Consider the following 144,179-nt stretch of genomic DNA (forward strand, 5'->3'; position numbering starts at 1 on the left):
AAAGCATGCAGAATGGTTCCCTGTATAAAGCTAAGTTCAAATTCAAAGTGCTTCTAGGGGGGGTCGGCCGACCCCTATATTGTGGGTCCACTACTTGCCCTTCTCCCCCTATAAATACCACAGCATTGTGAGCTCAACTCCACACCCAAAACCACCAGAACCATTTCGAGCTCACAATCCTTTCTCTTCTCTCTTTGTTACAAGCCATTTCTCAAGTTTAGTTTAGAAATAGTCATCAGAACAAAAACCCAAAAAGATTCCCCTTGCATAGTAGTAGTAGTAGGAGCTTGGTTTGCCTCACTTGTGTAGGAGGATGAAGAAGCATATCTTCGGCAAGTTCAAGAAAGCAAAGGGTGAGAGCTCTTCTCAAGGCTCTCACCATGCTCATGGAAGGGAGGAAGAAGAAGGTTACCATGGGATGGTACCCTACGAGCCTCCATCAAGGATGAGAGAGCCCGAGAGCGGCCTCATGTTATGCCAAGAAGAGTTGCAAAGGTACTACATCATCCGAGAGGGTCTCTTCCTACACACTAGCATCATCGATCCGGACCTTTTGGCCCGCACAGGTATGGATGTTGAATTCGATAAGGTGTTTAGAGCAATTGGTTGGAGTAGTTTTTGGCAAGTGCCTGAATTTGGAAAAGAATTGCTTGCTAAGGAATTTCTATGCACCCTAAAACTCACAAATAATGGAATATCTTTTCGCATGTGTGAGCAAGAACATCAATTAAATTGGAGTTTGCTAAACACTGCTTTAGGGTGTGAACATGAATGTGAACTTGATCTAGATCATGCCACTAGAATGTTCGATAAATTTAGATTCTGGAAAGCAATTTCTGGCTCTAATGATTGTTCAAATCCTACTCCCATTGAAATCCATAATCCAACCTTGCGCTTTCTTCACTTCTGGATCATGTGCACTCTATATCCTGGCATGGGAACTGATACTTTAATTGATGATGAACTTAAAATTCTCTATGCCATGGTTAGTAAAATCAAGGTCTCCCCTGTGAAACTGCTAGTGAACTATTGGCTTAACTCTATTGAGTATGGGAAGCCCATTTATTTCACATCCTTTATTACTCGAATAGCCGATACTTTTGGATTACTTGAATCACATTATTTTGAAGACATTGGCTATGTTAGAGGAGTGGTAGATGAGAACTTCTTTATCAATGCTAACATGCTCATAAGAAATCCAAATGGTGAACTTAAAATGATTTATCCGGGCTATACAACCGAAATTCCTCTCCCATGTGCGAGGCGCCGGTTGTATGGGGCCCGCACACTTACCATTAGACTAGCCCAAGTGGCAAGTCCAGATATTGCAGGGACACGCAGGGTGACAAGAAGGATGATGCAAGCCGCCCAGATGGAGCAAGGAGGATCCTCGCACCATGACGTTGAAGAGGGCGATGAAGCGATGTCAGTGGATGCTTCAGACTCCATGGGTCTACCTCCACAACGCACTCCACGCCCAAGGGGCAGGGCTAGGCATCACCAGCCCACAGGTATGGACAGTCTCATTAATGACATGGGCGAATTGCAGATTGGGCAAGAAGCAACATTGCAACTGGCGTTACAAAACGGCCAACATATCCGACGTGTGCGAGAGGAAGACGCACAACGCTGGGCTGGATGGTACCAGAATTTCCCGCCACCACAGTGAGCGAAGATCTAGCTTGGGGGAGATCCTCTCCCCCACTAAGGTAAGTATTCTATCCTATTTATTTTCATGCATTTTATCATTCTTACTTAAAAAAATAAATATTTATTAGCATTTCCCTTTAGCATATATGCTTCATGTATGTTTATATCCCTCATGGAAATGATGACTAGTTGCTTGTTAATGTTTCTCTAGTACCTAGTATACAACTTAGTATTTCTCTAAGTATGGATCACTTAGCTCACTTAAACTGCCATGAACCTAAAAACTTTGTGGGTTGCAAGTGCTAGAACTAAGTCTAAGTTGTTGTGGGACATGAGATAGTAAGACAAGAGCTACTACAATATTTTTCTAAGCATGCATGATTATCAGAGATTTATTCTTAAAATGATCAAAACCTTAATTGTTCCTCAATGGTGATGAATTCCTACCACAGCCATATCTACTTTACATAATTGCAATCTTTCCACATAAGCTATTTGCTTTGTGTTGAGTGTCGTCAAGTCTTGTTGACCCTTGTTAAGAGACTTTTCATGCTCCTAAGATCAAGATCACGTACACACCACATATATATATGCTGCTTCTACACTGGAAGTACGCAACCACATGTATTTCGCATCCACTAAATAGGTTGCTCCATACTCTAAATGTTAGAACATCTCTCTAAGCATTATTTGGTAAATGAGACATCAAAAGGCTAGGCAAAATGAAATAAAAAGATGGACATATGCAAGTCCACAGAAAAAGAAAATTGAGCACATGAAAGCTCATATATATATGAAAAAAAAAGCTAGCCATGTCTCAATACATAGAGAGTCTATCAAATAAAGGAGCAACCTAGTCCACCATATATCACACTTGCACATCTTGATCTGGGAGTATGACACTTCTCTTCAAGGATCCGAGCTTTGACTTCGCAATATATGCAAAGTAAGTATGCTATCTCCTTTCATCCCTACCTTGAACTCCACATAAGCCTTTTAGAAATAGGATGAAATAGAGAAGGCAACTCTTACCATATGCCTTGGTGAGGAATCATACACCATTTGAGTGACATGAGAGAACCATAAGAGGAACATTTAAGCTTTCTTTTGAAAATATCACAAAACCTCTGATATGAAACTTGCTAAGAATGAGAAAGTTAGTGCTCAAGTCAAACTGTTCTGTCTCTCAACCACCTAAGACAAAGGAAAAGCCATAAGCCCCATAAGGGACTAAGGTAATAGGGGTAAGTTTACATAGCTAAATTTTTCATGCAAAGAGAAGAACTTTGTTGTACACATGGTACTCTTGAAATGTGAACATAGTAACAATACCTGATCCACCGAGGCTAAGTTTGATTGTTTGCTCGGGACGAGCAAAGGTTAAGCTTGGGGGATCTTGTTGACGGTGGATATACCATAGAAATCCACATACAAAACACCGTCAACATGCCTCGGTTGCAAGGGGAAATGACATGACATGAACATATTTTATCCATAACTAGTTCCACTTGTACTCTTAGCTTGTTTATGCAGGAACAACAAATTCAAGACATTATTTGACAAAGCCAACATCAAAATCATCAAGAGGAGATCGAGGGGACAACAGGTGACACCCTGGGCCCACAGGGAGGGGGTCGCCCGACCCCTCTTTGGTGGGACCCAGGTGTGCCACCTAGTCCACCGACATAAGGGACCCCTGTGGACACTGCTGGTGGGCCTAGAGGCCCAGAAGTGGGGTCGCCCGACCCCACATCAAAGGCGGTTCCAGGGTCGGTGGCCTCCCACCGACCTTCCCCACATGTCCCACATGTTGATTTGCCCCTGCCGTTGATCAAATGGCGGTTGTGAGGTCGGTTTGATCCAAGGGTGGAGAGAAGAAGTCACGCGGATCGATGACGTGGCGATGGAGTAACCCCTACTCCATCTCCCTCTATAAAAGGCAGCCTCCATCCTTCATTTCAAGTGTGCAATTCCAAGGCCAAGTGCATTACAAGTTCTAAGCATACAAGTAGAGTAGTAGTTAGTCTAGAGTGGGAGTTAGAGTCGAGTCGAGCGAAGCTCGGGGTCTCCGGAGTCGTCTTCTGGAGAGTCTGGTATAGCTCTTGTACCTTTCTACTTTTGTAAGACTTTCCTTTTATTAATATATTATTCTTACTTTACTTTACTGAGTTCTTACTTAGTGCAAGTCTTTTAGTCTTGTTGTGCATTTACTTTAGTAATATAGTTGTCTTAGTGAAGTTAGTGACCTGTAACCACTCCTGTGTGTGCATCATCGTCCTATCTTGTATAGGAGCTCTAGCTAGCTGCAACTAGTTAGAGTTGTAGGATTAAGTGTGAGCGTGGTGCTCATACTTAAGATTACCTTTGATTACCGCTGGCTTGAACGGAAAGTAGGAGCGCACTCCCTAGTAGGTGACAGATCGTGGGCGGCATTAGGTTCTCCTCACGTACAGGCTAGTTCTTAAAAGGTAAGGCGTCCATAAGCCCAATAGTCGCTTTCGGTAAGGGGTTAGGTGAAAAACCTTCTAAGCGTCTTACCAGCTCGGCTATCCCTCGCACACAGTTAGTAAGGCTCTAGCGTAGTTAAGGCAATTATCTATTAAAGTAAGTCACAGAAGTCAAGTTAGATACATAGGAGTCCTTTACTCACTCGTTGTCCTCCCACCTAGCTAACTCTAACATTTACCTTTAGCATAGGACCTTGGATTCACCACTACCCTTCCTATTCGTTATTTACCACCCTTATTCACTAGTTGATACTAGACAACTCAAGGAATCTCATTCCCCTTTTTGTTAAACACACTTAGCCGCTTTCCCTTGGGAAAATATAAATTACGATACCTTGGAATACTCCTTGGTGAAGTGCTACAGCGGTACATTCTGTGCGCTTGCGGAATTATCCAATAGTAAATAGAGTTACCCTACCAGGGCACTTCTGGCGCCGTCGCCGATATCCGGTGGTTGCGTTAAGAAGTTTCAACAATTGGCTTGCCAATCCGGTTCTTGTAAGGAAATAGAATAATGAATGGAGAATGTGCGTTGATTACACCGATCTCAATAAGCACTGTCCTAAAGATCCTTTTCGTCTCCCTCGCATCGACGAGGTGGTCGACTCAATGGCCTGATGCGAACTTCTCTCCTTTCTAGATTGCTACTCTGGTTATCACCAGATTTCACTAAAGGAAGACGACCAGATCAAAACATCTTTTATCACTCCTTTCGGCGCATATTGCTACACGACCATGTCCTTTGGACTCAAAAATGCTGGAGCCACTTACCAACGGGCCATTTAGCAGTGCCTCCATGACCAGATTCGTGATGACCTCGTCGAAGCTTATGTAGACGACGTCGTCGTCAAAACAAGGGAAGAGAGCACTCTAATCGACAACCTAGACCGAACCTTTAAGGCACTAAATAAATACAAGTGGAAGCTTAACCCCAAAAAGTGCATCTTTGGGGTCCCCTCCGGTCTACTACTCGGCAACATCGTCAGCCACGACAGCATACGACCGAATCCCTCAAAAGTAAAAGCAGTGCTCGACATGCGACCACCTAAGAATGTCAAGGATATCCAGAAGCTCACTGGATGTATGGCCGCTCTCAGTCGTTTCATCTCCAGACTGGGAGAAAAAGGCCTCCCCTTCTTCAAACTCTTAAAGGCGTTGGAAAAATTCTCCTGAACAGAGGAAGCTGACGCTGCGTTCACCCAGCTCAAGACTTTCCTCACCTCACCGCCTGTTCTCACAGCACCTCAGCCCAATGAAGACCTACTCCTTTACATCGCAGCAACCGATAGGGTTGTCTCCACGGCAATGGTGGTCGAGCGAGACGAGCCAAGCCACGTATACAAAGTCCAGAGACTAGTCTACTTCATAAGCAAAGTCTTAAATGAGTGCAAGACCAGGTACCCTCAGATACAGAAGCTCATCTACGCTATCTTAATAACGTCAAGAAAGCTAAAGCATTACTTCGACGGTCATCGGGTCCTGGTAACCACCAGTTTCCCTCCGGGGGACATTTTGCGCAACAAGGACGCCAACGGCAGAATTGTAAAATGGGCAATGGAATTATGCCCATTCTCCCTGGATTTCCAAAGCCTCACTACCGTCAAGTCTCAGGCCCTGGTCGATTTCATTGCAGAGTGGACGGACCACAATGAGCCCTCCGTTTCCAACACCCCCGACCACTGGTCGATGTTCTTCGATGGGTCCTTAAACATCAATGGCGCTGGCGCCAGGATACTCTTCGTATCGCCTAACAAGGACAAACTATGCTACATCCTTAGGATCCTTTTTCCCGCGTCAAACAACGTCGCTGAATACGAAGCATGCCTACATGGCATACGACTAGCCATCGAATTGGGAGTCAAACGCCTCTACGTCCACGGCGACTCTGCCTTAGTCATCAACCAGCTCAACAAGGAATGGGACAACCCACGAGAAGATGGACCTCTACAGCAAAGAAATCCGCAAATGGGAATCCAATTTCTACGGCATAGAATACATCCACGTGGTCCGGGATAAGAACCAGGCAGCGGATGTGCTGTCAAAGTTAGGGTCATCTCGGGCCCAGATCCCGCAAGGCGTTTTCATTCAGGACATCCATGCGCTAGGTGTGGGCACAGACCTGGTCGAAAAGAAACCTAATGAGGCAATGCTCATAGACGACACCACTCCGACAACCAGCAGCCATGACTGGCGCGCCCCTTTCATCAGGTATATATCGGACGGATCGGGCTTTCAGGATAAAACGGAGAAAGAGCGCCTCATTCGACGATCCAAAGAATTACATACTGGTGGATGGCAAACTTATGCGAAAAAACGCAAGTTCCAAAGTGCTGCTCAAATGCATATCCCAAGATGACGGCATCAAGCTCTTAGATGACATACACGCCGGATCCTGCGGCAACCACGCGGCCTCCAGAACACTGGTCGGGAAGGCCTTCTGAGCAGGTTTTTACTGGCCAACCGTGGTCACCGACGCCGAGAAACTGGTCCGACATTGTGAAGGATGCCAGTTCTTCGCCAAGAGGACCCACGTGCCTGCTCACAAAATTCAAACTATTCTGTCATCCTGGCCTTTGCCTGCTGGGGCCTCGACATGATCGGGCCATTTAAGCCGGCCCCCGGCAACTTCAAGTTCGTCTTCGTGGTAATCGACAAATTCTCGAAGTGGATCGAATACATGCCACTGGTCAAAGCAACCTCTGAGAAGGCTGTGGAGTTCCTTAATCATACACAGATTCGGGATCCCCAATAGTATAATCACTGACTTGGACACTCAGTTCACTGGCACTACATTCTGGGACTTCTGCGATGACAGGGGCATAGTCATAAAGTACGTGTCAGTAGCTCACCCACGGGCCAACGATCAAGTAGAGCGCGCGAACGGAATGATTATTGATGCCCTAAAGAAAAGGTTGTACACCGAGAACGACAGAGCACCTAGACGATGGATGAAAGAGTTACCGGCTGTGGTCTGGGGTCTCCGAACACAGGCTAGTCATTCAGACAGGCGTATCACCCTACTTCATAGTTTACGGCTCTGAGGCAGTGCTCCCATTCGATGTAACCTTTGGATCTCCAAGAGTCGAAAATTTCGACCAGTCATCGGCTGACATCGCTAGGGAGCTTGAAATCAACTGCATGGAGGAAAGGCGCCTAATCTCATATCTTCGAACAACAATGTATCTCGAAGCCATCAGGCGGTATCACAACAGGAACGTCAAAGACCGTTCCATCATGGTCGGTGATCTGGTACTCAAGTGGAAAACAAGCCAGGAAGGAACGCACAAGTTATCCACACCTTGGGAAGGACCCTTTGTGGTCGCTGAAGTCACACGCCCTACATCTTACAGACTGGCGTATCCAGACGGAACACGCCTGCCTAATTCTTGGCACATAGACAAACTGCGCCGTTTCTATCCATAAGTTCCAGCACCTTTTGTTTGTTAGTTTCTTATAATTAGCAATAATAAAAGATCTCTTTTTCGCTAAATATTTTTTATACGCAGAGCTTTCGACAAGCACAACAATCTCCCTCTGAGGCGAAGATCCTTAAAGATTATTAATCAAACACAGTGATACATCACTCAGACAACATTGCAGCGCTCAAAATCGTGGTCATGACAAATTAATCATTATTACAAACTTTACATACAAAGTTTACAATACACACCTCTCTGGGCGGTTCCTAGTCTATCCCTACAAACTACTCTACAAGCCTATTGCTCGGGCTGATCACCCGCACGGTCTTGCCGTCCAGTTGAAGGGGTCGGGGCCACCGGCGCCTTGCTGGTCGAGACCGCAGGCGTCGACCGCCCATCTCCGGCATTCGACGCTCCCGACAACTCCTTGGCCGATCTATCAGACCCGGGCTGGTCGGGGGGAGTTGCTGTCCCGCAGAGGTTGATGTCGCTGATCACTGTCGACGACAAGTCAAGCAGACCAACACGAAGGTCGTCTGCTTCCCGCGGACGAACCTCCTTTGGGTACCCCCTCTCCAGTCTGGACAGGTCGACCAGAGGATAGCGGGCGCACACCATGCTGAGGACGCGCGCACCGGCGAACTCCCCGGTGTCCTTGACAAACTGCTGGAGCCAGTTCGATGCCCGTTGCGCCTTCTCGACCGGAGTCAACTTCGGTGCGCGGGGCTGGTCTTCAGGGAGCTCGGGGCTGATTAAATCAAGAACCGGGGCCACTCCTTTCCAAATCTTGATGCAGTTGGCCTTCCAGGAGTCCCAGTCCTTGATCAGCTCGTCGAAGTGCTTCTTCGTATTCACCTTGAGCACTGTAAACCAAGCCGGAGGTTAGTACACAAACAAGAAACGGGACGTTGGGCAGTCAAAGGAAAATGGGATAGAATGATTCTCACCAGACAACTCCTGACTCTTGCTGCTCAGCTCCTCACCAACTCAGCGCCCCGGCTCCAGCGCCCCGGCAAGCTCCTGGTCGAGCCTCTCCTTTTCTTGTCAGAGGCGTGCAACCTCCTCCTCCAAGTCTGCAAGAGCAATTTCTAGTCAACAAAAATGACTACGTGGCTACATACAGCTGCTCGGAATATACGACCGACCTCTCCTTTGCCGATCCTGGTCGGCCAATCGCCGATTGAGGTCGAGAAGGCGCTCTTCCTAAGCACTCATCTCGGCCGTCCTCTCCTCGGCCTCCAACCGAAGCCGATCCACCTCCGTGGACAGGGCCTTGTTCTCGGCCACGATGCCCTCAATTTGATCGAAGCACCTTTTCCGGTACTTTGCCGTTTTCATTGCACCCTACAAGAAGAATACATGTTGAATCCAGGAACAATGCATATAAACTTCGAGCAGCGCAAAAGACCACTTATCTTAACCTCGTCCACAAGCCGATTCGCTGCGCGCTCCACCCTCGTGGCCTCCTCCGTCTCCGCGAGTTCTTCATGACCAATGAAGTGGTCCCCGCGTTGGCGCCACACGTAAACGTGCTGGCGACCATCTTGGGGACGACCTTGGATCTCCTCCACTTCATCGTCGGAGGCCGTCTGGGTCTCCTCGCCCTCCGCACTACCCCTGGCCGTGGTCACAGGCATCAGTGGACCCTGATCCAGGCCAGGGGAGTGTACTGATGAAGAGGCCCCTGCTCGGGGCGGGGTTGGGCCCCTCTTTTCTTCAGCAGGCGGGGGAGTCGGAACTCTGTCCTCCTCCTCTGCAGCACTACTCGGGGGAGGCACCCTCGCAGCCTCTTCATCCCCTGCAGGGGTGTTCACTTGGGTCTTCGTCGGAGCCGGTTACTCCACGGCACTCTCAGCTTCGGTCGTCGCCGCGGCTGCTCCTCGGGCTGTTCCTGGGCGGTCTGCTGCACGGCGTCCCCGACGACAGCCGCCGGCTCGGCTGTCCTCTGCCCAGCGACATTGTCGGGATCAACGTCAGACGCCGCACTAGCAGAAACATTGCATCTTACCAATGTCAAACGCTGCGGTAACAAACGCAAAAGCAATAACAATGATAGGAAAAAGTGTCAAGAAGAGATTTTTTCTACTTACAGATCGGAGCGCCTATGCGTTGCCATAAAGACCCTCCTCCTGGTCCTACCGGTCGCCGCTGCCGCCTTTGTCGCCCCAAGACGTGTCGGCTCGGTGTGAGGAGCAGGAGGGTCACAGGTCACCCGATCGCCAGTGATCGGCGCGACATCCGAACGACTGCGCGGCCTCCGAACCAAGGAGGGCGCGGCCTCCTCCTCGTCGTCGTCGTCATCAGTGATCCTGACGAGCCGATGGCGCTTCAGTGCCTGGCTGCTCTCTGCCGGCAGCGTCTCCGCAGGGGATGGATCCGCCACCAGTGGCCTTTTCCCCGCCACTCTGTCCTCGGTGGTCGGGGCGGGACGGTTATGCTCTTCCTCGCTGCTGGTGTATTGAGGACACCGAGTAGCGTCGTCCTCTGGCGGGTCCACTCCCGCGGGATTCTCCATACCAGGTGCCAGTGATATGTACACTGCGCACCGGTCAACGTCTTCAATCTGCAGTTGAACCAAAGACAAGTCAATAACTGGGGGACAAGTACTCAAAAAGTAATATCAGTCAGTCACATTATTTATTTACCTTAGGAGCTGGACGTCCCAGCTTGAAGGCGTGCATCCGATCACTGCCTCGAACGAAGTTGTCGTCTGCGAAGTTGAACAACTCGTTCATCAGCTGCTGCACTTCCGCCTTCTCCAGACCTTCAGGGCTCATCCTGGTCGGGTCTTGGCTCCCTGCGTATTCGTATGCCGAATGAACCCTCCTTTGGCAGGGCATCACCCGACGACAAATGAAGTTACCGACCACTCCTGGCCCGTCCAAGCGGGACCAGTCGATCAGTTTCATCAGGTCGGCCACCTGAGCAGTGAAGTCCGGGCGGTCCGTCCAGCTGTCCCTCTTCTCGGGGATGTAGCCCACGTCGCAGAACGTGGAGCTGCACGGCTCCTCCCTAACATAGAACCACTTCTTGTACCATTCGGTAAGGGAAGTGTTCCATGGGCAGTTGAGGTACCGGTTCTTCATCCCATCACGAAGATTGAGGTATACTCCACCTGCAATCTTGGAGCCTCCAACTGTTCCTTTCTTCCTCAGGCAAAAAAGGTAACGAAAAAGGTCGAAGTGCGGCTCTATCCCGACATAGGCCTCGCATAGATGGATAAAGGTGGAGATAAGAAGAATTGAGTTGGGGTGCAGATTGAAATCCCGATCTCATAGTAAAGAAGAAGACCCTGGAGGAAAGGGTGGACAGGAATCCCAAAACCCCTCTTGAAAAAATCCTCGAAAACTACAATCTCACCGGCACGGGGGTCGGGGTAGCTTTCCCCTTCCGGCGCCCTCCAGCCGCCAAGCTCCTGATTGTGAAGCAGCCCCATTCCGACGAGGTCGTTGAGTGACCTCGTGTTGCTCCGGGACTTTTTCCACTCCTTCGCCATCAGTTCTGCCCTCTTCTTCGAATCACTCTTTGCCATGAACGCTGCGGAGGCGATTGTGAGTTGGATGGAGGTTGCAGAAGGCAGGAATTGCAAGGACAGAAGGTTTGAAGGCCAAGGCAGGGTGCAAGATGATGGGTGTGGTGTCGAGTCTTTATAGGCAACGGCTCCACCCTTTCCACTTCCCGCATTCTTGGGAAGTGGGCGGTCCCCTGCGGCGGATGCGGCGTTTCGGTTTTCAATAATTACCGGTAGTTAATGCGGTAGTTTTTCTATATAATTGGCGGTTACTTTTTCTTGAACCACGCGAAGAGCGGCTGTATAGTTACCCAGCGCACCTTTTCATGCAACTGTCTGACAATACGTCAGGGTGCCTCGTCACATCATGCATTAATGTGGCAAGATGCTCTTTTCAAAAGATCAAGCATAATTGGTGGAAGACTGTGTATGACATTCCTAGGGACTGCACCGACCACCGAGCACTATAAGCTCGGGGACTGGTCGACCAGTCTACCAGTTTGGAAGACCTGGGGACTGCACCGACCACCGAGCACTATATGCTCGGGGGCTGGTCGACCAGTCTACCAGTTTGGAAGACCTGGGACTGCACCGACCACCGAGCACTATAAGCTCGGGGACTGGTCGACCAGTCTACCAGTTTGGAGACCTGGGGACTGCACCGACCAATCTGAGCATTATATGCTCGGGGACTGGTCCACCAGTTTACTAGTTTGAGAGTTTAGGGGTTGTACCGACCACATAGCGTTATATGCTCGGGGACTGGTAAATTCAATTTTTCAGACCTTGCTACAAAGCTCATACTTCGTCTTCCAGCAAGCTCGGGGACTACATCGGTACGATGCATCTGGCGACGCATCTCAGTTTTAGGATTCCTATGAAGACTTTTTTGACCCTGGTACCACGTGCCTACGTCACCTACTACCAGGCTCGGGGACTAAGTGGGCACACTTCACCTTGCAGTGAACTTGCTTGCTTTTTGACGGACTGTACTTTTTATAAAAGTAAAGTGGGCACACTTCATCAAGAAAAGAAATATTTTTTCTCAAGAGCACCATGTATTCTTCGAACAACATGCTTCTTCGATGCCAATGTTGATCAACTATATTTTGAGATGGTCAGAATACCATTGAAGCTGTTGGGCGACTTCCATGCAAATCGAAGATGTCGAGCCTTGCTGATCGAAGAAGCTCAAGATGGCGTGTTACATCACAATACACGGTGCTCGGGGACTAGCTGTGGGGGTATAAACCCCTATACCCTTACGGCTAGACTTGGGCCAGGAGGCTTGGCCCATTACGAGACAAGTCTGAAGCTTGATCCGACTGCTTGGAGTTTTGCGTAAGGAAACAAGACGTGAAGATCAAGCCGGAATCTAGTCGGTTAGAATAGGAATTGATATCGAACTATCTATGGCAGTTGTAACCGACTAGGATGAGTCTCCAGATTTGTAACCCTGCCCTCCGGACTATATAAGGAGGGGCAAGGGACCCCCCTTAGGACAATTATCTCAACACAAATCAATACGACCAGACGCAGGACGTAGGTATTACGCCCACACGGCGGCCGAACCTGGATAAAAAGCTTGTCCGTGTCTTGCGTCACCATCGAGTTCGTAGCTTGCGCACCGTCTACCGATAAACTACTGCCGTGGGTATACCCCAAGGTAGATTGCCGACTAGCTTTCGTCGACAGACGCTCCAACCTGCGTCTGGTGCCTAGCATCCGGTGCCTAATCCTAGCTGAGCCAGGCAGCTTGTACACCGGACGCACAGGTGCAGCGTCCGGTGCTTCTAGGCCAGCGTCCCGTGAGTGTTTCTCAGCGAAAAACACTCCCGCGACTTCTCCAAATTTCCCACCGGTGCAATAGAAAATATACACTTAATTTTCTCAAAAGCGCCGAATCCTGCCTCGCAAGCTCGGCGGGAGGGAGAGAAGAACCCACACCCCTCTCAACCCTAGGATCTCCAAATTCTTTGCAAATGAGCTAACACCAACAAGTGTTCACCACCAAAGTGCATGTGTGTTAGCTTTTCACAAACATTTTCACCCAAAGGAGTTAGGTTAGCACTTTACTAGATCCTAATGCATATGCTCAAGATGTAGACTTAGTAGCACTTGATTCGAGAGATGACCGTGATTTCTCCTCATGATAGTCGGCTATCTATCCTAAACCTGGTCAATCACTTCTCTACTCATCTTAGACTGGCACAAGTAAAACCCTATGTTTATACCTTTACCTCGATAACTTTGCTCCTCGTTTATCACCATGATCTTCACTTCATGCTTCATCCCTTTGTGATCATGTGGCCACCTTTCCATGCCACCATGCACCTTCATCACATGTGTTGCCATGCCTAACTCAAATCACTTAAACACAAAGCATTAGCAACTTGGTGTCATTAATTACCAAAACCAAACTTGGGCTTTCAATCTCCCCCTTTTTGGTAATTGATGACAACCTTCACAAAGATATGAAATGAAATCATAATGAACTTGAATTGCTTATCCAAGGCATTTTAATCATGAGACAAGATTGGACAAGCATTTCAATTTTGGTTTTGGTAGTACTAGCTCCCCCTACATTTGTGCTTCCATGAGTTTGGTTCAAGTTTGCACATATGCATGAATTAGAGTTTTGGGAGATTTATTACTACCAAAATGATGCTAAGGTATATAGAATGGACCTTTGAAGCATGATACCAATCGGAGTTGCCAATATACCATCCTTAGCACCAAAGTAGCTAGACATACATCAAAAACTCAAGATACCTCGTGAGATCACATTATATGTCTAGATGCCATATGAAAATAAAACTCTATGCTAGAATTCATAGCATCATTCAAGTTATATTTCTAGCAAGCACCAATCAAAGAAGAGTAGTGAATTTAAACTTGCAATGCAACACCTCATTATGTTAGTGCACATTCAAATGCAACAAATGGTTCATGAGCTTGCTCCCCCTATTTGCGTGCTCAAGTTTAAAAAGTTTTCTCTTGTTTTCTCTCTCTATCTTTGTTTCTCTTGTTTCTCTCACCCTTGTTGACTTTATCTTTGTTTCTCTCCCCCTTTGTCATCAATGACCACAAAGGTTCAAATTTTAGTGAGAATTAAGTCAGTCAATGTGAGGGTTAAATTATGGTTCAATCTAGATCACTTGCCTAAAACATGCAATTCAGTTTGATCCAAGGAGAAGCTTTTTCACACCTCATAAAGTATAAGGGTTATCTTGACCATGTGCAATAGCTCAAATGCCTTTGATGTGCTCATTTCACTTTTCTTAGGATGTGCATTTCCAACTTGCTTTCCGGCTTGACAAGCACTACATGGTTTATCCTTCTCAAAGGTGACATCCTTCAAGCCTCTAACTAAGTCATGCCTCCATAGTTTGTTCAATTGTTTCATTCCAACATGACCAAGCCTTCTATGCCACAACCAACCCAAACTTGATTTGCTAATTAGGCAAGATGTCAATTGAGTGTCACTATCATTGAAATCAACCACGTATAAGCTACCATGCCTAAATCCTTTGAATATCAAGTTCGATCCATCAACACTAACCACCTCAACATCATCACTACCAAAGATGCACTTGAAACCAAGGTGACAAAGTTGTGCAATTAATAAGAGATTGAAATCTAGGCTCTCAACTAGCAACACATTTGATATGCTCATGTCATTTGAGATAGCTATTTTACCAAGCCCCTTGACCTTGCCTTTCTTGTTGTTGCCGAAGGTGATTGAATCAAAGCCACCATTTTGACTAGTATCAATTGATTTGAACATACAAGACTCTTCGGTCATATGTTGAGTGCACCCACTATCAAGCACCCAATGCCTTCCTCCGGCTTTGTAATTGACCTACAAGACAAGATAAATTCTTTTTAGGTTCCCAAACTTGATTGGGTCCTCCAAGGTTAGCAACTAAGCTCTTTGGTACCCAAATGGCTTTCTTCTTTGAGCCCATCCATGGTGCAGCAATGAACTTAGCATGAACACCTTTTGTATCCTTGGTAAGCACATAGAAAGAATTAAGCTTAATTGAGGATACATAAGCTTTGGGTTTCTTGTTCACGCATTGTTGCTCTAGGTGACCAACTTGCTTGCAAGCTTTGCAATACCGGCCATTGTTCTTCACAAAACTAGTCTAGTTAGGAGCAAAGGCGGCCTTGCCTTTCTTGGGGTTATAGCCCAATCCCTCTTTATAGAGAGAAGCTCTTTGGCTACCCAAGCACATAAGCAAGCGGTCCTCACCACCATAAGCCTTGGCTAATGTGTGATTGAGCTCTTTCACCTCCTTCTTGAGAATTTCATTCTCAACTTTAGTGTGGTGTCACAAGTGAAACCATCACTACTAGATGAGGATGATGTAGAAGTGCTACATGAAGGGTTAGTAGAAGCAATAACAATAGGCTTACTCAAGATATCAGATGTTAGGCCTATGTTGCAAGTTTTAGCTTTCTCAATTTTAGTTGGCTCTTTTTCACACTTGTTAACTAGAGAGGAATGAGCTTCTTCAAGCTTAGTGTGAGTCTTTTGAAGCTTATTATGGTCTTCCTTTAGACTCTCATAAGATGCTCTAAGCTCATCAAGTTCTTGCTCAAGGGTTTTCTTATCCTTAAGTAAGGCTTTGCACTCCTTTCTAGTTTCTTTATAGTGATGAGTGCAATCTTCTAGCATAGTGATTAGTTCATCTTTAGTTGGTTCTTCATCATCACTACCACTATCACTATAACTAGCATGGTCACTCTCATCATCAGATGATACCTTAGTGGCCTTAGCCATGAAGCATGATGGAGTGTCAAAGATGGAGCTTTCCTTGAAGTGCAATGCTAGCATGCGCCTTCTTCTTGGTGCTCTCATCATCACTTGAGGAGTCATCACTATCCCAAGTTGCAACATGGGCATCACCGTTTTTCTTGTTTGAGCCTTCCTTCTTTTCTTCCTTCTTCTTTTTCTTCTTTCTTTCCTTCTTGATAGCATCTTCATCATCACTATCATAAGGACACTTGGCCATGAGATGATCCTTGCTATGGCATCTAAAGCACCTCATGTAATGGTCATTCTTCTTGCAGGAGCTCTTCTTCCTTCTTGCCCAATAGCCCTTCTTGTTCATAAACTTGCCAAATCTTTTGACAAGAAGAGCCATCTCCTCATCTCAATCACTATCACAAGAGCTTGCTTCTTCTTCACTTGATGACTCTATCTTGGCTTTGCTCTTGGATGAGGAGGCCTTGAATGCCACACTTTTCTTCTTCTCATCATCATTCTTCTCACCATCCTTCTTATTCTTCTTGATCAACTCATCCTTCTCGTCATCTTCCCTATAAGCATCATCAGTCATCACCTATTGGAAAACTTGTTGGGGAGTTGCTTCACTAAGTGTTGTCTTGACTAGCACGGTGATCAATGTGTCAAATCTCTTGGGCAAGCTTCTCAAGAACTTCATAGAGAATTGACTATTTTTTACTTCTTCCCCAAGTGCCTTGAGTTCATTCACAATGACTTGCAACCGGTGAAACATCTCTAGCACACTTTCATCTTCTTGTATCTTGAAGCTTGAGAACTTTTCTTGGAGGATGTATGCCTTGGCGGTCTTGGTTCCCTTGGTGCCCTCAAATGTTCTTGATTTGCTCAAAGGTCTTGTCATCAAGAGCTTCATGAAGAGCACTAATGGCAATATAATTGTATTGTAGCTTCTTTTCTTCGACCGGTGTTGGTGCATTCTCATTTGCAACCTCAAACTTTGTTTTGGTCACCTTCCAAACCTCTCTATTGATTGACTTAAGATGAGTGGTCATCTTCACCTTCCAATATGCATAATTGGTGCCATCAAAGAAAGGCGCCTTCTTGGTGTTGTTGATATGCAAACTTAGAGCCATTTCTTCACTGTAGGTTGTTAAGCCTCAAATAAACGGTGCCTCGGCTCCGATACCACTTGTAAGGTCCAAATGGCTAGAGGGGGGTGAATAGCCTATTTAAAATTCTACAAACTTTACTAAACAAGTGAGTTAGTAAAAAAAGTAGCAAAGCTATTCTAGCACTAGCACAACTAAGCTATGCAAGCCACCTATACAAGTTTAGCAAGAAGGCTAAACACTAAAACACAACAACTAGAGAAGGCTACACAACAACTCTATGCTAACAAGAACTAAGCTACACAAGCTAAACTAATAAGGTACGCAAGTATATAAAGAGAGGAGAGTGATTGTTATACCGATGTTGTAGAGATGAGATATATCCAATCAATCACATACACAATCACAAGAGAGACCTCGGCAAGAGATGACACAAGATTTTTTACCGAGGTTCACTTGCTTCCCGTCAAGCTACTCCTCATTGTGGTGATACACCCACTTGATGGATCATGAGCTAATTGGCAATCCAAAGCCAAACCCTCAGCCGGTACCGCACATCCACTCACAAGATGGGGTTCCTCCAAGCCACGAGTAATTCACTAGAGTAGCCAATTGTGATCTCCCATGGGGAAGGCTCAAGAACCCCTCACAAATCACTAGGTGAGGCTCGAAACAATCTCCAATCACGAGCTCAACACCACTGCTGCTCCAAGCCATCTAGGGCATCGGGAAACACCCAAGAGTAACAAGAAATCCGCAGCAAACTCAAGAATCAAGTGCCACTAAATGCAACTCTCAAAGCAATGCACTTGAATCTCACTCAATCTCACTAGGATTAGCAATCAAGCAAGGAGATGAGTGGAGGGAGTGTTCTCTAGCTCAATGTATGCCTCAAGTATTCAAAATGTGCAAGAGAGAGCCTCCCAAAGCTGTCCACCTTCTATTTATAAGCCCCCTTAAAGAACTAGACGTTGGCCACTTTCACTGTGCTGAAAACGGGGGCATCGGACACTACCAAGTGATTACCAGACGCTCGACCCCCAGCATCCGGTGCTCACAGGTCCACACCGAACGCGTCCGGTCCTCAACGGACTAAAACTCAGGGAGGTATGCAAACTCTCGGGGTCACCGGACGCTCAGCACCGGACCGTCCGGTGCTCACCAGACTCATACCTAGAGAGGTTTGCAAAAATGCGTGGACACCGGACTCAGAACACCGGACGCTCCAACCTGCGTCCGAGGCTTGGCGTCCGGTGCCTAACCCTAGCTGAGCTAGGCAGCTTATACACCAGACGCATAGGCACAGCGTCCGGTGCTTCTGGGCCACCGTCCGGTGAGTGTTTCTCAATAAAAAACACTCCAGTGACTTCTCCAAATTTCCCACCGGTACAATAGAAAAAACGTACACTTAATTTTCTCAAAAGCGCCGAATCCTAGGAACCCACACCTCTCTCAACCCTAGGAACTCTGCCTTCTTTGCAAATGTGCTAACACCAACAAGTGTTCACCACCAAAGTGCATGTGTGTTAGCTTTTCACAAACATTTTCACCCGAAGGAGTTATGTTAGCACTTTACTAGATCCTAATGCATATGCTCAAGATGTAGACCTAGTAGAACTTGATTCGAGAGATGACCGTGATTTCTCCTCTTAATAGTCGGCTATCTATCCTAAACCCGGTCAATCACTTCTCTACTCATCTTAGACCGGCAAAAGTAAAACCCTATGTTTATATCTTTGCCTTGATAACTTTGCTCCTCGTTTATCAACATGATCTTCACTTCATGCTTCATCCCTTTGTGATCATGTGGCCACCTTTCCATGCCACCAGGCACCTACAGCACATGTGTTGCTATGCCTAACTCAAATCACTTAAACACAAAGCATTAGCAACTTGGTGTCATCAATTACCAAAACCAAACTTGGGCTTTCAACAGCACCCTAAAGCACTTCCCTAGATCGGCAGTTTATCCGATCATGCTCTCACAGCTCCCACTTACCGAGATGTAGGGGAAAAGTGATCCATACATTACCACTCAAATGAATGGCACTCATACTGTTACACGCCGTATGAGCGACGAAATAGAAATATGATGCATAACCCCCAAGTCAGTACTTAACTAGCCACCTTAGAGTTCTTAACTGGGCATAAAGGATATGACCATTGGCACACTGTGCAGTTTTCCAAAAACTCGTTTTAAAACATTGATTATCCTTAATAGGTAATTAACTTTAATAATCCGGTTTAAATTTGCTTTAGAACGTACTTATGAACAGTAATCCGCTGAACCTTGTTCTGATACCTGCTGTAACAGAAACGCCCAAATTATAAGAGATTAAGCCTGATGGCAACCATTTACATAGCCAATTTGCCAGAAGCCCATATAATCCTGGTAGTCCGCGAAATCTCGAAGGATTTCAAACCACAATCGTACATATAGCCCAGATCGTAATAAGTCCAGCGATCACCATCCACAGATACATCTAGTTCGCAACATTCAGAGATTACATCAGAGTTTAAATATAGTTATTACAAACCAAGTTCAAGAGTAGCGGAAGCATCATAGTCTTAAAATAACACACACACTTAGTCTGATACAGTGCCATAGTTTGATCATTCCCACAACAGCAAAAGAAGAGGTAGAGTGACCATCGCCCTTGGTCTAGTCATCACTCATTGCTGGGTACAAGAAGTGAAAGCAATACCTATAGTACATCTGTCCATCTGCAAAACAACATAGGAATGGAACCCTGAGTACGAGAATGTACTCAGCTAGACTTATCCGTCATGAACCAAAAATAAAAGACTCTTCAAGGATCATGAAGGCTGTATAGTGGGGTATTTGAACCCTTTTTGCGTAAAAGGGTTAACCATCTAGAAGTATATCTTGACATCCCCCCTTTCATTTATTTAGCTCAAGTTAGGTATTAATACCTATCATCTAGATTTGCACCTGTACTATTGCAAACAATTTGTTGTGATATGATAATACCTTATCATAGCATTCACAGTTCATCACTTATCATAACCCAAGTGTTTCATAGTCCTTACTACAAGGACAGGGCTCATGTCAAGTGCTCACTATCCAGGAGCGATGGCGATTCGAATCAATTTCTAACCTGCTGGTGAGTTTATTCCCCACACAAACCACACTCACTGATCAAGTGAGCTACAGATCACCATATTACACTATCCAGGACCAATTCGCGGGTTCGACAGCCACCGCTAGTACTCGAGGATCGTTTCGGCGATCGAGGAATCCAAGGTATACCAAGGTTGCGCGCCGCGCCCTCGTCGTTCTCCTCAACCATCACCAATACAGCGCATGGCGGCTTGACTCCCGGCCCAGATAGTGTTCAGGCTTTGCGGTCGGAATGACTTATCCTTCTAGCTAAGTGTGGGGCATGCGTTCAACATGACAAGAGGGCCGTCAACGATCGGTCCTTAATCAACTCAGGCAGGGGCACTACGGTTAACACCACCATAAGACCCTGCCCGGTCTCACTTTCTTTCCCACACTTGGTTACTTTTCCCCATAGCATTGACAGGTAACATTCAGGTATCCACCTATATCTCGCAGGTGATAGGAAATCACCCGATTTCTACCGTACTAAGCAAGCTAAGCATCGACTCCGAGCCTACCTACATAGGACAAGGTCGATAAACAGGTAGTGATATCAAGGAGTAAATATACATCAACGGTATCAAGCAACTCCTATCACTTAAATGCAGCATTAAGAAATAATCATGATATAACAAATAAAGTTAGCGAGAATAGGGAGACTTAGAATGCTCCAGGGCTTGCCTCTCTCGAAGGTGCTAGGCCTGTGGTCCGGGCACTCCTGCAAATCTCCTTCCGGCTCTGATCCTTCCGGAAGTTCCTGCTCCTGCGTCTCCTCCTGCTCTTCGGGTCCCACCTCGTTCTCCTGCGAGCCTGTATGATGCATGTATGCTCATGAGTGGCGTGCAGGATGCCTGAGGTCCAATTCTTATGCAAATTAAGACAAGATGATCATGACATGGTGCATAGGTGAAACAGAAAACTATTTCTACAAGGTAGTCAACATCAGCTAGGAACATGTAACCAATGTGAAGCATCTATTGCATTCTCTTCTACAAGTTATTATTAACCAACAAGCTACTCTGATGCTTCAAAGATACACCAAACACAAATGTATTCTACTCAACTCATGCATAACAAGGGTTTAATAAATTACTTAGTATTAAGCCTACAATAGTAGCATATACTTCTGTGCTTCAATAAATTCTACAAAAATTATAGTAGGCCACTGGTTATTTATAAAATCTACCACTAATTTTTCATAATATTTGGACAGGTAACCTGGCCCACACAATAATCACAAGTTTAATGGAGATAATTAAGTGTAAATACCCTACTGATGACAAAGTGTCAAACAATAGATTTCATATTTTTATAAATTATTAATTGCATGATCCAATTATTTATTAAAAATCATAAACCACTACCATGCAAACATTTAAATCATCATAAATTAATTTATACAGTAAATATTGTGTTACATATTTTTTTCCTGAGACTAAACATACATGCAAAGCTAACAAAACAAGAATTATATTTTTTTGAGTTATATTCTATTTACTATGCATTTTCTAAATAACATCAAAAACATGGAATAAATAGATTTACACAGAAAAGTTGTACAAACATGACATGCAATTACACCAAGTTGTAGATCTGGATTTATAGAACATCTCAAGATATGGATTTAATACGATTTAAATCAGTTGCTAGAAATCATTTTCTAAAAATCCATTTCAAATCCACCCTGAACCTGGCAAGGTGCACTCGGTGCAGTGCACCCGCGGTCACTGACGAGCGCTGGCCAGAGCACCGAGAGGGGGAGAGGTCCCCGTCGACGGTTTGCCGCCGGTGAGGCCTCTCGGCCGAAACCAAGGGCACCAACGCGTTCATCTCAACTTTGCGACTCGATCCTCCCATCATGCATCCTACGGCTGAGCACAGTGAGCTGGCCACCGGCAATGGCGGACCGGCGGCGCTGCCACGGTGGTGTCGGCCACCACACACCGGTAGAGCGTGCCAGAGCGACTGCGCGACTCAGGAAGTCACGGCGACTGAAAAGCGCACGGTAGCGAGGCAAGAGGAGGCCGAGAAAGGGAGGTCCAGGGACACCGATGCCGTGGAGAGCTCCGGCGAGGCCGCGCACTCTCCAACGAGTGATTTAACGTCCTGGGGAGGCTCACCTGCGCGAGAAGATCTCGTCCGAGCGCGCTGAAGTGAATGCAAAGCTCAGAGAGGTGGAAGAACACTAGTACAAAAAAACTTAACCGCTGCGGGTATTTTTCATTTACCGTGGCGGTTTTGGCAACCGCCATGGACATAAGGTCACGGTTAATCATGGCTTAACCGAGGCGCTTTTCCAAACCGCCACGGTTAAAGACTTAACCGTGGTGGGCTATATAAGGCAACCGCCACGGTAAATAAGCAATAACCGTGGCGGTTGCCTTACGCAGCCCGCCACGGTTAAGTCTTTAACCGTGGCGGTTGTCTTATGTTGCCCGCCTCTATTAATGTTTTAATGGAGCCTGTTGTTTCTATTTGTACGACTCTGTTAATGTTTGTTTGACATTTAAAAAAATTATTATCAATTCGGATTCAAAACCTATTTCAAATTCAGATTTCAATGTTGCTAATGTTATTTTCTAAGCAAAATTTTGATAATGTTAATAGCAGCAAATAGATGACATATATATATATACATGCAATGAGAGGCGGCGAGGCGCTTGGAACAAGGCGGAGGAGGCTCGGGGAGCTCCAATGGCGGGCGGTGGTGCGGTGCATGCGGGGCAGAGGCGAGAGAAAGCAAGAGAGAGAGCGAGAATGGCGAGTGCGCTGGCGCGGTCCACGGGCGGAGGGGGAGGTCGTGGCGTCGGCGAGTGCGCATGCCAGTGACGCGGCGCCGCTGTCCTGACGCGGTTGGGCGCGCGCGGCGTGGCCGAGTCCGAGCGTGGGAGGAGGGAGTGGATGCGGGCGCGGGGAGGCCGGGCCGACTTCGCTGGCTGGGCCAGTTTGTTGGCGCCGGCCCGCCAGTGAACAGCCCCCTCTCCCATTTTTTTAAATTCTTTTTCCCAAAAGATTAAATGCAACTTTTGAAGCCCTTGCAAAACTTTTCAAGAGTTGAGGTAAAAAGAAGAAATGTTCCCCACAAAATACTCTACCACTTTGTTTTAAGGTCCAAGTCCAAATTCCAAATAGAATTTGAATTACAAATTAAAACTAGTGTTATGTTTTTAAATAAATCTATTTTGGGAAAATTTGTAAAAAAAATCTATTTCTCAAATCCTAGAGCTCCAAAAATGTCACAAAATTATTCTTAATTCTTCTAAAGCATAATTCAGTTTATTTTGGTCACCACAAGTATTTTTAAAGTAAGCATACAAATTTATTATATTTAAATTTATTTAAATCAAGCACATAAAATCACACTTAAAATGCTACTTATGCTCATGTGATGCTATGCTTATGCTTGATGAGAGTGCTTATGAGATTAAGTGCATACTTAACACCTAGGGTGTTACAGTTCCTCTATAGTCCACACTCCGTATGTAGGTCTAGCATGGGCGCGGTCATGAAGGAGGTGACCTTTGTGTCTTAATACCCTCATTAGTTGCTGCCTCTTTACATGTGATTATGATATAGGGTTGACTTAACAATGATTTCTAGATGTAATTGCACTAATTAGAGTTATTCATTGACGTAATTATAGAATTACCTTAGATCCAGCTCCCAAGTTCATCCAATGGCTAGCTATGATTATGACTAGTAGATGCTTTAATGACTATCCTTAATTATGATACTTGATGATTATGCTATCATTATTATCTATTCATATATATCTTGTGACCTCTGCCTGTTATGATTAGATTATATAACTTGGGTAATATCATTTATTCATCCTATATAGTTTATTATCAATATAATAGATTATAGTTTAACACTTAGCTTTCCCGGTGGATAAATATAAATCTACAACCTAGATACTTTCCTAGATAAAATGCTACAACGGTATAATTATCTGTCCGCTTGCAGAACCCATTTAGTTTATAATTATATTAATATCTTTTATTCTATGCCTATCATAATAGAACATGTGAATCTATATTGAATTCCTAGCAATATATTTAGGGATGACAACCTACTTCATGCTTAGGAATGTTAGAGTGGTTAGTTGCTATTTGACAAATTAATTATATATCGTGCATTTCTGGTGTTGTTGCTAGGGGTAGGGTTTATCTCTATTTTTAGTGGTGACGGTAGTAAATGTCAACAAGCATTTTTGGCGCCGTTGCCGGAGAAGGCACAATAAACTTAGGATATATTGATAACATATATAAAGTCATATTAGCAATCAATTTTTAACTCAATCAGGTACACCTTTCATTGCTATCATTTTCTTATCTTATGCAGGGTGATGAATGAATGGTTTTGCTCTTCCAAAAAATTTTACTAAAGATCCAGAGAAACTCCTTAGAAAGAAGAAGTTTGTAGAAGCAAGGGACAAATTCGAATCACCATCAAGAACACCCTCTGCAACTCAAGCTAGCTCTTTAGAAGAGCCTGTAACACCCGATCTAGGGCTTAATAGGATTAATAGGAGACTCATACTAGCAAGTTGCAACTTCTTTTCCGGAAGCTCATCTCCAAAGAACTTTGAAGTTAAGCATGCTTGGCCTGGAGAAATTTAGGGATGGGTGACCGACCGAGAAGTACTTCCTGGGTGCGCGCGAGTGAGGACAAAGTGTGCAGAAAAGACTAGTGTTGGTCTGCGGGGACTAACTATATCCTAGAAAAGCTGCCAGATGTAAGCAGGTCTGACATCATGGAGGCGGGACGTTACAGAATGGTATCAGAGCCGACTCTCGCGGTTTCATGGGTGCATGTGTAGTAGTTGTGTAGTTATGGTGTGCATGGCTGATGTCGACCCATAGTGGTCACATAGCATGGCGCATGCGCTAGCACTGGATGCACGGACATGGCCATGAGGGAACGTTCCTGGCTTGCGGTTGATCGACGAGGACGTCGATTTCTTAATGGAGTGAGGATGTAACACCCGGCCTAGGGCTTAATAGGATTAATAGGAGACTCATACCAACAAGTTGCAATTTTTTTTTCAGAAGCTCATCTCCAAAGAACTCTAAAGTTAAGCATGCTTGGCCTGGAAAAATTTAGGGATGGGTTACTGATCAGGAAGTACTTCCCAGGTGTGCACGAGTGAGGATAAATTGTGCAGAAAAGTTTAGTGTTGGTCTATGGAACTACTAGATTTTGACCCTATTGCATCACGTCAACTTGCATCAAACACAAATCTGATGTAACAGGTGGCTGCTATTGCATCAGATGTTGAGAAGTGATGCAATACGCATGATCTATTGCATCATTTCTTGAATGGATGCAATAGGTGTAGGTTATTGCATCAAACACATTCAGATGCGTTAGTATTGATTTGTTGTTGCAATATGTAGGTGGTATTGCATCGGTTTAGAATATAGATGCAATTAGGAAGTAGTATTGCAAGGGTTTTGTGTTTGATGCAATGTCACGTAGGATTCTCGATGAAGGACGTGTAAGTTAATATTCTGAAAGAATATTTAATAACGTGTAAGTTAATTCATTTTGAAAGAATATTTAATAACGTGAAAATAACATCATGACTACGTATGAACTGAAATTTTAATTTTTTAAAAAGACGTGTAATAAGTGAGTTGTTAATTATTGTTTTAAAAAAAGTAACAAATAACATCTTTTAACTATGAATTTTTAATAACGTGTAAGTTAATTCTTTTAGAAAGAATATTTAATAACGTGAAAATAACATCGTGACTATGTATGAACTGAATTTTTAATTTTTACATAGTCACCGAATTTTTAATTTTTTAAAAAAGACACGTGTAATAATAAGTGAGTTTTTAAATATTTATTGTTAAAAAGTAAGAAATAACATCTTGTAGCTATGTAATAACTTTATTTTAAAATTTTAAGGAAAACAACACATTAAATTAGTGAGTTGTTATTTTGTTTAAAAATTAAAAAAATGAGTAGAAGAGGTGTCAAACCTGCAACCTTTAGAGTGGCTAGTTTAGGGACTAACCACTAGGCTAACTATACTTTGCTGTATGGACTAGTACATTATTTGTTTTTATTGTTTTATACGATTATATAATCATGGTTGATGTCATTACGTAGATATGTTTGGACCTGATGGTTGTATGTCGTATACGTGTGGGAGATGGCGTTTGTTTTCTTTCCATAGAAGCATCACCGACACCAGGAGCAGCGTTCCTTCCGTAGAAGCGTCGCCGACACCTGGAGACACGAACCCTGCTCGTGGATCGTCCTGACACGAGGCGCCTCTTGCTGCCCATCTACGTCGTGCGTGCGGCATCCTCGCTGCTTCCTCCTGCCGTGCCGTGATCAAGGTTAGGGACGACATCATCCTGCATCCTCCTATTGCCAATCGATTATGTTCCTGCATGCAGATCGGTCGTCCTCCTGTTGCCGATCCATGGTCCTCCTGCTTCTTTCTCCATATTAGTTCCTGTTGCCGATCCATGGTCCTCCTGCTTCTTTCTCCGTATTAGTACTAGTTCATTAGTCAGGCACTGGTATTTTTTCATGGTACTTTCTACAATTTAGATGTTTGATTGTCCGGTCCAATTCTATATATGAGTTAGTAAATAAATTTCCGTTGTCATATTTGTGATACAATTTGGGTCACTCATTCACTGGTTTTATTATTTTTTGGATGATGAAATTATTTGTAGTACTGCTATAGTGTCTATGAACTGATCTGTTAAAATTTCAGGTGTTGCAATCAATGTCACAGCAAGGTAGAAATTGGATGCGGCTGGATAAGGCATCTGCAGAGTGGCAACAATGATTAACGGATTATCTTGATAGCACCTTTGGAACAGCACCATGTCCATGTGCAGTATGTCGTTCCATGACATTTCGGAAATGGTCGGATGTTCAAAATTATTTGCTTCGGAAAGGTTTTGACGAAGGCTTCATCCGAGAGCAGGAAAGTATATGTGATGGTTTAGCTATTGATGATGATGATGATGTTGTTGATGATAGGGCTGCTACCACAGAATTGGTACATTCGCTGATCAGGGATAGTATACATGGAGAAATCGATGAGGAACAGCCAAATGAGATGGCGAAGAAGTTTTTTAAATTGCTATAAGAGGCCAGGAAGGAGTTGTTTCCAGGGTGCACAGAAGCTACCCAGGTGTCTTTCATTTGCAAAATGTTTCAGATGAAGTGCATTTTTGGTTGTAGTAATGCTTGCATGGAGTACATGCTTGGGCTGTTCTTGCTTGTTCTTCCTAAAGGACACTGCCTCCCAGATAGTATGGATAAGATCAAAAAGGTTGTTAGAGATCTTGTTCTGAATTATGAAAAGATAGATGCTTGCTATAATGACTGTGTGTTATTTAGAGGGAAAGAATATGAGGGTCTGGATAATTGCCCAAAATGTAGTGAGACAAGGTGGAAGCAGTCTAAAGAGGTACCGGATGTTGGCAGTAGTTGTGACTCAAAAAGCGCGGCCCATGTAAAATGCTACGGTACTTCCCACTTATTCCACGGCTCCGAAGGATATATATGTCAGAGGATAGAGCATCGTATATGCGTTGGCATAAGGAAGAATTGGTGGTTGATGGAAAAATGCGACATCCTGCGGACTCCAAAGTATGGAAACATGTGGATGCAACATATGAATGGTTTGCAGAGGATCCTCGTAATGTCAGGCTTAGTCTAGCATCTGATGGATTCAATCCATTTGGTATGTTGAATGTGTCCTACAGTTGTTGGCCCGTGATTTTAATTCCTTATAATCTTCCACCATGGTTGTGTTTGAAATAGTCGTACTGGATGTTGATGATGATACCTGGAGCGAGATCGCTTGGTGTTAGCATTGATGTGTACTTGCAGCCTCTAATTGATGAGCTCAAAGTTCTCTGGGAAGAGGGTGTCAAAGCTTGGGATGCAAAGGAGAGGAAGGATTTTGATTTGCATGCGGTTCTACTATGGACAATCAATGACTTTCCAGCACATGCGATGCTTTCTGGATGGAGTACGAAAGGCAAGTTTGCATGTCCATACTGTCATACGGAAACAGACTACTTATGGTTGAAGCATGCGAGGAAGCACTGCTACATGGGGCATCGTCGCTTTTTGCCTTTGAACCACAAGTGGCGTAGAAACAAGGTCAGTTTTAACAACAAGACAGAACATAGGGAGGCTCCACAACCTCTGACTGGAGAACAAGTGTTGCAACACTATGCTAGTTTTGAGCAAGTCAAATTCAGCCCTGAATCAAGAAAAAGGAAGCAGCATGACGAAGAAAAGAGATGGCACAACTGGAGGAAGAAGAGTATTTTCTTTGAGCTTCCTTACTAGAAAAATTTGCTTATTAGGCACAACTTGGATGTGATGCACATCGAGAAAAATATATGTGAGAGCATATTGGGCACCTTGCTAGACATAGAAGCTAAAAGTAAGGATAATGAGGAAGCTCGGCTTGACATGCAGCATCTCGGTATAAGGACGGATCAGCATCCAGTGCATGAGAATGGTAAGTTCACCTTACCACCTGCTTTGTACAAATTACGGAAAGATGACAAGAAACTTTTATGCAAATTTCTAGATGAAGTTAAGCTGCCTGATGGGTACGCGTCCAATATCTGAAGATTTGTGGTTGAAAATCGGTGTCAGTTGTCTGGTCTGAAAACTCATGATTATCATATTATATTCTAGAAACTACCATTAGTACTACGCAACATTCTGCCCCAAGAAGTTGTTGTCGCATTGGTTGACTTGAGTAGGTTCTTCAGTTCGCTTTGTTCAAAGGAGCTGGATGAAAAGGAGCTTGCTAACATGAGTGTTTCGATTAGGGAGACTCTGTCGGCTTGAGATGATATTCCCACCTACTTTTTTTGACATCATGGTACATTTGCCAGTTCATCTAGCTGAAGAGGCTTTACTTGGTGGATCTGTATGCTATAGGTGGATGTATCCCATTGAGAGATATCTGCGCACGGTAAAACGTTATGTGAGGAATAAAGCACATCCTGAAGGCTCAATAGCGGAGGGATATGTCACAGAAGAGTGCATGACATTTTGTTCATTGTTCTTCAAAGACATGCCAACTCGCCCAGAGCTTCATGAAAGTGGTGCAGTGCCTGAACCACCATCTGGTTTGAGCGTTTTTGCTGATCGTGACTACAGTAGGAAAGGCTATAGTTTAGGTCTTGGATGACTCTGAGATGCTGAAAATAAGGCACTACATACTAACAAATACTGATGAGTGTGCTACTTTGCCTGAGTGAGTTAAATTAACAATTGAGCATGCTTTTTTATGCTATTTTTGTGTACATGATATCTTACTAATTCTTTGCATTTTGTTTGGTATACCCACTACAGTGTTTATAAGGCTTTACTAAAGAAATATATTCCGCATAATGTTGAGAGAAGACACAAGCAACAATTTGTTGGTTGGTTTGAGGACAAAGTGAGTCGCCATATTTGTTTTCAATTTATTATGTTGCACGTTGAAAGCATCTCATTATTTTTGTTAAATGGATAAATTGCAGACAAAACAAGAATATGACCAAGGAAAATCAAGTGAGTTGATGTACAACCTATCTCAAGGACCAGATTATCGTGTTCATGTATTCAATAGATGTTTCATGAATGGCTTCCTATTCCGGACGTTATCGGCAGAGACGAGCTTGATCACACAGATTTGTGGTGTCCTTGTGAAGGGTGATGAAGGTACGGGTAATATGGATTGGTATGGAGTTATTAAGAAAATTATCTCTCTACAATTCAATGGTTGAAAGGAAATAATGATGTTTCAGTGTGATTGGTTTGATGTCCCTGCTTCAACAAAGAGTAAAAGTAAAGGGTACAACAAAGAGCAATTTGGAATTATAGATATTGATACTACATGTTTCACATATTCAGATGATCCCTACGTTCTAGCGACATAAGCAGAGCAGGTGTTTTATGTCAAACATGCAAAAAAAATCAAATTGGTCTAGCGTATTTCGAATCAAACCAAGAAACCTTTTCTCCATGCCGGAATCAGCTAGTGTTGAAGAGGAAGCAGAAATTGACGTTGACTCATTGCTTGTTGGGGTGGAACACATGACTGTTGACACTAGCTAACACCACTTAGATACTAGGTTGTCATCCCCAGCATGGTGCCAGAGTGTACAAAGGTATTTATAAATATGGAGGCTCTCTAGAAAATAATCTATTATATCCGTAAGCGCACAGATAAAACACCTCATTGTAGCATTTCACCAGGTAAGTATTCCAGGTATCGTTATTTATAATTTTGCTCAGGAGAAAAGGATTAAATGAAGATAAGGATAAACCTATCAAGGCATAGGCTAGAGATAAACTTACAAGAACATGATTACTAATGAGAAACTCGTCACACAGTCACTTACTTTGACAGGGGGTGATAATGAAATATAAGCTCATGGGTAATTAACACAGCGATTAGAAAATAGACTACTCCACATATATGTAAGGTGACGTCGGATTAGCTAGAGAATGGATTCTAAGTTATCTACTATCTACTAAGTCACAATCTACTCTAGTTATCTACAAGATCATGTATATTATAAAAGACTATTCATTCATGTATAAGGAACATTGCTAAAGTAAATCAGAGTATCGCAAGACTTACTCCGCAATACAAATTCTGCCAGTCCTATCAATGGAGGGTGGACTATATAAGAATTAACGAAGCTGACACTATCGCGAACTACCACACAACCCGGCCAATCGGATACATTTGCAGGTAAATAATATCTAAGCACCACGCCTACATATGATCTACCACTTAACTCCCACGTGTCAAGAGCTAAGCGCTTTGCAAACTCATACATAAACTCATTATCAATCATAACTATATCAAATATAGAACTAGAGCAAACTAAGAACATAATAAATTGAGACATAATGCAATTAGAACAAAGTATTAGAGAAAGATATGAAATAATACCAATCTTTATTACCGAAGATCCGAATCTAGAGCGTAGTGCTCTACTTCTCTAATTCCTATCTAATCAATCCTCTAAACTTGAAGGATTAGGGAGTAACTAATTCTAATTCTCTGTGGGAGAGAAGTTCTAAAACCCTAACTTTGATGGCTACCTCTGATAATAATTTCTCATCTTCTCTTCTCTCCCCCAGGGGTGGAGAGGCCTTGATTATATAGTCCTTTCAAATAAATTTAGGTCGTCGGATCAAACCGACATTGATCGCACGGTTTTCCTTGATCCTTTAGGTCAGTGGAGCGTAATCCGCAAGACGGGTCCTGATTGGACTCCAACTCAGGGCGGGCGCCCAAGGGGGGAGGGCGGGCGCCCTGCCCCTGGACCCGATCGCCTTCTCCTTCGTTCCCGTGGCTTCTGGACTCTTCTAGATGGAGGAAAATTGCGCGGCATGTAATTATCTCGTTGTAAACATGACATGTGGGCCTTCTCTCCATATTTTCTATAACCCCCTGCAGAAATAGATAAACACCAAAGCTCGTGGAATTCTGTCAGATTAAACCCTCTAATTCTAGATGTTTGGTGCATATTGATCCTTTTTTCAATGTTTAGTTGATGGTTAAATTTAGTACTTAAGGACCGTCAACAAACTCCCCCAAGCTTACGCTTTGCTCGTCCATGAGCAAACAGCTAAACTCAGATAGATCAGAAGTTGCTTCGATGTTTTCTTTCCTGACAGGCACACATGCTTCCATATAAAATTCTTCCAGATTAGAGTGAAGTGTCATGGAGCTTAATACCTGCACTTGAGTCTTAAGTAATCGAAAGACAAAATAATTAAGTCAAGTACTATTCCTCCTGTCTATACTTCACCTTTCCAGAGTTTTTCATAAGTTTTCAAAATAAAACTCAGAGTTCCCAGCAATGATTCTCTCAAGTCTCTCTATATATGGTATTTGTGGATCCTTACCAAAATATCACTTTCATATAGCTAATAGAATATTTAAGTGGAGCTCATAGGAGTTAAAAACAGCTCATACATATGTTGTCTAATCGAGCCATGGATCCAAAGGAACTCAGCATATAATTAAATGTGCATGTGTGGTGGAGTAAATGATAGTAATGGTGAAAATATATAAGTGATAATAAAACTTACTTCTCATTGCTCCTCATATTGCTATCTCTCATCTTCTTGGATCTTTGCTTTGGGAGAACATGGGCTATCTTTTTCTTCTTCTTTTTTTTTCAGGTGATTAGTAGACACCCCTAATTCTACTGTCGGACACTTGTCCATTTTTTCCGCTTAAGTGGGCATCTTTGTACCCCTAGTTCTACTCCGGACACTTGTCCATTTTTATCTCTCGTCTCACTCTTTTTCTTTCTTTTTCGAGGTTCCGGGCACTTGCCCCTTTTTATTTCCTCGCATATTTTTGCATAACCCATGCATCTTTTGCATTGAATCTTTTTGGAGAGAGAGAATAACAATACTTAGGACAGTGAGTGATAATATTATTTTTTTTAGCAATTTATAATGAATGGTGGTGGATGGTGTAGTAGATATGTGCAAGTGATATCTTAATTTAACCACATGAAAAACTCCTAAGGGTCTAAACAGCTCGATCAAACTCAATGTGTATATAAGTAGGAAAATATGTTATAGCAAGTATGGATGTGGTAGGAAGTTTGTCATACTAGGAACTCATCATGTGATTTGCAGGTTTTCAAAACAAATCTCCAAAACTTAGTGTGGTAGGAACAAGATAAACAGTAGCTCAAACTTTATATCATGCCTTTCTCTTACCTAGACTTTAGTTTTAGGCTCATGCTCTTATAGATATTAAATTGTAGTTTTTAGTAATTCCTGGAAGAACTCTAATATAAAAGCTAGGTACTTGAAAGTAAGTAAACAGAGCAACTGTTCATCATTTCCATCATGCATCTTTTTGGTCTTTTATTTTTCTAGAGATTAAACTTAGCAGGAAAAATAAAGCACACTTATCTACACACTCTTTTTATTTTGTTTTCAGGTTTATAAAATGCAGTAAATTAAAGCAAGAAAATATTTATTGGGTTTTCTAAGTTTTTCTCTTTAAGATAAATAAAACACTAAAATAGAAAAGAATAAATAAGAAGTGCAAATAAAAACTTACTTGATAAAATGGGGAGGAACTCCCCCAAGCTGGATGTGGTTGTCGGTCTTACCCAATATTCCAGAATCGCATCATGGTGGTGATGTTGTCGTTCATTGTTGTGGTGTCTTGTCTCAGTTCTTGTACTGCAGTAGCGTGGCTCTGGTTCCATTTTTGTTGTTGTTCCAGGAGTTGTCCATGTTTTGCTTGCGTATTCTGGATGTCGAGGAGAGTGTTGTCGGTACGGGTGAAGAAAGCGCCGTCCTCTTGGTAGTAGTCGTTCGTGAAAGCATAAGAGGCATCGGAGTATTGTCCTGCATCGAATTGGGGCGGAGGTCTGGATCCTGAAGCTCCATATGTATCAGTGGAGTACCTGCCCGTATGGAAAGGCGGGTTTGTCCACTGGTGATCATGTCTCTCCGGCCATGTCTCATGTGTTGGCTCTTATGGTTGCGCATGTCGAACCCATGGGTCTCGAAGGACTCGGGGGTTGTAGTCGCAATAATGCAGGTGCGTTGCTTCTTCTGGCCCGGGATCAGCTCCATACCAGGTGCGTTCTTGATGGGTGGTCATCCTTTCAGATGCTACTCGTTGTGGAGCTCTCTGGTTTACCGGTGTCACTGCAATCTGAATCAAAAAATTTTGAACAACATAGAGGCCAAGGTTCGGGTTAGGTAACCGAATCTTGCCTTTATTGTCATATAGCATATACATTATGTTCCCCTCTTTCTTTAACATCCGAGCTTGTCTAAATGTGTCATAGCCATGATAAATTCGTAACTCATCTATGAATTCCAAGGACGAGTTTTCTAGTAAATGAAGACTAGAGGCTAGACGAGTGATAAGTGAAGTACATCCTACAGGTCCCTGAAGACTAGGTATACTAAGCCAATGAGAAACCAGAAGTGTAACAGGTGAAGTGGGTACTTTATTAATAGCAGCATATAGAAGTTGTAAATCTCCTACTCTCACTTTTCTAATGTCATCACGATGGAAAAGATTGTACCCAAGCCATTTCTGGAACATCCTAAGAGTGGGGTGTTCCATGTCACTAGTTCGGGCTTGACTATAAAAATTATCTCTAGATATCTCTCTCCAGAACTGGTTTCTCTCAAAGTTAGGTAAGTCGGTGTCAATGTTCAGGATGCATCTTGAAGAGAAACCGAGATGGTCGCTCAATTCTCTCCAAGACAACAAAATGTCCTGTTTGAACATCCGAAATGCGATTCCCCCCTCATAATATTGTAAAGTGCAAAGAAATTCAAGGGTGAGAAGACGGGAACCTAGCTCGGTTATGTTCCAAAAATTTGTCCATCCCACCATCTAGAAAATCAAATTGAATTCAGTATCCATACCTATTTCTTGTAGCAAGATAGGATCAAGAGTGGGGGTGTGAATGAAATCTTTGTTCTTTAGCTGCTGGTAAAATTCCTTTTCCCTGCGGGTCTTTAGTCTAAGGTCTCCTATCTTGAGGAGGACCTTGACTTACTGATCAGATGAAGATGACGGAGCTTGCGGAGGTGTCGGGTCGACGCTCATCACTGACGGGTGCGAGGAGTGTCGGGATGAACTCCTTGTACCTATGTTCTTGAGGGCCTTCCCTGCGTTCTTCACCTTCTTGAACATCCTACAAACAAAAGTTGACACACACACAACTAGTGGAAAATGTGAGAGAAAAATGTTAGTGGTCAGCTATCCGAAATGTCAGTAGTCCAGGGGTTAGTCGTTCAAGACAAGTTTTTATTTTGGCAGCACCTCCCCCTAAACAACATTTACTTCCGCTTTGGACAGCGGGATCACTACTTGCTAGGTGAACCTCACTCTCTCACTCAAAGACTACCAACTTCTCTTCCACTCTTCTCTTCCTCTCTACTCTCTTCTTACTTCACTACAAGAGCTCCTTCTCTGGAAACTGAAACTTGTGTAGTTTTCTGGGAGGCTTGTGTGATGGAGATGGAGGCAGGAGGTGGCAATTTATAGGAGGAAGGTGGGACAGGGCGGGCGCCCTTTGTAGGTGGGCAGGTGCCCACCTTTGGTGCCCATCCTGGCTGCAACTTTTCTATTCCCTCCTTTGCTTAACTCTTACGCAAAATAATAGTTCATGGGTGGTGGTTGGTCGGTGGAAAAGTGCTGGTGAGTGGAGTTATGTTGGTGGATCAAATAATGTGATGGGATGTGTGTGAGGTATGGTGTATGACATGTGGGACCCAAGGAATGTGGGTCATGCTTCTAGAAGGTTGCTAAATATAATGCAGGAAAATCTATGAGAAATGAAACTTATTGAAATAATAATGGAAAAATATTTTTGTGCCTCCATAATAATTAATAAATATGGGTTGTTACACACCATAATATTATTTATATGGGGCTTTTTATTATTATAATAATGCTATGAATAAATATGACTAATGCAAGAAATAATTATGCAAGAATTTAAACAATGTGGATAAATACCGATTTACCTCCCGGCGAGGATTTGGGATTTTTAGGTCCCCCAAGTTGGACCTCCAAATCTTTTAATCTTCTGAATTACCTTCCACCGGAGATGGTGTCTCCAGTGGTTCTTCTTCATGAACTTCCTTCACTGTAGGGTCTCTCTCTAGTGTGGGTTTGAATGTGAAGTGTTCTTCCTTTCCGTCTATGTTGAACTTGATTTCTCCCTTTCCGACATCGAGGTGGGCATTGGCAGTGCTCAGAAATGGCCTTCCAAGGATGATGGATACTTTTGAGTCGGGACTCATGTCCAGTACCACGAAGTCTACTGGCACAAGGAAATCTCTGATCTTGACTGGAATGTTTTCAGCAATGCCCAATGGGTGTCGAACTGATTAATCTGCTAGTTGTAGGCACATTGATGTTGGTTCTAGGGTCGTATGCTCAAGCTTCTCGTAGACTGATGCTGGCATCACACTGACACTTGCTCCAAGATCACAAAGTGCATTGTTGAAGTATTGTTTTCCGATCGAGCAATCAATTGTGGGGCATCCTGGATCCTTCTTCTTCCTTGGTGGTATATTGAGGATTGCCGCACTACATTCTTATGTCAGCTTGATAACCTCAGTGGTGGGCAGTGGTCTCTTCTTGTTAAGAATGTCTCTAATGTACTTTGCATATGTAGATACATGTATGGCATCAAGTAGAGGTATGTTGACATATAATTTCTGAATGACCTCTACAAACTTACCAAACTGCTCATCCGACTGCAGTCCTATGTTTCTTCTAGGAAATGGCAAATAGTTGGTGTCGTAAAAATCTTTCCTCATTTCTCCAATTTTTGGTGGTCGTAGCAGATCTTCTGCTTCAACTGGGCTTTCTTCTTCTATCACTGCTGGTTGCACTGGTGCTGATGTTCTCTATTTCTCTTTTGGGTATGGGGGATCCCTGGTGAAAGCCCTAGTTTGGTTTTGATAATTGATGAAACCCTAGTACTAATCTCTATACTAAGTGTGTGTAGACTTAATGAGGTTGGTACATGTCAAGTGATGAAGCAAGTGATGATCATGGTGATGAAGGTGATGACCACAAGATGATCAAGTGCTCAACTTGGAAAAGAAGAAAGAGAAAAACAAAACCCTATGGAGATCAAGGCAAAGGTATTGCTTAGGGCTTTGGTTTTGGTGATCAAGACACCATAGAGGGTGTGATCACATTTAGGATAGATAGCCGTACTATAAAGAGGGGAATTCTTTGGCTAAGCGGTTATCAAGTGCCACTAGGTGTCATTGTTCATGTGCATGCATTTAGAACCTAGTGAGCTAACTTAACTCCTTCAAAGAAAATGTTTGTGAAAATGCTAACACACGTGCACTTGTTGGTTTACACATTGTGGTGTTGGCACACTTTGAGAAGGAGGTGGAGTTTGAAGAGTAGAGAGAGGATGGGTTCCTCTCTCCCTCCTCCGAGCTTGCGAGGCAGGATTTGGCGCTTTTCGAGAAAATGAAGTGCATTTTTTCTATTGCGCCGGTGGGAAAATTTGGAGAAGTCGCGGGAAACACTCAACGGACGCTGGCCACTGAGGCACCGGACGCTGTGTCTGAGCGTCCGGTGCAAACAGTGCCTGGCCCAGCTAGGGTAAGGCACCGGACGATAAGCACCGGATGCTGCCTTGAGCGTCCGGTGGTGCGCGTCCGGTGTGCGGGCGTTTTGCGACCCTCTCTGCGCATGGGTCCGGTGAGCACCGGACGCTACCGGTGCTTAGCGTCCGGTGACCCTGTGTGTTTGCGGAGCTCTCTGCGCATGAGTCCGGTGTGCACCGGACGCGTCCGGTGCTGACTTGCTCAGCGTCCGGTGCTCTGCAGGTTACCGTTAGACTCTGACACACGGCTGACGTTGGAGCACCGGACGCTGAGTCTGAGCGTCCGGTGCCCCTTTAAGAGCGTCCGGTGACCCCGCAGTTTGCCCAGTGAAAGAGCCAACGGCTCTATTTGTTTGAGGGCCTATAAATACGTGTTTGGCCGGCTTGGGGCTCACTCTCTTGGCATTCTAACATTCAAGACATCCTTGTGAGCCTAAGCAAACACCTCCCACTCATCTCCTTCATAGATTAAACATCTTTGTGAGATTGGGAGTGATTCCAGGTGCATTTGCTTGAGTGATTGCATCTAGTGGCACTTGGGGATCGTTCTAGCTGCAGTTTTCTTGTTACTCTTGGTGGTTGCCGCCACCTAGACGGCTTGGAGCAGCGGAGGAGGATTGACACGAGTTGGTGATTGTTCGTGGCCATCTCCCGGTGATTGTGAGGGGTCTTGTACCTTCCCCGGTGGAGAGCCAAAAGGTAACTCTAGTAAAGTGCTCGTGTCATTGAGTTACCTCACTTGTGGGTAGGTTCTTGTGGTGTCCTAGTGAGGACGAGGTTCATGCTACACCTCTTAGCCACCGAACCACCAAGTGTTGGTCGACACAACGGGGACGTAGCGTGCCGGCAAGCACGTGAACCTCGGGAGAAAAATTTTGAGTCTCCATTGTGATTGTTCATTGGATTTCTTCCGGTGATTGGACTTCATTTTATTGATTGGTTCATCCCCTCTACGCGGCGGTATAAAGTTCAAACCATCTCTTTACATTCCTGCAAACTAGAGTAGCTTACTTACTTGTATAGAAACTTTAGGTAGCTTTCTAGTGTAAGTAGTGACATAGCTCTTGTGTGCCTAGTGATTATATCAACTAGAATTGTTGGATAGGTGGCTTGCAAACACCCCATTAGAGCTAGAGCAAAAAGCTTCGCTTTGTTATTTACTAACCTCTTGCTCTAGTGAGTTTGTAGAATTTTTAAATAGGCTATTCACCGCCCCTCTAGCCATATTAGGACCTTTCAAGTGGTATCAGAGCAGTGGTCACCGTTTGTGAAGGCTTAACAACCTCGGTGCTCAAATTATGGCTCAAATAGTGTTCAACCATGTTGGGGGCAAACCACCGTTCTTTGATGGCACAAGTTCTTTTCACTATTGGAAGAGAAAGATGAAAATGTATCTTGGATCAATCAATGATAGAGTGTGGGAAGTCACTGAAAATGACTTTGTGATTCTTGACCCCGCTAACCCCACCGACAATGAGAGAGCAAACAAGCAATGCAATACAATGGCTCTCAACACAATCTATAATGGCATTGATTCAAAGGTGTTTGAACAAGTCGAAGATCTTGAGAAGGCAAGTGAAGTGTGGACAAGACTAGAAGAAACATATGAGGGCACTACAACGGTAAAAAGTGCCAAATTGTATATGCTCAAGGACAAGCTATCCAACTTCAAGATGAAGGATGATGAGTCTATACCGGAGATGTTCTATAGGCTCCAAGTCATCATCAATGATCTCAAGGGCCTAGGTGAGAAAGTGAAGGATGAGGACTTTATTCACAAGTTCTGGATGTGCTTGCCCAAGAGGTTCAAGACATTGAGAACAATCATCTTTAGAGGTGGATTGACGGGTGTATCTCCCAATGAGGTACTTGGAGATGTCATGACCGAAGATCAATACAATGACAATGATGATGATGAGGTCATGAAGAAGGATGATGATGACAAGAAGAAGAAGAGTGTAGCATTCAAAGCTAGCTCCTCATCCAAGAGCAAGAACAAGGGCAAGGCCAAGAAAGAAGAATCAAGTAATGAGGAGTGCTCCAATGATGATAGTGATGATGAAGCACTAGCACTCTTTGTCCGCAAGTTTGGCAAGATGATGAAGAAAAAGGGCTATCACACAAGAAAGAGAAGAGATCACTTCAAGAACAAGGAGCATGTGAGGCTATGCTACAAGTGTAAAAGCCCCGATCATATTGTGGCGGATTGTCCTTACAATAGTGACAATGATGAGCATGACCAGAAGAACAAGAAGGAGAAGAAAGAAAAGAAAGAGAAGAAGATGGTCTTCTAGAAAAAGAAGAAGGGTGGATCCTATGTTGTGACATGGGATAGTGATGCTTCTTCGGATGATGATTCTAGTGATGATGACAAGGCATCCAAGAAGAAGGCGCTTGCAAGCATTGCTATCAACAATCCATCACTTTTCGACACTCCTTCATGCTTCATGGCCAAGGGCCACAAGGTACAATATGATGAGAGTGAAAGTGAAAGTGAACATGAACATGATAGTGATAGTGATGATGAAAATGAATTCACTAATGAACAACTCATGGACATGTTAGAACAAGCCGATTCTCTTATTCAATCTAAAAACAAGAAGTGCAAAGAATTGGCCAAGAAGTTAAAATCTCTTGAGCAATCCTTTGATGAGCTCAATGCTAATCATGTGAGGCTAGTGGAAGCCCATGAGAAGCTTGGCAAGGCTCACACCAAGCTTGAGAAAGCTCACTCCGTGTTGTTAGAAGAGAACAAGGAAAAGGTTGTTGTATCATGTGATGTGGGCACAACATGTGACTTAATTAAAGAATCACCCAACCTACCTATTGTTGTTGCCACTAACTCTTCTTGTAGGTCTTCATCCACCACCACCAACTCTACCTCTACTTCTAGTGTTAGTATCACTTGTGATGCTTCACTAAAAGTTGAGAATGAGACTCTCAAGAGAGAGGTGGATGAGCTCACTCACGCCCTAGGCAAGGCCTATGGTGGTGAGGCCCGCTTGCTAAAGTGCTTGGGTAGCCAAAGGTTTTCTCTCAACAAAGAGGGATTAGGCTATACCCCCAAGAAGGGCAAGAAAGCCTTTGCAACTCACAAGCCTAGCTTTGTGAAGAGCAATGGTCGGTATTGCAACAAATGCAAGCAAGTTGGGCACCTAGAGCTTAATTGCAATAAAATGAACAAGAACAAGAAAATTGCTAATGTACCTTACATTCCTTTTGATTCTTGTTATGTGCTTACCAAGGGTGAGAAGGGTGTGCATGCTAAGTTTGTTGGTACACCAATTGTGGGTCCAAAGAAGAAGGCCATTTGGGTACGAAAGAGCTTAGTCACTAACCTCCAAGGACCCAAGCAAGTATGGGTACCTAAGAAACATTGATTTGTTTTGTAGGTACACTATAAAGCCGGAGGAAGGCATTGGGTGCTTGATAGTGGGTGCACACAACACATGACCGGTGATTCAAGAATGTTCAATTCAATCAATCCAAATGATGACAATGGTGTTGATAGTATCACATTTGGTGATAATGGCAAAGGGAAGGTCAAAGGGCTTGGTAAAATTGCTATATCCAATGACTTGAGCATTTCCAATGTGCTACTAGTAGAGAGCTTGAACTTCAACTTACTATCCATAGCTCAACTTTGTGATCTTGGTTTCAAATGCATATTTGGAGTTGATGATGTAGAGATCATAAGTGTAGATGGCTCTAACTTGATATTCAAAGGCTTTAGATATGAGAATCTATACTTGGTTGATTTCAATGCCAGTGAAGCTCAATTATCAACATGCTTGCTCACTAAATCTAGCATGGGTTGGTTATGACATAGAAGACTTGGTCATGTTGGAATGAAACAATTAAACAAGTTAGTCAAGCATGATCTTGTTAGAGGATTGAAAGATGTCACATTTGAGAAAGACAAGCTTTGTAGTGCATGTCAAGCCGGAAAACAAGTTGGCAACACTCATCCAAAGAAGAGCATCATGAGTACATGCAAGGCATTTGAGTTGTTGCACATGGACTTATTTGAACCAACCACATACACAAGCATTGGTGGAAATAAATATGGATTTGTGATAGTGGATGATTTTACAAGATACACATGGGTATTCTTTCTTAGTGACAATAGTGATGCTTTTGCAACCTTCAAATCATTTGTCAAGAGAATACACAATGAGTTTGAAACAACCATCAAGAAAGTGAGAAGTGACAATGGAAGCGAATTCAAGAATACAAGAGTTGATGAGCTTTGTGATGAATTTGGCATTAGACATCAATTCTCGGCCAAGTACACTCCACAATCAAATGGTCTTGTTGAGAGAAAGAATAGAACCTTGATTGATATGGCAAGATCAATGTTGAGTGAATACAATGTGAGTCATTCTTTTTGGGCCGAAGCAATCAACACGGCTTGCTACTATAGCAACCGACTCTATTGTCACCCAATGATGGAGAAGACTCCGTATGAGCTCTTGAATTGACGAAAGCCCAACATTGCATATTTTTGGGTTTTTGGTTGCAAATGCTACATATTGAAGAAAGGCACTAGATTGAGTAAATTTGAAAAGAAATGTGATGAAGGATTCTTGCTTGGTTACTCTACTACTAGCAAAGCTTATAGAGTGTGGAATTTGGCTAGTGGTACTCTTGAAGAAGTGCATGATGTTGAATTTGATGAAACAAATGGCTCTCAAGAGGAAGATGAGAATCTAGATGATGTGAGAGGCACTCAATTGGCCGATGCAATGAAGAATATGGATATTGGTGATTTAAGGCCAAGAGAGGTGATTGATGTTGAAGATGACAAAGATCAAGTGCTTCCTACCTCTAATGTGCAAGCTAGTGGTTCTCATGATCAAAATCAAGCTAGTACAAGTGGTACACAAGTGCAAGATCAACAAGCTAGTACATCATCTCATGATCAACCAAGTGCAAATACTTCAACCAACAAATATTGCAAGAGATCATCCATTGGATCATATCATAGGTGATATTCAAAGAGGAGTGCAAACTAGATCAAGATTAGCATCATTTTGTGAGCATTTCTCCTTTGTGTCTCACATTGAGCCAAAGAAGACTGATGAAGCATTGAGAGATGTTGATTGGGTTAATGCTATGCATGAAGAGCTTAACAACTTCAAGAGAAATCAAATATGGGAATTAGTTGAGAGGCCTAGTGATCACAATGTCATTGGTACTAGATGGGTCTTTCGCAACAAACAAGATCAAGATGGGATAGTTGTAAGGAACAAAGCAAGATTGGTTGCACAAGGCTATACTCAAGTTGAAGGTCTTGACTTTGGTGAAACATATGCCCCGGTTGCAAGATTGGAAGCAATTAGGATCTTGTTGGCCTATGCTTGTGCTCATAACATCAAGCTATACCAAATGGATGTGAAGAGTGCATTTCTCAATGACTATATCAATGAAGAAGTTTATGTTGAGCAACCTCCCGGTTTTGAAGATGACAAGAAACCCAACCATGTTTACAAGCTAAGAAAGGCATTGTATGGTTTGAAGCAAGCACCTACAGCATGGTATGAGAGATTTAGAGATTTCTTACTCTCTAAAGGTTAAAAGATGGGCAAGGTTGACACCACTCTCTTCACCAAGAAGATTGGCAAGGACTTGTTTGTGTTGCAAATATATGTTGATGATATCATATTTGGATCAACCAACCAAGAATTTTGTGAGGAGTTTGGCAACATGATGGCTAATGAGTTTGAGATGTCAATGATTGGAGAGCTTAGTTACTTTCTTGGTCTTCAAATCAAGCAATTGAAGAATGGGACATTTGTGAGTCAAGGCAAGTACATAAAAGACATGCTCAAGAAGTTTGGTATGGATGATGCAAAATCAATTAGCACTCCAATGGGAACAAATGGAAGCCTAGATAATGATACAAGTGGAAATATGGTGGATCAAAAGTTGTATCGGTCTATGATTGGAAGCCTACTCTATGTGACTGCATCAAGACCGGATGTCATGTTTAGTGTATGCATGTGTGCGAGATTTCAAGCCTCACCAAGAGAAAGTCATTTGAAAGCAACAAAGAGAATATTGAGGTACTTGAAGCATACACAAAATGTTGGTTTGTGGTATCCCAATGGTGCAAAATTTGAACTTGTTGGATATTCCGACTCGGACTATGCGGGATGTAAAGTTGAAAGAAGAAGCACATCGGGCACATGTCAATTGTTGGGAAGATCACTTGTCTCATGGTCATCCAAGAAGCAAAATAGTGTTGCAATATCAACCGCCGAAGCGGAGTACATTGCGGCCGGTAGTTGTTGTGCACAAATCCTATAGATGAAGGCAACTTTGAAGGACTTTGGAATCAACTTCAAGCAAGTGCCATTGCTATGTGACAATGAAAGTGCTGTGAAGCTCACCAACAATCCGGTTCAACACTCAAGAACAAAGCACATAGATGTCCGCCATCACTTCATAAGAGATCACCAACAAAAAGGGGACATTTGCATTGAGAGTATAGGCACCGACGATCAACTTGCCGACATATTCACCAAGCCACTTGATGAGAAGAGGTTTTGCAAGCTAAGGAATGAATTGAACATACTTGACTTCTCAAATATGTGTTGATGCACCCCTACTGTATGACATGCCTCTCCTTCGAGCAAAGCAAGGTAAAATTGTTTGACATGTCATCCATCCTATGCTAAGGACTTGTTTAGTGCATCTAGTCATTCCTTACATGTCTTAGGATCATTCATGAAAATCAAATGAATTTGATGCTTATATGGTACCACTATTGCTTCTATGCTTGACTTGATCTAGTGGTAGCATATGACATGTTTGTGGGCTTGCAATCCTAGTGTTTGATCTAGAATATGAGCTATACGTGTTTAACTCAACATGGTACAAGATAACCCTTATTTAGAGGTGTGAAAAAGCTTGTCCTTGGATCAAACCGAGTTAAATATCTTAGGCAAGTAATCTAGATTGAACCAATTTGGGAAAATGATCTCACTTCACATGGTTTCACACTAACCTATCTAAAATTGAGCTCACCTTTTGTGGTCATTGATGACAAAGGGGGAGAAATTATAGGAGAAGTACAAAGATAGGGTGATAAAAGAAGAAGCACAAAGATAGGGTGATAAAAGAAGAAGTACAAAGATAGGGTGATAAAAGAAGGGGATCAATTAAAATTTTGAAGCACACAAGTAGGGGGAGCAAGCTCATAAACTTGTATGTTACATTTGTATGTGCATCACATATGGTTGCTTGCATTTGCATTAGCTTTAGAAGCTTTCTCTCCAATGCCTTGCTTGTGTGGTGTATGCTAGTTATAGGTTTGATTGTTGAAATGAAGAACTAGCATGCATAGGTAGTATAACTAGACTTATAGTTGTTTCATAAGTGGTACTAGAACCTTGTTTATAATGTTGATCTCACGAGGTGTTCTAGTTTGTTGAATGTCTAGTTACTAGTGGTGCTAAGGATGGTGTATATTGGCAACTCCGATTGGTATCACGCTTCAAAGGTCCATTCTTTACACCTTAGCATCATTTGGTAGAAATTGACTCCTATATTTCCTATTCAAGCATATGTGCAAGCTTTCAAATCCAAACTCTTAGCACATATGTAGGGGGAGCAATTCCTACGAATTTGGGTTTATGAAACTTGTCCATAACCTTTGCACATGGTAAAATGCTTGGGCAAGCAACATGAATCCAAGAAAATTTTATTGAAAATCTTTGTAAAAAGGGTTGTCATCAATTACCAAAAAGGGGGAGATTAAAAGCCCTAGTTTGGTTTTGGATAATTGATGAAACCCTAGTACTAATCTCTATACTAAGTGTGTGTAGACTTAATGAGGTTGGTACATGCCAAGTGATGAAGCAAGTGATGATCATGGTGATGAAGGTGATGACCACAAGATGATCAAGTGCTCAACTTGGAAAAGAAGAAAGAGAAAAACAAAACCCTATGGAGATCAAGGCAAAGGTATTGCTTAGGGCTTTGGTTTTGGTGATCAAGACACCATAGAGGGTGTGATCACATTTAGGATAGATAGCCGTACTATAAAGAGGGGAATTCTTTGGCTAAGCGGTTATCAAGTGCCACTAGGTGTCATTGTTCATGTGCATGCATTTAGAACCTAGTGAGCTAACTTAACTCCTTCAAAGAAAATGTTTGTGAGAATGCTAACACACGTGCACTTGTTGGTTTACACGTTGTGGTGTTGGCACACTTTGAGAAGGAGGTGGAGTTTGAAGAGTAGAGAGAGGATGGGTTCCTCTCTCCCTCCCGCCGAGCTTGCGAGGCAGGATTCTGTGCTTTTTGAGAAAATGAAGTGCATTTTTTCTATTGCGCCGGTGGGAAAATTTGGAGAAGTCGCAGGAAACACTCACCGGACGCTGGCCACTGAGGCACTGGACGCTGTGTCTGAGCGTCCGGTGCAAACAGTGCCTGGCCCAGCTAGGGTAAGGCACCGGACGATAGGCACCGGACGCTGGCTTGAGCGTCCGGTGTGCAGGCGTTTTGCGACCCTCTTTGTGCATGGGTCCGGTGAGCACCAGACGCTACCGGTGCTTAGCGTCCGGTGACCCTGTGTGTTTGCGGAGCTCTCTGCGCATGAGTCTGGTGTGCACCGGACGCGTCCGGTGCTGACTTGCTCAGCGTCCGATGCTCTGTAGGTTACCGTTAGACTCTGACACACGGCTGACGTTGGAGCACCGGACGCTGAGTCTGAGTGTCCGGTGCCCCTTTAAGAGCGTCCGGTGACCCCGCAGTTTGCCCAGTGAAAGAGCCAACGGCTCTATTTGTTTGAGGGCCTAAAAATACATGTTTGGCCGGCTTGGGGCTCACTCTCTTGGCATTCTAATATTCAAGACATCCTTGTGAGCCTAAGCAAACACCTCCCACTCATCTCCTTCATAGATTAAACATCTTTGTGAGATTGGGAGTGATTCCAGGTGCATTTGCTTGAGTGATTGCATCTAGTGGCACTTGGGGATCGTTCTAGCTGCAGTTTTCTTGTTACTCTTGGTGGTTGCCGCCACCTAGACGGCTTGGAGCAGCGGAGGAGGATTGGCACGAGTTGGTGATTGTTTGTGGCCATCTCCCGGTGATTGTGAGGGGTCTTGTACCTTCCCCGGCGGAGAGCCAAAAGGTAACTCTAGTAAAGTGCTCGTGTCATTGAGTTACCTCACTTGTGGGTAGGTTCTTGTGGTGTCCTAGTGAGAACGAGGTTCGTGCTACACCTCTTAGCCACCGAACCACCAAGTGTTGGTCGACACAACGGGGACGTAGCGTGCCGGCAAGCACGTGAACCTCGGGAGAAAAATTTTGAGTCTCCATTGTGATTGTTCATTGGATTTCTCCCGGTGATTGGACTTCATTTTATTGGTTGGTTCATCCCCTCTACGCGGCGGTATAAAGTTCAAACCATCTCTTTACATTCCTGTAAACTAGAGTAGCTTACTTACTTGTATAGAAACTTTAGGTAGCTTTCTAGTGTAAGTAGTGACATAGCTCTTGTGTGCCTAGTGATTATATCAACTAGAATTGTTGGATAGGTGGCTTGCAAACACCCCATTAGAGCTAGAGCAAAAAGCTTCGCTTTGTTATTTACTAACCTCTTGCTCTAGTGAGTTTGTAGAATTTTTAAATAGGCTATTCACCCCCCCTCTAGCCATATTAGGACCTTTCACCTGGTGGTTTTGCCTCCTCTAGTAGTTTTGTTCTTTACCTGCTCAATGTTAGTGGCAATAGGCAATACAACAGCTAGCTTTATTAATTTAAGCTCTACCCTTTTATTAAGAGTGTTTTGCTCATCAAAGGCAGTTAATAGAAAATCCATTTTATTGTGTATATCTTTTAGAGATGATTCATTTATATCTAGTCTTTGTTTAACTTCATCATTAGTTTTTGTTTGTTGAGCAATTATCTCTTTTAATGAAAGTTGCTTGAAAGTATTACCTGAATTCATACCTTTGCTATTGGGTTGACTCGAGGTAGGTTGATATTTGTATGCTGTCTCAATGGCCCTTTGATCTTCTTTAAACTTGGCCCTCTGGTCAATCCAATGGAGGAAATTTTCCATCTTGGTTGATAATGCATTCACTTCTTCTGGTGTTTCTTCAGTTTGGTGACATTGTTGAGCTTCATCTTGGAACCAGCTTTGGTTTTCTATTATCTTATCCAAAAGTATCTCTGCTTTTCCAATTGTAAGCTCCAAGAATGATCCTTTAGCAGATGCATCTAGGCACTCACGAGCCTTCTGGGTTAATCCATGGTAGAAGGTCTGCATAAGTAACCATGTGGCCATTCCATGGTGAGGACAATCTGATATGTATCCTTGAAAACGCTCCCATGCTTCTGAAATGGTTTCTGTCTTCTGCTGTTGGAAACTGACAATATTTCCTCTCAAGGCAGTTGTTTTGCCTATAGGGAAAAACTTTGATAGAAAGGCATCTGACAAGTTCGTCCAGTTGTTGATGTTATCTTGATGAGTGTAAAACCACTTCCTCGCTTTCCCTTCTAGTGAGAATGGAAAAAGGTGAAGCAGTATGACGTCTTTGTCGACTCCATTGATGTGGATTGTGCTTCCAATCTCTAAAAAATTCTGCAAGTGTGCACTAGCATCTTCATGTGCCTTTCCACTGAATTGTGTAGCTTGTACCAAACTGATGAGGCTTGACTTGAGCTTAAACTCGGGTGCTCCTTCTTCTACTGCAAATCTTGGACCAGTTGGAATGTTCTCAAGACTTGGAGCAGAGAATTCTTGCAAGGTCTTCTGTGCCATAGCTTCCACAATTGGTAGCGAGCGTCTTCTTCCTTTCTTGATTGCTTTGGTTCTGATGATGAAGAGTTTGTATCCAAAGTCAATCCTGATATACCCTGTATAAAAATATAAACATAGAAAAACAACAGGGTGAACTTACCAAAGCAGAGGTGCCTTGTTATGATTTCTCACTTAGTAGCTGTTTTATGCAATTATTTCACTATAGTCTAGTCTAATATTTTATGTGAATAACCTTGACTGATTTCGTGACTTTCCTACGTGTTTCCCTTTTCCTCTCCGGCAACGGTGCCAGAAATGCTTGTTGACACTAGCTAACACCACTTAGATACTAGGTTGTCATCCCCAGCATGGTGCCAGAGTGTACAAAGGTATTTATAAATATGGAGGCTCTCTAGAAAATAATCTATTCTATACGCAAGCGGACATGTAAAACACCTCATTGTAGCATTTCACCAGGTAAGTATTCCAGGTATCGTTATTTATAATTTTGCTCAGGAGAAAAAGGATTAAATGAAGATAAGGATAAACCTATCAAGGCATAGACTAGAGATAAACTTACAAGAACATGATTACTAATGAGAAACTCATCACACAGTCACTTACTTTGACAGGGGGTAAGCCACAATAATAATGATAATGAAATATAAGCTCATGGGTAATTAACACAGCGATTAGAAAATAGACTACTCCTCATATATGTAAGGTGACGTCGGATTAGCTAGAGGATGGATTCTAAGTTATCTACTATCTACTAAGTCACAATCTACTCTAGTTATCTATAAGATCATGTATAGTGTAAAAGACTCTTCATTCATTATAAGGAACATTGCTAAAGTAAATCAGAGCATCGCAAGACTTACTCGGCAACACAAATTATGCCAGTCCTATCAACGGAGGGTGGACTATATCAGAATCAACGAAGCTGTCACTATCGCGAACTACCACACAACCCGACCAATAGGATACATTTGCACGTAAATAATATCTAAGCAGCACGCCTACATATGATCTACCACTTAACTCCCATGTGTCAAGAGCTAAGCGCTTTGCAAACTCATACATAAACTCATTATCAATCATAACTATATCAAATATAGAACTAGAGCAAACTAAGAACATAATAAATTGAGACATAATGCAATTAGAACAAAGTATTAGAGAAAGATATGAAATAATACTAATCTTTATTACCGAAGATCCGAATCCAGAGCGTAGTGCTCTACTTCTCTAATTCCTATCTAATCAATCCTCTAAACTTGAAGGATTAGGGAGTAGCTAATTCTAATTCTCTGTGGGAGAGAAGTTCTAAAACCCTAACTTTGATGGCTACCTCTGATAATAATTTAACCTCTTCTCTTCTCTCCCCAGGGGTGGAGAGGCCTTGATTATATAGTCCTTTCAAGTGAATTTGGGCCGTCGGATCAAACCGACATTGATCTCATGGTTTTCCTTGATCCTTTAGGTCGGTGGAGCGTAATCCGCAAGACGGGTCCTGGCTTCCAAACAAAGAGCGAAGGAAGGATTGGATTTCATTTCCTTGTTGTTTCAGTTTCTCGGTTTCTTCTTCATTCTTCCTTGCAGTCTCATTCTGGTCCTCTACTTTCTTCTCCAAATCAGCCACCTGTGATCGCAGCCCCACTGATCCCTTCTTCTCAGCTTGCAATTCGCCCTCAAGTTCTTCCACACGCTTGCACATTGCAGCAACTTTGGCATTTTTCTTCATCTGTATGGATTCCATGCCAATATTGCGGAGAGAAGATGACTTGGGCAGAACATGAGTTATAGCTTGAAGTGGTGTCTTTGGATCTTGCCCATCTTCAGTTGGTTCAGCAAGATAGTTCTCGATTTCAGCCTAGCAACAATAACAGCCAAAAAATTCAGTCTGCTAGTTATGCATGTGTCCAGAACAATGTATATGTAAAAAAATAGTGTCCAGAACAACATTGAGAGATTGTACAGTATGCTAGTTATGCATTTGTTGAGAACAATAGATATGTAAAAATGTAGTTATGCATTACTATACAGACTTGTTTTCATAAAGTGGGCTACTGATTTCATCGTATAAATATATTCCTAGAATTTTAGGACAACCCACATACAAGAAGCATATTGTACTGAAGCTATACAACAAATAGGAGAATAGGGTATAGTCAAAAGAATAAATCATAGCCAGAGTTCTAAAACACGAAAACTTAAGATGTGTTTTCATTTAATAATTGATAATATGTTCAATGAAAGTTAATTAAGGAATAAAATCATTGTGCTCAATCATATTATTAGGAACAAAAACATGATTAGTTGTTTCCAACTCATTGTGGCACCTATTATATATGTATACTACCCTTTTCACAAGAAACTATTTGTAAAGTATATGGATTGGAAGATAAGAGTTATTTATATATAAAAGAACTATGACATGTCTGATCATAGAGACATTATTCCTATCATATGCTCAAGGTTCCCCATTTGCAATGCACGTGTAGTTGTGCTAGTTCTAGCATCACTAACATTGCGCCACCAATCATATAACATCTCGCGTGATGGAGAAATAGAGGAAGGCCCCTAACCGATGAGTCAAGCTCTCGGGTTCCACTTTTGCACTCCCTAGGATCTTAGTACAACAAAGGCTGCTACTATGGCATCGAAAATGCTTCATTGAAGGTGTATGTAAATGATCACTATCTTTGTGGGCTTACCCTCATATAGCTTTCATAACTAAAATAATAATGTGGTTTTGAAAATGCAAATAGGTTTCATATATAGGGCACATACCGTACTTTAGCTTGTCCATCAATTAGTTAACCATCAATTTAAACCCCTAGACCATAGAGAAAGTGAGTTAAAGGTGCTTGAATCGAGCTATTTTACAGCACTACTGTTAGGGTTCCTAGTCCTTCGGGTGAGGGATCGGAGGTTGTAGGTGTGGCTGATCGTGGAACGAGGTTGGAGGGCGCGAGGTAGGAGGCGAGGTGGTGCCATGGCTGCTGGGTTGCGCGGCTGCTAGGGCACGGTGGATAAAACTCCTGACCCTCTGAGGGAAGCCGAGAAACAAATATGTTTCTGCTTAATTAATCCCAATAGTGTTTACAAGTACTTATAACCCTCTCAACTAGAAAATAGGAAATTTTATAATAGATAGCTAATTGATATAATAAATATGGGCCTTTATCCCCCTACGACTCCTAGCCACCTGTGGGTTTGCGGCATGAATAACTCACGCTGGTCATAACATCTACAAATTGGCTATTTTTGGGACTCAGTGTTCGTTTCGCTCGACAACCCCTTTTGTCGAAATGCCTTTGGGTGGGCACATACCATACTGTAGTTTGTCCATCAACTAGTTAACCATCAATTTGAACCCCTAGACCATAGAGAAAGTGAGTTAATGGTGCCTGAATGGAGCTATTTTCTACAAATTGGCTGTTTTGGGACTGAGTTTGCATTTTGCTCGACAACCCCTTTTATCGAAATGCCTTTGGGTGGGCACGTACCCAACTCTAGCTTGTCCATCAACTAGTTAACCATCAATTTGAACCCCTAGACCATAGAGAAAGTGAGTTAATGGTGCCTGCATTTAAAAAAACAGCAGGAAACATCTCTATCTCAGGCCTTGTCACCCATGTTGATTTTGAGCTATTGAGTTAAAAAAAGAGAGGCATCTGCATTCTAAAAAAAGAGCAAGAAGGCTCAATATGAATTAATTTGACTGGACAACCAAACACCTCCACTTAGAATATGAAATAATTTGACTGGACAACAACTAGCAGCCAACCCACAAGTCAGCAGGCTTCAAATGCTTGCTAAACACACAAAGTATACAATGCAGTACAGATTATTTCAATAAATAATCTCCATATTACAACTATATTGAGACCACAACTAAAACTACTCGTAATCACTATCATCGTCATCTTCTTGAGGGATTCTTGGACCTTCATTGTCACTAAAATATTGACATCTGGTTTCATCTTCGCTGTCACTTGAGTCATCTTGTTCCCCTTCCACTTCTCTTTGTAAACGGAGTTCATCAACTACACAAGCGTCAACACAAACACCATCTTCACTAATTGGCTGCTCATTTTCAAATACACTATCATCAACACGAACATGCACACCTTCACAATCATCATCTTGGTAGGATAGTATGCACACCTTCACAAGCTCATTCTCCACCGGCTCCCTCTTCAACTTGTGCCATTGCACCTCCTCTGTCCTTTTCTTGGAAGAAAAGATTCTCTTGAGCCTAGGAATCAATGGAAAATGTCGTAAAACTTTCTGAGGAATCTTCTTTTTGCCATCATTGACTTTCCATCTTGATGCACTACAAACTGGACACACATCATCTTTTTCTAAATTGTTTCGAAACAGGACACAATTATTCGGACACACATGGATTGAATTGTATCCGAGCCCCAATGCACGGATAAGTCTCTTTGCTTCCTCATAGGTTGTAGGAATAGAGCAATGTGGGAAAGCTGATGACAACAACTTCAGAAATGTTGTGAATGCAACATTAGGAATTCTATAAAATGACTTGATATGAAGTAACTTCACCACAAAAGAAAACCTTTTGCAAGGACCACCAGGGTACAACTCTTGTTTCATCTCTTCCAATAGAACTGAAAACATTGACTCTTTCCTTTTACCTTCCTCTTCAGCTGTGTACAACTCCTCTACTAAACCACAAATTCCATCATCAGGGTCATTTTCATCATCCACATCTAAGCCAAAATCATCATTGAGACTAGTATGTTCATCAACATGGTGATCAATTTCATTTGGTACAGCCTCCAATGGTTCTCTATGATGTACCCATCTAGTGTAAATAGCAGCCATCCCATGAATATACAAGTGATCCTCCACGTGTCCTTTAGGTTTACAAACACGGTTCAAACACCGACGACATGGACAAAGCATGTCTTCATCATCATTGAATCTCTCGGAAACAAAGGTCATGAATTCCTTCACCCCTTCCACATGTTCCCTGCTGAACATCCTACTCTTGATCCAAGATCTATGCATCTGCACCAAATCATGAGATACAATTCCTCAAAAAAAATTACATATAGATGATGCTGGACCAAAGTTATCAAACATGTGATAGATTATTTATAATGCATTCTGTACGCAATAGTTTAGCATTGCTTTATCTCCAATAATGTGTTGAAGAAATATTTAGAAAAATAGCATGCTCCAACTGAAGATAGGATCAAGTTCACAGTATTCAACATTCATATAAGCTAACAAATACTCTAGCAGAACTATATTTTTCTAATTATAGCAGGGTTGAAATAGTAGCACATTCAGAACTAGCTCATGAAACTAGCAGTGTTGAAACAAATATTTTTCATACTCTATATATATTTCTTACTAGCAAACAAATACTTAAGATACAAATTGGTATTAGCATGAACCATTTTTGTTTGTGGAGCATCCTGAGAAATTTGAAAAGTTTGACATGTCTCCTTCCAGGTGTTTTGTTTTATGGCCCTCCTGGCTGTGGCAAGACTTTGTTGGCCAAGGCAATTGCTAATTAATGTTAGACAAACTTCATTACTGTGAAGGGTCCTGAACTGCTTACCATGTGGTTTGGTGAGAGGGAGGCTAATGTCAATCAGATTTTTTATAAGGCTTGACTCAATTGCTATTCAGGTATAGTATCTAGTTATGCTCATGTGCTCACACACTGATACTACCCTGTAAATGAACTGAAAATTACTGCTGTGAATTTCAGAGCATAAGCAGTGTTGGTGATGCAAAATTGTACCTTTCAGAGCAGAAATCAGCTCCAGCCGCCCTGCTGCAACAAATCAATGCCGCTCGTCCCGCTCACCAAGCTGCCCCGTTGCCGCACGGTGCTTCATGGGCAGCAGCGCTGGCTGCTGCTGGTCATCCGTGCCTGGCACTGGACCTAGCTGTGTACCTTGCCAGCCAATGGCCACAGCGGCTTGCAGGTCCCCTCAGCGACCGATGGGCACAGCGGCGTGCCTTGCCGTCTGCTGCACTCTCCTCGCCCACCACGAGCCCAGCACTCTCGCCCCAGCCCTAGTCGTGCACCTCGCCGGCGCCGGCCGCGCCGCCAGACACAACCCTAGCCGCCGGATCCCCTTGAATGACCCACGGTATGGCGAACAAATTTTGAGTGAGCGTTCGATCCAAATTCCCCAAACAGGATTGGGTGGTGTAGCATCTCCTATATACTAATATATGGAATAAAATGAGAAAGTTATTGCAAACACTTGTGAGGTGTAGTGGTCAGTGTACCTCGCCTATGAGGTATGCTCTGAAGTGGCCCGGGCACTCAATTTTAGCTTTTTGCTTGATTTTCATGCATTGCTGGGCTTGATGCTATTAGGCCTACTGGATTTTCATGTACCTTTGGGCTAGATGCTGTTGAGCCTAGCGTACCTGGCTGGTCCATTTAGGGGCTAAATCAGATGGTCCACGAAAGATTGGTGGTCTGGTTACCTAGGTGGCCCAACTAGAATTGAAAAAAAAAATAATTGGGCTGAAATAAACTTCCAATAAAAAAGAAAAAAAATCTGATGTGGCAACAAGGCATGCCAACATCAGAAATATTATTGAAAATAATTCAATAATTATTTTTTTGACACAAAATCTTTGTTAAAGGCTCATGACACTAAAAAGTAGGCCTCATGACGTACAAATTAGTGTCACTACAAGAACTTAAAATAGGTGTATGACATATATTGTGACGTACAATTTTCAAAGGTCACTAAACCAAAATTCCTAGAAAATAACATCAAAAAATAGATGATATAGTGACGTAATGACCTATCATCATACTAAATACGTCAAAAAGCCACACATCTCTTGTAGTGGGTGATGTACTCGCATGGTTCCTCCGAGCGCCCAAACTTGAGTACCAGGTGTAGGCAGCCCGCCCTCATGGGTTTCATCATGCCGGTGGCTCCACCAGGGGCTTGGAAGAGCTCACCCCGAAAAAGATGAAGCCACAACTCCTAGTGGGGCATCACGCCCAGGTAACCCTCGCACCCAGCGACGAAAATCGCCGTGTTGGAGATGGCGTTGGGGGAGAGATGTTGAAGCTTGACCCCATAATGATGGAGGAACGCCCTCATGAAGTGACTTGGGGGAGATCCAAACCCGTGGCGATGGAACTTGATGAAGCTAACCACGTAGCCCTTCGGCGGGTTTGTCTCCTGGTGTTCCACCGGCGGCGCAATCCATTCGAGCCGAGTCGAAGAAGTTACAGGGCGGAGGAGCCCCTCACACACCAGGTCACGCAGCCGATGCTCCGTCACCATCGATGGGCGCCATTCGTCAGCGGCTATCAACCTCACAGGCATGGCGGCTCGGGCTAACTTGACGGTGAGACGGCTAGGGAAAGCTCACGACTCTGTCTCGCTCTTTCTCTCTCTCTAGGCTCTATTTTCCTCTTACGTGCGGGAAGGCGGATAGAGAAGGAATTAAGGCGATAGCAAAAGGCAGAAGTGGGAGCAGCAAGATGGACCCCTCGAATATATAGAGCTAACCGCAACCGGCACATCCGACAATCACGGTAATTTTCCGCTTTAAATGCGCCGCCTAACTGTCCCAAGATTCCAGTGATAGGACGATTGCAGTTTTCATCTGGTAGGATGATGTTGCAATGGCTCTCTGCTAAAAAGGCGCAGCCAACTTGCAAGAAGGCAAACCACCGCAATAACTTCTTCCACCACAAGGTAAGTCAGGCTCCGACCATCGATAAAACCTCGAGAGAGTGCTTGAGATCAAATCATTGAGACCCCACTGGGAGTATCCAAGGCTAAGACTAGGAGGAAGGCATGGAATCCCCATGGAGGGAGGCGTCGAGCCACCAGACCCTATCGAACGCGACAGGTATCCACACCCATGCATGTCTACATTAATGAGAATGCCTTAGGGCTGACAACCAACCAACATCAAACGGGGTATGGGTTCTCACTTGGATTTCCCGATATCAGCTCATAGAGGATGTTGCTGTTCGCCCAATCGAGGGCAACGTTACGTTTCTCACCTCATGTTCGATCGAAAGGATTCATGGGATGAAAGTCGAGTCCAGCAAAACCATGAGTATACAAGGCTCAAGGGCTCAGCCAGATCCAACACCCCTTGATGAAAGAGGGTCAAAAGCGGTCAAACTTGATTATGTAAATACTCACCAAGAAAGAAGAGACTAATACAGCCCCAGAAGGAGTCTACCTACTCCTCTGAGGCCTCAGGGGCTACCCAGCGTGGGACGCTCGTGCACCCCCAGAGAAATTCGATCACCAATAAACCCCTACTCGACCACCACTGCTCGAGCAGGGGCTCAGGGGCTACTGTCGAGGATATCAACAAGGGGTACCCAAATCGATATCCTTAAAAAGAACCAAGGGCCAGCCCCAGAGCGAGCCACAACACCCCCAACAGGGTATGTAGCAATCGCGACCCCAACTCGTCGCACATCAAAATACACCGATCGACCAATGGCTCGATGACGGAAATTGGCTCAAGCGAACGCTTAGAACTCGAGGCAGTCGACCCTCGATTACGGAAACAGGGTCGAGCGAACCAATCTGCCTCGAGCGCAAAAGCGTACCCCTGCCGCCTATCACTGGTATGGGTTTTAGAGCATTTAATGCGACTGACAAGCCCCACCTAACACATAGCTGTGATGATGGATCGTACTCCCATCAAATCTTGCTTTCCACTAGCTTTATCTCAGAATTCGGAGAAAGGTACACGCTGGTACCATCGCAACCAGCGTGGCGTCCCGTCGGAAGGCCCCTCGAGACGTAATGGTCAGTGCTTCCATATATGGACGCCGCTTAACCCATCAGACCCTCGAGCCTGCCTACTCCTTTCTAGAGAACGGTTGAACAAAGGAACTCAGCGCTCCAACAACTCCCAATATGACGACTACAAGGACGTACAGGCGTGTGTATATATGGACCAATACCAAGCGATATACAGGGGCTCAGCCTAGGAAGTGCACGCGCCAGCATCGCCAAGTACACCATAACAAGACCGGTCGAGGCAACGCTGGTATGGAAGCCTTGATTTGGCTTGCGCCATACCCCTATTGAGCCCTACTCTAGCACCTACATTCTATAACCTTATGCCACCCCTTGATTTATAGAAGGGGACGCCAAGTCTAAGACATGGGAGATAGAACAGCACACTCGCATACACCACATCTCGCCATCCTAGCTTCATACGGAGTCTGAATCCACATTCACCACTCTTGTATTCACCCCTGTACAAGCACTTAGGTGCAAGATAATACAAACTCTCCCGCCTCGCTAGACGTAGGGCCTTCTCTTGCCCGAACCAGGATAAATCTTTGTGTTCATCTTGCATCACCATCTAGAAAGGGAAACATGCACACAAACTCACTCGTAGGTGTTAACCCCAAAGATTAAAACACCAACAAGTCCCATGGTTGGAAGAAACATGAGAAAGTTTGGAAGTTATGATAGTTCACTCTAGTCTAGGGATGAGTTCTTATTTAAAAGCATGTGTACTTGTGAAGTGTGAAAGCATTGTAGCAACTCCTAATCCATCCTTTGTAGTTGTTTGCTCAGGGACGAGCAAAAGGTAAGCTTGGGTAAGTTTGTTTATGGTTGTTAACCATCAAAATTATATGTCAACCAAAGAGAACAAAGGGGATAAAAATTGAACATCACCATAGACTTAGGGTTTTTATTGGCAATTTCCATGAGTTTTGGTAAATGTCTGTTTCTGCAGGGGGTTATCGAAATAAGAACAAAAGGAGGTCCACATGTCGGATTTACGTAGAGAGAAGACCCGAACGTCAACTCTAGAGGACTCTAGAAGACTCAGGAAGACATGCCCTAAAAGTTGGGGCCCACATACTGTAACACCCTAGGTGTTAAGCATGCACTTAGCCTTATCAAAGCAATGCATAAGCATTCTCATCAAGCATAGCATCATGAGCATGTCATTCATCCCAAAAATATGATTTTATGTGTCTTATTCCATGTGTTTTAAATATGCTAAAAATATGGTGCTTGCTTCTAAAATTGTGAAATATTCAAACTAGATTGATTTATGTGTAAGAAGAAATAAGAATATTTTTGTGTAATTTTTGGAGCTATAGAATTTGAGAAATGGAATTTATAAAAAAATCCCAAAATGAATTTATTTAAAAACCTAGAACTAGTTTTAATTTGTAATTCAAATTCTATTGGGAATTTGGTCTTGCTTATTAAAACAAAGTTGTAGGGTTTTTGTTTTGGAACAACTTTGTTTTTGGGAGCAAGAGGTGAAAATGATTTTTAATTGGTCCAAATGAATTTAGAAAAGAATTTGAGAAAAGAAATTCAAAAAAAATTGGAAAAGGGGCAGGCGCTGCTGGGCCAACCCCGCCTCCCTTTCGGCCCAGCGAGCGGCACGGCCTGCTCCCCCTCCCCCTCTCTCCCGCGCGCGGACGCCCGCCTCGTCCCAGCCAGCGTCGGCCACGTGGCGGCCGTACGCCGGCGATGGGCGCGCCGCGGCCGACCGGCTTCACCTGGTCGGGACGCCGGCCCGGGCTCCCAGGCCGTCCCATTCGCTCTGTTGCCCGCGCCTCTCTCCTTCCTCCCTCCACTCGCGAGCGCAACCGAAGCCGCAGAGCTCCGCCGCAGCGCCATCGCCGGAGCGGCTCCGCTGCTCACCGCCGGCCACTCCAGTGACCAAACCTCGACACCGAAGCCACCAGCGCATTCGCCATCGTTAGGGTAAGCTCCTGCGAGCATTCTACCGAGGTGAGAGTCCGTCAAGCGCCGTGAATCGCTCGCCGGAGTTACCCCGAGCTCGCCGGAGTACTCCGCCGCGACGGATCTTGCGTTTCCCTGCCTCTTTTCGCTGGTTCTTGGTTGCGCTAGGTCGGTAGGGTGGTGAGGAAGCTCGGAGAGTCGTTTGCGCGTGCTCTACCGTGCCGGAGCGGCCTGGCCACGGCGAGCAGCGCTGCCGTGCCGCCGTGCATGCTCGTCGGAGGTGCTCCGGCCATCCTTATATAGGGTGAATAGAATAAGATTGGGTTTGGTATATCTTTGAAGCAACTTGTGGGTTGCTGGTCACACTTGAGAAAAGTATTTGTAGAAGAGAATGCACTAGATGTTTAATTCAATTGCTTACTCTTGGATGATGTTGACTACCTTGTAAAGAACGTGACCAATTAAATCGCCTACGCATCATGTCATGATCATTTGGTACCTTCTCATACAAGCATCCACTCGGGCATCTTGCACTCCGCTCATGAGCACACATGCATCATACAGGCTCGCAGGAGAACGAGGTGGGACCCGAGGAGCCAGAGGAGATTCAGGAGCAGGAACCTCCGGAAGTACAGGAGTCCGGAGAGGAACTACAAGAGTGTCCAGATCACCGACCCAGCACGTTTGAGAAAGGCAAGCCCCAGAGCATTCTAAGTCTCCCTATTCTCGCTAACTTATAGGATATACTATGCTTGTTCTACTATACTGCATTTAAGTGATAGGAATTGCTTGATACCGTTGATGCATATGTACTCCTTGTTATCCCTACTCGTTTATCTACCTTGTCCTATGTAGATAGGCGCGGAGTCTATGCTTAGCTTGCTTAGTCCGGTAGAAGTCGGGTGATTCCCTGTCACCTGCGAGATATGGGTGGATACCTGCCTGATTGAGCAATGGTTGCTTTGGGGAAAAGAATAACCAAGTGCGGAATGGAATTGGAGACCGGGCAGGGTCTTATGGTGGGTTGACCATAGTGCCCCTGCCTGTGTCGATTAAGGACCGATCGTTGACGGCCCTCTTGTCATGTTGAACGCATGCCCCACATTTAGCTGGAAGGATAAGTCATTCCGACCGCGAAGCCTGAGCACTATCCGGGCCGAGAATCGGCCCGATGTACGTGCTGTATTGGTGATGGTTGAGGAGAACGACGAGGGCGCGGCGCGCAACCTTGGTATACCTTGGATACCTCGGTCGCCGGAACGGTCCTCGGGTATGGGCGGTGCCTGTCGAACCCGCGAATTGGTCCTGGATAGTGCAATACGGTGATCTATAGCTCACTTGATCAGTGAGTGTGGTTTGTGTGGGGAATAAACTCGCCAGCTGGTTAGAAATCGATTCGAATCGCCATCGCTCCTGGATAGTGAGCACTTGACATGAGCCCTGTCCTCGTAGTAAGGACTATGGAACACTTGGGTTATAATGATGAATGGTTTTAAGAAATGCTATGATGAGGTACTATCATAACACTATACTTGCTTGTGATAGTGCAGGTGCAAACCTAGATATTAGGTAATGATACTTTCAACTTGAGCAAATTAAAAGAAGAAAGATTTACGTAGGTCATGATAATAGATTTCTGCAGTTTTGCAAAATGGTTGTCAGCTACCCCACTATATAGCCTTCATGATCCTTGAAGAGTCTTTATTTTAAGTTTATGACGGGTAAGTCTAGCTGAGTACCTTCTCGTACTCAGGGTTCTACTCCCATGTTGTTTTGCAGATGGTCAAATGTACTATGGTTATTGCATCCTCTGTCTGTACCCAGCCATGGGTGATGACTAGACCAAGGGCGATGGTCACTCCGTCTTCTCTCTTGCTTTTGTGGGAATGACTGAATTATGGCACTGTATCAGACTAAGTGTGTGTGGTATTTTCGAACTATGAAGCTTCCGCTACTTGAAGAACTTGGTTTGTAATAATTTTAAGAACTCCGATGTATTTTATGAATGTTGTAATCTGGACGTATTTGTGGATGGCGACCACTAAACTTATTATGATCTTGGCTGTTGTACGTTGTGTGGTTTGAAATCCTTCGAGATTTCACGGACTACCGGGTTTATATGGGCTTAAGCCTGATGGTTTGACTATGCAAATGGTCACTGTTAGGCTTAATCTCTTATAATTTGGTCGGTTCTGTTACACATGCCATAGGGCAGGGGCGGGCGCCCAGGGAAGGCAGGGGCGGCTGCTCAGGGGCAAGAACCAATCAGGTTCTGTCTCGTGGATCCTGCCTCCACCGACTTTGAGGATTAATTTTAAGCGCACATTTAAGTCGGTTTGATCCAAGGGTTGTAGTGCTTCCTAGGGGGCTATAAATACAAGCCTGACCCCCCTAGAGGAGAGCTCAGAATTGATCGAGAAAAAAAGAATTATATTTTTATTCTCATATGAGAATTAGAGGAAGCCATTAGATCTAGGGAGTAGAGATAGATTAGCTACTCCTAATCTTCATCTTCTACGTAGGATTAGATTAGATAGAGGAAGAGTCAGGTGCCTGTGCTCAGAATTTCTAGATCTTCATCATCAAAGATTGGTATTTTCTTTTATCTCTCTTTTGACTTGATTCTAAATATCATCATGTTTCTATTTATTATGTTCCTAGTTTATTCTAGTTCTACATTTGATATGGTTATGATTGATAATGAGTTTATGTATATGTTTGCAAAGCGCTTAGCCCTCTTCGTGGGAGAGTTAGGTGATATATGTCATGTAAGCATGGTGCTTAGATGTTGTTTATCTGCAATTACACCCTATTGGCCGGGTTGCATGGTTAGATCGTGGAAGTGACAGTTCCGTTGAGTCCTTTGTATTCCATACCCCACTGGTTGGTTAGGTAGAACCGCAGTTGTGTACGAAGTCAAGCTCTGTCTTGGCTTTTTATAGCAATGTTACTTGTACATAAATGAAGAGACTTTTGTGCTATATATGATAGTGTAGTATTGGGATAGATGAATGACTTGACAAATTAGAACTACATACGATTTCTATCTCTTGAACTCATTGGACGTCTGCCTAATATTAAGCTAAGTAGTCTATATCTAGTATCTATATTCCCTGGGCTTCTATATTTTATATCATATATCTATCATGGTTTACCCTCCTACCTAGTATGTGACTATGCAACCCGATCACTCATAAGTAGTCATGTTGTGCGAGTTGATCTTATTGTTTAAGTCCTTAGTTTTTTCCCTTGAGCTAAATATAAATAACGATACGTGGAATACTTCCCGTGAAGTACGATGGTATTTAATCTGTACGCTTGTGGATCCTATATTTATTTTATTAGTGGACAATTTTTATACGACACTTCTGGTGCCATGCTAGGGATGATAACTTAGCTTAAGTGGTGTTAGAAGTGTCAACAACCTGTAGGTCCTCAATCAGCTTGCCCGCAGCACTAACGGCTCCTTCTTTCTCTAGCAAGGTTTTCTTCAGCTGATCGACGTCGATGGCAAGAGCATTAGCACAACTCTTCTCTTTCTCCAGCTCCTGTTTGGCCTTTCTCTCCTCCTCTTGGGAGATAGCTTTAGCGGCTGCAGACTCTAAAGCCAATGTCCAGGCCTCGGTGTATCCCTCCTTGACTCTGGTCATATCAGCCTTGAGCTCCTTTGTTCGCTCAGTAATCAGGGGGACGTCCCCTTCCGCTTCCTTCTTTCCTCCCTCGCTCGAGCAGCCTCCTCCTTGGCCTGGGCCGCCTCCTCACGAGTCTTCTCAGCATCCGCCTTGGCTTTTTCGACGACGTCCTGGGCGGTATAGATTTGGCCTCGAGCCATTGCCGCGTTGCCTCGAGCTGCAACTAGGTCGTCCTCCTTTTTCTGCTTATCCGTCAAGGCCTCGACCTACTCCTTCTTTGCCTTAAGAAGCTCTTCTTGGGATTTTAGAAGCCTGTCCTCCAAAATGGGAACCTGCTCCCATCCACCCTTGGTCGCGTGGATAAAATAGGATTTCTCCCAGGAGGTCGCCTTTAAATCTTGATGAAGAAAAAGCGAAATCAAACATCAATAAGCATGTATCTGGACCCTACAAAGTAAAACACATAGGGAGAAAGGTGTTGATGGTCCTTAAGTATCAAATTTAATCATCAAATAAATAAATAAAAGGACTCAAATGCAACCAACACCCAGACTTAGGGTTTTATCTGACAGAATTCTACGAGTTTTGCTGTTTGTCTATTTCTGAAGGGTGTTATTAGGAAATATTGAGGAAAGGCCCACATGTCGGGTTTACATAGAGATATTAACGTGCCGCGTAATTTTCTATCATCTAGAAGACTCCAGAAGCCACGGGAACGAACGAGAAGCCGAGCGGGCCCAGGGACAGGGCGCCCGCCCTCCTCCCTTGGGCGCCCGCCCTGTCATCTGGACCAATCAGGCTCCGCCTCACGGATTATGCTCCACCGACCTAAAGGATTAAGGAAAACCATGCTATTAAGGTCGGTTTGATCCGACGGCCCACATTCATTTGGAGGGGCTATATAAGCAGGCCCCTGGCCCCTAGAGGAGACAACCCCCTCATCCCTATTCAATATTCATAGACAGAGCAAAAGCTAGGGTTTGGAGATGAGAGCTATCCTCTCATCTCTAAACTAGAGTAGATCTAGATAGTAGCGAGATGGAGAGCGAGGGAGGATTGGAGGAGAGGCCGGCCTGTCGGTTCTTCCTCCGGTTGTACTTCACCATGATCAAGCTCTAATCAAGCTTGCTCATGGGATGACTGTGGTAATCTACTTCTATTTCATTATGCAATTACTATCCATGTATGTTCTGGTTCACAACTCTTTTGAGTACTTTAATCTATAGGATGCTATAGGTGTGGGTTGTAGTATAGGTGTAAGCGTGGTGCTTAGACCTAGATTACTTGTGGATATCCCCTGTCTAGCCGGATCGTGTGGTAGGCCACGTATGTTACAGCTACGTTGGTCCTCTGTAGTCCACCTCCCGTTAGCAGGACTGGTAGGGTTTATCGGCCTATGGATAAGCATCCTTTGTGGTGTATTCTTATCACGTGGTTCGTCCCAGACATAGACATACTCCTTTGAAGTAGAGAAACCATAGTTATCCTCTCTATTCTCCTAGCATCGCCCATATATTAGATTGCTCTACTCTCTATTCCCCTATTATCACCCATTGTTATCTTACCTTTAATATTATTCTTATTCAATTCTACCATCTTTCCTATTTACACCAATCTATCTATCTTGGTTAAGTTAGAGCGTAGTTGGTTCTGCTGTTTCCCTGTGGATACGATAAAAGCTTTAACCGGGTAAAAGCTACAACAGTATCCGTGCGCTTGCGGATTTATCTGTGTGCGTATAAATACTATAGTACACTCTAGTGCCATGCTGGGGATGACAACCTAATATTCAAGTGGTGTTAGCAAGTGTCAACAAGCTTTTTGGCGCCGTTGCCGGAGAAACGAATTCTGAGTTGACTACGAACTAGCTTAATCATTTTCTAAAAAAATAAAATATATATATATATTTTTCCTTTTATCCTTTGCCTTATCTCTGCTATTCTTTCTTCTTATCTAATCCTTGATCTCTGGTCTATCATGAATTCAAACATGTGTATCTATGAATTTCAAAGACCTACGGGCACACATCTCGAACCACCAAAATCTTCAAAGCCTATCATGACATCTAGTTTTGAGATAAGCCCGGAATACATAGAATTTCTTCAAAAACAACCTTTCTTCGGAGAAGGTGAGGAAAACCCATACACACACCTAAGAGAGTTTTATCGAGTCTGTGACATCCTTCACATTGAAGGCATGTCTGATGAGACCCTTAAATGCAAGCTCTTTCCATTCTCTTTAACGGGAAAAGCTAGACACTGGTATAAACTCAACATAGGAAGTGCTCATGGAGATTGGAAGGAGCTATACAATAGTTTTCTCTCTAAATATTTTCCGATCTCCAAAGAGGCGGATCTTCAGATCGAGATTCTTTCTTTTAGACAACTAGAAGAAGAATGTCTTGGCGAATCATGGGACCGCTTTATTGACCTTAATCTCACTGGCCCAAAGCTTTCAATTCCAAGAGAAGTTCTTCTAATTCACTTTTTTAAGGGCCTTAGTAGGGAAAATAAGCAAACCCTTCATGCGGCCTCTGGAGGATCTTTCCACCACCTATTCGCTAGTGAAGCATGGAATTTGATTGATTTAATGAGTGGAAAGTCTCCTAGCATTTATATCCCTGAGAAAGAGAAAGAATCAGTTCCTAGACAAGAAGAGGAAGTTTTGATAGCCAAATTACAACCACTTCGATCCCAAACTTTAGCTATCGATCCTAACCCATCAATACTCCAAAATTCGCTAAGGGAGGAAGGAATTCCAACCTTAAATCTTTCACATCCTGATGGTTTAGACTTCTGGTTCCATAATAGACCTTCAAGCATAGATAATTCAAATCTTTGCAATGATGGTTCTCTTAGAGAATGTTCCGGTTCCTGTTATGAAGAAGTCGAGGATGACATATCAAGTGAAGGAGAGATAAACCATATAGAAAATTCTATCTACTCCCCTTCCATGTTCACAAATTCTAAATATATCCTTGACCTTAGAGACCCCTCTTATCTCTCTCCTTTTCAGCCTCATGATGATCCTAGCAATCCATCAAGACGACCAAACCATAGGAGTCATGAAGACCATAAGGATGGCATGACAAGTAAGGCCATAGAAGGAGAGCTTAGCCATACAGAAGATTCTATCAGCTCCCTTGTCTTGATCACAAATTCTAAATGGCTGGAATGTGTAGAATGGAAGGACAAGGAAGAATCCTTAATGGATTCTGACCTTGGCTCAATTTCAGAAGTTGAGTGTTTAACTCCCCTTGAATATGAGATTCATCCATCTATAGAAGAGGACATAGACAGGACCAATCCAAGAGAAACATTAATGAGCATGGAATTTAACGGGGTAAAAGCTACAACGGTATCCGTGCGCTTCTGGATTTATCTATGTGTGTATAAATACCATAGTACACTCTATTGCCATGTTGGGGATGACAACCTAATATTCAAGTGGTGTTATCAAGTGTCAACAAAAGGCACATAAGAAAAAGGCCTTGGCGAGATCCCTGCTGACAACGTCAACAGATAGCGCCATAGCCTGTTGCAGCGAGAGCCACAGCTCCTCCATGTGCTCCCAGTTCTCAATATCTGCGCAGTCATCCATCTTGAGCAGAGTGTCCTCCGGGAGGGCTAGGTCCAGAAGATGGAGCTTTTGTGTTCCCTAGTAGGGGAGCTCCTCCTTGGCACGTCCCTTCACCACACACAAGGCATTCTCTGCGAACTTCATCGTCCCACTGTGGCGCAACATCAAGTTGACTAGGGTGGGGAATCTTTCAGCATCTTCTCTAGACTCACAAGTACTAGCCTCATCCATCTAGGGGCCCTTGTTTGCAAAATAACACGGGGAGACATCATCGGGACCATACAATGTCCTTCGGGGCTCGGATTCCATGTCTACTGGCGAACGTGGAAGGAGCGCCATCGCTATGATGCCATCATCTTGATTAGGCTTGACTGGTTGAGCAAGAGGTTTCCTTAACTTTTTCTTCCGTAGCGGACGGTGCTGTTGCTACTTGGGCCTGGTCTGTCGACCTTCTCGCTGTTGCCGATCTTGCAGTTGTTGCTTATCAACCTATCGACCTTCCTGCAGCTATAGGTCCATTCACTACTGCTCCACCTTCTGCTACTGTTGTTGTTGTTGTTGGGTTTGGATTTAGGGTCGGCTCGAGGCTGGGACTTCCTCTCGAGATGGTTGGGTGACGGGATGCACCTTTCTTCTCGCCCTCTTCTTTTTCCTTCTTCTCTTCCTCTCCTTCTAACTTCCTCCTCTCTCAATCCTCTTTCTTTTTATTCTACTCCTCAACCATGTGAAGCCCGATGTGCCATGGTGCCCACCCCTAAATCCGTGAGCCTCGACGTTCCCCGGCATAGGACGCTCTCCTAGCGGGGGTGATTCTGTCGTCTTCTCGTTGCCAGTGTCGGTTGGAGTGGCCTTTGTTCCCAATTTTGGAGCGTTAGGGGCTCCTTCTGGGTGCTCGAAGAGAGGAATCTTGACCTGATTCAAGGCAGAGGGCTCCGGTATTGAGGATCCAGGGGCAGCTGAACCATTTGGCATGCAAGGCAGGGTGGAGTCACTCCCAGCAGCACGCCTCGAGTCAGACGGTCCTGCAGCCAAAGCAATACCCATTTAACTCGCCTTGAGCCAAAAAGCCCTATGCTAGTGCGGTTCTAGTCAGCACGTGGGATAAAAAGAAAACCATACTCTCGAGGCCACCGGACACCTTGCGTCTGCCCCCATCTTGAGCTTTTTGGCAGGAGAAGGGCACGCCTCCTCTAGTTGGCGTTTGAGCCTAACCCATAAGCAAACAAATGAGTTACATGAGTATTGGAATGCAGACCAAGGCGCAAAACGAGCATATCAGGCCTTGAAACCTTACCCCACAGGGAGAGCAATCCTCCTCCCAATGCTGCGAGAACCACTGGGGGGCTTCAGAAACCGCCATGCGACGGACCTTTCTGGAGGCCTGAGCCAACATTGGACGCTGGCCATGATCGCGTCTCAAGGCACTCTTTAGGGCTCGATCTCCCCCTGCGCACCTCCCTCTAGCTCAAGGACGTCATGATTCGATCCTCCAAGGTAGCCCAGCCTCGAGTCTGAGGCCCTGGCACAAAAGTTTTAGGTGGATGCAGGGGCAGCTCGAGTTGGTCCTGAACAGGGGTAGGCGGAGTACCACCACGTAGGTGACGAGATGAAGACTCCACCCGAGACATCGAGCCACCTTGCCTCTCTTCTCGTGGTTCCATAGAGACACCTCCCTGCATGGATGACACATTAGCCTGAGGCGAGGGTTGAAGGAGCATGCTCGAGGCGCGTTGCCATCCCCTCGATGTCCTCGCCATCATTGACACCATCACCCTCGTCCTCATCATCATCAAGGGATTCCTCTTTAGGTTTCCCCTCCTACCGAGCAATGTTCTTCTTTTTTTTTCTTCTTCTCCTTGTCTAGCTCTTTCTTATGTTTTTGGGTGGAAAGACGCCTTACCTCACGCTTCGCCTCATCTTCCTTCACTAGGGGCCTCGACGTCCTGAAGTCGATTTTACCCTACATGGAAACATCCAGACGTAAGAAAGATAGGAAGCAAAGTAGTGTGGTAGTCTCGTAGAATATGACACAAGGCACTGTAGCTCGAGCCAATCACCAGATCGAGATAGCCCTCCTCGGGCATCATGGGGATGCAGTTGACGCTCTCAACTCGGAAAGTGCCAGCGATGGCAGCATTAACCCTTGTCACAATCTCTTTGTCTGGCAACGCCTCCCCCGACATACGGCATGCCTCGGGATCCTTAGGCGCCACGCGTTGTCCCATCTTGTCCAGCCTTAGCGGACGAGCCATCAATGGGAGCACCCGCTGATGATGGACGACTGAGAGGATGATGGCCGCCATCAGACCTTCATTGCAAAGCCGCTTCAAAGCGTCGAGGAGGGGCCACAACCAAGGTTGGTGCTCCACAAGCACGCCATACTTCCAGTGGTCTGGGCGCGCCGTGATGACACACCTGGTGTAGGGAGGAAAAAATCCCTCATTATTACGAAGATAAAACCACTTAGAATCCCACCAGGCGTGGTTCGACATCATCCCAATGGGGACGAACTTACGAGCCTCCCCTGTGTGGCCTGTCTTCAACACTAAGTTGAGCCAGCCTGCCTAGACGGACTTCCTCACACCTCTATCCCCACTAGGAGCCTAGAAGAGCTCACCCCGAAAAAGATGGAGCCACAAGTCCTAGTAGGGCATCGTCCCTAGATAGAAGGGGGCCAACATGAGGCATGGCTTAAGATTGAATCATCGAGACCCCAATGAGAGTATCCAAGGCTAAGACAAGCAGTAGGACAAGGAATCCCCATGGAGGCAGGCGACGACCCACTAGACCCTATCGAATGGGACTGGCATCCATGCATCTGCAAGTCTAGCATAAATGGGAATTCCTCAGGGCGAGCAGCCAACCCACATCAAACGGGGCATGGTTTCTCACTTGGATTCCTCGCTACCAGCTCAATGAGAATGTCGAGGCTCGCCCGATCAAGGGTAGCACCACACTTCTCACCTCACATCTGATCGAAAGAACAAGTGGGATGAATGTCAGAATTGATAAGGCCCTAGACAGACGAGGCTCGGGGGCTCCACAAGGTCCAACGCCCCTTGACGAAAGAGGGTCGAAAATGCCATGGCTCGATGACCCAAGGGACCCGTCAGGTAAGGTGCGATGACCCGAATTCATGTTGTCTAAACTACATGGAGTCGCAAAGAAGTCCAAGAACTAACAAACATCCCTTGGAAAAATAATCACAGCCCTTGAAGGAGTCTACCGACCCCTCCGATGCCTCGGGGGCTACCCCCAAGGGGGATGCTCGCACGTCCCACAGAAACTCGATACTGTAACACCCTAGGTGTTAAGCATGCACTTAGTCTCATCAAAGTCATGCATAAGCACTCTCATCAATCATAAGCATCATGAGCATGTCATTCTTCTGAGAATATGGTTTTATGTGCATCATTTCATGTGCTTTAATTATGTTAAAAATGTGATGCTTGTTTCTAAAATTGTGAAATATTCAAATTAGGTTGCTTTATGAGTAAGACGAATTTAGAACATTTTTGTGCAATTTTTGGAGCTATGGAAATTGAGAAATGGAATTTATACAAAATATCCAAAATAAATTTGTTTAAAAACCTAGAACTAAGTTTTAATTTGTAATTCAAATTCTATTTAGAATTTGGTCTTACCTATTAAAGCAAAGTTGTAGAGCTTTTAGTTTGGCACCACTTTGCTTTTGGGTGAAAATGGTGAAAATGATTTGAAAATGGTCAAAATGCTTTTGGAAGAGGATTTAAGAAAAGAAATTTAAAAAAAATGGAAAAGGGAAAAGGGGGCGCTAGCAGGCCGCGGCCTCGCTTCTGGCCCACTGGCCGAAGCCGGCTCGGCCCGCCCGCGCTCTCCCCTCCCCCTTCCCCGCGCTCGCGCCCGCGTCCGCGCGCGGACGGCCTCGCCGCGACGCCGTGGCGCGCCGGCAGGACTCGGCCGCCGCGTGGCGGGCATGCGGCGGCGTGGAGACGCCCTGGTCGGCCACCAGGAGCCCTTGGTCGCGCTCGCCTCCGCCCCCGCTCCCATTTGCGCCCCTCAGCTCCCTCTCTCTCGCTCTCTCGCCCTCGCCCCGCACGCGCAGAGCGCCGCCGTCGCCATTGGAGCCCGAGCTCTGTCTCGGCTGATCCTCCCCCGTGCGTGCGCCATTCTTCGATTAGTTCTTCCCCGAGCTTCGCCCTCGCTCCGCCGTTGCGGAACGCTCATCTGAGCGCTCGGTAAGGCACGGTGAGCCCCGCTCGCCCTCGCTTTCTTCTCCGGCGAGAGCTCCGCCGCCGCACGCGTGGTCCGCGCGTCTCCCTGCCTTCCGGTGCTGCGTAGTTGGCGCATCGTGTTCGCCTTGGCACCGCGATGCTCGCAAGCCCCTCCAGCCACGCTCTACCGAGCCGGCGTCCCGTACCGACGATGAGCAGCGCCGCCGCTCCGCCATGGCCGGTGGCGAGCCTGCTCCGGTCCGTTTTAGGCCGCGCAAATGGGTGCGCTAGGTCCGTCGTGAGTCGTAGAGCGTGTAGAGCCGCTTGATTCGCCGAAAGGGGTCGCCGACGGTGAGCTCCGGCTCGCCGGAGTTCCTCCCCCTCTGCGCTCTGACCAGCGGGCCCGGCTGGCAGGCGGGTCCGCTCGTCAGCGGCCGCGGTGCACTGCACCGGGTGCACCTAGCAGGTCTCGGGGTGGATTTGTTTTGTTTTCAGAAAAATAATTTCCAGGAAATGATTTAAATGTTCAAAAATCCATATCTTGATGAATATAGTTCCAAAAATTGTGAAATAAATTTTGGTGCAATCCTTATTTCCAGATCTATAGCCTAGTATGTTTGCATGTCATGATTAAGCAACTTTTCTGTGTGAATATATTTTATCCATGATTTTGTTAAACTTGGAAAATGCATAGTAAACAAAATAGGGCTCTGAAAAATGTAAAATTTGTTTTGTTGGCTTTGCATGTGAGTTTACTCACCGGGAAAATATTACTACATATTATTTGATGAATAAATGAATTTATGGTAATTTAAATGCTTGCATGGCAGTGCTTTATGATTTTTAATAATTAAATGGGTCATGCAATAAATCTGGAAAATTTTGTGGGTGTTTCTTATGATATTATGCAAATTGTAAAAATATGAAATCTGTTGTTTGACACTTGTACCCCAGTAGAGTGATTTTACTTGCCTTATTAATTGATCTTGTGATTTTTGTGGCTCAAAATAAGTAACCAAAAATTATGAGAAATTTACAGTAGACTTTATGATTAGCTAGTAGTCTCCTGTAATTTTTCTGGGATTTATTGATGAACAGAATTGCATGTGATTGTTAATGGGCTTAGAAATGAATAAAGAAAACTACGAAGGGTGTATACATATAGGTTGAATGGAATAAGTTGGGTTTGGTGTATCTTTGAAGCATCATGGGGGTTGCTGGTTGCATTTGAAAAATATTTGTAGAAGAGAATGCAATAGATGCTTGATTCAGTTAATTGTTCTTGGATGATGTTGACTACCTTGTAATAAGCATGACCAAGTGCATCACCTATGCATCATAACATGACTCCTTTGGTACTTTCTCATACAAGCATCCACTCGGGCATCTCGCACTCCACTCATGAGCATATATGCATCATACAGGCTCGCAGGAAAACGAAGTAGGACCCGAGGAACCCGAGGAGATACAGGAGCAGGAACCTCCGGAAGCCCCGGAACCCGGAGAGGAACTGCAGGAGTGTCCGGATCACCGACCCAGCACGTTTGAGAAAGGCAAGCCCCGGAGCATTCTAAGTCTCCCTATTCTCGCTAACTTATATAAAGTGCTATACTTGTTCTACTGTATTGCATATTAAGTGATAGGAGTTGCCTGATACCGTTGCTGCATGAGTACTCCTTGTTATTCCTACTCATTCGACTACCTTGTCCTATGTAGATAGGCACGGAGTCTATGCTTAGCTTGCTTAGTTCGGTAGAAGTCGGGTGATTCCCTGTCACCTGCGAGATATAGGTGGATACCTGCTTGTTTAAGCATTGGTTCCTCGGGGAAACGAATAACCAAGTGTGGAATGAATTTGGAGACCGGGCAGGGTCTTATGGTGGGTTGACCATGGTGCCCCTGCCTGTGTCGATTAAGGACCGATCGTTGACGGCCCTCTTGTCATGTTGAACGCATGCCCCACACTTAGCTGGAAGGATAAGTCGTTCCGACCGCGAAGCCTGAACACTATCCGGGCCGGGAATCGAGCCGCCATGCGCTGTATTGGTGATGGTTGAGGAGAACGACGAGGGCGCGGCGCGCAACCCTGGTATACCTTGGATACCTCGGTCGCCGGAACGGTCCTCGGGTACTGGCGGTGCCTGCCGAACCCGCGAATTGGTCCTGGATAGTGTAATACGGTGATCTGTAGCTCACTTGATCAGTGAGTGTGGTTTGTGTGGGGAATACCTCGCCAGCTGGTTAGAAATCGATTCGAATCGCCATCGCTCCTGGATAGTGAGCACTTGACATGAGCCCTGTCCTCGTAGTAAGGACTATGGAACACTTGGGTTATAATGATGAATGGTTTTAAGAAATGCTATGATGAGGTACTATCATAGTCTCATACTTGCTTGTAATAGCACAGGAGCAAACCTAGATAATAGGTAATGATACTTTCAACTTGAGCAGAATAAAAGAAGAAAATATTTAGGTAGGTTAGGGTAATAAAACCTTGCGGTCTTTGCAAAATGGTTATCAGCTACCCCACTAAATAGCCTTCATGATCCTTGATGAGTCTTTATTTTAAGTTTATGACGGGTAAGTCTAGCTGAGTACCTTCTCGTACTCAGGGTTCTATTCCCATGTTGTTTTGCAGATGGTCAAATGTACTATGGTTATTGCATCCTCTGTCTGTACCCAGCTATGGGTGATGACTAGACCAAGGGTGATGGTCACTCCGTCTCTACTTTTGCTTTTGTGGGAATGACCGAACTATGGCACTGTATCAGACTTATCGTGTGTGTTGTAATTTCAAACTATGAAGCTTCCGCTACTTGAAGAACTTGGTTTGTAATAACTTTAAGAACTCCGATGTAATTTATGAATGTTGTAATCTGGATGTACTTGTGGATGACGACCGCTAAACTTATTACGATCTTGGCTGTTATGTGATGTGTGGTTTGAAATCCTTCGAGATTTCACGGACTACCGGGATTATATGGGCTTAAGCGTGATAGTTCGACTATGCAAATGGTCACTATTAGGCTTAATCTCTTATAATTTGGTCGGTTCTGTTACAGATACCAATATCTCCATTCGTGACAATGACCCCCTGCTCGAGCACCAATGGTCAAACAGGGCTTAGGGGCTACTGTCGAGGATATTAATAAGGGGGTACCAATATTTATATACCAAAGGAAACAAAATCCTCGCCCACTTCAACAGGTGGAAAAAGCCCAACATGCAAACCATCATGGGTCGGCCTAGGAGCAGGCCCCAACATCCCAGACAGGCGTGTACTTGTTATTTCCTCTACTCAAGATACCGTGGACGCAACTAGTGCGCCACTCGACATACGCCTCGATGACGGAAAGTGGCTCGAGCGAACGCTGGGTCCTCGAGTTTGTATACCTCTCGATTACATGATCAGGGTCGAGCGAGTTACACTACCTCGAGCGTGGGACGCATCCCAACTGCCTACCATTAGTATGGGATCCAAGATATTTAATGTGCCTGACAGGCTCTCACTAACACCATGGTAGCCGTAGCTGTGATGATGGGTCGTACCCCAATCACGTCTTGCTTTTTACCAAATTTGTCTTAGAAGTTGGGTAAAGGTATGAGGCAGTTCTGTCATGCCTGGTGTAACATCCCGTCGAACAACCCCTCGAGGTGTAATTGTCAACGCTTCCTTGTATGGAACATGCCCAATCCGCCCAGCCCTCGAGGCCATCGGATGCTCTTATAGGAAAGACCTCTCAAGACCAGTCTACACTCCAACAACATTCAACACGACGCCTGAGGAGTTGTGTGCGTGTGCGTATAAGTATAGGCCTATTATCAGGTGTTATACAGGATCTCAGACAAGGAAATGCACACACCATCATCACCGAGTACACTGCTACAAGACCCATCGAACCATGCTGGTACGGAGGCCTCGAGTTGACTAGCATGCTCAGCCATGCCATGATCTAGATCCACGTTAGCCCTACCTCCGTGTAACCCTATGCCTCTCCTTGGCCTATAAAAGGGGACGCTAGGGCTTAGAACAGTGCAAGCACTTCACGTAGAAAACCACGCTCGCATCTGCAACATTGCCAACACCCTAGCTACGCACTGCTAGACCTTGAGGACTTAGAAGGCCCTTTCATACTTATATTCACCCCTATACAAGCGCTTCAGTGCAAGATAATACAAACTCCCCCCACTGGACTTAGGGCCTTCTTTGCCCAAACTAGGATAAACCGCTATTGTTCTTCTTGCACCACCATTTGGAAGAAGGAGCATGCACATAAATTCACTCGTTGGTGCTATCCCCCAGAGTAAAACACCGACAAGTTGTGTCTCCCTTGTGCAAAATTATTGTGTTTCCCTTCATCTCCCGTGGGAGTTCATCTTAGGACTGTCCCAAATTGTATTTGCGAGTTTTCTGTAGGGGTTAGTCCAACAAAATAACCAGTATATACTTGTTGATATTTGGGAACGCAATAAGGAATTGATCCGCAAGCGCACGGATATCGGTGAGCACTTCACCCGGGAGATTATCCAGAGTATCGTATTTATTTTTTTACCACTAGGAGAAAGAGTGCATCTGACTAATCGGTCTATTACTACTAACCCTTTAGGCACAAAGAATGTCTCTCGATGTGAGTGATAAATAGAGAAGACTGCAACCGTAGTATCCTTCTAACCTTGGTAAGGATGATCTACTGTTCTAATGGGGAGGCTAACGGAATCTAGACACGACAAAGGATGTTCAACCCGCACCTATAAACCCTATCCTTCCCGCTAACGAGATATAGTCTGCAAAGGTAACTCGGAATTGTCACGTTCCTCACTACTACCACGGTCCAGCTAGTCAGGGAATATCTATGAGTACCCCAGCCTAAACACCACGTTTACGCCGGTAATGATTACTCTAAACTCTACGCAAAGAGATTAAAGTAAACTCATAAACCATAAGAACAATAAAACAAGAACTTACTAGAATTTAGAAGTCGAAATACTGAAGAATTCTAGGAGCAAGCTTCGGGTTAGGAGAACTTGATCCCGCAGGTACAAGCTTGGAGTAGACACCGACAGGCCGGGCTTCCTCCAATCTACACCTCCACTCTATCTCTCTCAATCTAGTAGAAACTAGAAGATCTATTTCTACTTTACATTGGTTGCTAAGCCTAAAAAGAAATATTAATTAGAGAAGAGGTTTTCCTTCGAGGGCACCCCTCAATCTCTATGATAATTTCTTCATGTCTTCTCCAGGGGCCAGGGGGGTCTCCTTATATAGTCCTCCTCCTCTATGCGTTTTTGGGTCGGTAGACGAGGTGGTACTATGTTTTCCTTGATTCAATAGGTTGGTGGAACATCCTGTGCGAAGAGAGTCCCGAAAGCAATCCAATAGGGGGCGGGCGCCCAGGTCACCAGGGCGGGCGCCCTGGGCCTGGCCCCTTTCGGCCTCTGCCTTCTTCCCGTGGCTTCTGGAGTCTTCTAGATGGTAGAAAATCGCGCAGTGCGTTGATATCTCTATGTAATCCCGTCATGTGGGCCTTTCTTCCTTATTTCCTGATAACCCCCTGCAGAAATAGATAAACAACAAAACTCGTAGAATTCTGTCAGATCAAACCCTAATTCTAGGTGTTGGTTGTATATTGGTCCTTTCCCTTGTTTATTTGATAATTAAAATTGATACTTAAGAACCGTCAACAACACTCTAGTAATTTTTAGTTTAATAACCAAACTAGACTAACGTCTAATTGGATTAAGGAAGAAAATTTAACCAAAGCACCACCCTTAATTTAAAAAACCTTTGGAAGTATGTCAGTACTTCCAAACCAAAGCATACTATAGAAAATATAGGTAGCATGAAGTATTACAGAGATTTATTCAAAAAGGGATGAAGAGTATGACCGTAGTGAGGAATATTATTTATATATATATATATTAGATGCAGATGACATGAATGCATGCAAGGAACTAAACATGATGTGGATTTGATATGAGAAAATGTAAACTAAATGGAGTGGATGCAAGAGTGATTCAAAGTAAACATGCAGTGGTATGCAAGGAAATAAAAATATAACTACTCATAAGGTTTAAAGCCCATGAGCAAGACTTTCTCACCTTCATCACACTTACCATGACACACAACTGGAATGAGTTCCGTAGTGTAAATATCCGCCACATGGGATGGGAGCTGAATTCTTGTGACGACGACCTTTTTTCTCCAATCTGCACATGGTTAGAATAAATAATATATGTGTATACACAAACCTATGAGATGGCAGGGTTCCAGAATTAATGATGGATCTTGAATGTTCAGGCACCCTGGGTTCTTCAATCCTATAGAAACTTGTCACAAGGTCGAAACGGCATCTGATGTCCTGTCTATTCCACACTCAACAGAACAAAGGGGTAATCCTACTAAAGCTAGTGGCACACTAAATTAGCAGACATCAAGTTCATTATCAAAATCTTTATGCCAATTGCTTCCCCGGCAACTACGCCAAAAATGCTTGTTGGCATTTCATAACACAATCACCAAAGATAGACAAAAAAGCTTAATCCCCAGCAATGGTGCCAGAAATGCTTGTTGACATTCGTTAGTGCAAAAAGAAATATGAAAGATTCCACAAACGCATAGAACATCATTGTAACATTTTACTAAAAATATTCCACATATCATTATTTATATTTTTCCACAAGGAAGCTTGGGTTAAGAGTGTGATAATTCATTATCCTACATCTACTAACTTAGAATATCAACTAAACTAAAGTAGGGGAAAATGATATACTATAAGATAAAACAATTAAGCACATATAAAAGAATTCAATGATAAATGTATAGAAAGTCATAGCGGGAGGACAACGGGAAAGATCAAGGTTCCTTTGTACTTCTCTATTACTTAGGTTCTAAGGAAACGAAATATGAATTGATATAGCAGTCAAATAATGGCACTTTGGAGCAGCAGGTCCTTTCTGTCTCTCGAAAGAGATTGGGAAGAAAGTAGTCAAGGGAAGGCTGCCAAAAGCTCTACAAAACATCAATTCGAAAGTGGTGGAATACAAAGGCCTGAAAAGGCTGTCACCCCTAGGGCTACCACAACTATCCATGGGATTGAGCGCAACCTGAGGTAAACTATAGCCTAAAAACCATGTCTACACTAGTGTTTACTACTCTAATTACCATGGATAACTAGAGCACTCAATACGAGCAAAGATCAAATGCCAAGATATAACAACTACACTAATCATAGATAGGCATAACATAAATATAGAAGATAATAAATTTAAGCATAAGTCTTACAAAGAAGAGATATGAAGACATACCAAAACTCTAAAGAAGACTCCTCCAGAACCGGAGCGTAGCTACGCTCTCCCTAACTCCCGACTAGAACTAATCTACTACATTGGAATGTCTAGACCTTATTCTCCAGAGAAGAGAGATCATCCATTCGAGGGACACCTCTACAACTCATAGAGAAGAGAGGTCATCCATTCGAGGGACGCCTCTACAACTACTAATGATTCTCCTCTCCCAGGGGGGTTATGCTTGTATTTATAGATCCCTAGGAAGCACCACAACCCTCAGATCAAACAAACCCAAACGTACGCTCAAGATTACTCCTCAAAGGCGGTGGAAGCAGGATCCATGAGGTTCACTCTCATTCGTTGAGATCTCCGGGTGGCGCCCATGCCCTTCAGGCGGCCACCTGTCACCCTGACCCGATTCGCTTCCCGTTTTGTCTAGGGTCTCCTCAAAACTTCTGGATTACTCCTAAGTTGAAGTTTACGGTATTCTCTCTATGTAAACCTCACATGTGGACCATCTTTGGTTGTTTTCAGCTAACACAGTGCAGAAATAGACATTCAGCAAAACTCGTGGAATTTTGTCAGTGATAACCCTATATCTACTAAAGTTTTGCATATAGATCCATTTTTATGTTTAGTTGATGGTTAAAATTAGGATTTATCTACCATCAATAGATGCTAGGTGTAATTGCACTAACCATTGTATGCTTTGACATTATAGTTAGAATACTTAGGATTTATTCTTGTAGATCGTTCTAGTCCATGCCAGTGTTATAGACTTAGAGTACTCTATTGAGATGATTATCATATTTATATGTTGTTATGTGCTCTCCTTTATCTTTTGTCACTATTCATATTATATATCTTATGTGACACTTAACTTGCATGAGAGATAGATAAAGACATGGTTAAGCTCTGTATGATCACATGCAGTTCTCATTGCTGATTGTCCAAGGCATTCCCTTCCCAGTGGTAAAAATATAAATAACGATACCTAGATTACTCCTGATTAAAATTCTACATCGTTATTATCTGTGCGCTTGCAGATCCTTTATCTATTTTCTAGAAAAGCTTATAGATTTAATACCAGCACCTCTGCTCCATGCTGGAGATGACAACTTAGCTTATGTGGTGTTAGAGGTGTCAACAAACTCCATGGATGAACCTCCAATTATTGGGAGGATCATCCCTATGGTGGACAGTAGAGTGTGTGGATTCACTTGGTTTGGCTCGTTTTTGGGTGGTTGAGCTGCGGTGGGCTGTGTGCGATGGTTTGAGGTGAATGCTCAATCTTGCTTGCACTGGGTTTGGGTGGCTTATTTCTAGGTATGTTACATGCGGAGGTCCTAGGTTTGCGAAGGCAAGGCTAGCCTCTGTTCTATGAATAGTTTGTGTTGGCGTTGGTCGCCAAGCTAGCATGAAACTTGGGTAATAAGCTGAGGCTAGTGTGGATGGGTGAATTTGGGTTGAGTTCAACCCAGAATATATCGGGCAATACTGTTGTTGCTACTATGATGGAAAGGTGAAACTAACATCTCTTGCTGGTTGTTTGTTTTCAGTTCTTTTTTCATTCTCTTGTGTTTCTTTCACATCTGGGCAATCCCTTGTAACATAGCCCTTGTCTTACCCATGGCAAAATAGTACTGCTTTCTTACTTTTTGCTTTTGACTTCTAGAAAAATAAATAAAGGATCCGCAAGCACACAGATAATAACGATGTAGCATTTTAATTGGGAGTAATCTAGGTATCATTATTTATATTTTTACCACTGGGAAGGGAATGCCTTGGATAATGAGCAATGAGCACTACATGTGATCATGGAGAGCTTAACCATGTCTTTATCTATCTCTCATGTAGGGTAAGTGTCAAATAAGATAAATAATATGAATGATAAGTGACAAAAGATAAAGGAGAGCACATAACCATATATAAATATGATAATCATCTCAATAGAGTACTCTTAAGTCTAAAACACTGGCATGTACTAGGATGATCTAAAAGAATAAATCCTAAGTATAATAACTATAATGTCAAAGCATACAATGATTAGTGCTATTACACCTAGCATCTGTTGACGGTAGGTAACTCCTAATTTTAACCGTCAACTAGACATGAAAATGTATCTATATGCAAACATCTAGTAGATATAGGGTTATCACTGACAGAATTCCAAGAGTTTTGGGTGAATATCCATTTTTGCAGGGTGTCAGCTAAAAACAACCAAAGATGGTCCACATGTCAGGTTTACATAGAGAGAATACTGCAAACATCAACTCAGGAGTAATCTAGAAGGTTTGAGGAGGCTCTAGACCAAACGGGAAGTGAATCAGGTCCGGGTGACGGGCGGCCTCCTAATGGGCATGGGCGCCCACTCAGAGATCTCAACCAATGAAAGTGAACCTCACAGATCCTGCCTCCATCGCCTTTGAGGAGTAATCTTGAGTGTACGTTTAGGTCGGTTTGATCCGAGGGCTATGGTGCTTCCTAGGGGGCTATAAATACAAGCCTCAACCCCCCTGGGAGAGGAGAATCATTATGAGTTGTAGAGGCATCCCTCGAATGGATGACCTCTCTTCTCTATGAGTTGTAGACATGTCCCTCAAATGGATGATCTCTCTTCTCTAAAGAATTTGGGCTAGACATTCCAATGTAGTAGATTAATTCTAGTCGGGAGTTAGGGAGTGTGGAGCTACGCTCCAGTTCTGGAGGAGACTTCTTCAGAGTTTTGGTATGTCTTCATATCTCTTATTTGTAAGACTTAAGCTTAAATTTATTATCTTATCTATTTATGTTATGCCATTAGTGTACTTGTTATATCTTGGCATGGGATCTTTGCTAGTATTGAGTGTTCTAGTTATCCATGGTAATTAGAGTAGTAAATGCTAGTGTAGACATAGTGTCTAGGCTATAGTTTGCTTGAGGTTGTGCTCAATCCCACGAATAGTTGTGGTAGACCTGTCAGGCCTTTGTATCCCACCATGTTCGGATTGATATTTCATAGAGCTTTTGGCAGCCTTCCCTTGACTACTTTCTTCCTAGTCTCTTCCGAGAGTCAGAAAGGACATGCTACTCCAAAGTGCCATTATTTGCCTGCTATATCTTTTCATATTTTGTTGCCTTAGAATCTAAGTAATAGAGAAGTACGAATGAACCTTGATCTTTCTCGTTGTCCTCCCGCTATGACTATCTATACATTTATCATTGAGTTCTCTTATATGTGCTTAATTGATTTATCTTACAGTATATCATTTGCCCCTGCTTTAGTTTAGTAGTGAATTATCAAACTCTTGAACCTAGCTTCCCTGTGGTAAAATATAAATAACGATACCTGGAATATTCCTGGTAAAATTCTACAATGATGTTCTGTGCGCTTGCGGAATCTTTCATATTTGTTTGTGCACTAACAAATGTCAACAAGCATTTCTGGTGCCATTGCTGGGGATTAGACTTTTTTGTCTATCTTTGGTGATTGCTTTAAGACATGCCGACAAGCATTTTTGGCACCGTTGTCGGGGAAGCAATTGGCATAAAGATTTTGATAATGATCTTCACGTCTACTAAGTTAGTGTACCACTAGCTTTAGTAGGATTACCCCTTTGTTCTGTTGAGTGTCCAATAGACAGGACATCAGATGCCATTTTGACCTTACGACAAGTTTCCACAAGATTGAAGAACCTACGGTTCCTGAACATTCAAGATCCGTCATTAATTCTGGAACCCTGCCATCTCACTAGTTTGTGTATACACATATATTATTTATTCTAACCATGTGTAGATTGGAGAAAAGGTCGTCGTCATAAGAATTCAACTCCCATCCTATTTGTCGGATATTTACGCAACGCTACTCATCCTAGTTGTGTCTCATGGTAAGTGTGATCAAGGTGAGATAGTCTTGCTCATGGACTTTAAACTTATGAGTAGTTATATTTTTATTTCCTTGCATACCATTGCATGTTTACTTTGAATCACTCATGCATCCACTCTGTTTAGTTTACATTTTCTCGTATCAAATCCACATCATGTTTAGTTCCTTGCACGCATTCATGTCATCTGCATCTAAAAAAATATATACAATAATATTCCTCACTGTGATCATACTCTTCATCTCTTTTTGAATAAATCTCTGTTATACTTCATGCTACCTATATTTTCTATAGTATGCTTTGGTTTGGAAGTACTCACATACTTCCAAAGGCTTTTCTCTAGGTACTCCCCTTAGAACAATATCTACACACTTACCATAGGTTAGAGGAACACTGACGAAAGGGTTCTCTCTATATCGCTTATATCTCACTATCTTGTCTTGCCTCCCCTGGGTATTACGTAAGATAGGGTTAGTCTTTGTCACGCTTTCTGCTAGTGGTAGAAAAATAAATACGATACTCTAGACTTATCTCGTGGGTGAAGTGCTCATCGATATCTGTGCGCTTGCGGATTAGTTCTCTTTCATTCTTTCATGTGCGTAACTAATATCAGCAAGCATTTCTGGCACCATTGTTGGGGAGAAAGACAGTCTAGTTAGATAACCTAGTCTTGCTCTACCTTGTATCATACTTTTATCTTTTTCTGTTATCTCACCTTTTCTTATATCTTACCTTTTTCTTTATGGATACCTTAAATTCCATTCCTATCATTCAGTTCTCTGCACCCATAGAGACCAGCCTAGTGCCACATGAGTCATCACAACTTATCCAAACATGTAGCTATGGGCTGAGTTCACAGTTGATTGCATTGGTCCAAAGCCTATCCTTTTCAAAAGAATGAGATGAAAATCTTGACCTACGCATTAGAGACTTTGAGCAAACATGTGACTGTCTTCGCATAGATAGCATATCTGATGAAACTTTCTATTGGAAGCTATTTCCTTTTTCATTAAATGGAAAAGCTAGACAATGGTATAATAGAGCCGTAGGTAAGCAACAAGGAGATTGGGGATCTTTATGTTCCAACTTTTTCCTAGATTTCTATCCCATCTCCCAAGTCATCGACCTTAGAGTCAAGGTTCTCACTTTAAAGCAAGAATCTAAAGAATGATTGGCCTCAGCCTGGAATCTATTTACTAAACTTTTAGCATCTGGTCGGGACCTTAGTCTACCAGACCCTATTCTTTTACAACATTTTTATAAAGGTCTGAGTAGAGAAAGTAGAAAGTTGCTCGACACTACTTCAGGAGGATCTTTCTTTCACATCTCTTCTGAGAAAGCAAGATTAATCCTAGATCAAATCCTATCCACTGTATTAGATTACCTCCTAGAAGTAGAGCCTCAACCCCAATTAGCTAAAACCAAACCTTTGCCACAAACACCATCTACTTCAGCTAACACATGTCTAGAGCAAGAAAAAGAAAAAAATATGTTTCCAGATTTTATGCTAGACATAAAACTTGATTTCTTTTTCGAATTTGAAAACATTTTGAATTATCACTCTGTGAAGAGGCCACAGAGAAACTCTAGAGAGTCTTTTAATCCCCTTGACAACATTCCCCCTAAAAGAACCTTAGGAGAATTAGTATTTGTTATAAGTAATGAATGGTTAGAAGAGTCAGAGCTCTCCACTAAAATAATCTAGTTAGATTCATCTTCTATTTTGATTCATTGCATTACGGATCAAGTAAATGCTCTCTAGGATCCACTTGTGGGAATAAAAACCATGTCTATGTCTATTGTAGAACGTTTAATACAAAACATGACATTAATCCCAACAATTAAATTTATGAGAAGTCTCTCAGAACATATTATCCCTAGTTTTGGAATCCTACACATCCTACCCATTCAGATAGAAGGAACCCTAGTACATTTAAGCTTTTATATCTTTGACACATGGGACTTCAACCTGATGATAGGACAGCTTTTAGGCGACTTGACTATGAAGGACAATTTGGGAAGCTCAACATTCGCTTAGGCAAGAAACTTCAATTCCCATTGTTCATCTCACACTCCTTAAACTCTAGGACCGAACCTTGTACACAAGATGACCCATTAGAGGAATTTAGGCTGCATCCTTAGACTTTTTAGCCAAACTAGGATTAGAAGATGAAGCTAGATTCTTCATAGAAGAAGAAGCTGACCCTTTCTGAGGAGAACCTTTAGATGAGTTTGCAGTACGACCTAAACCTCCTATTGAGCTTAAACCTTTACTATTCGGTCTTAGATATGCTTTTCTAGGTGACGATCCAGAATCTCCTATCAATATAAGTGATAAACTCACTCAGGAGCAGACTCTTCTTCTAATGGTTGTCTTAGAAAAACATCACTCAGGCTTTGGCTACTCACTCTAGGACCTAAAGGGAATTAGTCCTGCTCTATGCACCCATAGCATTCCTACAGATCCTAATATTCCACCATCTAGACAACCCCAACGTAGACTCAACAATGCGATGAGAGAGGTTGTGATGAGACCATACCAAGGAAATCAACATTTAAGCATCCACTTAAGGTGAAAGCTAAACTTAATTCCAAATCATTTAGGTTTCCACATACAATGCTACTACTTGGTTTATATGATTATAGATTCAAACACCTTGCTATCATGGAACAAGAAGATTGCTATGTTATCACAACATTACAAACTGATGGCCTAGCACAACTCTTTGGATTAGAAGAGTTAGAGTCGAGGATGACTCCTTTTCAAGAGGGGGAGGATGATGAGGACATCCCAGCTATGCATGATCCTTCAAGTCTAAATGCTACACATCAAGGTCAACTTGTAAGAAGCCATGCCAAGAAGCTACAACAAGAGGTCCACTCACTACTTTGTGTGATTCATTTTAATATTAATGAGAATATACTCATTTGCTAGTAAAGCATGTATTTTACTCACATATACTCAGGTATATAGAAGAAGAGAAGAATGAATCGGACCCTAAAGACAGACTAGCAAATCGGATCACTAGAGTGAAGAACGGACCAATGCAAGTCCCTGATAAACTAGCAAAACGGACCAGTAGAGTCAAGAATGGACCAGTGCAAAGAAATCTTCATAACCTTTTACTCACAAAGCTATGAAGGCCCATGAGGACTTGCTGGAAAGCTTGTCGAGTCTGCTTTCCAATGTCTCAAGTCTCATCTCATTTGGACATCGCAATCAAGAGTTATGCTTGGATTAGTCAAGACTGCTCAAAAACTCAACAGTCTGTCGTGACAAAATATTGGTACAACTTGCCGTGCAAAACTGTATCAATCTATAATGTTTCGTGGTGCATGGCATACATTGCTGGAAAACACTTGGAGTCGGCCAAGAGTCACACCAAGCCAGTTCGGGAATCCATTCCGAGGGGACCTTTCACATTGCCTTCCCTCAGAAACTCTATTTTGTTTTCATACCTATCTAGGAGGGTTGTTCCGAGTATAAATATCCCCTACCTCTAAGCTATTAGCAACCTTTGATTATTTTGATAAACTACATGATATTGCAGCCGCGCTGCTGAGTGCCTTACTCAACCTTTGTTCTTCCTTGTTCTTCTTGGACTTGTGAAGTGAATCCTCTGGGTTCCCCTACTTTGTGCTCTACGGCTTCCGTTCGGCTGTGCCGTATTGTGTGGATTAGTTCTGGTTTGTGGTTTTGTGGTCGTTCGGAGATCGAGTCGAAGTCTTCGCGGTTTCGGTGCCTCTCTCCCCGTCGCTTGGTCGCATTCAACCTTTGTCAGGTATAAAGCTAGTTACCCGCTGTTCGCACCAAGTTATCCTTGTTCTTTTGATCTACTGTCATGAAGATCGGGCTACCCTAACACCGATTCATATCGGTAGCCTATCAACTGGTATTAGAGCTTTCATTGTCACGGTAGGTCTCACAAACATACACATATTTATCTTTAGTATATCTATCATTTGGTACTGATTTGTTAATCACCTATAGTCCACTGAAAAAGCCACAAAAAAATCCTAAAGCCCTTTGACGGTACTGTTATCTTGTGTTTTTGTGTTCATCAAGTTGGTAGTCACCCTCTTTACATATATTGTGTTGTGTTTCATTTGTTATCCGCACCCCTGTTAGTATAAAAAAAGATTTAAAAAATCAGAGAAAAAACAGAGATAGAAAGATCCAAAAGAAAAGTAAAGAAGAGGAAAGGGGTTGTATTGGGGTTTGCTCACTGAAAAATTCAGTTTACATATTCAAATTCTTGGGGATTTATATACCCGCAACATTATATCTTTTGAGCACATCAAACCACTTGATTTTCAGTACCGTAGCCTCCCTTGTTTAGCCACCTATAGCCCCACCAAAAACTGAAACCAGGACATTTGACTCGTAATCCTTGCGACCTTGGAATCACTTCTGTTGAATTGCTACACTAGCACAATCCACTGTCCTTGAGAACAGGAAAGAGCATTGGTAAATAAGAGGTGAGATTGTGTGATTCCACAAATTTACCCATTCCTCCATATCTTGCATAAGTGGTAACATGCCAGGATCCAATTCGAGCGTTCGTGGTGGTCGATATGGAGAAAAAAAACATCAGTTTCACAGGCTGAGTTACGCCAACTACAAAACTCACTAGTGGAGGCCATAGAGAAGATGTTTGATGAACGTCTTCCTATGGTGCGCGGTCGGGCTAAACAATATAGCTCAGCCAACTCTCGCCGTGGTCTCTTTGGCCATAGTGGACAACATGGAGGAGGTGCTCATGGGCATAGCATTCGCCCCCGTGTGCTCATTGATGATGAAGATTACTGTGTGTCCCCTAAAAGAAAAATTCAGCAAGAGTGCCACCAACCAAAATTGAGTGAGAGAAATCAAATGGAAAAGATGAGACATTCCACCATACGTGAGAAAGAGTGGCACCAACCAAAATTCAGTGAGAGAGTTCAAATAAGAAGATGAGAGATTCCACAATATTTAAGGAGAGCCACAAAATTCTATGTGAGAGTGGATCCACAAAAATTGAGAGAAAAAAGAGATGAATCTTGTGAGGAATTATTTACTTCTAACATCAAAGTACCTTCTATTCTTGTTCCTTTTGCGATGCAGGTTCATGAAGAAAATGATGTTGTGAATTATGATCAGACCCCAATCTTCGATGAGGAAGAACAAGTGATTGTCAATGACAACGATACACATGCATATGTGGCTTCACAAGACGTTGAAGTAATTGTGCATCAAAACCTATGTGAGAATGAGAGCCACATTGCCAAAATGAGAGAGAGTGAAAACAAAAGTGAGTTGAGTGATTCCACCCACTATAAGGTTGAGAGTGTCAATAATGAGAGTGTGAGGGATACACCATAGAAAAAATAGATATTTAGAATGTAGGCCAAGTGAGGATATCTTTGAAACTAACACTCTCATCTCTACTTCTAGTTTTGCCTTTCGTTCAAATGGGATTAACCATAGACGAAATATTTGCACTGATTTGATTATTTCACATGTTCACCCGTGTGCTGAAATTATGCAAGTTGATAACAAAAGTTCAATCATACATGATCTTTTCTGTGGTTTGTTATGGTTCATATACATGATGATTTGCATTCATATGTGTGATACGATGCATTATGTTTCAATACTCATATATCTTAGAGATGGTTGCACATTTCTCGACCCTTAAGTTAATTCATCAAAACCATCTAAGATCAACAATGAAGGTAAAAATTCAGAGATTCAAACCTTGGTACATGTAGGATCATTGGATTTAAAATATATGAAAAATAAATCAAATCTGGTTGTTCAACGCATACAGAGTACTTGTGATATCACTGTTTCAGCAATAAAACATGACCAAAACATTTGTGCTGATTTGACTGGAACTCATGTTGATACAAGTGCTGAATTTCTTTTTGATGAGACTCTTTGTGCTTTGAATGATCCTTGCAACACTTCATATAACAACAAACAACACCTCATCCAGTCGGTTACTTGTGCTGATTTTTTTACAAGGATATCTCGTCTTGAATGTTTGTGTTATACTATGCTTAACATGCCTATCAATATTAAACAAATGCTTAAGAAAATTTCTAACATAACATCTTTGAGTTCATTGAATACTACACATAGCTTCCAGTTTACATTTGTCTTGATTGGAGAATATGTTGTAGATAACTTCCATGTTTATGCAATTTGTGTAACATATAACAAGCTTGCTGATTTAGACTCAAAAATGTTGAGAGATAAATGTTGGGTATTTTAAACGCAAATAGAAAAATCCGCAAGCGCACGGATACCGATGTAGCTTTCACCCAGGAGTATTCCAGAGTATCGATTTTCCACAGGGAACGTGAGTGTACTAATTAAAATCCAAGATCGCCCAAGGATAACTATATAATTATTTTTGGTGGGAAGAGAGGAAGTTTCCTGAGAGTTCTCTAGTTGATCTAAGAATCAAGAATTACTTCAAGATTATCTATATCGGGACATCAGAGCACTAACCACAGAAAGAGATGAGAAGGGGGCTAGGAAGGTCTGACTACGGTCCTACAAACACCGATCCGAACGTGGTGGAATACGTCGACCGTTAGGGCTGTCACTACCCTAAGGCTACCACAACAATCTGCAGGATTGGGTGCAATTCCAGGTAATTGCAAGACTAAACACCACGTCTAATCTATTAATTACTACTCTAGGGTTATAAAGACTAGAGCACTTGATGCAAGCGGGAATCCAATAAATAACTTGAATGTAAATAAAAGTAATTAAAGAACTCAGGAATTATGAATTGAAGAACCTGGAGAACGATGAAGAACGAACCAGATGCTGCAAAAGTATAATGTTGAGGAAGATCCGACAGATCCGGCTCCTCCTCCGCTCTCCTCTTCTCTCTCCCTATTTTCTAGATTACAACTAGAACTAACTAGAACTAGAACTAGAGGAACTAGAACTAGAACTAGATGAACTAGAACTAGATCCAGATGAACTAGAGGTAGAACTAGAAGAACTAGAGGGATCCTCTCTACTTGGATGAAGAATTGAAACCCTAACTTTGATTCTGTAGAAGAGGTATGATCTCCAGGGGCCAGGGGGGTCTGGTTTTATAGTCCCTTCAAGTGAATCTGGGCCGTCGGATCAAACCGACATTGATCGCACGGTTTTCCTTGAAGTATTAGGTCGGTGGAGCATGATCCGCGAAACGTGTCCTGATTGGGCACTGTAGCTGGGCGGGCGCCCAGGAGAGTTGGGCGGGCGCCCTGCCTCCGAGCCCGATTTCCTTCCCGTTCGTTCCCGTGGCTTCTAGAGTCTTCTAGATGATAGAAAATTGCGCGACACGTTAATATCTCTATGTAAACCCGACGTGTGGGCCTTTCTTCCATATTTCCTGATAACCCCCTGCAGAAATAGACAAACACCAAAACTTGTGGAATTCTGTCAGATAAAACCCTTAGTCTAGGTGTTGGTTGCATTTGGATCCTTTTCCATGATTAATTGATGGTTAATTGTGAGCATTAAGGACCGTCAACAAGCTCCCCCAAGCTTAACCTTTGCTCGTCCCTGAGCAAAGATGAACTCAAGAGTTTCTGCAGTGGTTTCATACCTTAAAGATACACATGCGTTCAAACAAGATCTCATATCTGGGTTAGGGTAAACTGTTAAGATTTAAACTTACTCATTTTGCCTTCCACCATGGGGCTTGTAACCGTCACTTGTGTCTTGAGCAGTTAAAAGATAGAACGGTCAAGTCAAGCACCATGTCTCTTATTCTTGATCAGCTATAGCTCTGGAGTTTTTGCAGATTTTCAAATAAAACTTAGAGATTCCTTGTATGACTCTCTCTAGTCTCTCTTTTTTCTGGATCCTTACCAAGGCATTAATGGTGTATGCCTTCTCTCAAAGTATGTGGTATTTGTGGTATAAGGCATAGTTGCATTGCCTTCTCTCTCACCCTACTCTAATAAGGTTTTGATATCTGGAGCTCATAGGTGGGAGACAGCTAATACATACTTACAAGACATTTATTGCATAGTCAAACCATGGATCCAGAGAAACAAGTCAATAAGTCAAATCAAGATGTGCATGTGTGGCGAATGAATGATGCATGGTAATGATGGTGATAACAATGGTGAAAGTCTAATTTTACTTTTGCACTTTTGAGGGGATACATACCTTCCTTGCTCTTTTGAAACTTTTGGGGAGAATGAGATGCTCTATATTTTATTTTTCTTTTCTCTCAGGTGGGTAACTTGTACCCCTAATTCTACTATCGGACACTTGTCCATTTTTACCTCTCCTCTCACTTTTTCTTTTCTTTCGAGGTTCCGGGCACTTGCCCCTTTTTATTTCCTCGTATCTCTTTTTTTTTCTTTTTTTTATATTAGAGCACTCATCTCTTGAAATAATGTAGCAAGTGGTAGTAACCAAGATAACTTGAGCATTTATTTCACAAGGGAAAAATAGAAATGTTTTTGGCTATTCTCTCCCGGATTAGGAGTAGAATATTTTTAGGTGATTCTGGAGATGGAAATGGGTGGATATATGTGGATGCGTACTTCCAGAGTAGAAGCAGCATGTATGAGTGAACGTGCAAGTGAATCTTGACTTAACCACATGACAAGCTCCTAAGGGTCTACACAGCTTGACCACACTCAATGCTCATAAGCAGTAAAAAGTAAATGTGTGGCTCAAAGTCTAGCAAGCATGTATATATGGCTGTGGTAGGAATTTAAACTCTCATCATACAGGAACTCATCATGCAACATTTTAAAGATTTTTCAAAGATAAATTCTCCAGAATTCTAGCATCTCTAGGAACAGATAAACAGCAGCTCAACCTTCCCATATCATATCCGTTAACGACTTAGACTTTAGATCAAGTACTCTCCCCACAAGTTCAGGTTTAGAGCAAATCTTAATTAATAACAGTCATGCCTAAACTTGAGAGAGATTTCAATTTTGATAACTAGTCATGGTAGAGCAACTATTCATCATTTCCATGTGAGAGCTTATCATGAGGGTTCATAGCAAACTTTATTTATTTATTTATTTAGCAAACTAAGCAAAGATATATATAAGCACAAAATCTTTATTTGGGTTTCTATGATTATGCATCATTTTATTATTAGAGTAAAGTATAAACGTGAGTAGAATACTTAGCTGGATAAATGGGGGTGCTCTCCCCCAAGCTGGATTTTGATATAATTTCTTCTGATGTAGCAGGTGGTGGAGGTGTATTTGAATGTCAGCAGCACCCTGACGGTGATTAGGATCTCCTCCGTCTGCTAGTCTTCTTTGATCCTAGAATTCTGTGGATCTCAAATAGACAACAAAGCTTTGTGGAACTGGTTAAGTGTTAGCATAAATATCTAGCCTTCATCATGTTGAGCCTCCTTAATAAATGTTACTCTCTTTAGTAGGATCATAAATTTATTTTTAGAATTTTATTTTTATAGGACAGGAATATATTTATTTCATTTTTACGCCACCACACTGAATGTACTTATGGGTTTTATGCCATGAGCATACTCACATGGGGCTTACTATTTTTAACATTTTTATTTTCTTTTCAAGATGATATGAACCTGATTAACTAAGTAAACTATTTTAAATAATTGAAAGGGAAAAGATTACTACCAAGTTTACCTCTTGGCAAGGCGTTCGGTTTTTTTAAGTCCTCTGAACGGGACTCTCCGTTTTCTCAGTTGTCATGGGATTCGCTGGATGACGTAGTCGGTGGTTTCGATGACGCCTGCTCTTCATGTATAACTATCTTCTTTCTCCACACTTGACTCAGTGCTACGGTCTCCTCAGGACAGTTCTGTTCAAGTTGTATGTCTTCAGATCTTACTACTTCTCCTTCGTAGTCTGCCCATCCGTCCTTGATGATTTGCCTCCTCTGGTTGTGGTTGCATCGTCGTCTCTTGTCCTGACCTGCTTAGAGTCTTCAACTATATGGTTAGGGTCAGTAAAATAGCAGCGTACCTTCTCAGAGGGGATGTGCTTGTGGACTTCTCCGGTTCCGATGTAGATGATTGCTTTAACAGTGCTGAAGAACGGTCTTCCAAGGATGATGGGTGGATCTACTCGTCTTCTCCTTCAACCTTTCGGAATGTCTGATCTGCCATCTGGAGCTGAATGTATGTCGGTTTTAGGGGCATGGTTCCGAATGGGAGTTGATAGGTGACTGCGGCCATTATGTTGACGTCAGATCCGGTGTCGTAGAGTGTCTTCTGAAAAGAATATCCGTTGATTGTGCACTCGATGCTTGGAACACCAGGGTCATCCTTCTTGGTCAGGAACGGTGACTTAAGTCAACAATTTTGACCTCCTTGAACTGCAGAGACCATCGTAGCTGACTTGGTCCACATTTGCTTGTTCCTGTTCCTCCTGTTGGTCCTCTTTCTTGGTTCATGTTGGGATTGCTCTGAGATTTGTGTAGTTTTGTTCTTGAAGGAAAACGTCTCCTTCGTCCCCTTGATGTAGAAACTGATCTTGGCAGCTCTAGCGTGGATGACTGCTCCCGAGGTGTTCAGGAATGGCCTCCCTAGAATGATGGGTGCCCTCTCATCAGTACCAGTCTCTATCATCATGAAGTCTGCTGGGGCATACAAGGTACCAACTCGGACGTAGAGGTTCTTCAAAATTCCCTTTGGGAAACCGGAGCATAATGTTGACGCTGGAGCCAAAGTTGCAGAGTGCTTCTAGGAAGTCCACCATGTCGATGGAGATCGGGATGATGAGACGTCCTGGATTGTATCTCTTGATCGGCAGAAGGTCAGTAATTACTTCCACAACAGGGTTACTCCAGTAGTTACGTCCTCAAGCATCTCAGGGCAGTGATTGCCTGAGTGTCCAGTATCTCCAGTGTGTTTGTGCTCGTAGATCTAGGTTCTTCACTTGGTGGAGTCTGGGAGTTATAAAAGTCCTTCATATTTTGCTCGAAGTGTACCTGCTCATAGAGACAAGGCACAGATCAAGTGCATGGGCCCTGTTGGTGGAAAACACCAACAAAACCAAAAGTGTATTTGTTCTTCTCTAACCTTAAGCATAGTGAGCAAGACAAACTTGATGGATAATAATATTATGAGTGTAGCATTTAAAACATTTGTCAGATCAGATCACTCAACCTAATGGAAAGATAATCTATCTATACTTATGTTGTTGTTTTATATATCTTCCAAAGATTGAGTGTGCAACATTTTAGCTCATATGATTAAGAGTATGGGATCACAAAGGTGGAAGGACTAAACATGTTGAATCGATTAGGTTGGTTAATCTAGAGTTGTAAATCATACATGTTTGTCTCTTTTATTCATGTGAACGCCAGAACAAAGGAGAAGCTTATAGAAGTGATAGTCAAGTACCTTAAGATGTTACCTTACTTGAAGAGTGATGGTACAGTATCACCTCGTGGAAGCTTTCCTCTCTTAGTGTCACACCCATATTTTAAGAACAAAATAGGATGCATAAAAGACTTATATGTGCCCCAGAAACAGTCGCACACATAAGTAGACAAATCTCAAATGTACCATTGCAGTGTTTGTTACATAGCGGAATATAATATATCACTTAGTCTCATACAATAAAGATAGCACAAAGTAAACAACGCTCTCGACGGAAGCTCCACACAGGGACACTGTTGACTGGTTGACTCCAAACCTAGTACTCATAACGATAATCCTCATTCCAGTCATCATTATCATTTCCTGAGGTGTTGGGAAATTGCAAGAGTGAGCACATATCGTACTCAACAAGTATAACCAGGGGTTCATGAGGCTCAATTAGCTGACTTTGGTTTGACTGCATTTAGCTTTTAATAGTGGATAGCATATTCATAATTAAATGGCAAATGTCAAGGTAGCATAAACGATCCATTAATCCCATGATCCAGTGTAAGCATAATTAACTCATAGCATAAACGATAATCAAATGAACATAATAACATAATAAGCTCATCATCTTAATGTTGATGTCCCCAAGGCCGCTCCTGACCGTGAGCTCGGCTAGTATACCAGTTTTACACTCTGCAGAGGTTGTACATCTTTACCCATGAGTCATGATTTACCCTTTCGACCGAGGCCCGTCGACCTCTTAACCCACTACCAAGGAAGGTCGGCAGGGATCACTATGAAGCCTTTCAAAAGTTCGTCTAACATGTTAGGGCCGCAAGGTTTCCTTTGCGCGCAGATATAGATACCCCCCTTCTGAATGGCACAATGACGCGCAGCCTATACACATAGGGACAGGGGCTCGCACTATACCCAAAACGGTTCAGCCCCTCCGCCCTTTCGGGTAACCTCTAACAAGCTAGAAGAGGGCTTCATACTGAGCTAAAGCCAGAGCCATTATAGCCCTCATGGTTGCACTGTTATCCCGGGTGATCACGTACAGACAAGATCTCATACAGTTATCTGTCATTCTTTTATGTTCATTGCATAGCTATTAATCATCTTACAAGATCATGGATTAAATCAAGCACTAGCACATTTACGACAAATGCATATCAAGTAGGTAGCAAGGAATACAGGTAACAATCATCTATGATTTTGCTAAGGTCGACAAGGTGATAGCATGCATATGATATATATGTGTACTTAAGTGAATAGGTAACAAGGATGATCCCAAGTTATACTTGCCTTGCTCAAAGCTCTCCTGAGCTTGCTGGTCCTCAAAAGCTTGGTCTTGGTCACCAACGTACGGCTCACCGTCTAAACCCAATCATCAATCAACAACACGCAATCCAATGTAGACAATCATACACGAAGCAAACAAGATATAATTAGAGCAATACACCAAACAGTAGTAAAACAAATGTAAAAGTTTATCATAATATTCTACGCAGCGCTACGGTCGCACAAACATAAAGTTCACGAAAATCGGAATTAAAACGTGAAAGATATGAATTTTCTAAGATTTCCTATAGCGAAATAATTAACTAATAGTACTAGGAAATTAAAAGGTTCCAAAACAGTAAACTAATATTTCTAACATGAAGAGCATATAATTACGAACCTAACGCAACTTGAATGGACAAAAACGGAGTTAAAATGAATATATTATGAGCTAAACAAAATCAGTAGCAAATCTGTAATTTCTGGAAACGCCTTTGAACCGAGTCGGCCGAAAATACGCTTTTAACGCTGGAAAGCGTAAACTTCTCCAGAGCGCCAGGACCGCGGGTTGAATACTCAGTTCTCCAGGGACTCTTAATGAAAAATCCCCTCGAAGGGGTATCTTTCTTTCTGGGCCGTCGATCTCGATCTGGGCGGTCCACAGGTCACCAGGGAGGCCTCGGCGGCGGGCCGGCCGTCTGCTCCCCCTCCGGCGCGGCGGTCGCCATGGACAGGGAGGTCGAGCTCGCCGGCGTCTGCTCCCTTCTCGTTTCCGGGCACGGTTTCAAGAAATAAAAACACCGGGAGTTGGAGAATCACTTCGCAAACTCACCTAAACGGTCTAATCGAGCCGAGGGCGTGCAGAGAGGACGTGGTGCTCGCGGTGGCGGTGTGGCTTTCGGCAAGATGCAAAGCTTCGCGCTGCGGCGGCTAGGGTTCCTCGGACGCGCGTCTAACGGAAAAAGGAATCTGCTGCGATGCTTGGAAGCTTTATAGGGCGCTGGGTAACCGTTTTGGCAAGCAAATCCCGGAGTTCTCGGGTTTGGTTCGGTGGAGAACTTCTCGGCCGAGTCCTACTCGCCCACGGCGAGAGGAGGGGGACGAGCGCCGCCAAGAGGGGCCCGCATGTCAGCCTGCCAGGGAGGAGGTGTACGGCCGAGCGCAGAGGGAAAGGACGCTGCGGCCTAAGCTGGGCTTCGGGGATTCCTGGGCCGCGCACAGGGGCTGGCTACGGCTGGGGGTTTTGTTATTTATTTTTTTTAAACTCTTTCCAATATATTTTTCCAAAGCCTTTTCAAAGAGAGTTTTGAATGCAAATAAAATCAAACAGAAGGCAACAACACAAAATTAAATATGCACGAGCGTGAAATGCACAACCATGTTTTCTAAACTTATATTAAATTTTAATTTTGGCCAAAACTATTTTATTCACTAGATTCCATGCTCACCAAAATGCTTAATTAAATCAAATTAATTCCTATTGATTTGAAAACAAATTTTTGGGTGTTACAAACTCTACCCCCCTTAAAAGAATCTCGTCCTCGAGATTGAACGGTGCTTACTCGAACAGATATGAGTATGACTTCCTCACATCATCCTCCCTTTCCCAAGTTGCCTCTGCTTCCGAATGCCGATTCCACTGTACTTTGCACATTTTGATGACCCGACTTCTAGTGACTCTCTCAGCTGTCTCCAATATTTTGACCGGATACTCTTCATAAGTGAGGTCACCTTTAACAGAGAGTTCTTCCAATGGTAGTTGCTCCTCAGGTACACGCAAACACTTCTTAAGTTGTGACACATGGAACACATCGTGCACACCAGACAAACTTTCAGGCAATTCCAACCGATATGCTACTTCTCCACGCCTTTCTAATACTTTAAACGGACCAACATACCTTGGAGCTAGCTTTCCCTTCATATTAAACCTCTTCACACTCCGCATAGGTGACACTTTCAGATAGACATAATCACCTACTTCAAAAGCCAACTCTCTCCTACGCGTATCTGCATAGCTTTTCTGACGAGATTGAGCAACTCTCAAGTTATCCCGAATGGTCCGCACTTGTTGTTCTGCATGTCTAAGCACATCTGTCCCGAACACCTGAGTCTCTCCCGTCTGATTCCAAAACAAAGGTGTCCTGCACTTCCGACCATATAGGGCCTCGAACGGTGCCATCTTAAGACTTTGCTGATAGCTGTTGTTGTAGGATAATTCTGCATATGGCAAACTCTTGTCCCAACTAGCCCCATACTGCAAAGCACAAGCTCTCAACATATCCTCCAATATCTGATTGATCCTCTCAGTCTGTCCATCTGTCTATGGATGATATGCTGTACTGAAATTCAACTTGGTTCCTAATGAATCATGCACTGCTTTCCAAAAGTGAGATGTGAATTGAGTACCCCTATCTGACACAATCTTCTTAGGTACCCCATGCAAACAAACAATCCTCTCCATATACAGCTCAGCTAGGCGTTCTCCAGTGTACTTAGTTTTAACAGGTATGAAATGAGCCACTTTAGTCAAACGATCTACTATCACCCATATCGAGTCATACCCTCTCTGTGTACGTGGTAAACCCACTATAAAATCCATGCCTACTTCTTCACACTTCCATTCAGGAATCTTCATTGGTTGCAACAGTCCAGCTGGCCTCTGGTGTTCAGCTTTCACTCGCTGACAAGTATCACACAAAGCAACATACTCAGCTACATCTCTCTTTAAACCATACCACCAGTACTTCTGTTTCAGATCTAGATACATCTTAGTACTTCCAGGGTGAATGGAATATGCTGACTCATGAGCCTCTCTCAGAATCGTATCATGAATAGCCTTCACTTCAGGAACACATATCCTTTTTCCAAACCACAATACACCATTGTCATCTATTCTGAATCCTGGTGCTTTTCCTAGTACCACATTCTGTGCTATCTCCTTTAGTTTCTCATCTTCCAACTGTCCTTTCAATATCTCTTCCTCTAGAGTAGGACTGACCTCAATCTCCATCGCATTTACTACAATTCCCAAGTTCAAATATGCAAATTCGGCACACAACTCCTCAGATTCAGGTGTCGCCCGAAGCTCATTAGCATATTTCTTCCTGCTAAGTGGATCAGCTACGACGTTCGCCTTTCCAGGATGATAATGCACTTCCAAATCATAATCCTTTATCAGTTCCAACCATCTTCGTTGCCTTAAATTCAAATCTGTCTGGGTGAAGATATACTTCAAACTCTTATGGTCAGTATATATGTCACTCTTATGCCCAATCAAATAGTGTCTCCAAATCTTCAATGCATGAACCACAGCTGCTAACTCTAGATCATGAGTAGGGTAATTCAGTTCATGTTTCCTCAACTGTCTAGATGCATAAGCAACAACTCTACCTTCTTGCATGAGAACACAACCCAAACCCAGACGAGAAGCATGACAATAGATAGAGAAACTCTTACTCAGATCTGGCAATACCAACACAGGTGCAGTAGTCAATCTCTTCTTAAACTCCTCAAAACTAGCTTGACACTTATCAGACCATATGAACTTAGCATTCTTCTCCAATAGAGCAGTCATAGGTTTTGCAAGTTTTGAGAACCCTTCAATGAATCTACGATAGTACCCAGCTAAACCAAGAAAACTGCGAATTTCACTTACATCTGTAGGTGGTTTCCAATTCAACACATCTTTCACCTTACTAGGATCCACTGCAATACCACCATTAGAGACAACATGACCAAGAAAAGAAACTTCCTCCAACCAAAACTCGCATTTACTACGCTTAGCATACAACTTATGTTCTCTAAGTTTCTGTAAGACCAATCTCAGATGTTCAGCATGTTCTTCCTTGGTTTTAGAGAATACCAGAATGTCATCAATAAAGACCACCACAAACTTATCAAGATACTCCATAAATACTTTATTCATCATGTACATAAAGTAAGCTGGTGCATTGGTCAAACCAAAAGACATAACCGTATACTCATATAACCCATACCTTGTTGTGAAAGCTGTCTTTGGTATATCTGAATTCCGAATCTTCCATTGATGATAACCAGAACGCAAATCAATCTTAGAGAACACACAAGCACCTCTTAGCTGATCAAATAAGTCATCAATCCTAGGCAATGGATATTTATTCTTGATAGTGACCTCATTAAGTGACCGATAATCAACACACATCCTCTGACTACCATCCTTCTTATCAACAAAGATAACTGGTGCACCCCATGGTGAGGAACTAGGACGAATGAACCCTTTATCTTGCAATTCCTTAATTTGTTTCTTAAGTTCTTCTAGTTCTTTAACCCCCATTCTATATGGTCTTTTAGCTATGGGTGCAGTACCAGGTAGTAATTCAATAATAAATTCAATGTGTCGGTCAGGTGGCATACCTGGCAATTCATCTGGAAAGACATCCGGAAACTCAACCACTACCAGGTTCTGAGGATCAACAGCATCATTCAGTTGGTTCACTTTAGCGGTGAGTGGTGCTTGCATTGTTACATCGACGCTGATTCTTTCTCCCTTTGGTGTTGTCAGTGCCACTACTCTCTCTTTGCACTTAATATCTGTGTCATGTTGCTTCATCCAATCCAAACCCAAGATCACATCTATGCCTGAAGTTCTCATGACCATGGGACTGATAGGAAAATCTACCCCCTTAAAGAAAGACTTGCTGAGGGGCAACGTAAAGAAACTGGTATAGTCCCACCCGGTGAATTAACTAGCATGGGAGTTTTCATTGCAACAAGAGGAAAGCTATGAATTCTAACAAATGCTTGTGATATGAATGTATGAGAAGCTCCAGAATCAAATAAAATTGTAGTAGGGATAGAGTTGATACTGAACGTACCCATCATGATCTCTGGTCCCTCCTGAACTGTCTCCGTAGCCACATTGTTCACTGTTGCTGCATAAGCAGTAGACTTCTGGTTGTTGTTCGGCTTGTTGAGCTTCTCCGGGCAATCATATGACATGTGTCCCTCCTTCCCACAACGGAAACACCTAGTAGGAGTGTTAGGAGCACTTCTTTTTGTGGGGTTGGCATTTGAGTTCCCTGAGCGAGGTGTCTGCTGACCAGGCTGCTGCTGATTATAGTTACGTTGCTGGAATGGTGGACGCTGGTTCCCACTCTGTGACTTGACTCTGGAAACGCTGGGGTTGCTGGTTGCGGTTCCACTGACTAACTGGTCCCTGGAACCTCTGCTGATGACCTTGATGGGAACTGAAACGCTGACGGTTGTTGCTCCCAGATCCTTGTGCCAGCATCCTTCTCTTCTTATCCTGACTCTTCCGCATATTATCAAGCACAATGGCACGATTCACAACAGCTTGGAAGGTAGGATAAGTGTTTCCTGCCAACTGCAACCTGAGTTCATAGTACAAGCCCTTCATGAATAGACGCTGCTTATCAGCATCTTCCCTGACATCATTCGGAGCATAGCGAGCCAACTGTTCAAAGGTGTCATGATATTCTGCCACAGTCATGGAGCCCATCCGGAGTGATCTGAATTCTTCCTGTTTGAGCTCCATCATTCCCTCATTTATGTGTCGAGCTCTGAAGTCCCTACAGAATTCTAGCCATGTGATAGGAGGAGCATTGTTGGGACGAGCAGCTTGATATGACTCCCACCATGTTTGAGCTGCCCCCTGAAGTTGTCCAGAAGCATACAACACCTTCTCCAAGTCATTGCACTGTGCTATGTTTAGTTGCCTCTCCACATCACGTAACCAATCGTCTGCCTCCATGGGATCAGCTGAGTGTGTAAATACCGGAGGTCTTCCCTTCATAAACTCTCCACGCTTGTCCCTCACATGAACAGGTGGTGGTGTTGGTGGAGGTTGTTGCTGCAGGTGCTGCATGAAAACGTGCATCATCTGATTTTGGGTCTGCATGAGTTCCTCCACGGTGATTGGGGCATTGCCACCATTGCCATTGTCATTGCCATTGCCACGGCCCCTGCCTCTGCCTCTTCCCCTTTCTTCCATCTGCATTCCAAGATACACAAACATATCTTAGTAACGTCCAACATGACAATTACAAGAGTTAACGGAATCTGAAATTTTCTGGGTAACATCCAACATCAGCAGATCAGAACATCAGTCATAGCTCGAGTTCCAGAATTCAAAAGGATACATGCTGTACACCGTTGGAAAGATAAAGAAATTGTCTACAACTTTCATTTAGTTCACATTACCAGATTCCAACGTTAGGTAAATCAAAAACTGGGTACAACCGAAACTGTTCCAGAATTCCAGACTGCGCAGAAACCTCAACTTTAAACAGTCATAACTCACAGCTCATAATAGATAATATGATCATTCTTGCGGCATTGGAAAGATATGAAAGTCTACTTATTCCCAGAAAAATTTGATGAACATTGCACGAACAGAATTTGATTTATTCCAGAATCATTGCAGACTGTTCCAGAAAACAGCAAAAGACAGAAACAGGATATGACCCCAAACCACTATTTATTCATGTTCTTACTTAAGGTTCTTAACTAGGGAACTTGTGGACATGCCCACATAGTCCCAGCACTCATTACAAAAATCCAAATCACACATATTCATAATAACAAATCAGCAAGCACACCAAGTTCACACCACAATAGCAAAAGACTCGAAGTAACTCGTGAACTACTAACGTTCCTATTACATATGGGTTCTTTTCTATTCATCAGGTGCAGCATCCTTCAAGATGGGTTCATCACGCAGCCTCTTATGGAGCTTGGGACGACCTAACTCCGCTCGGAGGTCATCTGCTTCCCGTCGCTCTTTCTCCATCAGTTTCCTCTCACGGTGCAGTTCATTCTCCAACTCTATCACCTTGACGGTCAGCTCATAGGTCAACTCCACTTGTGCTTGAAGCTTTGGTTGTGAAGCATCTGCAAATTCTATGGCCCAAGTCATCTTCTCTGGTACAAAGCGAGGAAAGTGATATGTTGCATTGTACTGAACATCCTCAAAGCGTCTACCCCGGTAGAAAAGCAAGGCCTGGTAAGCTGCATCTGCCATGCTCTCCTTCATCGTGTCCCGGCTGATTCGAGTGATGTGTTTTGATTCCACCTTTCGAATCCCCTTAGTGGCATCCAGTGTCTTGACTATCAGCTCTGCAATCCAAAGTGATCTCCTCAGAGGGTGCTTGTGCTCAGTGCAGTTATATTCCAGTGTGGCTTGCAAATCTGGGTAATGGTGTTTCAATGTTAACACCAAATTCTCATGGAAGAAGGCCTTGGGATCTGCTTCCGGAATCCACAGCTCAGTAGTCCATCCCATCCTTGCATTAGCAGACTGTGTTGGAGGTAGATCTTGCATCTCCTCATCTTCAGGCACTTCCTCCTGAGCTTCCACCCTTGATTCCTCATCTTCCAGCTCAGGAGCTCCATCCACATGCTGTCCTCCTAGGTTGAACATGGCACGGTACTCCTCAGCAGCTATGCGTGCAGCATTACGGGTACGGGGCGGCATCTACAAAAGTTTTTAGACATAGATCAGATGGATGCAATAATTTCACAATAGAGCAAGATAGAGAAGCATAAACTTTTAACAAATAACAAGACCATAGTGGGGAGCATGAAGTAAGTAAAATAAGGACCTAAATTTTCGACCATTTGCTAACTAGGTTTGCGTCCTACAGTCAACAAAGCTCTGATACCAATTTGTCACACCCATATTTTAAGAACAAAATAGGATGCATAAAAGACTCATATGTGCCCCAGAAACAGTCGCACACATAAGTAGACAAATCTCAAACGTACCATTGCAGTGTTTATTACATAGCGGAATATAATATATTACTTAGTCTCATACAATAAAGATAGCACAAAGTAAACAACGCTCTCGACGGAAGCTCCACATAGGGACACTGTTGACTGGTTGACTCCAAACCTAGTACTCATAACGATAATCCTCATTCCAGTCATCTTCATTATCATTTCCTGAGGTGTTGGGAAATTGCAAGAGTGAGCACATATCGTACTCAACAAGTATAACCAGGGGTTCATGAGGCTCAATTAGCTGACTTTGGTTTGACTGCATTTAGCTTTTAATAGTGGATAGCATATTCATAATTAAATGGCAAATGTTAAGGTAGCATAAACGATCCATTAATCCCATGATCCACTGTAAGCATAATTAACTGATAGCATAAACGATAATCAAATAAACATAATAACATAATAAGCTCATCATCTTAATGTAGATGTCCCCAAGGCCGCTCCTGACCGTGAGCTCGGCTAGTATACCAGTTTTACACTCTGCAGAGGTTGTACATCTTTACCCATGAGTCATGATTTACCCTTTCGCCCGAGGCCCGTCGACCTCTTAACCCACTACCAAGGAAGGTCGGCAGGGATCACTATGAAGCCTTTCAAAAGTTCGTCTAACATGTTAGGGCCGCAAGGTTTCCTTTGCGCGCAGATATAGATACCCCCCTTCCGAATGGCACAATGACGCGCAGCCTATACACATAGGGACAGGGGCTCGCACTATACCCAAAACGGTTCAGCCCCTCCGCCCTTTCGGGTAACCTCTAACAAGCTAGAAAAGGGCTTCATACTGAGCTAAAGCCAGAGCCATTATAGCCCTCATGGTTGCACTGTTATCCCGGGTGATCACGTACAGACAAGATCTCATACAGTTATCTGTCATTCTTTTATGTTCATTGCATAGCTATTAATCATCTTACAAGATCATGGATTAAATCAAGCACTAGCACATTTACGACAAATGCATATCAAGTAGGTAGCAAGGAATACAGGTAACAATCATCTATGATTTTGCTAAGGTCGACAAGGTGATAGCATGCATATGATATATATGTGTACTTAAGTGAATAGGTAACAAGGATGATCCCAAGTTATACTTGCCTTGCTCAAAGCTCTCCTGAGCTTGCTGGTCCTCAAAAGCTTGGTCTTGGTCACCAACGTACGGCTCACCGTCTAAACCCAATCATCAATTAACAACACGCAATCCAATGTAGACAATCATACACGAAGCAAACAAGATATAATTAGAGCAATACACCAAACAGTAGTAAAACAAATGTAAAAGTTTATCATAATATTCTACGCAGCGCTACGGTCGCACAAACATAAAGTTCACGAAAATCGGAATTAAAACGTGAAAGATATGAATTTTCTAAGATTTCCTATAGCGAAATAATTAACTAAATAGTACCAGGAAATTAAAAGGTTCCAAAACAGTAAACTAATATTTCTAACATGAAGAGCATATAATTACGAACCTAACGCAACTTGAATGGACAAAAACGGAGTTAAAATGAATATATTATGAGCTAAACAAAATCAGTAGCAAATCTGTAATTTCTGGAAACGCCTTTGAACTGAGTCGGCCGAAAATACGCTTTTAACGCTGGAAAGCGTAAACTTCTCCAGGGCGCCAGGACTGCGGGTTGAATACTCAGTTCTCCAGGGACTCTTAATGAAGAATCCCCTCGAAGGGGTATCTTTCTTTCTGGGCCGTCGATCTCGATCTGGGCGGTCCTCAGGTCACCAGGGAGGCCTCGGCGGCGGGCCGGCCGTCTGCTCCCCCTCCGGCGCGGCGGTCGCCATGGACAGGGAGGTCGAGCTCGCCGGCGTCTGCTCCCTTCTCGTTTCCGGGCACGGTTTCAAGAAATAAAAACACCGGGAGTTGGAGAATCACTTCGCGAACTCACCTAAGCGGTCTAATCGAGCCGAGGGCGTGCAGAGAGGACGTGGTGCTCGCGGTGGCGGTGTGGCTTTCGGCAAGATGCAAAGCTTCGCGCTGCGGCGGCTAGGGTTCCTCGGACACGCGTCTAACGGAAAAAGGAATCCGCTGCGATGCTTGGAAGCTTTATAGGGCGCTGGGCAACCGTTTTGGCAAGCAAATCCCGGAGTTCTCGGGTTTGGTTCGGTGGAGAACTTCTCGGCCGAGTCCTACTCGCCCACGGCGAGAGGAGGGGGACGAGCGCCGCCAAGAGGGGCCCGCATGTCAGCCTGCCAGGGAGGAGGTGTACGGCCGAGCGCAGAGGGAAAGGACGCTGCGGCCTAAGCTGGGCTTCGGGGATTCCTGGGCCGCGCGCAGGGGCTGGCTACGGCTGGGGGTTTTGTTATTTATTTTTTTTAAACTCTTTCCAATATATTTTTCCAAAGCCTTTTCAAAGAGAGTTTTGAATGCAAATAAAATCAAACAGAAGGCAACAACACAAAATTAAATATGCACCAGCATGAAATGCACAACCATGTTTTCTAAACTTATACTAAATTTTAATTTTGGCCAAAACTATTTTATTCACTAGATTCCATGCTCACCAAAATGCTTAATTAAATCAAATTAATTCCTATTGATTTGAAAACAAATTTTCGGTTGTTACACTTAGCGGTTGTGCATTGTGTTTGTGGCACCCTCCATGGATCATCTCTTGTGAGCTATGCCTTCCTTGTGTAAATTGTTAAACTTCATGTGTGTCTCTCTTTGTCTCCAATGTGAGTTTATCTCAGAACTTCCCAGGTCGATATTGAAAGTTTTCCTAGGGGGGTTAGTCCAACAAAATATCCCATATCTACTATAGCATACTATCGGCTCAAAAATCAACCTAGACACCATGTCTAATTTGATTCAGGAGGGCTTTTTTAACCTAAGCACCATGCTTAATTTAAACTCCCTTGGAAGTAAGATCATCAGCCCTAAACTAAGCACCATGCTTAATTAAGAGATAAATGAAACTACTCCAAACCTACACATATACTAAAACAAATAAAGGTACCATGAGAGCATTTATAGAGATCTACTCAAGTGGGGTTGAAGTAGTGTGATTAGTATTTAACAAAATTGAGCATGTCTCAAAGGTAGGGACAACCAACATAGCAACATGGCAAAGGATGTTTTTAATGTAAAGTACTCCCCAAGCTTGAATTTTTAAAAATTCAAGTTTGGATGAATTTAATTCAATGTTGTATGATGATTGGTTGGACATACCTTGTGCTTGTCATTCATCCGATCTTCTTGCTCCAATCCTGGAAAGGTTAGTGACAAGAATACCCGAATTTTTTTTTACAATTATCCTTATATGCTCAACACACAAGGTAATGTTGCAAATAATTAAAAGTTTATGTTATGGTTTGATCAGTGCTTGTTTTAGGACACTAAGCTTGTCCTTGGGAAACCATCAATTTATGTCAGTGAAGTGGTTTCCCCTCCAACGCTGACCTATATCAAGATCAACTCAACGAGATCTGCAAAATTTATTATAAACATATGCATCGACAACCGCCCTTTTAAAGTTTTTATAAATAGAAAGGAAGAGGGGGTTGGAGATCTCGAATGTGGTGATGTTGGAGAGACCAATGGATTGTGAAGATGTTGCATATGAGCATGGAGTAAATGAAGTGGCTGTGAAATAAATTCCATGCTCATTAATGCTTAGAGTGAAATCCATGTGGTACGGTGAAAATGATAAGGTGAGTGTGGTAAAAAAAGAAAAGAAAAAAGATACACAGACGACTTGGTTCGAAACTAGCACAGCTACCGTTCCCCGGCAACGGCGCTCGAAAGCTTGTTGGGTATTTTAAACGCAAACAGAAAAATCCGCAAGCGCACGGATACCGATGTAGATTTCACCCAGGAGTATTCCAGAGTATCGATTTTCCACAGGGAACGTGAGTGTACTAATTAAAATCCAAGATCGCCCAAGGATAACTATATAATTATTTTTGGTGGGAAGAGAGAGAGTTTCCTGAGAGTTCTCTAGTTGATCTAAGAATCAAGAATTACTTCAAAATTATCTATATCGGGACATCAGAGCACTAACCACAGAAAGAGATGAGAAGGGGGCTAGGAAGGTCTGACTACGGTCCTACAAACACCGATCCGAACGTGGTGGAATACGTCGACCGTTAGGGCTGTCACTACCCTAAGGCTACCACAACAATCCGCAGGATTGGATGCAATTCCAGGTAATTGCAAGACTAAACACCACGTCTAATCTATTAATTACTACTCTAGCGTTATAAAGACTAGAGCACTTGATGCAAGCGGGAATCCAATAAATAACTTGAATGTAAATAAAAGTAATTAAAGAACTCAGGAATTATGAATTGAAGAACCTGGAGAACGATGAAGAACGAACCAGATGCTGCAAAAGTATAATGTTCAGGAAGATCCGACAGATCCGGCTCCTCCTCCGCTCTCCTCTTCTCTCTCCCTATTTTCTAGATTACAACTAGAACTAACTAGAACTAGAACTAGAGGAACTAGAACTAGAACTAGATGAACTAGAACTAGATCCAGATGAACTAGAGGTAGAACTAGAAGAACTAGAGGGATCCTCTCTACTTGGATGAAGAATTGAAACCCTAACTTTGATTCTGTAGAAGAGGTATGATCTCCAGGGGCCAGGGGGTCTGGTTTTATAGTCCCTTCAAGTGAATCTGAGCCGTCGGATCAAACCGACATTGATCGCACGGTTTTCCTTGAAGTATTAGGTCGGTGGAGCATGATCGGCGAAACGTGTCCTGATTGGGCACTGTAGCTGGGCGGGCGCCCAGGAGAGTTGGGCGGGCGCCCTGCCTCCGAGCCCGATTTCCTTCCCGTTCGTTCCCGTGGATTCTGGAGTCTCCTAGATGATAGAAAATTGCGCGACACGTTAATATCTCTATGTAAACCCGACGTGTGGGCCTTTCTTCCATATTTCCTGATAACCCCCTGCAGAAATAGACAAACACCAAAACTTGTGGAATTCTGTCAGATAAAACCCTAAGTCTAGGTGTTGGTTGCATTTGGATCCTTTTCCATGATTAATTGATGGTTAATTGTGAGCATTAAGGACCGTCAACAATAAACAAAGTGAGAAATCTTTTAAGATGCCACAAATGCTTCGTGCTTATGGTTTCGATCAATTCATGTTGTCAGCATGTTCGTACCATCCACTTAAAGTTAGAAATCTTGTGCAAAGCAAAGCCTATACACCGAAAAGTTGTTCATCCACACCTTGGAGCATTGAGTTTAAAAATTATACTTCTAAACCCTTGAATAAATTTTGCTGCCACAATAATTTTTGGAATAACATTAGTTCTCAACATCCATTTGATGAAAAGTTTGATCTTCTAAAGTTAAAACATGATAACATGAAACAAATGCTTGGATTGGAAGAATTGTTTGTGCTTCTATCCTCTAAACTGTTTGCAGGTTCACCAAAGTTGAGAGAATGTTTCTTATATGGAAAAGGAAGTAATTGAAAAATAATTCATAATGGAACAAATGAACAAAACAAAAGGAATGATTATTGGAATTATCAAGTACATCCACCCTCTATTTTGTCTAAGTTGTTTTTAGGTAAACAAAAGACGTGAACGACTTTTCTAGAAGGGAGGGAGGATGATGAGACCATACCAAGGCAATCAACATTCAATCATCCACTCAAGGTTGAAGCTAAACTTAATTCCAAATCATTTAGGTTTCCACATACAAGGCTACTACTTGGTTTATATGATTATAGATTCAAACACCTTGTTATCCTGGAACAAAAAGATTGCGATGTTATCACAACATTACAAACCGATGGCCTAGCACAACTCTTTGGATCAGAAGAGTTAGAGTTGGGGACGACTCCTTTTCCAGAGGGGGAGGATGATGAGGACATCCCAGCTATGCACGCTCGTTCAAGTCCAAATGCTACACATCAAGGTCAACTTACAAGAAGCCATGCCAAGAAGCTACAACAAGAGATCCACTCGCTACTTTGTGAGATTCATTTTAATATTAATGAGAATTATATATTACCTAAGTGTTGTATGTTCATTTACTCAGGTATATAGAAGAAGAGAAGAATTAATTGGACCCTAAAGACGGACTAGCAAATCGGATCACTAGAGTGAAGAACGAACCATTGCAAGTCCCTGGCAGACTAGCAAAACAGACCAGTAGAGTGAAGAACGGACCAGTGCAAATAAATCTTTATAACCTTTTACTCACAAAAGCTATAAAGGCCCATGAGGACTTGATGGAAAACTTGTCGAGTCTGATTTCTAATGCCTCAAGTCTCATCTCATTTGGACGTGGTAATCAAGAGTTATGCCTGGATTAGTCAAGACTGCTCAAAAGGTCAATAGTCTATCGTGACAGAATGTTGGTACAACTTGCTGTGCAAAACTGTACGAATCTACAATGTTTTGTGGTGCATGGCATACATTTCTGGAAAGCTCTTGGAGTCTAGTTTCACACCCAAGAAACGGTTTGTCATTTGGAGTTCATAATAAGAAGTTATGGTCAGTTTATTGAAAACTACTCTGGAGGCCAACAGTCACGCGAAGCCTGTTCAGGAATCCATTCCGAGGGGACCTTTCACATTGCCTTTCCTCAGAAACTTTATTTCGTTTTCATACCTATCTAGGAGGGTTGTTCCTAGTATAAATATCCCCTACCACTAAGCTATTAGCAACCTTTGATCATTTTGATAAACTACATGATATTGCAGCCGCGCTGCTGAGTGCCGTACTCAACCTTTGTTCTTCCTTGTTCTTCTTGGACTTGTGAACTGAATCCTCTGGGTTCCCCTACTTCGTGCTCTACGGCTTCCATTCGGCTGCGCCGTATTGTGTGGATTAGTTCTGGATTGTGGTTCTGCGGTCGTTCGGAGATCGAGTCGAAGTCTTCGCGGTTTCGGTGCCTCTCTCCCCGTCGCTTGGTCGCATCCAACCTTTGTCAGGTATATAGCTAGTTACCCGCTGTTTGCAGCAAGTTATCCTTGTTCTTTTGATCTATTGTCATGAAGATCGGGCCACCCTAACACCGATTCATATCGGTAGCCTATCAGGTTGTAAAGAAGAAAGTTTTCAAATATTGCATGCAGGCATCATTTATTTTGTGTCGCATAGTGAGCGAGTAATCCCTATTCAAGTTGTACCTAAAAAGGGAGGTATGACTGTTGTCCAAAATGAGAGGAATGAGTTAATCCCTCAATGAACCATCATATGATGGCAGATGTGCATAGACTATAGAAAGCTTAATAAGGCAACTAAGAAAGACTACTTTCCGTTGCCTTTTATTGATGAGATAATAGAGCAGTTAGCCAACCATTCCTTAGTTTGTTTCTTAGATGGATATTCAGGGTATCACCAAATCTCTATCCATCCTGATGACCAAAGCAAAACCACCTTTACATGTCCCTTTGGAACCTATGGCTATTGTAGAATATCTTTTGGGTTATATAGTGCACCAGCTTCTTTTCAAAGATGTATCATGTCTATATTCTCTAACATGATTTCATGGATGATTTTTCTGTTTATGCAAAAACCTTTGATGATTGTCTAGAAAACTTAGATAAGGTTTTGCAAAGGTGTGAAGAAAAGCACTTAGTCCTTAATTGGGAAAATGTCATTTTATGGTTAGAGAAGGAATAGTGCTAGGACACTTAGTCTTTGAAAGAGGCATTGAGGTAGATAAAGCTAAAATCAAAGTAATTAAACATTTACCTCCACCTATTAATGTAAAAGGAATCAGGAGTTTCCTTGGCCATGCTGGTTTTTATCGTAGGATTATAAAAGATTTTTCATTTATTGCTAGACCTCTTACTCATTTATTGGCTAAGGATGTTTCTTTTGACTTTGATGATGCATGTTTACAAGCTTTTGAAATTCTTAAGAAAGCACTGATCTTAGCACCAATCATTCAACCCCCTGATTGGTCTTTCCCTTTCGAAATTATGTGTGATGGTAGTGATTATGCTATGGGAGCAGTATTAGGACAAACTAAAGATAAAAAGCATCATGCAATAGCTTATGCTAGCAAAACTCTGACAGGACCGCAACTTAATTATGCTACTATTGAAAAAGAGCTCCTAGGTGTTGTTTTTGCTACTGATCAGTTTAGATCTTACTTAGTGGGAGCTAAAGTAATTATTTATTCTGATCATGCTGCTTTAAAATACTTGCTCACTGAGAAAGATGCGAAACCCCGTTTGATAATATGGATTTTATTACTCCAAGAATTTGACTAAGAAATAAAGGATAAAAGGGAGTAGAAAATTCTATTGCCGATCATTTGTCTACAATGCAATTTGAGAATCCACACAAACTACCCATCGATGACTCACTCTAGGACGACATGCTCTATGGAATCAACAAGTCTGACCCCTAATATGCAGATATTGTTAAGTTGAGGTACCACCAGGAGGCAACAAAAGGAAACTAATCTAGGAGAGCCTTTATCACATATGGGATGAACCATACCTCTTCCGAGTATGCTCTGATGGTTTACTCAAGAGATTTGTACCAGTTGAAGAAGGAATCAAAATAATTGAAATATGTCATTCATCATCATATGGAGGGCATTATGGTGCGTTCCAAACTCATGCAAAGATATGGTAGTGTGGATTCTTCTAGCCAACAATGTATGAAGACGCAAGAGAATTTATTCAGAGATGTGGCCCGTGTCAAAGACATGGTAATATCAATTCAAGGGATGCCATGCCACTCATCAACAATTTCCAGATTGAGCTCTTTGATGTCTGGGGGATTGACTACATGGGACCATTTCCACCGTCAAACAAGTATGTGTACATCCTAGTGGCAGTGGATTATGTCTCCAAGTGGGTTGATGCCAAGCTATGCAGGAATGCTGACAGCATGCACTCAAAGAAGATGTTCAAAGAAATAATATTTCCAAGATTTGGAGTTCCAAAGATAGTGATAAGTGGCAGAGGTTCTCACTTCATCGACAAGCGCTTCGAGCAATACTTGTCGAAGCATGGGGTACGTCACAATGTCGCTACTCCTTACCATCCGCAGACAAGTGGTCAAGCAGAGACATCAAACAAGAAAATTAAGAATATTTTATAGGAGACAGAAAATGAGATGGGGATAGCTTGTAAGGACAAGCTTTATGATGCACTCTGGGCATATCGGACAGCCTACAACACAGCTTCGGAATGTCACCCTATCAACTTGTCTACTGAAAAACTTGTCACTTACCAGTTGAGTTAGAATTCAAAGCTCACTAGGCTATCAAAAGAGAGACAAGAGGAAGATGCAACTCTCTGAGCTAGAAGAATGGAGAGAAAATGCATATCACAATGCCAAGATTTATAAAGAGAGAGTAAAAAGGTGGCATGACAAAAGGATAAAGAAGGAGTTCACCATAGGTGGTAAGGTATTACTTTTTAATTCTAGGGTGAAGCTCTTCAGGCATGGAAAACATTGAAGCAAATGGGAAGGACCGCTCGAGGTGGTGAGCTCATCGTCGCATGGAGCCATCACACTTCGCAACATTGAAGGTACGTTATTCAATGTAAATGGTCAACACCTTAAATTATTTTTAGAGCCCAACATTGAATTAGAGGAAGTAGACATAATCACTTTCTTTCTCAATTAGAATATTTGGGCCTGACCATTTTATTTTTGAATTATCGGGGAAAATCAACTTTTTTTGAATAGAAAAGTAATTAATAGGGTATACATAAAAAATTGAGGTAGAGGGGGCTCGAAGAGCGAACGGTCGCCCAAAACCCTAGGGGCGCTCGCCCCTCCCTTGAGGGCATTGTTGACACTTATTAACGCAACTAATAAAAATAGACTCTTAGACCTCTCCCTAGCAATGGCGTCAAAATTACATAACATCACTTATGCTCGGTTGTCATCCCTAACATGATGTAGAAGTTCTGGTATTATATCTATATGCTTTTTTGGGAATAAATAAATAAATAAATAAATAAAGAATCAACAAGCGCACAGATAATACCGATGTAGCATTTTAACTAGGAGTATTTCAGGTATCGTTATTTATATTTAAACCACTGGGAAGGGACTTGCATTGTATAATGAGCACTACATGTAATCATGGGGACCTTAACCATGTCTTTATCTATCTCTCATACAGGATAAGTGTCACATAAGATAAATATGAGTATGAATAATAAGTGACAGAGTTCGTAGCTATAAGATAAACATGATAATCATCTCAATTAGATTACTCTAAGTCTATAGCACTAGCATGGTATTAGGACAGTCTACAAGAATAAATCCTAAGTATCCTAACTATACTGTCAAAGCATACTATGATTAGTGCAAGTACACTTAGCATCATCACTAGAAAAGGTTATATCTATGCATAGTGATATTAGCAAGAAAGATCATGAACATAGCAAGAACTTCCCTGTAATAATGGTGTTCTACAATCCTTATAATCGGGAGAAGGAACACAAAGGACTCAACAGGACTATCAATCCCACGATCTACCTCAAGCTCTGGACTATAAGGGGTAATTGCAGATAAATACGGTCTAGGCACCTCGCCTACACAATATATATCACTTACCCATCGGCCTAATTAGTAAGCACTATACGATCCTATGCATAAACATAATTATAATCTAACTACGCTAAGCATATAATCAAAGTAGACTAAGAACAATATAATTAAGAACATAAGCAAGTAGAATAATGTCAATTCCAATATATTTAAATAGATCAAAGTCATATTCATAGTAGCAAGAACTAATATAAATATAACAAAAAGAATAAGAGTTTACCAAGAACTGAAGATTGATCCGGACTCCAAGATTAACTTGACTCCTTCTAGATCTAATCCTATGTAGCTATGCTAAAGAACTATAGAGATCTAATTGAGATGGTGGCTAAGAATCCTATAGAAACAGATCCATTCTAGGGACCTCTCTCTGTCTAATTTAGAGAATAATCAATTCTTCTATTTTTCCTCTCCTCTAGGGGGCTATGGTCTTTATTTATAGCCCCCTAGGAAGCAACACAGCCCTTGGATCAAACCGAGGTGATACTATACCATCACTCTTCAAGTAAGGCAACACCTTAAGGTACTTGACTATCACTTTTATAATCTTCTCCTTGGTTCTGGCATACAAATGAATAAAAGAGATAAACATGTATGATTTGTAGCTCCAAATTAACCAACCCAATTAATTCAACATGTTTAGTCCTTTAATCTTTGTTCCTAGTACTACCTTCGTGATCCCACACCCCTAATCATATAAGCTAAAATGTGGCACATTCAATCTTTGGAAGATATAAACAAAACATAAATATAGATAGATTATCTTTCCATTAGGTCGAGCGATCTAATGTGACAAATGTTTTAAATGCTACACTCATGATCTTATTATCCATCAACTTTGTCTTGCTCACTATGCTTAAGGTTACAGAAGAACAAATACACTTTTGGTTCTGTTGGTGTTTTCCACCAACAAGGCCCATGCACTTGATCTTTGCCTTGTCTCTATGAACAGGTACACTTCAAGCAAAACATGGAGGAGTTTTACAACTCCTAGACTCCACCAAGTGAAGGACCTGGATCTACGAGCACAAACACACTGAGCAGGATATTGCAAACACCGCACTTCGAACTGCTGGGCAAACAAAGAACATGGGTGACTCCGTATCAAGAGTGCAGACGTCAAGGTTCACACTTAATCAAATGATGCACTTCAAGATGAAGATGGTGAGAAGTCTTGTCCAGAAGACTTAAAACATTGGATCCTTGTTGGAGGAGGTCAAGATTGTCGACTCAAGTCGCCTTTCCTGAGCAAGAAGGACGACCCTGGTGTTCCAAGCATCAAGTGCACAATCAATGGATACTCTTTTCAAAAAACACTCTACGACACCGGATCTGAGGACAACATAATGGCCGCAGTCACTTATCAGCTCCTGCATGGAACCATGCCCCTACAACCAACATACATTCAGCTCCAGATGATTTTCAGGTCATTGACATGGGAGAAGACGAGTATGATCCACCCACCATCCTTGGAAGACCGTTCCTCAACACTATCAAAGCCATCATCTATATTGGAATCAGGGAAGTCCACATGCACTTCCCCTCCGAAGAAGGCGACGCAACCGAAACCAGAGGAGGCAAATCATCAAGGACGGATGAGTAGACTACGAAGGAGAAGTGGTAAGGTCTGAAGACATACAGGTAGAACAGAACCGTCCTGAGGAGACCATAGCACCGAGTCAGATGTGGAAAGAGAAGATAGTTATAGCCGCCGGAACCACCGACTACGCCATCCAACGAATCCCAGGATGACTGAGAAAACGGAGAGTCCCGTTCGGAGGACTTAAAAACACCGAACGCCTTGCCAAGAGGTAAAGTTGGTAGTTATCTTTTTTCCTTTCAATTATTTAAAATAGTTTGCTTAGTTAATCAGGTTCATGCTATCTCGAAAAGAAAATAAAAATGTTAAAAATAGTAAGCCCCATGCGAGTAGACTTATGGTTTAAAACCCCATAGGTATATTGACTGTGGTGGCATAAAATAAATATGTTTTCATCTTACAATAAAAAATATAAATAATAAGTGCATGATCCTGCTAAATAAAATTTATTAGGAGGAAGCTCAATGTGATAAAGGCAAAGAGATTTTATGCTAACACTTAACTAGTTTCATAAAGCTTTGTTGTCTATTTGAGCTCCATAGAATTCAAGGATCAAAGGAGACTAGCAAACGAAGGACATTCTAATCGCTGTCAGGGTTCTGCCAACATTCAAATATACCTCCGTCACTTGCTAGCTACATCAGAAGAAATTACGTCAAAATCCAGCTTGAGGGAGAGCACCCCCATTTACCAGCTAAGTGTTTCTACTCGCGTTTATACTTTACTCAAATAATAAAAAATACATAATCATAAAAAACCCAAATAAAGATTTTGTGCTTTTATATATATCTTTGCTTAGTTTGCTAAATAAATAAATAAAGAGTCTAGGCTAAACTAAACCCTTTGCTAGGATTCCTAGCCCTGCGTGAGAGAGATCGAAGGTTGTAGGTGTGGCTGATTGCTGGGCGAGCGTGGAGCGCATGGGGGAGACGGCGCGGCGGCGCCGTTGCTGCTGCTGGGCGTGCGTTAGGGTTGGAAACAGAGGAACTCCCGACTCTCTGAGGAAGCCGAGAAACAATATGTTTCTGCTTAATTATCTCATAGAGTCTTACAAATATATATAGCCTTCTCCTCCTAATAATTTATAAATCACCCCTAAATAATAATAATATTTCTACCCCTGAGCCGATCTTCTCTTATATGAGATACCGGTCATAACATCTCTCCCGGCCTGTGAAAACAGCTCGTCCTCGAGCTGAAATGCGGGGTAAGCACCACGGAATTCGTCAAGGAGCTCCCAGGTCGCGTCGTCCACTGGCATGCCGCGCCACTTGATCAAAACTTGCCAGACACCCCGCCGCTGCCGGGCACGTAGAGCTTGCTCCGGGTCAGCCAACGCGCGGCCGTCCTGCGTCGGAGGCAAAACGCCAGGCGTAGCTGGCGGTTCGCCGCGGTGAGGCTTCAATAAGCCGACGTGGAACACGTCATGGAGACGCGATCCCTCCGGCAGCTGAAGGCGATAGGCGACGCTCCCAATGCGCTCAAGCACTTGGAAGGGACCCGCCCAACGGGGTCCGAGCTTTCGCCTGGAGCGCGGGTCTAGGGTCTGCGTCGTGTGGTGGAGGAGACGCAGCCAGACCCACGAACCCACGTCGAACACCACCTCGCGATGACTGGCGTCGTAGTACTTTTTCGCCAGTTGCTGTGCTTGGAGAAGACACTGACGAACCTCCGCAAGGACCTCGTCCCGATTGCGAAGAAGCGTGTCGGCCGCCTCAGTGCTGGCCGAGCCCGGCTTGTACGGAAGGATGGACGGAGGGGCACGCCCATACACCACTTCGAACGGTGTTGCACGAAGAGCGGTGTGGAAGGACGTGTTGTAGCAATATTCCGCCCATGCCAGCCAATCCACCCATGCCCGCGGGCGATCACCTGTGACACAACGCAAATACATGGCGATCACCTTATTCACCACCTCAGAATGGCCATCTGTCTGTGGGTGGAACGCCGTACTCATACGGAGTTTGACGCCCGCCATCTGGAAGAGGTCACGCCAGACATGACCGGTGAACACGGGGTCGCGATCGCTGACGATAGACGTCGGAAACCCGTGAAGCCGGACAATACCATCGAAGAAGGCGCGAGCGACGGAGGTGGCCGTGTAGGGATAGCCGAGGGCGATGAAGTGTGCATACTTGGAGAATCGATCGACGACGGTGAGGATGACGGATTTGCCGCCAACCTTCGGAAGCCCTTCGACGAAGTCCATCGAGATATCCGCCCACACCGGGGACGGAACGTCGAGCGGCTGGAGCAGCCCCGCCGGCTGTAGAGCGGGCGACTTGTTGTGTTGACACGTGGTGCCAGAGCGCACCCAATCCTGCACAAAAGAACGATCACCTGGAATGTGGAAGTCCGCGCGAAGACGGTGCAAGGTCTTCTGGACACCCTCATGGCCAGCGCCATGGGCGAGCTGTAGGGCCTGGCGACGCAGCTCGTCGACGTCGCGAATGAACATACGCGAGCCATGAAGGAGAAGGCCGGCATCCTCGCGCCAGCTGTCCGGGAGGTCGCCTGCGCGCAACCGCTCCAGCAAGGCCCGCGCGTCGGGAGCAGTAGCTGTCGCCCTGCGCACGTCGTCGAGGTAGGAGAAAGAGGGACCGGATAGTGCTGCTGCAGTGGCTGGTGAAACCTCGTCGGAATCGTCCACGGCATCGGTGTTCCGGCGGGAAAACGCGTCGGCCACTGTATTAAGGCGGCCCGGGCGAAACTCCACGGCGAAATCAAACCCAATTAGCTTGCTGACCCACTGGTGTTGAGGAATAGTGGAGAGGCGCTGGTCGAGCAAATATTTGAGGCTGTAGTGATCCGTCCGCACCAGGAAGTGGCGTCCCCACAAGTATGGTCGCCAGTGCCGCACCGCCTGCACGAGGCCAATCAACTCCCGCTCATAAGCGGCGAGCTTCAGGTGGCGGGCTGCGAACGGCCGGCTGAAGAAGGCGAGAGGACCGGCGCCCTGGTGAAGCGCGGCGCCGAACCCAGCGCCTGAAGCGTCACTGTTGACGACGAAGTCCTTGGAGAATTCCGGCATCTGAAGGACCGGCCCCGTCGTGAGGGCGCCCTGGAGTGCCTGGAAGGCCGCGTCAGCTTCGTCGTCCCAGGCAAACGCGTCTCGCCGCAAGAGACGCGTTAGCGGTGCTGCGATGATGCCGAAGTCGTGGATGAACTTGCGATAGTAGCCGGCCAGTCCCAGGAACCCACGCAAGGCCCGGGCTGACCGAGGCGTTGGCCAGGACGCGACCGCCGCCACCTTGTCTGCATCCATGGCCACCCCCTCGGCGGAGATGACGTGGCCGAGGTAGGCCACCGACGAGGCCCCAAAGGAACATTTGGAGCGCTTGAGATGGAGACGGTGGGCGCGAAGGGCGTTGAGGACGATGCCTACATGCTACAGGTGCTCTGCCCACGATGAGCTGTAGATTAATATGTCGTCGAAAAATACCAAGACAAACCTGCGGAGATACGGTCGGAGGACGTCGTTCATGAGCGCCTGGAACATTGCCGGCGCGTTGGTCAAGCTGAACGGCATCACGAGGAACTCGTAGAGGCCCTAATGTGTGCGGAACGCCGTCTTGCTGATGTCGTCTGGGTGCATCCGCACCTGATGGTACCCGGACCGCAAGTCCAACTTGGTGAAAAAGCGGGCGCCGTGCAGCTCGTCGAGGAGCTCGTCCACGACCGGGATCGGGAACTTGTCTTTCGACGTCTTGGCGTTGAGGGCGCGGTAGTCGATGTAGAACCGCCAAGTCTTGTCCGCCTTGCGCACCAACAAGATGGTGGCGGAGAACGGCGAGGTGCTTGGACGGATGATACCTTGCTCGAGCATCACCGTACATTGCTGTTCCAGCTCATCTTTTTGCAGCTGGGGGTAGCGGTATGGGCGGACGGTCACTGGAGCGGTCCCTGGAAGAAGATGGATACAGTGATCATAGGGGCGCGCCGGGGGGAGCCCTGTGGGCTCGGTAAAAATGTCAGCGTGCTGCTGCAGTAGATGGTCGAGCAGTGGCAGTCGCGGGTCGGGGGAAGCCGCGGCCAGCGCCCGCTGCGGGGTCGATGCTGCTGGTCCGGCCACCCCTTGCCAGGTGACGCGGCGCCCGTTCCTCCAGAACGTCAGCGTGAGGGCGTCGCAGTCCCACAACATCGGCCCCAGCCTCCGGAGAAAGTCGAAGCCGATGATGAAGTCGAAGGCGCCAAAATTGAGACCAACGCATGTGATGGTGAAGTCGTCGTCTCCGATGCGGATAGGCACATCACGCGTGATCCCTTCGCACGCCAACCGATCACCGTTAGCGACGGTGACGCGCAAGTCCGTGCCCCTGGTAGGGCAGAGGCCGAGACGTCGCATGGCTGCCCCTTGGACGAAGTTGTGTGTGGAGCCGGTGTCGAGGAGGGCGAGAAAGCGTTCCCCCTTGATGAACACGGGCAGCAGCATGGCATTAGGTGGCTGGATCCCGGCTACAGAATGAAGGGAAACCACCAGGGCGGTCGCCGGGGCATCCGGGGCGGTCAGCCCCTCCAGGTGGCCAGCCGTGGGGCTGTCTGTGGCGGGCGCCTCCGCTGGCTCGTCGTCGATGTAGTCGTCGGTCTCAAGGTAGAAAAGCCGCTTGCACACATGACCGCGCACAAAGGGCTCGTCACAGTTGAAACAAAGGCCCTGCCGGCGGCGCTCCATCTGCTCGGCAGGTGAGAGGCGACGGAACGTCCTCGGCTGACTGGGGACCGCCGTGACCGCCGACGGGGTAGGTGCCACCGGCGCTGGGGCGGCACGGAACGGCTGCTCACTGCGCTGCTGCTGCTGCAGCTGCAATAGGGCGGGCAGGAAGGCCGCCGTACATTGCTCGTAGGCGCGAGCATAGTACATCGCCGACTGTAAGTCGGCCGGCTGGTGCATCTCCACGTCGAAACGGATATGATCAGGGAGACCACCGACGTACAACTTGGCCTTCTGGAGAGCGGATAGGCCCGGCTCGTGGCATAGAACGGCGTTGTAACGCTCGGAGTAGTCTTGGACTGTGGAGGTGAAGGGCAAACGGGCAAGCTCCGCCAAGCGCGTGCCGTGCGTTGGAGGCCCGAAGCGAAGTTGGCACAGCTCACGGAAACGTTCCCACGGTGGCATCCCCTCATCTTGTTCCATGGCATAGTACCACGTCTGCGCTGCTCCGCGGAGGTGATAGGATGCCAACCAAGTGCGGTCCGAGGCGAGGGTGCGTTGGCCGTGAAAAAATTGTTCGCACTGATTGAGCCAATTGAGCGGGTCGACGGCGCCATCATAGGTTGCGAACTCCAATTTGTAGAATTTGGGAGGAGCATGAGGGCCATCCTGCACGCCCGCCAGCGCGCCGTCCAGAGGGCCCCTGCCCCCAGCCACTGCGTAGGACGGGGCACCGCCATAGAGCAGGGTACCGTCAGTGCCACCGTAGAAGGTCCCGGCGCTGGGAGCCGAGGTCGCGGCCGCCGACGGAGTCACGGTCGTAGCCGTTGTATAAACCGGCGGCGCCATCCCCGATAACGCCCACGACGGGATCGGAGACGGTGAGGCTGGCCACCGCAGCATGTGCAGAGGCACGCTGGACTGCGGCGCGGATGTAGCAGATGGAAGTAGCGGGGGCTGGGAGGCGGACGTCGGCGGAGGTGGCGGGGGCGGGGGCAGCAGCCCGGCCAGGGCCGTTTGTATGGCCACCATGTTGCGGCTGAGTACGTCGATGTTGGCGCCCATCCGAGCGACGACACCGGCCAGGGCGTTCAAGGTGAGCGGTGCGCCGGAGGACTCCGAGATTTCCGACTGCACGGTGGAAGGCGGCAGCGTGGCCGCCGCCGAAACGCCGGAAGTCGGCAGAGGCGTGATCATCGGACCTGAGGTCTCTGATACCAAACTGCTAGGATTCCTAGCCCTGAGTGAGAGAGATCGAAGGTTGTAGGTGTGGCTGATTGCTGGGCGAGCGTGGAGCGCGTGGGGGAGACGGCGCGGCGGCGCCGTTGCTGCTGCTCGGCGTGCGTTCGGGTTGGAAACAGAGGAGCTCCCGACTCCCTGAGGAAGTCGAGAAACAATATGTTTCTCCTTAATTATCTCATAGAGTCTTACAAATATATATAGCCTTCTCCTCCTAATAATTTATAAATCACCCCCTAAATAATAATAATATTTCTACCCCTGAGCCGATCTTCTCTTATATGAGATACCGGTCATAACACCCTTATGATAAACTCTTACATGGATATGATAAATAGTTGCTCTGCCATGTACCTAGTTTTCAAGTTTGAGCTCTCTCTCAAGATTAGGCATAACTATTATAATTTAAACCTGCTCTAAAACCTAAACTTGTGGGAAGACTACTTGATCTGAAGTCTAAGTTGTTAACAGATATGATATGGGAAGGTTGAGCTGTTGTTTATCTGTTCCTAGAGATGATAGAATTCTGGAGAATTTTATCTTTGAAAAATCTTTAAAATAACACATGATGAGTTCCTATATGATGAGAGTTTAAATTTCTTCCACAACCATATATACATGCTTGCTAGAACTTTGAGCCACACATTTACTTTTTACTGCTTATAAGCATTGAGTGTGGTCAAGCTGTGTAGACCCTTAGGAGCTTGTCATGTGGTTAAAATTAAGATTCACTTGCACGTTCACTCACACATGTTGCTTCTACCCCGGAAGTACACATCCACATATATCCACTCATTTCCATCTCTAGATTCACCCAAAAGTGTTCTACTCCTAATCCGGGAGAGAATAGCTAAAAACATTATCCTATCCCTGTTATTCCCTGTGGAATAAATGCTCGAGTTATCTTGGTTACTACCACTTGCTATATTATTTTAGGAGAAGAGTGCTCTAAAAAACAAGGAAATAAAAAGGGGCAAGTGCCCGAAACCTCGAAGAAAAGAAAAAGTGAGACGAGAGGTAAAATGGACAAGTGTCCGATAGTACAATTAGGGGTACAAGATACCCACCTGAGAGAAAAGAAAAAGAAAATATAGAGCATCTCATTCTCCCAAAAAGCTTCAAAGTACAAGAAAGGTATGTATCCCCTTAAAAGAGCAAAAATAGAATTAGACTTTCACCATTGTTATTACCATCATCACCATACACCATTCATTCGCCACACATGCACATCTTGATTTGACTTATTGACTTGTTTCTCTAGATCCATGGTTTGACTATGCAATAAATGTCTTATAAGTATGTATTAGCTGTCTCCCACCTATGAGCTCCAGATATCAAAACCTTATAAGAGTAGGGTGAGAGAGAAGGCAATATCACTATGCCTCACACCAAAAATACCACATACTTTGAGAGAAGGCATATATCATTACTGCCTTGGTAAGGATCTAGAAATACCACAAAAGAGAGATCTGAGAGTGTCATACAAGGAATCTCTGAGTTTTATTTGAAAATCTGCAAAAACTCCAGAGCTATAGCTGATCAAGAATAAGAGACATGGCGCTTGACTTTATCGTTAAATCTTTTAACTGCTCAAGACACAAGTGACGGTTACAAGCCCATGGTGAAAGATAAAATGAGTAAGTTTTAAGTCTTAACAGTTTACTCTAACTCAGAAATGAGATCTTACTTTTAAGGCATGAAACCACTGCAGAAATTCTTGAGTTCATCCTTGCTCAGGGACGAGCAAGAGGTAAGCTTGGGGGAGTTGTTGACGGTCCTTAAGTACCAAATATAATAATCAAATAAATAAAGAAAAGGATCCAAATGCAACCAAAACCCAGACTTAGGGTTTTATCTGACAGAATTCCACGAGTTTTGGTGTTTGTCTATTTCTGTAGGGGGTTATCAAGAAATACGGAAGAAAGGCCCACACATTGGGTTTACATAGAGATATTAACGTGCCGCGCAATTTTCTGTCATCTAGAAGACTCCAGAAGCCACGAGAACGAACGGGAAAGCGAACGGGACCGGGGGCAGGGCGCCCGCTCTCCCCCTTGGGTGCCCGCCCTGACCTGGACTCCAATCAGAACTCTTTTCGGGGACCAAGCTCCACCGACCTAAAGGATCAAGGATAACCGTCCAATCAATGTCGGTTTGATCCAAAGGCTCGCGTTCACTTGAGGGGACTGTAAAACCAGACCCCCTGGCCCCTGGAGGAGAACAAGTTCATCATAGAGTTGAGAGGAGCCCTCGAAGGAATACCTCTCCTCTAAATAGACTTAGGGCTTAGCATCCAATGTGAGTAGAATTAGATCTTCTAGTTTCAACTAGATTGACAGAGATAGAGTGGAGGTGTAGATCGGAGGAAGCCCGGCCTCTCGGTGTCTACTCTGAGGTTGTACCTGCGGGATCAAGTTCTCCTAACCCGAGGCTTGCTCCTAGGATTCTTCAGTAATTCGACTTCTAATTCTAGTAAGTTCTTATTTTATTGTTCTTTGGTTTATGAGTTTACTTTAATCTCTTCCAGTTGAGTTTAGAGTAATCATTGCTAGCGTAAACGTGGTGTTTGGGCTAGGGTACTCATAGATATCCCCTGACTAGCTGGACCGTGGTAGTAGCGAGGAACGTGACATTTCCGAGTAACCTTTGCAAACCATATCTCGTTAGCAAGAAGGATAGGGTTTTTAGGTGCGGGTCGAACATCCTTTGTGGTGTCTAGATTCCATGAGCCTCCCCAATAGAACAGTAGGTCATCCTTACCAAGGTTAGAACGAGACTACGGTTGCAGTCTTCTCTATACATCGCTCACATCGAGAAACATTCTTTGTAGCCTAAAGGGTAGTAGCAATAGATTTGGTTAGTCAGATGCACGCTTTCTCCCAGTGGTAAAAATATAAATACGATACTCTAGATAACCTCCCGGGTGAAGTGCTCACCGATATCCGTGCGCTTCCAGATCATTTCCTTATTGCGTTACCAAATATCAACACCCGCGACTATGTAATTTTAATTCACTGCCTTGCGTTAGTGATAGCTAGTCTTGGAGGAATCATTACTAGAGGATGGCATACATGGATCATGGAGATGGAGATCACCATGATGAACAGATGGATGGATATGGAGATCCCCAAATTGATAATGGGCTATACCAAGTCATAATTGTGTTTAATGTCATTCTTACTATGTTCTACATTCATATGTAATGATGTATTTGTCTACATGTGCGCAGTAGTGAAGTAGAATGATCCCAGCAATGTTTAAGTTACATGCTCCCCCAAACCGTGCACTGTCGTGTGTCTTGTACAATCGGTGGTAGGTCTATGAAATTAGGGTTCCACTGGTTTTCCTTGACTAGCCACGTTCGTATCGGATACTTACTGCAGAAGGGTTGGTTGCTTGAACAAGGTCATCCTAACTGTTAGGGACCTTGGAGCATAAGTAGTTGGGCAACACAAGCATAGAGATGCCACCCCAACAACAAGAGTCATATGTGATATGATTAGCAAGGAGTTGCTTACCGATCTACCATGTCTACTAGCGGTGATGCTAAAGCTCACTAGTATACTTGTAAGTTGTGGGTCTTGAATCACTAAGTATCAATTGAGGGATATTGATTTTAGTGGGAGTAGATTTTATTTAATATTTTTACTCTATCTTGGATATGTTGTCTTAATATTTTGCATTACTTTTGTTGTAGATTAATGGTGCCCACTGTTGGGTATTCTTAACATCATTACTAAAAGTAGACTAAGTTCTAAATCTAGCAACGGTGCCAAAAATGCCAAACCTATCCCTCACACCACCTAAGCCAAGTTGTCATCCCCAGCATCATATAAGAGACGCGGTATTGAAATATGCAATTGCTCTTCTAAATAAATAATGACTGGGATCTGCAAGCGCACAGATTAATACCGATGCAGCATTTTAACCGGGAAGTATTCCAGGTATCGTTATTTATATTTTTACCACTGGGAAGGGATTAACAATCATCAATATTGATTACAGAATAGAATATGAGATTGAGCATCTATCATTGCATGTATAATTGAGAACATTATATCTAACTCTTCATACAGGGATAAGTGTCACATAAAAGATATATGAAGTAATAATAGTGACAAGGATAACTAATCTGATCTAGCCACATAATAAATATGATAAGCACCTCAATTAGATACTCTAGAAAGTCATTAGCATGGTATTAGAACGAACTACAAGAATATTCCCTAAGTTATTCTCAACTATATAGTCTAGCATTATCATAGTTAGTGCAAGCATACATAGCAATCATTGTGAGACAAGACTACGCCCATGCATAGTGATATTAGCAAGGAATATGAGAAACAAAGCAATCACTCCCCTGTAATAATGTTGCTCTGCCAGCCCAATACACGAGAGGGGGACTATATAAGAATCAATGAAGCTGTCACTATCACGAACCACCCCACGATCTGGCATATTGGGTACAATCGTAGATAAATACGGTATAAGCACCACGCCTACACAATATCTATCATTTACCCATGGATCCGATGGATAAACGCTATACGATCCTAAGCATGTATATAGATCGTATCTAACTAAGCCAAGTACATAACCATGATAAACTAAGAACAATATAATCTTGAATATAAACAAGTAGAGCAAAGTCATAAGCAATATATTGAAGTAGAACAAAGTCATATTCATAATATTGAAGAACAAAGATAATTAGAAAGCAATTAGAAGCACAATTAGAGAATTACCAAGAATCCTCCTGACAGATCCGGAAACCAATCGAAGATTGACTCCTTCTAGTTCTAATCCTATGTAGCTATGCTAATCTAGATATCTAATTGATGTGGTGGCTCTAATCTTGATCAGAGGCTTCTTCTCCCTTGATGGAACAATGAATTAGGGTTGAGAGGCTCTCTCCTCCATGGGCCAGGGGGTCTGGTTTTATAGTCCCTTCAAGTGAATATGGGCCCTTGGATCAAACCAACATAGATTGTATGGTTTAGATTCATCCTTTAGGTCGGTGGAGATCTCCCGCAAAGCAGAGTCCTATTTGGACTCCAACAGGGGGCGGGCGCCCTGACCAACTGGGCGGCCGCCTAGGGTCTGGCTCCGTTTCGCCTCCGCTTCGGTCTCGTGGCTTCTGGAGTCTTCTAGATGTGAGATAATTGCGCAGCACGTTAATATCTTTACGTAATCCTGACATGTGGGCCTTTCTTCCATATTTCCTGATAACCCCCTGCAGAAATAGACTAACACCAAAACTCGTGGAATTCTATCAGATAAAACCCTAAGTCTAGATCTTGATTTCATTTGGATCCTTTTCTTTATTTATTTGATAATTAAATTTGATACTTAAGGACCGTCAACACCCACCAATCAAACATTTACTTTGCGCTCAATTCTTGTGAAAGATAAGTTGAATGGAACAAACTATGCGGATTGGATCTGTAACCTGATAATTGTTCTCAGGGCTGAGAAAAAGGAAGAGATTCTAGACACCCCACGACCAGAAGCACCTGAGGATAATACATCTACTGCAGAGAAGAATGCTTACAAGAGAGCATGTGATGCTGATCTTGAAGTGAGTTGCCTCATGCTTGCTTGTATGGAACCTGAGCTGCAGATGCAGTTCGAAAATAATCATGCAGCATATGATATTAGCATAGAACTTAATGATATGTTCTAGGCTGAGGCTAGGACTGAAAGGTTCCAAGTCTCAAAAGCTTTTGTTGATTGTAAGCTAGTAGAGGGCGCATCAGTTGACCCACATGTAATCAATATGGTTGGTTACACTCAGAGGTTGGAGAAGCTGGGCTTCCCAATTGGCCAAGAGTTGGACACTGATTTTATTCTCTCGTCTCTTTCACCCAGTTATGGAAACTTCATCTTGAACTACCATATGCATGAGGCGGAGAAGGGCTTGAATGAATTGTGTGGCATGTTGAAAACAGTAGAGGCTGACATCAAGAAAAGTGTAGGCAGTAGCCAAGTGTTGGATGTCCAAAACAAGCCTAACTTTAAGAGAAAGAAGGGCAACGCTTGGAAGAAGAAAAAGAGTAAGGCTAAGGATGAGATCCATAAGCAAACCCACCTGCACCTAAGGCTAGACCAGCTGCTGATGAAGAGTGCTTTCATTGTAAGGGGAAGGGTCAGTGGAAGAGGAACTGCAAGTTGTACTTGGCATCCTTGAAGAAGGATGGCGGTAGTAAAGGTACTCCTGCTGCTCATACACTTGTTGTTTATGTTACAGATATTTTTCTCGCTAACTCTTATATTAATTCTTGGGTATTTGATACTAGATCAGTTGCTCATATTTGCAATACGATGCATGGAATGATAAGAAGTAGAAGCGTTGAAAAGGGAAAAGTTGATTTCCGCGTGGGCAATAATGCAAGAGTTGTTGTGTTGAACGTCGGGACGATGCAACTTCATCTACCATCGAGATTTATTTTGGAATTGAATAATTGTTATTTTGTTCCTAGTTTAAGTCAAAACATTGTGTCTCCTTCATGTTTGATGATGGATGGTTATTCATTTGTGAGCAAATACAATGGTTGTGTGATCTCTAAAATGACATATTTGTGGCTTATGCATCCATTGTGAATGAGTTATTTATTTTAAATCATGATGGTGCACCAATCTGTAATGTTAGTGCTAAAAAGCCTCGACTTAATGAGTTAAGTCCTACTTATTTTTGGCATTGTCATTTGGGTCATATAAGTGAGAATCGCATGAAGAGGCTCCATGATGATGGGCTTTTAACTTCATTTGATTTTGAATCATACGAGACATGTGAATCTTGCTTACTAGGAAAGATAAACAAGGCACCTTTCACAGGTTTTCCTGAGAGAGCGTCTGACTTGTTGGAACTTATACATACTAATGTATGTGGACCAATGAGCACGATAGCTAGAGGCGGATTCCAATACTTCATAACTTTTACTGATAATTTTAGTAGTTATGGATATGTCTACTTAATGAAACATAAGTCTGAAACATTTGAAAAGTTCAAAGAATTTCAGAATGAAGTAGAGAATCAAAGTGGCAAGAAAATTAAGGCTCTGCGATCTGATCGTGGAGGCAAATATTTGAGTCACGAATTTAGCAATCATCTAAAGAGTTGTAGAATCGTTCCACAACTTACGCCACCTAGAATGCCTCAGAGGAACAACATGTCTGAGCGATGTAATCGAACTTTGTTGGACATGGTTCGATCTATGACGAGCCAGTCAGACCTACCTTTATCATTTTGGGATACGCTCTAGAAACAACTACTTTCACTTTAAACAGGGTACCATCTAAGTCTATAGTTAAGACACAATATGAGATGTGGACTCGTAAGTGTCCCAGTTTGTCTTTTCTAAAAATTTGGGGTTGTAAAGTTTATGCCAAATGACTTATATCAGATAAACTAACACCCAAATCAGACATGTGCTTTTTTGTGGGATACCCAAAGGAAACTTTAGGGTATTATGTCTATAACCTGACATAGCGCAAAGTGTTTGTTACTCAAAACGGTGTTTTCTTAGAGAAAGAGTTTCTCAAAAGGGAGAAAAATGGACAGAAGGTTTATCTTGAAGAAGTTCAAGATGAACCAGTTGGGAATGACTACAAGCGATGCTAACGTAGCAAAACAAGTTGAGACGCCCGTGGTAGTAGAAACACCACCACAACCATGAAGATCAGCATGTCTTCGCAAATTGCATGGGGAATTGTTATTGCTAGACGATGACGAACCTGCAAATTATGCAGAAGCAATGATGGACCCAGATTTTGAGAAATGGCAAAGTGCCATGAGATTCGAGATACATTCCATGGGAGACAATCAAGTTTGGAACTTGGTTGATCCGCCTGATGGGGTTAGACCCATAGAGTGCAAATGGATCTATAAAAACAAAAAGGATATGGATGGAAGTGTTCACGTCTATAAAGCTCGACTTGTCTCAAAGGGTTTTAGGCAAGTTCAAGGATTTGACTATGATGAGACTTTCTCGCCAGTAGCAATGCTTAAATCTATCCGGATCATTCTAGCAATTGCTACATATTTTGATTATGAGATATGGCAGATGGATGTTAAAACAACCTTTCTAAATGGAAATTTGGAAGAGGACGTGTATATGATACAGCCCGAAGGTTTTATTGATCCTAATAATGCTAGAAAAATATGCAAGCTCAAGAAATCCATTTATGGATTAAAGTAAGCATCTCGGAGTTGGAATATTCATTTTGATGAAGTGGTCAAAGGATTTGGCTTTCGTCAGAATGAAGAAGAACCTTGTGTTTACAAGAAGGAAAGTGGGAGCGCTGTTGTATTTCTAATCTTATATGTGGATGACATATTATTGATTGGGAATGACATTCCAATGTTGCAATCAGTAAAGACTTCACTGAATAATAGTTTTTCTATGAAGGATTTAGGAGAAGCAGTATACATTTTGGGCATTAAGATCTATAGAGATAGATCCAAAAGGCTAATAGGATTAAGCCAAGATACATACATAGACAAGGTGTTGAAACGGTTCAACATGGAACAATCCAAAAGAGGGTTCTTGCCTATGTCACATGGTATGCGTTTTAGTGATAAGCAGTGCCCTTCATCAGATGATGAGCGCAAATGCATGAGTAAGGTTCCATACGCTTCGGCAATTTGTTCCATCATGTATGCCATGATATGTACTCACCCAGATGTCTCATGTGCTCTAAGTGTTGTGAGCAGGTACCAGAATAATCCAGGTGAAAGTCACTGGACACTTGTTAAAGCCATTCTTAAGTACTTGAGAAGGACTTGTTCCTAATCTATGGAGGTGAGGAGGAGCTCATTGTAAATGGTTACACCATTGCTAGCTTCCAAATTGACACAGATGATTCACAATCTCAATCATGTTTTGTGTTCACGATAAATGGTGGTGCAGCAAGCTGGAAAAGTTCCAAGTAGGCGACAGTGACCGATTCTACAACAGAGGCCGAGTACATCACAGCTTCTGAATCTACGAATGAAGGTGTTTTGATGAGGAGGTTCCTCACTGAGCTTAGTGTGTTTCATAATGCATCGAGCCCATTGAATCTACATTGTGACAATAATGGGGCAATTGAATAGGCTAAGGAACCTAGGAATCACCAGAAGAACAAACATGTGCTGCGGAAGTTTCACCTCATTCGAGAGTTCATTAGGTGAGGTGAAATTAAGATGTGCAAGATACATACAGATTTGAATATTGTAGATCCTTTGACAAAGGCTCTTCCACAGCCTAAGCATGAGGCACACTTGAGGTCTATGGGTATTAGATATCTTAGAGATTAACTCTAGTGCAAGTGGGAGACTATTGGGAATATGCCCTAGAGGTAATCATAGAGATGATGATATTACGATTGTATCCATGACATATATTATGAGTTCAGTGAATATCCATTATAGACAAACTTGTATTGATTAACAATTATGTGAATTGTTTGTGAAACTCTTTTACTTGTATGGTTATTCTAAAGTTGTCCCTGATTAGTTTTCGTGTGAGGATACACATGAATATTAGATTAGCACAAGTATTAGTTGATGACTTTGTTTCACAAGTCATAGACATAGAGATGTCAAACTAATAATGTGGGCACATGTATGACATGGGGCTGGACTGACCCAACATGAGATGTTCTTATTATCTCTTTATACATCATGTATGTTATGTCCTTAGACCTGAGATTGTCGTATGTTCTCAAGATGTGAAACGACCTACTTAGGGACTATTAAACGCTACTTCGTTATAGGGTAGTTATAAAGGTGGTCTTCGGGTTTGTCGGCGAACATGCTATGAGACACAGATGATCAAGATGAAAGTTGCCCCTCCCTAGGTGAGAGAGATATCACTGGATCACTCAAGTGATTGGATCAACAAATGCATGGTCGTGCTTGGATTAAGTGTTAACCCACAAGTTGGACCAAATATCGTGTGGCAAAGGAATAACATGTATATGTATGTAGTGGTTCGTCTGATATGATCTTTGCGTATGTATAAGAGTTGTCACACCTTGCTAGACGTCGCTGTCAACTATTGGGCGAGTAGGAGTACTCGGCCCATGTCTATATGTACGTGAACCCATAGGGTCACACGCTTAAGGGGGTGGAAACCTAATTCGGGTTGGACCCAAATTAGACAAGGCTTAGGGTTTCTAATTGGGCCCCCGACTCAGGGCTGATTGGAGGATGCCTATATAAGAGAGGGAGGGGGCACAGCCAAGGTTAATCCCACGCCATTAGGCAGCCGCCGCCGCTCACACCTTTTGCTCCTCGCGGACCTAGCAGTCCGGAGGCGCAACACTTCTTCCCCACATGTGTGGGATACCTCAGAGGTGTTGCATTTGGAGCACAGGGACGAACCATGGGAGAGGGTTTGGCATGGTGGACGTCCATGCAACTGCACAACACTACTACTACGGGCACGACTACACCGAGTCGCTTCCGCTGCACCTGCACGTCTAGTGGTAATCCCGTGATCTATAACTTGCAGTTGATCCTGTATTATGAGGTCAAAATTGTTTGTTTCCTAGCTAGCATAGCGTCCTCATAATCCTTCACATACTCCATGCAGATTGTAGTGACCATCTGTGCTGTCTCAGTCTTCTAGGCCTTCTGTTGGCCCTTGTTCTTGGCCTTGTTCTGGGCGTTGATCTTGTTTCTACTGTCGACTGTCTCCTTCTAGGTGGGGATTGACAATGTCTTGTTCTTGAAAGAAAAGGCTTCCCTGTTGCCCTTGATGTTGAAAGTGATCTGGGCATTGTTGGCATAGATGATAGCTCCGGTAGTGTTCAAGAATGGTCGTCCCAAAATGATAGGCGACCTCTCATTAGTACCAGTGTTCACCACTGTGAAGTCTGCAAGAATGTACGAGTTGCCTACTCATATGTAGATCTCTTCTATGATTCCCATGGGGTACTAGAGTGACTGATCTACAAGCTGCAAACACATGGTTGTACGTGTTAAAGGATAATTGAAAAGTTTATCGTAGATCACCTTAGGCATGATGTTGATTCTTGCACTGAAGTCGCAAATTGCCTCATCGAAGTTTTCACTTCCAATGGAGATCGGAATAACCGGTCTCCCTAGATCACCCTTCTTGATTGGTAGAGATGAGTCTAACCATGTTCCTTTCAGAGGGTCACTCCAGTAGCTTCCTGCATTAAAGATGTCTACAAGATTTGTAGTTTCTAATTCTCCTGATTGTCCAAGAATCTTACCTTGATCATTAGCGGCAGCAAAAGAAGCAAGCTGTTGTAACTGAGATTCTAGCATCTTATTAAAGCTAAGCTGATTCTTGATAGTATTTGAAAAACTTTCCATTCTAATATTAATTGATTCTAAAGTGTTATCAATAGACGCTATCTTCTTAGATAGGCTATCCATTAGCTTACCCTGATTAAGCAATAACTCTCTTAAAGGTGGTTGATCAGTTGTGGAAGAACCACCCTAATTATATGGCCCACATGCACCTGTCATTGTCCTTAAGACCTCTGACTACTGCACATGAGAGTCATATAACTTGGATAGTCTGTCGGGTGCCCTCAGAGGACCCGAAACATCCACATTTTTTTACTCATATAGGATCAACATGGAGTTACCACAACATTACAACATTTGTCACAAAAATAACTTACATCGGAGTGCGGAAGATTTATAACTCAATTTACAACATATGATGGAATATAAACAACTAAATTTCCAAAAGGTGTGTAGAGTAGAGGAAGCATCTTAGGTGAAGCTTCAAAGGTAGAAGAGGTGGACAAATCATGTCACGCCCACTGACATGACCTCCATTAGCAGCACAAGTCAGCACCTGCAATAGGGGTTATAAAAACCTGAGTACGGGAGTACTCAACAAGACTTACCCAGCGGAAAAAGAGGAGAACCTAGGAATGCAGACTTAGGGTAGACAAGGAGTGGTTGAGCAAGGAACCAAGTTGTTTTGCATAAAAGCTTACTAATAGTGGTTCCTTACTTTCAAGTTTAATCCGTCGCCTCGAGAGGCCGAGGAATTCAAGGACCGTCTATGTAGTTGCTTTTCACAGACAAGCCTGTGAATCCCTAATCATTAACAAGAATGGTATTTCTCTGACGGCCACAGCTTCATGTCACTGTGAGTCCGGGAATTGGGATCCAGACTCCATGAGACCTTTCCTTTTTCCCATTTCATAACTTAGTTGCATATTTAACTACGATGAGGGTTAGTGGATTGTGTCTCCCAATCGGGGAGCAACGACGATTCGAACCGCTTAACAATCCAGCTGGAGTTCCTAACCACCCGAGATATGTAGAACCGAATCTTGCATATGTCAAACCAAATCTGGCTTTCCCAAGATCTGACAAGGTTTGCGGCACCCGAGAGCATAGTACTCCATCGTCCAGCCCTTTTGCTAGGAGGGTACACGCTACTCTCGCCATCGCTCCACGCCCAGTGCGTGATTAGCCGCTCTCGTCGAGGAATCACAAGACTGGGCTTACCGAGGGCAAGTGGCTAGTACTATAAATTCTCAACCCAGCAGGCCATCAACGGACCGGTCCTTAATCGACATAGTTGGAGACACTACTTTAAGACTCCATTCTTAAAGCAAGTCCACCGACCGTTCTCAAGTTGAAACATCATTGACCATAAGATTATTGGAGAGGGTTGAGGATGCCTTCGACTCATCCATCTCATGGTGACATCAACCAGGTAAGCAGCTACGTGCCAGCCATGCCCATGGTGACGTGGGGGAGCAGTGGTGCCGGGAAGGGTCGCGGTGCTCTGTTCCCAAAGGGGAAGCACTGTAGCGTGTCCTTATCCCCCTCTTCCTTATTTACCAAATTACTTTTTATTTTGTGTAAAAACTCAGAAATCTACCATAAGAAGAAATGTGCAGCATAAAATTTCCTACAACATTCCTTTTAGGCTCAAATTCATATTCTGAAAGGAAAGTGATGAAATTGATCAAAACGGTTTGAATTTCAAATTCCAAATTGGGGGCAAATCCAATTTGAATTTGGTCAGAACAGAAATTCTAAAATTACTTTTGATTTTACTCAACAACTTGAAAAACTCCCAAAATAAAAGTTGTTCATTTTGATGAGCTCTAAAACTTTCATTTTGATCACTTTTCAAGATTCCAAATAGATTTTGAATTAAGGATTCAAATTGAAAAGGGGGCAATTTCTGGAAATCTATATTTTCAAAATTACTTTGAATTTTGTATTGAAACTTCAAAACCTCAAAACACTAAAGTTTTACATCTTGTCAAGATCTACAACTTTGCTTTTGAACTCATCCCCAAATTTTGCTTAGTTTTTAAGTTACGCAAAAGGGGGTAAAAACTAGGGTTGAAATTAGGGGTTTTTCTTCACTATCTCCCGACAACCCCCCTTATCTAGGGATTAGACAACCATTACCATCATCACTTCACAAGATAAACACACTTTAATTCCCTAAGCACAATCAACCAAAATAAACTTATTTTAAGTTGATGCATCATGATGTGCTTAACAAACATATTTTGTAATGCTTATGATGACATGATCAAGTTTTAGTATCCGTAACATCAGGGATGTTACAGCCCTTCCCCCTTAAAGAAATCTCGTCTCAAGATTTTTAGGTACTAAAACCCGTGGGGTTAAGTAATGGAAAAGGAAATGTGTAACACCCTAGGTGTTAAGCATGCACTTAGTCTCATCAAAGTCATGCATAAGCATTCCCATCAAGCATAAGCATCATGAGCATGACACTCTTCTCAAATTATGATTTGATGTGCTTCACTTCATGAGTTTAAATATGCTAAAAATATGATGCTTGCTTCTAAAATTGTGAAATATTCAAATTAGGTTGCTTTATGTGTAAGAAGAATTTAGAATATTTTTGTGCAATTTTTGGAGCTATGGAAATTGAGAAATGGAATTTATACAAAAATATCCAAAAAGAATTTATTTAAAACCTAGAACTGAGTTTTAACTTGTAATTCAAATTCTGTTTGGAATTTGGTCTTGCTTGTTAAAGCAAAGTTGTAGAGTTTTTGTTTTGGAACAACTTTGTTTTTGGGAGCAAGAGGTGAAAATGATTTTAAATTGGTCCAAATGAATTTAGAAAGAATTTGAGAAAAGAATTTCAAAAAAAAGGAGAAAGGGGGCAGGCGCTGCTGGGCCGACCCGCCTCCCTTCTGGCCCAGCTGGGCAGCGCGGCCCGCTCCCCCTCCCCTCTCTCCCGTGCGCGCGGCGCCCGCCTTGCCCCACCCGGCGCCGGCCACGTGGCGGCCGTACGCCGGCGTTGGACGCGCCGCGGCCGGCCTCCAACCCCCCTGGTCGGGACGCCGGCGCAGGCTCCCAGGCCACTCCCTCCATCCTGTCTCCCCCGCGCCCTCCCTCTCCTTCCTCCTCCGCTCGCACCGCGCAGCAGCAGCCGCTCCTCCGCGCGCCATTGCCGGAGAGAGCTCCGCCGCTCGTCGCCGGCCGCACCAGAGCCTCAAGCTCGACGCCGAGAGCACCAGGGCACTCGCCGTCGCTAGGGTAAGCTCGTGCGAACGTTCTACCGAGGTGAGAGTCCGTCGAGCGCCGTGAATCGCTCGCCGGAGTTACCCCGAGCTCGCCGGAGTACTCCGCCGCGACGGATCTAGCATTTCCCTGCCTCTTTTCGCTCGTTCTGTGTTGCGCTAGGTCGGTAGGAAGGTGAGGAAGCTCGGAGAGGCGTTTGCGCACGCTCTACCGCGCCGAAGCAGCCTGGCCACGGCGAGCAGCGCCGCCGTGCCGCCATGCATGCTAGCCGGAGGTGTTCCGGCCGTCCTCTGGTCGATCCAAGGGTACCGCTGGGTGCGTCTTGCTGCGGGGAGCACGTTGGTGCTCACCCCGTGGCCGGAGACCTCACCGCCGGCGAAATCCGCTCGTCGGAGGTGAGCTCCCTCTCGGTCTCGCTGACTGGTGGGGTCGGGGACCCACTGTCAGTCGCAGGGGTACCCCGGTGGGTGTAGATCTGGGTGTGCGTAGCCTTTTTCGTCGGTTTTCTTGAAAAAGTGTTTTCCAGAAATTGATTTAAAGTTTGTAAAATCTATATCTTGAGTTCTACAGCTCCAAATTGAATGAAATAAATTTTGGTGTGCTCTATATTTCCAGATCTACAGTTTGATGTAATTGCATGTCATGTTGGAGTAACTTTTCTGTGTGAATATATTTTATCCATGATTTTGTTAAACTTGGAAAATGCATAGTAAATAAAATATGGCTCAGAAAAATGTGAAACTTGATTTGTTGGCTTTGCATGTGTGTTTGCTCACTGGGAAAATGTGGGTACATATTATTTGATGAATAAATGAATTTATGGTAATTTAAATGCTTGCATGGCAGTGCTTTATGATTTTTAGTAATTAAATGGGTCATGCAATAAATCTGGAAAATTTTGTGGGTGTTTCTTATGATGTTAGACAAATTGTAAAAATATGAAATCTGTTGTTTGACACTTATATCACAGTAGAGTGATTTTACTTAGCTTATCAATTAATCTTGTGATTTTTGTGGCTCAAAATAAGTAACCAAAAAATTATGAAAAATTTACAGTAGACTTTATGATTAGCTAGTAGTCTCCTGTAATTTTTCTGGAATTCATTGATGAACAGAATTTTATGTGATTTTAATGAGCCTACAAATGAATAAAGAAAATTATGAATGGTTGCATATCTAGGTTGAATGGAATAAGTTGGGTTTGGTGTATCTTTGAAGCATCCTGTGGGTTACTGATTGCATTTGAAAAATAATTGTAAAAGAGAATGCAATAGATGTTTAATCCAAGTGCCTGTTCTTGGATGATGTTGCATACCTTGTGATGAGCATGACCAAGTATATCATCCAAGCATCATGACATGGTCCTTTGGTACCTTCTCATACAAGCATCCATTCGGGCATCTCACACTCCACTCATGAGCACACATGCATCATACAGGCTCGCAGGAGAACGAGGTGGGACCCGAGGAGCCAGAGGAGACTCAGGAGCAGGAACCTCCGGAAGCACCGGAACCCGGAGAGGAACTGCAGGAGTGTCCGGATCACCGACCCAGCACGTTTGAGAAAGGCAAGCCCCGGAGCATTCTAAGTCTCCCTATTCTCGCTAACTTATGTGATGCACTATACTTGTTCTACTACTGCATTTAAGTGGTAGGAGTTGCCTGATACCGTTGCTGCATATGTACTCCTTGTTATTCCTACTCGTTTATCTACCTTGTCCTATGTAGATAGGCGCGGAGTCTATGCTTAGCTTGCTTAGTCCGGTAGAAGTCGGGTGATTTCCTGTCACCTGCGAGATATAGGTGGATACCTGCTTGATTAAGCATTGGTTGCTTGGGAAAAGGATGACCAATTGTGGAATGAATTTGGAGACCGGGCAGGGTCTTATGGTGGGTTGACCATAGTGCCCCTGCCTGTGTCGATTAAGGACCGATCGTTGACGGCCCTCTTGTCATGTTGAACGCATGCCCCACACTTAGCTGGAAGGATAAGTCGTTCCGACCGCGAAGCCTGAGCACTATCCGGGCCGGGAATCGGCCCGATGTACGCGCTGTATTGGTGATGGTTGAGGAGAACGACGAGGGCGCGGCACGCAACCTTGGTATACCGTGGATACCTCGGTCGCCGGAACGGTCCTCGGGTACGGGCGGTGCCTGTCGAACCCGCGAATTGGTCCTGGATAGTGAGCACTTGACATGAGCTTCGTCCTCGTAGTAAGGACTATGGAACACTTGGGTTATAATGATGAATGGTTTAAGAAATGCTATGATGAGGTACTATCATAGTCTCATACTTGCTTGTAATAGCACAGGAGCAAACCTAGATAATAGGTAATGAGACTTTCAACTTGAGCAGATTAAAAGAAGAAAAGATTTATGTAGGTTAGGGTAATAAAACCTTGCGGTCTTTGCAAAATGGTTGTCAGCTACCCCACTAAATAGCCTTCATGATCCTTGATGAGTCTTTATTTTAAGTTTATGACGGGTAAGTCTAGCTGAGTACCTTCTCGTACTCAGGGTTCTATTCCCATGTTGTTTTGCAGATGGTCAAATGTACTATGGTTATTGCATCCTCTGTCTGTACCTAGCTATGGGTGATGACTAGACCAAGGGCGATGGTCACTCCGTCTCTTCCTTTGCTTTTGTGGGAATGACCGAACTATGGCACTGTATCAGACTTATCGTGTGTGTTGTAATTTCGAACTATGAAGCTTCCGCTACTTGAAGAACTTGGTTTGTAATAACTTAAGTACTCCGATGTGTTTCATGAATGTTGTAATCTGGATGTACTTGTGGATGGCGGCCGCTAAACTTATTACGATCTTAGCTGTATGCGATGTGTGGTTTGAAATCCTTCGAGATTTCACGGACTACCGGGATTATATGGGCTTAAGGGTGATGGTTCGACTATGCAAATGGTCACTATTAGGCTTAATCTCTTATAATTTGGTCGGTTCTGTTACAGCTGGCATCGGAGCAAGGTTTAGCGAGTTACTGTTCATAAGTACGTTTTAAACAAAAAAATCTAAACCGGTTTAGTAATAGATTTATTAATTAATTAATAATGATCAAGATGTTAAACTAAGTTTTGGGAAAATTATCTAGTGTGCCATGGTCATATCCTTTATGCCCAGTTAAGGACTCTAAGGTGGCTAGGAAGTACTGACTTGGGGGTGAATGCATCATATTTCTATTTTCATCGCTCATACGGCGTGCAATAGTATGAGTGCCATTCATTTGAGTGGTAATGTATGGATCCCTTTTTCCTCTACGCCACGGTAAGTGGGAGCTGTGAGAGCATGATCGGATACACTGCCGGTCTAGGGGAGTGTTGCTAGGTACTGTGTCATGCACACATGTTTGGTGTGTCTCGGGAACAGTACCGCATGCTGGGAATTCCGTCCTGAGAGGCGATGCCGTCATTAGGGCGATGATGTGGGTAGTGACACGTCACATGCATGGACGGGTGTCTGCGTATGTGAAGTGCATAGTTTTAAATTTTGTTCTGCACGATCATACTGCGGGTGGGCTGAAATGAGTTTTCTGCAGGTACCCTAACCACATTCCCGCTTAGAACGCTAGTTACGTTATGAGAGAACGTTGTATGCCACCGCATATACCACTTAGTGTTAACCCTTGTTTCTAGGTTTGTGAGATCGTAAGTTCGTGCATACATCATGTGCATTCCATATCATTGCTTACTTTCCCCCTTAATTTAATCTGTCCCAATTCTAAATAAAATAATTAAAGATAATCCTCACTCTTACCCACGGTATTCCATTTGCAGCAGATGGCACGCACTAGGCTCACCGCTCGCAAGTCCACTGGTGGGCGGGCCCCTCGCCATCCGTTGGCAGCTAGGAGCTCGCGACATAAGAGCAAGTTCCTGGAGGAGTTTGGGATGCCCACTTTGCTTTGGAGGGTGCTCAGTTCGATGGGGTATCCCGAAGGAAGGGAGCCTCGCTACTATTGGGATAAGGAGCCGCTTGGTGACGAGACCCTGGTGGGGATCGAGGCAGTTGTCCCTACCAGTGGAGGAGACCCTGCTTGGGGCGGTTGGGTGTATGAGTCCCGAGGTGTCACGCCTTTCCACGGTGCCAGCAGGGCAGCTTTCGCAGTTTTGAGGGACCTCATGGAGAGGTTTCCACAGGAGCTGGCCCACGCCTTCGATGGGGTGTTTCCCCGGGGTTACCCTTACACTTCGGTGTGGGATCAGTCCGAGGTGAATGCTCTAGAGAGGAGTGCGGATGAGGACCAGCACAGTGACAGTGCAGCTATGAGTGCCATGTACGCGTTGATGAAGACCTATGGAGGCCTGGAGCGTTGTTTGGGTCGCTTGTCCGGGTCTCTTCTCACCGTCCAGGATGAGAAGCGTCAGTTGCGGCGTGAGTTTGACTCTGAGGTTGAGAGGCTACAGGCAGAGTTGGCCCGTGTGACCAGAGAGAGAGACCAGGCGGTCCAGAAGAACAGTGAGCTGAGTCAGGACCTGCTTGCAGTGCGGGGGCAGAAGGACAGGGTGACTACTGCTCACAGGAACTGCGAGCGCATGCTAGTCCATGTGCTTGGACAGAGGAATGAAGCCTGGCACGAGGAGGACACTTTGAGGGCCCGACAGCTAGAGCTAGAGCAGCAGCTAGCTAATGCTGAGGAGTACAATGAGAACTTGCATGAGGAGATCCACCAGCTGCATAACCAGCTCCACCCTCACCACCTGCCTGGAGCAGCTGAGCTAGACTCTGAGGACGAGATGGACGCGGATCCCGAGATAGGAGCAGCTGCTAATGGTGATGAAGATGAGGATGGTTCCGGCACGGACAGTGACCATAGCGAGTAGATGCTAGGGCTCTAGAGCTAGTCCTTCCTCTTTTGTGATGTATGTTGCATGGCATGTCGTGTACTTTTGGATCTGGGCTGTGTAAGACTTTATGAGTTAATGCTGAAAGTCCAGTGTATGTATGCTGGCAAGTTGGATGTATGCAAACCTTGCTACGTGAATGTTAAGTAATCTGTTAGTGATGTTGTGCGTGGATGATGAGTTGTTGTGCCTTTGTTTATTGTGTGAATTTATTCCCTCAGTAAATTCAGTATGGCACGATTTTACACATTTTCTACCGTTGATGGCAACTCCTAATGATTGCTTATCATTGGCATATGCAGATGGTGCAAACACGTGGCGGGGGTAACAGCAACCCGGGCCTTGGAGCAGGTACATCCGGAAGTGGGGCTCAACGGAATGAGGACAGAGCACCAACACCGCCCCCACCACCGCCTCCCCCGTACACTGCAGATGTGTTTTTAGCGCAGTTTCTGGGGAGCCAACGCAACATGGAACAGATGCAGCGCAACATGGAAGAAGCTTTGCGCAACATAGCTGACAACACCCGTCGTGGGGATAATCAGGGTGGTCGGGAGGTCAACCAGTACAGTTCGTTCAAGGACTTCATGGATACCAAGCCACCAATCTTTAAGGAGGCCTTGGAACCGCTCGAAGCAGATGAGTGGATCAACACCATGGAGCAGAAGTTTCGTCTTCTCCGAATGACAGAAGAACTCAAGGCTGAGTATGCGGCACATCAGTTGCAAGGACCTGCTGGGATTTGGTGGTCCCATCACCGTACCACCTACCCAGAGGGGACACCAATCACCTGGAACCGCTTCACCACCGCTTTCCGGGGAAATTACATTCCTCCTGGTGTGGTTGAAATGAAGGTTGGGGAGTTCATGAGGCTGTCCCAAGGGACGAAGTCTGTGAAGGAGTATCTACACGCTTTCAACAATCTCGCTCGCTATGCCCCTGAGTTTGTGAACACGGAGGCTAAGAAGATTGCTAGTTTCCAGAGAGGCTTGAATCCAAAGATGCTGAAGACCATGGGTACAGGGGCCAGGGCTACTTTCAATGCCTATATCAGTGACTGTCTGACCCAAGAGAACAATAACAACAACTACAGTGCATCCAAGTCATGTAAAAGGGCTTTTGAAGCAGGAACATCTCAGTCCAGGGCACCAGTGACAGGGCGACAGCAGTATCGTCCTCCTGCCCTAGGTGCTAGGTTCCGACCGCCGCAGAGAAGGAACATCAGGCATCCAACCCAGCAGAAGCCGTACAAGGTGGCGATAGCTCCTGCCAAGCCAAAGGCAATTCAAGCTGCAGCACCTGCCGTCAACAATGCGCCCAAGGGTCCATGCTATAACTGCCACAAGATGGGGCACTTTGCTAAGGAATGTCCCTACCCCAAGAGGCAGCAGCCAACCTATCCAGCTCGTGTGCACCATACCTCGATTGAGGAGATCCCGGAAGGAGAACCGGTGACAGCTGGTATGTTTCCTGTCAACCAACATCTCGCAGTTGTTTTGTTTGATTCTGGATCATCGCATTCATTCATGAGCCAAGCATTTGCACAAAAGCATGATCAGCCAGTTACTGAGTTAGGTTATGGCTATCGCATCAGCTCAGCCGGAGCCGATGTGTTGACTAATAAAACGGTAACAGGAGTTACTTTGGATATCAGTGGCCGGAGGTTTCGTGTAAACCTTGTGGTCATGCCAGGACTGGTTTTGGATGTCATCATTGGAATGAACAAGATGACTGACTGGGGCACGGTTATAGATGTTGGGAATAGAACCCTTTCCCTCAGAGAGCCGCAAGGGAAGGGTGTGTTTCAGGTCAAGTTACCCCGGCGTTTGGACTTCGCCAATCTTTCATGTGCAGTACAGGTAGTTCCCCTAGAACACATACCCCTAGTATGTGAGTTCCCTGATGTGTTTCCTGAGGAGTTACCAGGACTTCCCCGAGATAGGGAGGTAGAGTTTGCAATCGAGTTGATACCAGGTACAGCACCAATATCTAGAAGGCCATACCGGATGCCACCAAACGAACTCGCAGAGTTGAAGAAGCAACTGAAAGAGTTACTAGAAAAAGGGTTCATCCGGCCAAGCTCGTCGGAATGGGGTTGTCCAGCGTTGTTTGTGAAAAAGAAGGATCAGTCGTTGCGCATGTGCGTGGACTATCGTCCACTCAATGCAGTGACGATCAAGAATAAGTATCCCCTGCCAAGGATTGATATCCTGTTTGATCAGTTATCCAAGGCCAGAGTGTTTTCTAAGATAGATTTGAGATCTGGGTATCACCAAATCAAGATTCGTATGCAAGATATCCCGAAGACTGCTTTTTCCACCAGATATGGGTTGTATGAGTATCTTGTCATGTCCTTTGGGTTGACAAATGCTCCTGCATACTTTATGTATCTGATGAATTCAGTCTTTATGCCAGAATTGGATAAGTTTGTTGTGGTGTTTATCGATGATATCCTGGTGTATTCAGAAAATGAGCAAGATCACGCCGAACATCTGAGAATCGTGCTGACACGATTACGAGAGCACCAGTTATATGCCAAGTTCAGCAAGTGTGAGTTCTGGTTGAAGAAAGTTCCTTTCCTAGGGCACATTCTGTCTGAAGAAGGAATTGCTGTGGATCCATCAAAAGTGTAGGAAGTCATGGACTGGAAGGCACCAACTTCTGTCTCGGAAGTTAGAAGTTTTCTTGGTCTGGCCGGGTATTATCGTCGCTTCATACCTGACTTCTCCAAGATTGCTAAGCCAATGACAAGTTTGCTACAAAAGGATCATAAGTTTGTCTGGACGGAAGGGTGTGAGTTAGCCTTCCGCACCTTGCGAAAGTTGCTAACCACTGCCCCCGTTCTGGCGCAACCCAATATAGAGAAGCCTTTTGATGTGTTTTGTGACGCATCGAAGAGTGGCCTGGGATGTGTGTTGATGCAAGATGGCAGGGTGATAGCTTATGCTTCCCGACAGCTGAGAAAGCATGAAGTCAATTACCCAACGCACGACCTCGAGTTAGCAGCAGTGGTGCATGCCTTGAAGATTTGGAGACATTATCTGCTAGGAAATAAGTGTCACATCTACACCGATCACAAGAGTTTGAAGTACATCTTCACTCAGTCCGAGCTGAATATGAGGCAACGACGGTGGTTAGAGTTAATCAAGGACTATGATCTGGAGGTTCACTATCATCCAGGCAAGGCTAATGGGGTAGCAGATGCGTTGAGTCGTAAACCGCACTATCAAGTGGTGCAACCATTGTTTGAAGATGGATTCAATCTTATGCATCCTGAGGTCTTATGTTATATACAACTCAGTTGTTCACTCGAGAGTCAAGTAATTGAAGGTCAGAAAACAGACAAGGGTATTTTCCACATCAAAGAGAAAGACTCAGTTTCGAGTTGATGAGAAGGGGGTACTGTGGTTTCAACAGCGGTTAGTGGTCCCGAAAGATCGGGAGTTGAAGAATCGCATCATGGATGAAGCCCATCTCTCTAAGCTTTCTATTCATCCTGGCAGCAGCAAAATGTATCAAGATCTAAGGCCCCACTTTTGGTGGACCAAGATGAAGAAAGAAATAGCCGCTTATGTGGCCCGTTGTGACACATGTTGCAGAGTTAAGGCCATCCATATGAAACCTACAGGTCTGTTACAACCGTTATCAGTTCCGGAGTGGAAATGGTAAGAGGTCAGTATGGACTTTATCACCGGCTTACCGACAACCAGGAAGGGGAATGACTCGATTTGGGTAATCATAGATCGATTAACCAAGTCGGCTCATTTCATTCCAGTCAAGAACACATATAGACCTCCCGAGTATGCTGATATATATATGGCTGAGATCGTCAAGTTGCATGGTATCCCCAAAACCATCATATCGGATAGAGGACCGCAGTTCACTGCTCACTTCTGGGAGCGCATGCATAAGAGTTTGGGGACCAGTCTGATAAGAAGCACAGCGTATCATCCCCAGACTTCAGGCCAAATAGAGAGGCTAAACCAAGTGTTAGAAGATATGCTAAGGGCCTGTGTGCTATCATCCAAGGGATCGTGGGAATCATGGTTACCTTTGGCTGAGTTCTCATACAATAATAGTTATCAAGAGAGCATCAAGATGGCCCCGTTCGAAGCTTTGTATGGGCGGAGATGTCGAACTCCGTTAAACTGGGTGGAACCTGGTGAAAGAAGATACTATGGTATCGACTTTGTGAATGATGCCGAGAAAAAGGTGCAGATTATACAGCAACATATGCAAGCAGTGCAATCACGACAGAAGAGTTATGCTGACAAGAGGAGAAGGCCGCTTGAGTTCAAAGTAGGCGACTATGTGTATCTCAAGGTTACGCCAATGAAGAAAATTCAACGTTTCCGAGTTCGAAGCAAGCTTGCACCCAGATATGTGGGACCATACCAAGTGCTAGAAAGGAAAGGCTCAGTGGCCTACAAGATTCAGTTACCTGAAGAGATGAGCTCGATCTTTCCGGTCTTCCATGTGTCTCAACTGTGGAAATGTCTGAAAGTACCGGAGCAAAGAATTGAACCTCTAGGAATCAAGATAAAAGCAGACCTAGAGTACAAAGAGCAGCCAGTGGGGATTGTGGATACCAAGGAGCGAGTAACCCGAAACAGAGTTGTTCGAACATACAAGGTGGTGTGGAGTCATCATGACGATAGGGATGCCACTTGGGAAACAGAGGATTACTTAAAAACAGTTTATCCAAAATTTCATAAGAAATGGTTAGTAACCCCAAAAATCTCGGGACGAGATTTCCCTAAGGGGGGAAGGGCTGTAACACCCTAGGTGTTAAGCATGCACTTAGTCTCATCAAAGTCATGCATAAGCATTCCCATCAAGCATAAGCATCATGAGCATGACACTCTTCTCAAATTATGATTTGATGTGCTTCACTTCATGAGTTTAAATATGCTAAAAATATGATGCTTGCTTCTAAAATTGTGAAATATTCAAATTAGGTTGCTTTATGTGTAAGAAAAATTTAGAATATTTTTGTGCAATTTTTGGAGCTATGGAAATTGAGAAATGGAATTTATACAAAAATATCCAAAAAGAATTTATTTAAAACCTAGAACTGAGTTTTAACTTGTAATTCAAATTCTGTTTGGAATTTGGTCTTGCTTGTTAAAGCAAAGTTGTAGAGTTTTTGTTTTGGAACAACTTTGTTTTTGGGAGCAAGAGGTGAAAATGATTTTAAATT

General features: G+C 43.8%; 1 protein-coding gene and 1 pseudogene across 1 annotated transcript; both read right to left on the reverse strand.

Moving 5' to 3' along the window:
• On the reverse strand, nucleotides 8,780-62,344 carry LOC8086169 (nuclear mitotic apparatus protein 1). Its single transcript, XM_002443095.2, has 6 exons — nucleotides 62,120-62,344; nucleotides 49,497-49,843; nucleotides 10,469-10,588; nucleotides 9,699-10,026; nucleotides 9,426-9,596; nucleotides 8,780-8,920 (listed from the first exon to the last, which is right to left on the reverse strand). Exons 1-6 carry the CDS (start codon nucleotides 62,342-62,344, stop codon nucleotides 8,780-8,782), a joined length of 1,332 nt encoding a protein of 443 aa, XP_002443140.2.
• On the reverse strand, nucleotides 117,127-119,586 carry LOC110437558 (annotated as a pseudogene).

The sequence above is a fragment of the Sorghum bicolor genome, chromosome 8, assembly GCF_000003195.3.
Source record: "Sorghum bicolor cultivar BTx623 chromosome 8, Sorghum_bicolor_NCBIv3, whole genome shotgun sequence".
Classification (NCBI taxonomy): Eukaryota; Viridiplantae; Streptophyta; class Magnoliopsida; order Poales; family Poaceae; genus Sorghum; species Sorghum bicolor.

Bases quoted from the DNA above. Each gene is read 5' to 3' on its own strand.
- LOC8086169 (XM_002443095.2), bottom strand. From the start codon at position 62,344: ATGACCAGAGTCAAGGAGGGATACACCGAGGCCTGGACATTGGCTTTA. The intron at 10,027-10,468 runs GTCCCGCTTGGA...TCAATACACCAG, and splicing joins CTGATGAAACTGATCGACTG to CAGCGAGGAAGAGCATAACC. The intron at 8,921-9,425 runs GTGCCGTGGAGT...TTCTTCTTGTAG, and splicing joins GGCGACGACCGAAGCTGAGA to GGTGCAATGAAAACGGCAAA.